Raw genomic sequence first — 130000 nt, 5'->3', positions numbered from 1 at the left:
GAGGGGAGGCCAGGGAGATGGAGACAGAGGTAGTGAATAAAACAGGGGATGTTGAGGGGAGAGAGGAGAGGTGGTGTGTGTATCTAGCAGCCAGGAACAGCCATGCAGTTAGACCAAGGGCATTGTGAACAGCCGTCCGTCCGTCACTACCACATTGTAACAGAAGTACCCTGTGACTCTCTCCGTCACTACCACATTGTAACAGAAAATAGAACACGCTCGAAGCTCGCTGACGGAATGAAAATAAAAAAAGTTTTTTTTTGTCTGGAACGAACAGCTAACTGAAGACGGGACGGCCAAGCATTCATGTGGTTGAGTCCGTTTCTGCGGTAACACGGACTCTTAACATATTGGTTCAACTTTGTTGCTTCTTACTGAAAGAAGCAAGATGTCGTATCAAACGAGTCTTTGGTTGCCTAGGCAACGCCCCCCTCCGCCTTCATGCAGCAGCAGCACAGATATATAATGAATAGAACAGGCTTTGAATCTCTTACTCTGGCAATCTGACTGGTAAACTCATGGGTACACTCACAATGGCTGCTTGGTATTGTGATGCAATCATTTCCATGGTAATACAGAACGTTCATTCAAATGATGTGCCACATGCAATGGAATGTATTTTTGTCACGTCATTTGAGTTGAATCAACAAAATCACAGCCCATATTAAAAAATGGGTACATATCCTGCTTTCACTTCCTGCTTTGCGCCTATGGGCCCTGTACACTTGCGATGGGTGTCAGCCCAGCCATTATTGACTTGAATGGGGACGCCCGTCCTGTTCATTCTATTTCCATGGCAACCTATGCAGTCAGGATCGGAGAGGAGAAAATATTTTTCACGAGCGCTACATTTTTTTGTTGTTGTTGCTATTCAAAACGGTTATTACTGTGAACGCAGTCATTTGGCTGGGCAATAACCATCATCCAAAATTCCATGACCGTCACAGCCCTACTCGCAGGTCTGAGTCTGCAATATGCAAAACACACAATCTGGTTCGTTTTCCTGCCTCTTCTCTGCCTCTCTATGGCACAATCAGTCGTTTCAAAGAGGAGATGAACAGTATTCTTTATGCTGCCCTCTACTCCTCTCTTCACAGGCAGACACCAGCTCTCACAACAAAACAACGACACAAAACAGGGGTCGCGCTCCAAGCTGATCTATGGCCAGCTGTTAAGAGTTCTGCGATCTAAAATGTCAGAGTACTGGTGTCGGGTCTGTTCACTCTGGGCTGATCTAGGAAAAGCCTTATAGAGTACTCCGTCTGTCTTGGAGTCTTTGTGTCTGCCTGGTCCTATTCTTTTCAGCAATCATTAACACGGCAACAGCCATGATAGCCATAGCAACCATTATACTACAATGACCATGGTTATCATTGCAGCAGTCATATAGTCTTGCCAGGTAAAAAAAAAAAATATATATACAAATATAGTCTTCGCGGCGGGCATATCGTCTTCACGGCGGGCATATCGTCTTCGCCGCGGGCATATCGTCTTCGCCGCGGGCATATCGTCTTCGCCGCGGGCATATCGTCTTCGCGGGATTTTTTTTCTTCTTCAAGGTACCACGTTCATCTGTACAAACAAAAGAACGCAAGTATAAACACCATGGGACCACGCAGCCGTCATACCGCTCAGGAAGGAGACGCGTTCTGTCTCCTAGAGTGGAACATACTTTGGTGCCAAAAGTGCAAATCAATCCAGGAACAACAGCAAAGGACCTTGTGACGATGCTGGAGGATACAGGTACAAAATGATCTATATCCACAGTAAAACGAGTCCTATATCGACATAACCTGAAAGGCCGCCTTGCAAGGAAGAAGCCACTGCTCCAAAACCGCCATAAAAAAAAGCCAGACTACGGTTTGCAGCTGCACATGGGGACAAAGATTGTACTTTTTGGAGAAATGTCTCTGGTCTGATGGAACAAAAATAGAACTGTTTGGCCATAATGACCATCGTTATGTTTGGACGTAAAAGGGGGAGGCTTGCAAGCCGAAGAACACCATCCCAACCGTGAAGAACGGGGGTGGCAGCATCATGTTGTGGGGGTGCTTTGCTGCAGGAGGGACTGGTGCACTTCACAAAATAGATGGAATCATGAGGTAGGACAATTATGTGGATATATTGAAGCAACATCTCAAGACATCAGTCAGGAAGTTAAAGCTTGGTCACAAATGGGTCTTCCAACTGGACAATGACCCCAAGCATACTTCCAAAGTTGTGGCAAAATGGCTTAAGGACAAAGTCAAGGTATTGGAGTGGCCATCACAAAGCCCCGACCTCAATCCTATAGAAAATGTGTGGGCAGAACTGAAAAAGCGTGTGCGCGCAAGGAGTCCTACAAACCTGACTGTTACACCAGCTCTGTCAGGAGGAATGGGCCAAAATTCACCCAACTTATTTTGGGACGCTTGTGGAAGGCGACCCGAAACGTTTTACCCAAGTTCAAAAATTTAAAGGAAATGCTACCAAATACTAATTGAGTGTTTGTAAACTTCTGGACCACTGGGAATGTGATGAAAGAAATAAAAACTGAAATAAATCATTCTCTCTACTATTATTTTGACATTTCACATTCTTAAAATAAAGTGGTGATCCTAACTGACCTAAAACAGGGAATTTTTACTAAGATTAAATGTCAGGAATTGTGAAAAACTGAGTTTAAAAGTATTTTGGCAAAGGTGTATGTAAACTTCCGACTTCAACTGTAAATCCATTGAAGAGGCCTAATTGACTAAAAGACAATTTATGCTTGATTTGAAAATGTGGTCAGAGCCTCCAGGAGATATGCAGATGCCAAATCTCCTTACCGCTTCGCCGTGCACCTCCTAAATGTTGTAACAATGCAGAGGGCTCTGTATAGTTCCGCATTGACATGATTGGATGACGGTAGGTGGGGGCCGTACACCCTGTATAAACACAAACTCACTTCCTTGACAACAGTTCTGCGCTGCTCGGCGAAGCGCAAGAGGTATGAATGCCTGACTTCTGCTGAGGCCGTATCGCCGTAAATGCTGCATGGCCCAATGCAGACATTGGATTGACTATGCGCCCAGATGCACTTCTCTCTGCATTTTGCATCTCTGCATTAAATAAATAAATCTCAAACACAGTGCCCCATAATGTCAAAGCAAAAACAGGTTTTGAATTTTTTGAAAATAAAGGAGAGCTGCACATTTTTGCAAAATGTTTCCATTGATCATCCTTGATGTTTCTTCAACTTGATTACAACTTGATTGTAATAAAATGTATGCACTCTACTGTAAGTCGCTCTGGATAAGAGCGTCTGCTAAATGACTAAAATGTAAAATGATGAGGACAAAGGAATTGTTTGCTATGAGCATTGAAATTGAGCTCAGGTGCATCCTGTTTCCACTGATCATCCTTGATATTTCTACAACTTGGAGTCCACCTGTGGTAAATTCAATTGATTGGACATGATTTGGAAACGCACACACCTGTCTATATAAGGTCCCACAGTGGACAGTGCATGTCAGAGCAAAAACCAAGCTATGAGGTTGAAGGAATTGTCCGTAGAGCCTCCGAGGCACATATCTGGGGAAGGGTACCAAAACATTTCTGCCCATTGAAGGTCCCCAAGAACACAGTGGCCTCCATCATTATTAAATGGAAGAAGTTTGGAACCACCAAAACTGAGCCATCAAGGGAGAAGGGCCTTGGTTAGGGAGGTGACCAAGAACCCAAAGGTCACTCTGACATAGCTCCAGAGTTCTTCTGTCAAGATGGGAGAACATTCCAGAAGGACAACCTTCTCTGCAGCACTCCACCTATCAGGCCTTTATGGTAGTAGAGTGGCCAGACAGAAGCCACGCCTCTGTAAAAGGCACATGACAGCCCGCTTGGAGTTTTCCAAAAGGCACCCAAAGGACCCAGACCATGAGAAACAAGACTCTCTGGTCTGATGAAACCAAGTTTGAACTCTGGCCTGAATTTCTACTTTGCCAAGATAATCCACCTGACAGGTGTGGCATATCAATAAGACGATTAAACAGCATGATCATTACACAGGTGCACCTTGTGCTGGGGACAATAAAAGGCCATTCTAAAATGTACAGTTTTGACACACAACACAATGCCAGAGGTGTCTCAAATATTGCGGGAGCGTGCAATTGGCATGCTGACTGCTGGAATGTACACCAGAGCTGTTGCCAGAGAATGTAATGTTCATTTCTCTACCATAAAATCGCCTCCAATGTTGTTTTACAGAATTTGGCAGTATGTCCAACCGGCCTCACAACCTCAGACCACGTGTAACCACGCCAGCCCATGAACTCCACATCCGTCTTCTTCCCAGGCCCATCCACGGCTGCGCCCCTGCCCAGTCAAATTCACATAGAAATGTGTGTTATAGATCTGTCATTCTCATTGAAAGCAAGTCTACAAAGCGGGAGGTATGTTCTATGTAGCGTATTTCTATGCCTCCCTTTCTGCATCTTACTTTGGGTTTTGTACACCAGCTTTCAAAACAGATAAATACTATATTTCTGGATATGGAAAAATATATTTCACAGCGGTTTAGATGGTATGATTCTCTACACTATAGTTGCTTTTTGCAACCAGGAAATGGCATAGCGATTTCTGCATAGCAGGGCTGCCAACATCTTAAGAAAGCTTGGAGTGAGATTTGCCATGTGAATTTCATTGTCCCCTGGCACAATCCTGGGGACTGGGAAAATTGTACAGTTTTAAAGCTCATTTCCTGCAAATATGTATTTCGGCTTAGGCTTAAGGCCTATGATCAGGGTGCAAAACAAAACAAACAGGGCAGGTGTATTCATGATGCCTTGAACATTAAATTAACTCAAAATCTGACAATTTTGTTACTTTTAGAAAGAAAAAAAAGAATTCTGGGGGGGGGGGGTGACATCTTAAGTGTGCTCATATTTTTGTATACATTTTTAGGTGGTTTGACATTTAATTCAGACAGTAATGAACGAGGTAGGGAGATATTAGAAACAGGGATTGATCTCTGTTCTCAGGTAGAAAGTTGTATGTGACACGTGCCAAAGTGTTACCACTACACCAAAGCTCTGCACAGGACGTTTGTTAGATTATTGGTCGATGGCAGAGGGCAGCCAAAATCATAAGATTGCATTCTCCTTGTCTATATGTTGCTTTCAAGGACACAAACATTTTGTAATTTGGGTGAACTCTCTCTCTCTAAAATAGGCCCGGATGAAAATCCTGCTTGCTCTCCAGGAGGGTTGGCCACCACTAATATATGTTTCTCTAGTGCTAGGTGTTTAACAATTCATTTCTCAAAAATCACCAAAACCTTCAATAAAGATCTAATGAATAACAATATTCAGGTGGTTTATGCACGTACTAGTTGAAGATCCTTGCCAATTATCTTGCTGTACACAGACAACATATCATGCGTTTTATGAGTTGTGAGTCCCCCCTTCCATCTCTGCCTAGCATGTGCACAATACTAAACATGTCTAATTATATTTGATTCCAATTCATATCTAATGCTTATTTTGTAGGACTTATGTCAAAACTGTCCTGCAAAAAAAACGCATCGCCTCATATCATTCATTTTCAAAAGACACAAGTAGGCATATCAGATTTCAAATATGTGATTACACTAGAGCGTTTTTAAAGAAGTAGAACACTAAAATAAGCACGGGGAATAACAGTAGTGTTCCTGTTGTCAGAACTCAGTAATTACCCATATATTTTAGCCCATTGTTAAGAATGAGAATTGTTCCACTGATTAGACTAAATCAAGGAAATAGATGACAGAACTCTGCCCCCTGACCCAAATTATTCTGACCCCCCCCCCCCCGCTCTAGAATCAAAAATGTACACTTTATGGTTAACAATCTGTTTAAAAAAAAGTATTTTCATAGTTCCAAAATCAGGTCACCTTACCACTCTTCGCCACTAAAAAACAAGACTGCTGCATTTTTTGTTGTCACAGACTAAATGCCAATCACCAAACGAGGGGACTAATGCAAGTAAGAGAATTAATCGACTTTACTACACGCAGTCAGACGGCTGCATTCTGCAATAGATTTATGGACGGGAGTAGTAACACTTTACATAAAACAGCACTAACATGCTTCTCTTTATACAGTTTTATACAATATCTCTCTCTCTCTCAGAGTGAGAGATGCTACTTGGCAATAGCCAAGGTTTTCCTAGCAAACTTAGCTAACTTGTAGCAGCCGCCATATTATACATCATCTCATATAACAGTGCCTGTCTTGACTGGAGTAGCCTAGAGCGACCCAGTTAGCTAGCTAAGCTAATTGAGGCTCACATTTTGCACATTCTCCCCAACGCCAATCAGATAAAATAACAGCCTACCTACCTGTTGATTGCTCATTGTAACCTACTCTTTTTAATTCTGTCATTTTACTCCATCTTGCATTGCATTAGTGAACTCTCCCTACACACCACTACAAATTGAGCCTCTTTGCAGCTTTGATTGACCAACATAAACAACACACTATACACACGTTGAAGTCTACCAGTCTTTATTTTATTGGGCACGCGACATAATAACTACATTGAAACCTCCCGAGTGACGCAGTGGTCGAAGGCATCACTACAGACCCCGGTTTCATTCCCGGGCTGTGCCACGGCCGGGAGTCCCATAGGACGGTGCACAATTGGCCCAGCGTCGGCCGTGTTAAGGAAAGGGGGGGATACCTAGTCAGTTGTACAACTGAATGTCTTCAACTGAAATGTCTTCCACATTTAACCCTCTGAATCAGAGAGGTACGGCGGGCTGCCTTAATCAACATCCACGTCTTCGGCGCCCCGGGAACAGTGGGTTATCTGCCTTGCTCAGGGGAACAGTGGGTTATCTGCCTTGCTCAGGGGAACAGTGGGTTAACTGCCTTGTTCAGGGGAACAGTGGGTTATCTGCCTTGTTCAGGGGCAGAACGAAAGATTTTTACCTTGTCAGCTCGGGGACTCGATTCAGCAACCTTTCAGTTACTGGCCCAACACTCTAACCACTAGGGTTTGGCCGGTGGGGCTTTACTTGGCTCCTTGTGGCGGGCCGGGTGCCTGCAGGCTGACTCAGGTCACCCGTTTCACGGTGTTTCCTCCGACACATTGGTGGGGGTTGCTTCAGGGTTAAGCTGGCGGGTTTTAAGGAGCGCGGTTTGGCAGGTCATGTTTCAGAGGACGCATGACTCAACCTTCGCCTCCCGAGGCCGTTGGGGAGCTGCAGCGATGAGACAAGATCCAAATTGGGGAGGGGGAAAAAAGGGGGGAAAATATAAAAAAAAATAATACCACAAAAAAAAAACATAGAAAAGTTTGTTTTTATTAAATGAATAATATGGTAATGATAATGGTATATCCTTGGTATATGGTAATGATCATGGTCTTTCCTTGGTATATGGTAATGATCATGGTCTTTCCTTGGTATATGGTAATGATCATGGTCTTTCCTTGGTATATGGTAATGATCATGGTATATCCTTGGTATTTGGTAATGATCATGGTATATCCTTGGTATAAGGTAATGATCATGGTATATCCTTGTAGGTAACAACGTCACATGGATATTTACATTTTATTTCGAAAAAGTATGTGTTAAAATAGGCTTATAAAAAATGTACACACATTCTACACCCCCTCGAATACTAACATCCGTTCGCATATTCAAATATCTATGCACATCTCTACTATGTACGTGGCAGAGACGGCCAAATATCAGCTCTACAAGTTTGTACAGATAAACAAGGCTGTTCAGGCGTGACACGGGGGCTGGTATTTCAGCAAAGGTCTGCTCCATGTAGGAGTCAAAAGGGCAACCCACTTCCAAAATGAGCACCTCCCTCCACAACAACTGTATCTGGCATATTTGGTTTACAAGAGAACACATCAAACCAACCTCTGACAAGAGAATGCACACACACACACACCGGCATTGGAAGCCTGGTATGTGTCTGGTGCGGTCGTGAGACTAAGGCTTGGGGTAGCGGTGGGTGACTTGCTGTGTGCCGTGGTGGCATGCTGCATCTCTCTCTCTCGCCTGCTAGTCTGAGAGGAGAGTGGCTGTTAGTTTCCTCTCTGTTACCCCTCTGTCCTCTCTCTCTCACTCAGTTTCCCCTCTCCTCTCACTCACTCGTTAGTGTGCACTTGTTCACTTCCCCTCATGAACTGTTGTGTAAAATCCCTCTAGCTCACACCAATCCAATTCTTTTAAACTTCTCTGAACAGATCAATGAAACGAACAACAATACCACTAACTAGTTCTAATCCTGTAGTTAAATAAGACATTGCTTGCTCATGGACCATGGGTTGGACGTTGGGTGTGCGTCCAGCGATGTTGAACCAATCAGAACACGGGACCCCTGGGTGTGTTGCACCTGTTGCCGGCGGCGGTCGGGGAAGGTGGGGGGTAACTGTCTTTGCACGGCGAGGAAGGACAAACACACCAAACGCCAGCTAACCACAATGGGGGGGCCCTCAGGAATGACAACAACTCTGTCAGAAACTTTCTTTAAAAGCTCTTACACAAACACACAGTAAGTCTGCAGGACCCACACAGACACACTTTCAGAAATCATCTCAGCACCTAGTAAAAATGTTAGTCAGGTTGACAACAGCTGGGACTTACAAAATGGCATCTCTTTCCCTCTCTAAACACACAATTTCCAGCGTAGCCTTAACATGACCAAAAACAAAACCTTTAGAACAAGAAACAAAAATCAACCCTCTCCTGCGTTGTGCTGTTGGGAAAGTCCGGTCCAGGTGTTGAAATACATGACAGGTCAACTCTCTCCGGTGTCAGAGGAGACTGTTCTCCCACTAACAACTATCTGCTCTGGAGGACATTGTATGTGGACATACAACTGTTTTGTAAGGCTTTGTAAAATCAGGACACAACACAAAATGTTTGATGTACTATTCTATCTTTTGGGGATTTATATGTAAGTGCTTTAATAATGTTTGGACCCCAAGAAGAGTAGCTGCTGCCTTGGCAACAGCTAATGGAGGATCCATAATAAATGGAAATACAAAATGTACCACATAACTACGTGTGTTACTAATAAAGCCATCAGCATGCTTCAGTTTGGCTGGCGCCTAGCCAAAACCGAACGAGGGCGCTCACATACTTCCTTAAAAGACCTTCGCTTGATAAAAGAAGAGCAGCAATAGTACTATTTTGAGATGCCATAGCCAGTATAAACTTCTGACAAAATATTCTGAATTAATTAACACCAGAAATCGTGTCATAAATTGAGAAGATCATAGGTCGCACAATTCTACATATAACTAAGATTTGGGTGCAGTATTTCAACAAACAAAAAAAAGTGCATGAATACGAGTTGTCTCTCGTGGAATGAAAAAGACTATATATTGAAGAATCCCTATAATTGACCAATCACCAACGAAGGGGCGCAGACTTCGACTCTGAACTTTAGCTTGATTACAGAAAAAAAATGTGCCCAAACAGACAACAAAAAAAAACATCACAAAATGTCCGCATAATATATGCACAAACTCTTCAGAACTATTTTGTCTGGGAAACATGTGGACGGCTTAAGACATAGAAGTCATATTACACCAACATGCTGTATTCTCTAAAAAACCTGTACAGTCATAATTTCCCTTTTGACACAACCAATACTCAACTAATCGCCTTTTAAATTAAATTGAGCCACAGCTCCTGTGTGATCAATATTTATGAAACATTTTGCTTTGAGGGTTTGGAAAAGCTGATCGATCTAAACTCAAACTCAATGTGTTCACTTTCGGTGAACATTTCATTTTAGAATTAGGCTGTAACGTAACAAAATGTGGGGAAAGTAAAGGGGTCTGAGTACTTTCCGAATGCACTGTACAGACATGTTTGTTTTTATCTTCCACTACCCTCCACCCCTCCCATTTATTCCAGTTTTATTTCTGTTTGCCATGTATTTTTAACTGTGCTGTTTCACAAAAGTTCTAAACATACAGTTTAGAAGTCAAAAGTTAGGACACAAACCTACTCAATCAAGGGTTTTTCTTTATTTTTTACTATTTTCTACATTACAGAATAATAGTGAAGACATCAAAACTATGAAATAACATATGGAATCATGTAGTAACCAAAAAAGTGTTAAATCAAAATATATTTTATATTTCAGATTCTTCAAAGTAGCCACCCTTTGTGCAAAGCTGTCATCAAGGCAGTCTTGGCATTCTCTCAACCAGCTTCATGAGGTAGTCACCTGGAATGCATTTCAATTAACAGGTGTGCCTTGTTAAAAGTTCATTTGTGGACTTTCCTTCTTAATGCCTTTGAGACAATCAGTTGTGTTGTGACAAGGTAGGGGTGGTATACAGAAGATAGCCCTATTTGGTAAAAGACCAAGTCCATATTATGGCATGAACAGCTCAAATAAGTAAAGAGAAATGACAGTCCATCATTACTTTAAGACATGAAGGTCAGTCAATCTGCACAATTTTAAGAACTTCTAACGTTTCTTCAAGAGCAGTCGCAAAAACAATCAAGCGCTATGATGAAACTGGCTCTCACGAGGACCGCCACAGGAAAGGAAGACCCAGAGTTACCTCTGCTGCAGAGGATAAGTTCATTAGAGTTAACTGCACCTCAGATTGCAGCCCAAATAAATGCTTCACAGAGTTCAAGTAACAAACATCTCAACATCAACTGTTCAGAGGAGACTGCATGAAATCAGGCCTTCATGATCAAACTGCTGCAGAGAAACTACTAAAGGACACCAATAAGAAGAAGAGACTTGCTTGGGCCAAGAAACATGAGCAATGGACATTAGACTGGTGGAAATCTGTACTTTGACCATGAAGGAGAGTGATGGAGAGCTGCATCAGATGACCTGGCTTCCACAATCACCCGACCTCAATCCAATTGAGATGGTGTGGGATGAGTTGGTCCGCAGAGTGAAGGAAAAGCAGCCAACAAGTTCTCAGTATATGTGGGAACTCCATCAAGACGGTTGGAAAAGCATTCCAGGTGAAGCTGGTTGAGAGAATGCCAAGAGTGTACAAAACTGTCAAGGCAAAGGGTGGCTACTTTGAAGAATCTGAAATATAAAATATTTGTTTAAATCATGATTCCATGTGTGTTATTTCATAGTTGTGACGTTTTCACTATTATTATACAATGTAGAAAATAGTAAAAATAAAGAAAAACCCTTGAATTAGTAGGTGTCCAAACTTTTGACTGGTACTGTGAATACATTTTACAGACACAGTATATTATTTTAAATGAGTTGTTGTTATTAGTTCCACCCTTCAGCATCACTCAAACCCTCCCGTCTTTCTCTTAACACTATCCATATTGGATTTATATTTGCCATATACTTTAACTGTGCCGTTTCACAAAAGTTCTGAACCTTTCCCTTCTCATCGTATCTACAGATTACATATTAAAAATACATTTTGCAAAAAGTATTATTAAAATCGATTATGACTATGACTTTTCAAAATCACCCAGTAGTTGTATCTGCAGAGTTAGCTCCAGGTAAAATGTGGCATGCTTCAAAACTTAGTTCATTTTCACAATGTCTCTTTGCACATTTAGAAGTGAATGTGAACAACTCAACAAAAAAATGACATTCGGTAGTTACTACTTATACACGTATAACTTTATAACCTGGATTGCCCGTTGTTGCAATTAGTTTAGTTCGTGCTCGTTAGCATATTTAGCTAGCAGGCTCTACGGAAATTAGCTTGTACTTGTGCTAATTTTGTTAGCATTCTGGTAATAGACACCCAATGGGCTTTGTTTGCCTTTTTAGCGCCCCCTTGCGTACTAAGCCGGTAATTCCGTAAATCCTGGGATGAGAGAAGGTACGGTATGACGATATGAAAATCTGAATACAGCCCACCCTACTGTGCGCCCATGCGTGTTTCCTAAGCTGGATCAGACGTCCTGCTCCTAATCCAGGCTTTCAGCACATGACCCAGCTAACAGCATTTCTGCCTGGCTGGCTGTTGACTGTTGACCGGCTGGCTGTGCTGCCTGGCTGATGTAGGCTGGGGGCCACAGAGTGAGGACAGAAAGGAAACATTTGTATTCATTCAAATATCCTGCTGCCAAACCAGTTGCTACTCTTCCTGGGATCCAGCAAAATTAAGGCAGTTTATACAATTTTCTAAACGTTACAATACATTCACAGATTTCACAACACACTGTGTGCCCTCAGGCCCCAACTCCACCACTACCACATATCTACAGTACTAAATCCATGTGCATGTATAGTGCGTATGTTATCGCGTGTGTGGGTGTGTGTATGCACGTGTCTGTGCCAATGTTTGTGTTGCTTCACAGTCCCCGCTGTTCCATAAAGGTGTTTTTTAATCTGTTTTTTAAATCTAATTTCACTGCCTGCATCAATTACTTGATGTGGAATTGAGTTCCATGTAGTCATGGCTCTATGTAGTACTGTGTGCCTCCCATAGTCTGTTCTAGACTTGGGGACTGTGAAGAGACATTGTGGCATGTCTTGTGGGGTATGTATGGGTGGACTGTGAAGAGACATTGTGGCATGTCTTGTGGGGTATGCATGGGTGTCTGGATCCTGTGGATGATGCTGTACCATCACAAGACTGCTAGGAGGCTCTGCAGATCACTGATCGGACATGCGCGTTCGGACGGAGGGTGTGCAGCGTGCGCCATGAGGCCTGCAGGATTAGGTACGCGAGTCAGGGGCTTATCTGAGGCCTGTTATTCTAAGGCAGAACCTGCGGTAATACTCCCAAACATGTCGGCTAGCATTAGCAGCTAACCGTTAAGAAGCCGGAGCCAACGGCGTTCTGTAAAAACCACTAGGAATGTTTCTGTTCCGGAGCACTGGGAGCAGTCACAATACAGTAGGGACGTTCTGAAAAAACCACTAGGAATGTTTCTGTTCCGGAGCACTGGGAGCAGTCACAATACAGTAGGGACGTTCTGTAAAAACCACTAGGAATGTTTCTGTTCCGGAGCACTGGGAGCAGTCACAATACAGTAGGGACGTTCTGTAAAAACCACTAGGAATGTTTCTGTTCCGGAGCACTGGGAGCAGTCACAATACAGTAGGGACGTTCTGAAAAAACCACTAGGAATGTTTCTGTTCCGGAGCACTGGGAGCAGTCACAATACAGTAGGGACGTTCTGAAAAAACCACTAGGAATGTTTCTGTTCCGGAGCACTGGGAGCAGTCACAATACAGTAGGGACGTTCTGAAAAAACCACTAGGAATGTTTCTGTTCCGGAGCACTGGGAGCAGTCACAATACAGTAGGGACGTTCTGTAAAAACCACTAGGAATGTTTCTGTTCCGGAGCACTGGGAGCAGTCACAATACAGTAGGGACGTTCTGAAAAAACCACTAGGAATGTTTCTGTTCCGGAGCACTGGGAGCAGTCACAATACAGTAGGGACGTTCTGTAAAAACCACTAGGAATGTTTCTGTTCCGGAGCACTGGGAGCAGTCACAATACAGTAGGGACGTTCTGAAAAAACCACTAGGAATGTTTCTGTTCCGGAGCACTGGGAGCAGTCACAATACAGTAGGGACGTTCTGAAAAAACCACTAGGAATGTTTCTGTTCCGGAGCACTGGGAGCAGTCACAATACAGTAGGGTCGTTCTGAAAAAACCACTAGGAATGTTTCTGTTCCGGAGCACTGGGAGCAGTCACAATACAGTAGGGACGTTCTGTAAAAACCACTAGGAATGTTTCTGTTCCGGAGCACTGGGAGCAGTCACAATACAGTAGGGACGTTCTGAGAAAACCACTAGGAATGTTTCTGTTCCGGAGCACTGGGAGCAGTCACAATACAGTAGGGAATTTCACATGACGACTCGAACCAACTAGGGCTGACCCCATTTACCGTCAGCTGGTCGATAGGCTGTTGGTGGACCGCACAATTTTTTTGTTTCTCAGTTGCAAAACAATACAAAATATTTAACACCGGTGTCCATTGCAAAGGCCAAAGAGATTGGCACAACAGTAGTACATTTAATTACCATAATTTCTAAAATCTACAATGTTTGTTTACCATAACTTCTCTTAATGTATTAAATATAGTACAGTATTTTACAGTTGTTGTCATTGTCAGAGCGGACAACCTAAACGAGTTTGGGTTTATTTCATAACATCTACGAGTTTTGTCAATTTATTCATTGTGTTTTGTTTGGAGCCCTCCTGTCAATGTTGTCCTGTCAATGCACCTGATTACTCCTAGAAGTAGGCCTCGGCTACCTGGCCTGTGCGCAACTGTAGGCTTATAAATGTGCCCATTTGTGGATCTGATAGTATTTCTGATGGTCTTAACTCACCACCACTAATGAGCTGTGGAGCTTCTCAAAGTAATGTTTTCTTCACCTCAAACAGCAAGTAAACAATGTCTGTTTTTTTTTTTACATCCATTGAGAATGACAATAGTTCCACAATGTATGTGTGAAATATTTCCAGCCCTCTCCCTTTCGATAACCACTCGGCGTGAAAGGGGGAAACAATGTCATGCTCTGATCCAGAGGAAACGTCTGAAAATAGGCCTACCTGCTTACTTCTTATCCCTTGCACAAATATCCTACAGCGGTGCAGCTCCGGAGCTCACTGTCCAGAGAAACTGAGGGTCCACAATATGTTATACAATGTTGCAAGTTTGTTAGAACAGCTTCAGGTAAGTTGATACAATGTTGCAAATTTGTTAGCCAAGCTTCAGGCAAGTTGATACAATGTTTCAAGTTTGTTAGCCAAGCTTCAGGCAAGTTGATACAATGTTGCAAGTTTGTTAGCCAAGCTTCAGACGAGTTGATACAATGTTGCAAGTTTGTTAGCCAAGCTTCAGGCAAGTTGATACAATGTTGCAAGTTTGTTAGCCAAGCTTCAGGCAAGTTGATACAATGTTGCAAGTTTGTTAGCCAAGCTTCAGGCAAGTTGATACAATGTTGCAAGTTCCTTGCAGACAGGCCATGGCGAAGTCAACGTAATGTTATATATATATATTTATTTATTAGGATATTTTTTACCTGCAAGCTGCAATATTTCTATTTGTTGGCTTTAAGCAGGCTATTTACATAGTTGGCAATGGGGGAAAAAAGTTACTTTTAGATTTGTCAAATTTTCATTTAGATATAATTTTTATTAAAATCACATGACAATGATTGAGATACGAAGACTTTATTATAAAATAAATGAAACTGTTCCACGAAAATGTACATATGAAAAACAGAACTGGCACGCAGCTCTGTACAAATGGTAAGATAAATTGGCGCTCCAAATGGAAAAAGATGACCAACACCTGGGTAATAGGTACCTATTACCGACAACTTCAGGAGCGTAAACAGCAGACTCTGCAAAGGCCACCAGCATCTCTGGCTCCCTCTTATGTCTTTTGTGTGTCTTCATTTGTATGTCTTAATTATTTAAATCACAGTGTGCTTAAAGTATCCGACAAGCTCCGTAGCTTACGTACAATGCATTCGGAATGTATTCAGACCCCTTGACCTTTTTCCACATTTTGTTATGTTACAGCCTTATTCTATAATGGAATCAACCATTTTTTTTACTCATCAATCTACACAAAATTCCCCATAATGACAAAGTGAAAACAGGTTTTCATAAATGTTTGCACATTTAAAAAATTATAATAATAAATAAATAAATTATTTACATTAGTATTCAGACCCGTTGCTATGAGACTAGAAATTGAGCTCAGGTGCATCCTGTTTACATTGATCATCCTTGATGTTTTACAACTTGATTGGAGTCCACCTGTGGTAAATTTAATTGATTGGACATGATTTGGAAAGGACACACACGTCTATATAAGGTCCCACAGTTGACAGTGCATGTCAGAGCAAAAACCAAGCCAAGAGGTCGAAGAATTTGTCAGGTTGGATGGGGAGTGTCACTGCACAGCTATTTTTAGGTATCTCTAGAGATGTTCGATCGGGTTCAAGTCCGGGCCACTCAAGGACATTCAGAGACTTGTTCCGAAGCCACTCCTGCGTTGTCTTGGCTGTGTGCTTAGGGTTGTTGTCCTGTTGGAAGGTGAACCTTCACCCCAGTCTGAGGTCCTGAGCGCTCTAGAGCATGATTTCATCAAGGATCTCTCTGTACTTTGCTCTGTTCATCTTTCCAACAATCCTGACTAGACTCCCAGTCCCTGCCGCTGAAAAACATCCCCACAGCATGATGCTGCCACCACCACGCTTCACCGTAGGGATGGTGCCAGGTTTCTTCCAGACGTGACACTTGGCATTCAGGCCAAAGAGTTTAATCTTGGTTTCATCAGACCAGACAATCATGTTTCTTTTGGTCTGAGAATCCTTTAGGTGCCTTTTGGCAAACTCCAAGAGGGCTGTGGCTTCTGTCTGGCCACTCTACCATAAAGGCCTGATTCGTGGAGTGCTGTAGAGATGGGAGAACCTTCCAGGAAGACAACCATCTCCACAGAGGAACTCTGGAGCTCATTCAGAGTGACCGTCGGGTTCTTGGTCACCTCCCTGACCAAGGCCCTTCTCCCCCGATTGCTCAGTTTGGCCAGGCGGCCAGCTCTAGGAAGAGTTGGTGGTTCCAAACTTCTTCCATGTAAGAATGATGGAGCCCACGGTGTTATCCGTGCCTCGACACAATCCTGTCTCGGAGCTCTACGGACAATTCCTTCGACCTCATGGCTTGGTTTTTGCTATGACATGCACCGTCAACTGTTTTTTATTTTTAATACATTTGCTAAAAATTCAACAAAAAAACAGTTTTTGCTTTGTCATTATATGGTATTGTGATGTCATTATGGGGTATTGTGATGTCATTATGGGGTATTGTGATGTCATTATGGGGTATTGTGATGTCATTATGGGGTATTGTGTGTAGATTGATGAGGGGTTAAATATTTAATCAATTTTAGAATAAAGCTGTAATGTAACATGTGGAAAAAGTCAAGGGGTCTGAATACTTTCTGAATGCACTGTATGTGTATTGTCTTCCCACAGAGGTCGTCCTTTCTGAAATATCTATACAATGTAAACATCTATCTATCTATCTATATATATATATCCATATAGAGAGAGAGAGCTCATGTAAATATAATCTCTACGTTTCCAGGGATTTGTAGGCTCCTCAAAGTGTGACATGGATTAATTGTTACATTGTTTCATATCAGATAGAAAGAAGCTTAATATTATGATGTAACTTGTCCAGACCAGGTTCTGGCTGGGTTTTTAAAACTGTGTGTGTGTCAGTACTGTCACAGCAGGCTTGACTGTGAGGACTAGTCTTTGTGACAGGTGGTCTGTCTGTGTTCCGGTGACATGGGGAGGAGAGGAGGAGGACAGGGGAGAAGAGGAGGAGGACAGGGGAGAAGAAAACAAGGGAGGAGGGAGGAGGGGAGAGGAGGAGGACATGGAGAGGACAGGGAGAGGAGGAGGACAGGGAGAGGAGAACAGGAGATGAGGGAGGAGAGGGTGGATGAAGCGAGAGGAGGGAGGAGAGGGTGGATGAAGCGAGAGGAGAGAGGAGAGGGTGGATGAAGGGAGAGGAGGGAGGAGAGGGTGGATGACAGGAGAGCATGGGGTAGGAGGAGGACAGGATGTAAGGGTTGAAAGAGAAGTGACGTGGAGGAGGGGGGAGGAGAGGGTGGATGAAGGGAGAGGAGAGATGATAGCGAGGGGAGGGGAGGAGAGGGTGGATGAAGGGAGAGGAGAGAGGATAGCGAGGGGATTTCCAGAGATCAACTCGTAATCATGAAGGGTCAAATCATTTCTTCCCTTCTATCAGCACGCTTAACTCTCTTATCCTACCTCATTTGCACATGCTGTATATAGATTTTTTTTCACCTGTATTATTGATTGTATGTTTGTTTATTCCATGTGTAACTCTGTGTTGTTGTTTGTGTTGAACTGCTTTGCTTTATCTTGGCCAGGTCGCAGTTGCAAATGAGAACTTGTTCTCAACTAGCCGACCTGGTGAAATAAAATAAATAATCCGGCCACACCAGTACAGGGCACAGATATAAAACCTCCCATTTGGGCCATATTGCTTTCACCCATCCAGTCCCATCAGAGTGACGAGCTCAGGTGTAGTGGCCTAGGGGGTAGGGTGTAGGTAGAGCTGGGCGATATGGCCAAAATATTGTATCACGGTATATTAACACATTTGGACGGTATGACGGTCATTTTTGTTTTGAATACTAAAAGTTGTACATTTGTTTTATGAGTAGTGAGTGATGTCAGGGTGGCAACACATACATTATAAGTGATTTCAATGAGTCTTTCTCCATTCCGATTGGTTTATACTGTTCAATTCAGGGATGTTCTCTGTTTAGTGAGTCCTCCAGATCAGAGGCAGAGAGATGACCAGGGATGTTCTCTGTTTAGTGAGTCCGCCAGATCAGAGGCAGTAGGGATGACCAGGGATGTTCTCTGTTTAGTGAGTCCGTCAGATCAGAGGCAGAGAGATGACCAGGGATGTTCTCTTGATAAGTGCGTGAATTAGACCATTTTCCTGTCCAGTTAATCCTTCAAAATGTAACAAGTACTTTTGGGGGTCAGGGAAAATGTATGTATTTTCTTTAGGAATGTAGTAAAGTAGAAGTAAAAGTTGTCAAATTAAAAAAATAGTAAAGCACAGACACCCCAAAAAATACATAAGTAGTACTCTAAAGTATTTTTACTAAGGTACTTTTTCCATTGCTCAATTGAGATAAGTTCCACACTGCCACGTAGGGCTGCACGATACGGGCAAATAATCTATGACTTATTTTTAACCAAATGTTGCAATTGAGATTTGACTTCCGAATTAGAGCAAAACTGTTGGAATCATGGAAATAGAATGGAATGACTATTCTATTCTATAGTTAGAATATAATAGTGGGCACTTTGAATACAATGTTGTTTGAGATGGAAAACAAATTAAAATGCCAGGGAGGAGTTATTGTGACAGGGTAGGAACTAAAGTGTTGACAAGTGTTTCCTAGGGGACCCTATAAGCTGTTGCTACATTGCATGTTTTCTCTTAGCAACTTCATATTCCTCTTTGTTTCAGAAGATCCTGTTGCACAAACAACATGCTGATTTAGGCCTCCACCATCACTGGTATTATCAGGCTGTATTAGCTAGCTACGTTTGTTCTGACTCAGTACATTTATTAGCTAGCTACCTAGCTATTAGCATTAGCGGCTAACAATTAACATCTCACAAAATTTAGGGCAACTTTGCTAAGAAAAGACAAACTAGCTGTTTGCTGATGTAAGAAACTACAAACTAAATGGTGTAATTATAGAACGCTGCTGGAATTATATGAAGCAAAGTGATAACAGCATTGTTGTCATCAACATCGTTACATGTGCTACATTGACCATGTTGACTGAACGCAAGTGTTGGGGCTAGGTCCGTGTGGAAAGTGGCACAGAGAGAAAGAGCGGAGAGAGATGACTCAAGTAGCAGAGTAAACTATAAAAATAGACGTTACACACGGCGTTTCACATTTAACAAACCAAACATTCAAATACCGGTATAGAAGGTAAAGTGAAAACCCAAACCTGTCCCTGTATCAATACAGGTATAACGTAAAATACGGTATACCGCCCAGCCCTAGGTGTAGGGTGTATGGACTAGGGTGTAGGGCATATGTCAGGGGTTGTTTCTGGAAGGGGACATGTGGTCACTGTGAGCCAATGACATGGCTGGATTGTGTGAAATTCTATAAAGATGTCACCACCTGTTAAGAGAGGAACCCCAGAGGAAAGACTACTCTCGCCCACCATTATATCACACACTGTGTGTGTGACCTCTACCCTACAGTCAAACGCTATAGTATCCGACCCGTTGCCCCGACCACTTCAGCCTATCAGACCCGTTGCCCCGACCACTTCAGCCTATCAGACCCGTTGCCCCGACTACTTCAGCCTATCAGACCCGTTGCCCCGACTACTCCAGCCTATCAGACCCGTTGCCCCGACTACTTCAGCCTATCAGACCCGTTGCCCGACTACTTCAGCCTATCAGACCCGTTGCCCGACTACTTCAGCCTATCAGACCCGTTGCCCCGACTACTTCAGCCTATCAGACCCGTTGCCCGACTACTTCAGCCTATCAGACCCGTTGCCCGACTACTCCAGCATATCAGACCCGTTTCCTGACTACTTGAGGATATCACACCTGTGCCGCTGGATGTGTCATTTTCGCCAATCCAAGGGACCATTTTCTAACTGTCGTGTTGACCCGAACCGTAATGCGCTGGCTCAGACATTTTCTTTCCACATTTCCCTCTTCAGCACAGATCCAGTAACTATGGTGGATGTGTAACCAGTCCAGCTCAGTACAGCTTGGCACGGCTCGGCGCAGTATGGCCCGGCTCAGCTCGGTACGGTATTTACTTTACATTTTCAGCGTGTGTATGTGTAAAATAAACTAAATCGGGAGAAAAAAATAAAAAATAACAATCGGCCGATTAATCGATATCAGCTTTTTTTTGGGGTCCTCCAATAAATTGGTATCGGTATTGAAAAATCATAATCGGTCGACCTGTAGATTACGCCATATAACAGATGCATGTCACCAGCGGAGCACAAAGCAAGAACAGCTATCTGACAGCCATGCCCTGCCCAGAGGTGGAACATATCTGCGGTTTGCTCCATAGCTACAGGGTGAGGGGTGAGAAGGAGAGGGGGGTGACGGGTCTAGAAATAGCCGTGTCACATGAGGGCGACCAGAGACCAAAAAGCCATCCAGCCTGCCTGTCCTCCTTACATAAGAACATGCTGCTTTACACACACACACACACACACACACACACAATATGAACACACACACGTCATGTTCTTCACACACCCTTAAAAAGGGATATTTCAGGATTTTTGCCCTTTATAAAACTTCCGTCAGATGAACTCGTGGATAACCATTTTTATGTCTCTGTGTGCAGTTGGAAGGAAGTTCCTCACTAGAGTTACTGCAACTGCTAACTAGCATTAGCGCAATGACTTGAAGTCTATGGTAACTGCTAGCCTCCTAGTAGACAGCGCCATGACTGGACGTCTCTTGTAACACTAGTTATCATTGGCTCGCAAAACAAACACTAACTTCCGTCCTACAGGATGCAGAGTATTTTTTTTATATCTGCGAGTTCATCGGACTGCCAAAATCCTGAAGTATCCCTTTAACTCCTCTGTAGCCTCTCTGAACCTGTAGAGAAACACACCTGTTTAAACAGCCCAACCTCTCCCAGCTTTTGGGAACACTTGCGAAACAGACAAAACCAGACCACGCCAGGGTATGACAAGGCAATGAGAGGAGTGAAAAATTCTTCCATAGTTAATATTCTCCAAATGGAAAGACAAAGAAGACGACGATGTCTTCACTAGTTTAACATGTTATTAACTCCAACCTCGTGAAAGTGACAAACTGACACGTTTTCATTTTTGTCAAAAAAAAAAAAAACGACTTTATATCGAAAGGTCTGCCTTTTTGATTTGGCGGCCTGCACATGCTCAGTTTGGCGCGAGCCGAGCGGTAGAGCCGACGACCTGTTTCTACGCATGAGCTTAGCCCTTAGCCCGACCCTGTTCAATCCTCTCAGATCTCTAGGGCAGGTCTCTCCAACCATGTTCATCCTCTCAGATCTCTAGGGCAGGTCTCTCCGACCCTGTTCAATCCTCTCAGATCTCTCCAACCCTGTTCAATCCTCTCAGATCTCTCCAAACCTGTTCAATCCTCTCAGATCTCTCCAAACCTGTTCAATCCTCTCAGATCTCTAGACTCCAGGGCAGGGCTCTCCAACCCTGTTCCTGGAGAACTACTGTCCTGTAGAAATTCACTCTAACCCTAATCTAGCGCATCTGATTGTAATAATTAGCTAGTTTATAAGATGAATCTGGTTAGTTACAACTGGGGTTGAAGTGAAAATCATCAGGAGTGTCTCTCTCCAGGAACAGGGTTGGAGTTAAAACCTACAGGAAGGTATCTCTCTAGGAACAGGGTTGGAGTGAAAACCTACAGGAGGGTAGCTCTCTAGGAACAGGGTTGGAGTGTTAACCTACAGGAGGGTGGCTCTCTAGGAACAGGGTTGGAGTGAAAACCTACAGGAGAGTAGTTCTCTAGGAACAGGGTTGGAGTGAAAACCTACAGGAGGGTAGTTCTCCAGGAACAGGGTTGGAGTGAAAACCTACAGGAGGGTATCTCTCCAGGAACAGGGTTGGAGTGAAAACCTACAGGAGGGTAGCTCTCTAGGAACAGGAGGGTTTCCGGTTTGGGCTGGTTTCTGGAACAGGTACGTACCAACCTCCATCTTTCCCCAGCAATCTCCTCTCTCTGCTCCTAAACAACTACATGGTCAAAAGCAGCAACATAATAACTCAACACCAAACGAACAATTCCGACAGACTGTGTGACTGTCCCATCCAGTGGGTTGGAGAGTGAGGCTGAGGCCGAGTGGGGGGGTCGGATCAGTCCGTAGCTACAATCACAGTAGCTCATAGTTTGTTGGTAAGCTAAGCCCCATAGTCATTAGCATAGTTTACAGCAGGGCACGAGAACAGACAGACACTGTGTGTCACAATGCTTTGATACACATTCTACCAGGAAGGAACACAGAATCAGAGCTAATGACAACCTGGCCACGGGTAACTGGGCCAAGACTAGAACAAGCTGAAGAACCTGAGCCAAAACTAGAGCAGAGTGACAGCAAAAAGCAGCCTTAGAAAGTCCAGGCCAAAACAGAACACTGGTGTAGTCCTAGCTACAGGTAACTAACTGGGTCAAACACAGACATTTGCCGAACAAGCCCTATTTCAGTGACCTCTGGTACATTCTAATGCCTTGAGTTCAAATAATTAATACTTTAACTACTTTACCTCGAGGATCTGGATATTGTCTAGGCCAGGGGTTCCCAACCTTTTTTGATTACTGTACCACCAACTAAATGTTGCTCTGCCCGGGGGAACCCACTCATGTACATTTTACCAGTAGGCCTATGGTCTCATGAGTCTTCTAAAGTACCCCCTATGGATAGACCGAGTACCCTCAGGGGTCCTAGTACCCCCTGTGGATAGACCGAGTACCCTCAGGGGTCCTAGTACCCCCTGTGGATAGACCGGGTACCCTCAGGGGTCCTAGTACCCCCTGTGGATAGACCGAGTACCCTCAGGGGTCCTAGTACCCCCTGTGGATAGACCGAGTACCCTCAGGGGTCCTAGTACCCCCTGTGGATAGACCGAGTACCCTCAGGGGTCCTAGTACCCCCTGTGGATAGACCGAGTACCCTCAGGGGTCCTAGTACCCCCTGTGGATAGACCGAGTACCCTCAGGGGTCCTAGTACCCCCTGTGGATAGACCGAGTACCCTCAGGGGTCCTAGTACCCCCTGTGGATAGACCGAGTACCCTCAGGGGTCCTAGTACCCCCTGTGGATAGACCGAGTACCCTCAGGGGTCCTAGTACCCCCTGTGGATAGACCGGGTACCCTCAGGGGTCCTAGTACCCCCTGTGGATAGACCGAGTACCCTCAGGGGTCCTAGTACCCCCTGTGGATAGACCGAGTACCCTCAGGGGTCCTAGTACCCCCTGTGGATAGACCGGGTACCCTCAGGGGTCCTAGTACCCCCTGGTTGGGAACCTCTGGTCGAGACCTATATGACCAGCAATATTTTCTATGTAAAACAACCTTTACTGCAAGATATTAATTGCCATAATGTTTGTTCTTCAAATTTTAATTGTCTCACTAGCTGTGGACACTTTGGGTAAAAGAAAGCAATGTGTCATTTTGTAACTCGAGTGAAATCTCTTGTCAGTTTGGCCTGTCAATCAATCACTAGTGGGTGGGACTGAGGGCAGGATGTTTGAGTTTCGGTAGGGTTTAAACGTAACCTTTATTTAACTAGGCAAGTCAGTTAAGAACAAATTCTTATTTACAACGACAGCCTACCGGGGAGTTAACTGCCTTGTTCAGGGGGCAGAACGACAGATCTGTTTTACCTTGTCAGCTCGGGATTTCGATCTAACAACCTCAACGCTCTAACCGCTAGGCTACTTGCCTCCCCCCTCTAACCGCTAGGCTACTTGCCTCCCCCCTCTAACCGCTAGGCTACTTGCCTCCCCCCTCTAACCGCTAGGCTACTTGCCTCCCCCCTCTAACCGCTAGGCTACTTGCCTCCCCCCTCTAACCGCTAGGCTACTTGCCTCCCCCCTCTAACCGCTAGGCTACTTGCCTCCCCCCTCTAACCGCTAGGCTACTTGCCTCCCCCCTCTAACCGCTAGGCTACTTGCCTCCCCCCTCTAACCGCTAGGCTACTTGCCTCCCCCCTCTAACCGCTAGGCTACTTGCCTCCCCCCTCTAACCGCTAGGCTACTTGCCTCCCCCCTCTAACCGCTAGGCTACTTGCCTCCCCCCTCTAACCGCTAGGCTACTTGCCTCCCCCCTCTAACCGCTAGGCTACTTGCCTCCCCCCTCTAACCGCTAGGCTACTTGCCGCCACTAGAATGACTGAAGAGTGAAGCAGGTATTAAACATGGGCTTTAATAAAACAGAAAGCAGCAGTTGATTACTCCATTGTCGACACTTTAAATCATATCAGTAAGCCTATATAAAATATCTTTAATACCATATAGGTATTATGACATTAGCTTTTATATTTTACACCAGAATGAGGCTCTCTTCACTAACTATCATTCTTGTAGTGAGGATTTTTATTTATTTATTTATTTATTTTTTATATCCCCTTTCCCCCCAATTTTCGTGGTATCCAATCGCTAGTAATTACTATCTTGTCTCATCGCTACAACTCCCGTACGGGCTCGGGAGAGACGAAGGTCGAAAGCCATGCGTCCTCCGAAGCACAACCCAACCAAGCCGCACTGCTTCTTAACACAGTGCGCCTCCAACCCGGAAGCCAGCCGCACCAATGTGTCGGAGGAAACACTGTGCACCTGGCCCCCTTGGTTAGCGCGCACTGCGCCCGGCCCGCCACAGGAGTCGCTGGAGTGCGATGAGACAAGGATATCCCTACCGGCCAAACCCTCCCTGACCCGGACGACGCTAGCCCAATTGTGCGTCGCCCCACGGACCTCCCGGTCGCGGCCGGCTGCGACAGAGCCTGGGCGCAAACCCAGAGACTCTGGTGGCGCAGTTAGCACTGCGATGCAGTGCCCTAGACCACTGCGCCACCCGGGAGGCCCGTAGTGAGGATTTAACATCATCGAATGTCTTCCTAATTTATTTGCAGATAAAAAAATTATAATCATTTAAATCACCGAAAAGCAGTAGTAGTCAACCAGTATGAAAATTAGGTAGCCAAATGAAGGGCTATTTGACAGATGCGATGACATTCCGTTCACCTATAAGATCTGTTCAAAATGAGCCGTTCCGTTCACCTAGAAGATCTGTTCAAAATGAGCCGTTCCGTTCACCTAGAAGATCTGTTCAAAATGAGCCGTTCCGTTCACCTATAAGATCTGTTCAAAATGAGCCGTTCCGTTCACCTAGAAGATCTGTTCAAAATGAGCCGTTCCGTTCACCTATAAGATCTGTTCAAAATGAGCCGTTCCGTTCACCTATAAGATCTGTTCAAAATGAGCCGTTCGCTGGCGAACAACCCAACAAAACAGGTCTCCTGGGCCTGTGTTTACCACAGACCTTATTTCTGTCTTTTATTTTTTTTTAAATATATATATATAATGTATAGCCTTACCTATAGATCTTGGGTCCATTAAATGGTATGCCCCAAAAGCAATATTGAAATGTGAGATTTCAAAATATTAATTTTGTAAAAATATATATATATATATATATTAAATCCCCAAAGGCTTTGACCAACGAGCCATGGCTGAGTTAGTGCCTACAAAAAGGACTACTATTACTATTGCTCTCTATGAGCAGCAGAAAGACAACGAGTAGGGAGCCAGTACATTGCAATAAACGCTTTTGAAATTTTAAAACAGAAAATATTTACAAAATAATACATATTAGAGTAGGTCAGATAGATCGGGACGCACAACTGCACCGCGAGCGCCATGCACTACCAACTGAGCTACAGAGGACCACATTATTCATCTTTTATTTTTTTAAGTCAGTCAAGCCATTGTCTACAGGGAAAATACGAGCAGGATATAGTTTTGCCGCAAACACAACATTACAGTTGCAACATAAATTCAGACAAGGAAAAATGGCGCAACATAATGATAAACAAAATAAACCAAAACGTATAAATACACTAGATGACCCATAGGGGGCGCTGTTGAAGCCAACATACCTCCATCTTGGTATTTCCCCCCCCCCCCCCCCCCCCCCCCCCCCCCACCGTTCTAAAAACAATATCGTGGAATCTATAGAAATTGATTTATTATTATGCATTCAGTTTTTTGCCACATTTATTATATTACAGAGACTTTAATGCGTACTTTTAAATTATATTAGTTAAACAAAATATATAGTTTATAAAAAACTTTTTCCTTAAAATATCACTACAACAATAGAAATGCATGTCATTTTGTCGTTGAAACATTTAATTGAAATAATGTATATAATAATAATACTAATAAGTGCCAATATGGCCGACCAGAGCTACTAAATACGGAGGCACACAATTAAAAATACAGACGGAACTTAATTTAGCCAATGAAAATGTCTCAGCAGAATGAAACAAAAACACGTTTAGCATATTTAAAGAACTGGTTAAGAATAATAGACATGCAATAATAATAATAATAATTTTAAAAAATGATTATAAAAAAATAAAGTTCCATAATTGCATTCTACTTGAATAGCGAGTTGCAGTAGCCTGCATATGGCCTTGCCAACAACGGCCTTCTCATTTCTGTCCTCTACAATACAAAAACTGAGGGCATTCCCCTTGTAGGCTTTTCACATATAGGACATTTTCTCTATTTAACTTCAGTGGAAAAGGCCTTCGTCTTTTGCAATCAAATGGTAGCCTAGGCCACGGCTCCTCTCTCTCCCCCCTCCTCTCTCAGCAGCAGCCTACACATAAGGCAGAAGCACAAGGAGTGAGAGAATGGTTCAGGGTGTATGATAGGCAGCCCCGGACAATTTATTTATCAGCTTTTAATTTAAAAATCTGCCAAAACCAAGCCTTTACAGGCCAACGGAAACCCTGGCGTGTGTGTCTGTGTGTCTAAGAGAGAGTATGGTAGTAAACAGAGAAGTTAATCTACTATCTTATCATAATGCCGGTCCTATCTTCATTCATTATGACTCCTCAGAGGAAAACCAGCTGAGCTCTGCATTGCTCTGCGCTATCCTCCCCCACAGTGATTACATTTGGAAAGTAGGCCCTATACGCCCCACAGTGATTACATTAGGCCCTATACGCCCCACAGTGATTACATTTGGAAAGTAGGCCCTATACGCCCCACAGTGATTACATTTGGAAAGTAGGCCCTCCGACACAATGTCAGCACCCTAAATAATACTCTATTCCTTGCATACTAGCGCACTCCTTTTGCCAGCGCCCATAGGGCTCTGTAGGGAATAGAGTGGCATTGAAGACACAGCCTTTATAGTAATACTAGAAAAGCTAGAACACACATCATGTCAGGACTGTGTGAAACCTCCCTCTCGTCTCTCCCAATCGTATCACTTCCTCCCCTATAGCATTCTCTCCCTCCCCTTCTCCCTCCCTATCGTATCATTCCCCCCTCTCCCTATCGTATCATTCCCCTCTCTCCCTATCGTATCATTCCCCTCTCTCCCTATCGTATCATTCCCCTCTCTCCCTATCGTATCATTCCCTCTCTCCCTATCGTATCATTCCCTCTCTCCCTATCGTATCATTCCCTCTCTCCCTATCGTATCATTCCCTCTCTCCCTATCGTATCATTCCCTCTCTCCCTATCGTATCATTCCCTCTCTCCCTATCGTATCATTCCCAGTTGAACCGTTAACTAACTATGTCGTCTTATTGCTACCTACATCACTATTCTATTAGATCCCCACCATCTCTGTCTGCATATCCATTTTAATTTGAAGTGCTTTATTGGCATGGGAAACATATGTTTACATTGGATCTCTATCAATTAACTCCTTAACTCTCAGATCATAAAATTTAAATAGCCAAGTCAGTTTAGAAAAAATTCTTATTTACAATGACGGCCTACCGGGGAGCAGCGGGGAGAGAACTGCCTTGTTCAGGGGGCAGAACGGCAGACTTTGTTTTACCTTGTCAGCTCTGGGATTCGATCCTGCAACCTTTCGGTTACTGACCCAACGCTCTAACCACTAGGCTACCTACCTGCCACCCCAGATGCACACAAAGGCTGATAATAACCACTCAATCATGGGTGAATTAGAAAAGAGAGCGACCGTAGGGGAAGTACAATAGAATATACAATAAGGACCGTAGTGGCCCTGCAGAGACAGAGATCCAGTGACAAGGTCTGTACCTCGCGGCGGTGCCGGCACAAGCAGAGAGACAGGCCAGCTGGTGGCAGTGCTTTGAGGCATACACATGCATCAACCACATTTGGAGATAGGCTATCTCAGCGTTTCCCAAACTCGGTCCTCGGGACCCCGAGGGGATGCACGTTTAGGTTGTCCTAGCACTACACAGCTGATTCAAATCTAAATAAAAAAAATGTATCGGTCACATACATGCACTTAGCAGATGTTATTGCGGGTGTAGCGAAATGCTTGTGTTTCTACCTCCGACAGTGCAGTAAATATCTACCAAGTAATATCTTACATTTTCACAACATATACACAATACACACAAATCTAAGTAAAGTAATGGAATTAAGAATATATAAATATATGGACGAGCAATGTCAGCTAATCAACTATCAAGCTTAGATCATGTGAATCAGCTGTGTAGAGAACCAAAAGGTGCATATAGTTTTGGGTTCCTGGGGACCGAGTTTGAGAAACACTAGACTATCGCCACACCGGGGTGCTCAGTGCGCAGGTCCGGTCGACCGTCGAAAGAGCATCGCCACATAAACGCTGAAAGCTAATTTCGACAACAGATCAGCTCCACTCTGGAAATCATGGCTACTTGCACAACAGTGAGCGTTACGTACCGGACCAGTCAATGAAAAGGCAACTTCAAATGTCCCCGGTCGCCATTTGTGTATTGTTTAATAAAGCTAGTTCAGAAAATAGGATATTAGTAGCCTAAAGCGTAACAGTAGCAGGCAGCAGCCTATATCCATCCGGCTGAGAAAGAGAGCCGCGGGAATGAGACTAGTACACTATGACAACCAAACACGTGTTATAGCCATTTACCGACTAGACTTAATTATCATTAGGGCTAGTGGCTCTATTATAGCCAACATAACTCACCCTGGTCGCAACAATGTCGTCTCTACCAATGTATCAATTGTTTCGTTCCGTGTATTCTGGAGTAGCCTAGTTTAGGCTATATGGGCAACATTGTGCCCAATAATGGTATGATTTTTTGTTGTTGTTGCGAATGTTGACACTTACCAGGCCTGTTTTTGTCCCGCGTTATGGAAGGCATCGCCCAGTGGGCTCTACCGCCATGTGGATGGAAATGATTTAGAGAATTTGCCCTTAGCAGAAAACCAACACGATAAAATCGGACACACACAGAGCAACATAAATACACTTACACGAGCGAAATACGACACCCGTTCTTTTCCCCCCGACCGCTGAAACGTTCTCCTTTTCCCAGAACCAAACGTCTAGCTGTCGGCTGATGGCTTTTTGACGCTCCGTCGAAAATGTCCAGATTCCGACACACTCTGCCTCTCAGTTCAGTATGTCCCCCTGCTCTACACGTGTGTCATGAACAACATTAGCGTGACCAGAATAGTGGAGTCGGCGGGTTGCCATCAAAATAAAAGTCCCCCGTTGAAACGGATGAAAATAGTGGAATCATGCCACAATTGGACTAGATAAGCAAGGTTGTAATGTTGTTAAATAAATTCAACAAAAGACAATGATTAGTTAATTTTACAAAATAAATATTTTGAAATCGCACATTTCAATATTGCTTTTGGGGCATATTCAAGATCTATAGGTAAGGCTATACATTGCAACATAAGCAGGCTATGCCACCATTGCAATCCTGAAGTCTGTACATACACAGTACGATTTCAACAGATTTTTACTTTTATGTGTCAAATTATTGTCTTTTATTGAATTTATATAACAATACACCAACCTCGATTAGCATTATATGTGGTTCTAAGATTAACTTAGCCTTAAAATGCTTTTGGGAAACCGGGTCCAGCTCTCAGGGGCGGACTGGGACCAGAAATCTGCCCTGGTATTTCTAACAGGACCGTTTTTTTCTCTTAAGCCCCCCATACTGGCCCATTTCTCTCCTCCAGGCCCCCACACTGGCCCATTTCTCTCCTCCAGGCCCCCATACTGGCCCATTTCTTTCCTCCAGGCCCCCCAAACTGGCCCATTTCTTTCCTCCAGGCCCCCCACACTGGCCCATTTCTCTCCTCCAGGCCCCCCACACTGGCCCATTTCTCTCCTCCAGGCCCCCCACACTGGCCCATTTCCTCCAGGGCCCCACACTGGCCCATTTCTCTCCTCCAGGCCCCCCACACTGGCCCATTTCTCTCCTCCAGGCCCCCCACACTGGCCCATTTCTCTCCTCCAGGCCCCCCACACTGGCCCATTTCCTCCAGGCCCCCACACTGGCCCATTTCTCTCCTCCAGGCCCCCCACACTGGCCCATTTCTCTCCTCCAGGCCCCCACACTGGCCCATTTCCTCCAGGCCCCCACACTGGCCCATTTCTCTCCTCCAGGCCCCCCACACTGGCCCATTTCTCTCCTCAAGGCCCCCCACACTGGCCCATTTCTCTCCTCCAGCCCCCCACACTGGCCCATTTCTCTCCTCCAGGCCCCCCACACTGGCCCATTTCTCTCCTCCAGGCCCCCACACTGAACCATTTCTCTCCTCCAGGCCCCCCACACTGGCCCATTTCCTCCAGGCCCCCACACTGGCCCATTTCTCTCCTCCAGGCCCCCCACACTGGCCCATTTCTCTCCTCCAGGCCCCCACACTGGCCCATTTCCTCCAGGCCCCCACACTGGCCCATTTCTCTCCTCCAGGCCCCCCACACTGGCCCATTTCTCTCCTCAAGGCCCCCCACACTGGCCCATTTCTCTCCTCCAGCCCCCCATACTGGCCCATTTCTCTCCTCCAGGCCCCCACACTGAACCATTTCTCTCCTCCAGGCCCCCACACTGGCCCATTTCTCTCCTCCAGGCCCCCACACTGGCCCATTTCTTTCCTCCAGGCCCCCACACTGGCCCATTTCTTTCCTCCAGGCCCCCACACTGGCCCATTTCTTTCCTCCAGGCCCCCCACACTGGCCCATTTCCTCCAGGCCCCCCACACTGGCCCATTTCTTTCCTCCAGGCCCCCCACACTGGCCCATTTCCTCCAGGCCCCCACACTGAACCATTTCTCTCCTCCAGGCCCCCCACACTGGCCCATTTCCTCCAGGCCCCCCACACTGGCCCATTTCTTTCCTCCAGGCCCCCCACACTGGCCCATTTCCTCCAGGCCCCCACACTGAACCATTTCTCTCCTCCAGGCCCCCCACACTGGCCCATTTCCTCCAGGCCCCCCACACTGGCCCATTTCTCTCCTGCAGGCCCCCCACACTGGCCCATTTCTTTCCTCCAGGCCCCCCACACTGGCCCATTTCTTTCCTCCAGGCCCCCCACACTGGCCCATTTCTTTCCTCCAGGCCCCCCACACTGGCCCATTTCTCTCCTCCAGGCCCCCACACTGGCCCATTTCTTTCCTCCAGGCCCCCCACACTGGCCCATTTCTCTCCTCCAGGCCCCCCACACTGGCCCATTTCTTTCCTCCAGGCCCCCCACACTGGCCCATTTCTCTCCTCCAGGCCCCCCACACTGGCCCATTTCTTTCCCAAGTTCCCAGTTGTTTTGAATGCGGCTATAGACTCATAGAAAATACATTACGTTACCGTCCCCATCAACAACAGTGAGAAAGCGAGAAGGGGGGGGAACTTTAAACCAACCCCACAATTCATTTGAACGTGAAAATATTTTTCTCCTCTGTGACTGAATGGTGTAGCCTAAATACATCACCACCACGACCACTGCCAGTGTCTGTTAAAAGTTATACTGTACTTTTCCTAAGACACTATCTTTCGGGATCTTAGTTCTTGACTGAGTGTAGGGCGCCGTTTACTATAGACCTATAACATCTCTGGCTCCTCTAACCGAAACTACGATTCATATAAAATATAGAATTGGCCAATTAAATATCCATATACCCCCAGGAGAGGCTACGGTGTATAGTTACTCATTAAATCAGGGAAACAAGGGTTTTCCAGTTGAAGTAATAACAATGTCCATCCAGCCAAACACACACTAGCTGCGTAATCGTGTGTGTGTGTGTGTGTGTGTGTGTGTGTGTGTGTGTGTGTGTGTGTGTGTGTGTGTGTGTGTGTGTGTGTGTGTGTGTGTGTGTGTGTGTGGCTTTTTTTTTTTTTCAAATTCTGACTGTAAAACTGTCAAGAGATTGAATCAAAGTTCAATCAGACATGTTTTATTCTGATAAATCCAGTCAAAACAAACTCATAGCAGTGCTGTATCTAAACGTGTCTGTGGTGGAAACGTGATTTACTGGGCTGTGGTATCTATACTCTGTTTAAACCAGACTGAAAGCTGTACTCACCTTTCTGGTTTTACCAGGTTATCTAATATGAATCATCCCTGGGTCAAAGAGACAGACAGGATTGCAGTGACATGTCCAGACTAGCCCCTGGGTGTGGTGAGACGATGGGCTGTTTTCGTTATTCTGGGGTCTGAGAAATGAAAATATGTGTTGAGTAGAACAGATCAGACTGTCAATCAGGTAGAATAAGGAATCCTGTCAGCTCTATTCGTTATATTTCTAGCTGCAATGTTTGGAATGTGTCCTCTGGCTTTGTTGGAACGGAACAGAACACACCTCTGGTTTTGGCTTACATACCCTATCAACCCACACAAACCGCTTATCTACTCTCTCTCTCTCTCTCTCCCTCTCTCTCTCTCTCTCTCTCTCTCTCTCTCCCTCTCTCCCTCTCTCTGTCTCTCTCTCTCTGTCTCTCTCTCCCTCTGTCTCTCTGTCTCTCTCTCTCTCTCTCTCTCTCTCTCTCTCTCTCTCTCTGTCTCTCTCTCTCTGTCTCTCTCAAATAAACCTTCACAAACACCAATATGGCCCTAGGGGGGACTCATTAAATCCCATCCCAACAAAGTTGGTGTTCTACCATAGTCACATGCCCAACCAAAGCCCATTAGACCTGTCTTGCACAACTCAGACAACAGTGTGTGTGTGCGTGTGGCACAAACCAGACAGCAGCAGACCAACAGGATATAAAATCACTCAGTGATATAATAAAAAACGTGTCCAGTGCAATTATAGATTTGTTTTCATAATAGTTATTCAAATCCATTCACTCAATTATCAGTGGAGGATCAATTATCCCTTGTTAATTACGTACAGGGCTATTATTTATGCATCTGCCCCCACTGTGTTTTACACATATTCAACCATTCACTCACAGCAACAAAGTCATAAATCCTGCCTATTTCTGCAATTTCTCTAATTAAAATCGGATTTTAAACCTAACCCTAACCACACTGCAAATCGTATGCCTAATCCTAACCTAACTTTATTAATTTTTACAATAGCCAATTTTGACTTTGTGGCTGTGCCATCTAGTGGAAACGGCTCTGGAGTCCTAACCATGTGACCATGGTAAAGTGAACCGTTATGCCATTTATACTGTAGCTTTACCAGAATGTTGCTGCATGTCATGTCTTCTACTGGCCACAAGATGGCAGTCAAAGCACAGTGGCTGAACTCAACTATAGAGGGAGGTATGGAGAGTGAGAAAGCTGAGGAAGACGGAGATACAAATGGAGATGGGGTGTTGAAGAAGATTGGTGTCAAGTGCAAACAGAGCGAGATCCGGAGGAGATTGGTGTCAAGTGTAAACAGAGTGAGACCTGGAGGAGATTGGTGTCAAGTGTAAACAGAGTGAGACCTGGAGAGGATTGGTGTCAAGTGCAAACAGAGTGAGACCTGGAGGAGATTGGTGTCAAGTGCAAACAGAGTGAGACCTGGAGGAGATTGGTGTCAAGTGTAAACAGAGTGAGACCTGGAGGAGATTGGTGTCAAGTGTAAACAGAGTGAGACCTGGAGGAGATTGGTGTCAAGTGTAAACAGAGTGTGGCCTGGAGAAGATTGGTGTCAAGTGTAAACAGAGTGACACCTGGAGGAGATTGGTGTCAAGTGCAAACAGAGTGAGGCCTGGAGGAGATTGGTGTCAAGTGTAAACAGAATGAGCCGTGAGCCAGAACGAGTTCTGGACGTGAAATGGAAGTGAATGAGGACGAGTTAAATAAGGTGGAAGGTGTGGTGAAGAACTCGGCACCCGAGCCTCAATGGACATGAGAAGAATCTGGTCCACGAGGAGTGATATTTTTGGAGAAAGTGGATCCTAGCCTTTTGGCGGATCCCTTCGTGGTTTCAGGCGGAGCTGTCAGGACCTGGTGTGAGAAACAGTCACTATTAGTCGGCAGAACCCAGAAGATGAGGCAGACACAGCAGTACTAGAGACGGTGGTTTAATAAAGGAAAAAGATCTTCAGGCAAAAATATAAATCCACAACGTCAAAAGTAAAGCCAAGAGGAAAAAATGAATATCCTCCAAGTAACAAAGAAAATCCACAAAGTGGTAAGAACAGCGGGGAAAAAACAAACCTCAAAAGAATAATCAAAAACAAACAAGAACAAAACCAGAGTACCTCAGGAAAATCCAACTGGAGACACCAATGGTCACAGCATGGCTGGGGCTGGGTGCTAACATACAAACACAGAGCAAAGAACTGAGGAACACTAAGGGTTTAAATACCTACAAGAAAATGAGGCACAGGTGAAAACAATAACTAGAACAAGGGAAAAACAAAAGGTTCAAAAAGGCGCAATGGGGGTATCTAGTGGCCAAAACCTGACAGGAGCGAGAAAGGAGTTGGGTGCAGTTATATCAGTGAAGGTAACCTAGGTAAGCTGTAGTGGACTTCTGATATTTGTTTTATGTTTCTTCTGACCAGAGGGAGCGGGTACCATTGGAAGCAGTGCTTTCTGGGGTAGTGTTCATTGTGGAGGTGGAGCAATTGAAGTTGAAGATTCCTGGTGTTTGTGATGCCTGTCGTTTGGTGTGACGCAGACGTGGTGGTGAGCGTGATGAAACTTTGGAGTCACTATCAGGCCTTTTGAGTCAGAGTCTCTACCAGACAGTGTCATGTTAGGATATATCAGTTATCCTGTTGGAGCTTTTGTGCCGAATCCATTGCCCTGTTTCAGGTGCAACGTTTATAGTCATGTCATAGCAGTGTGTAGGACGGAGATTCCAAGATGTGGGAAGTATGCAGGAGGGCATTGGGATAGAGGATTGTGTCATTTCAGTGGATAACGTTGTGTGTGTCATGTCAACAGTAGGGGTGCCCATGTTGCTGGGGATTGGAAGTGTCCAGAGAGAGAGGCAGGTTGAGGTGGCTAGAGTCAAGAGTAGTGCAGAAGGTGTCGTATGCTGAGGCAGTGAAGAAGGTAGAGGAGGATGGGGTCAAGGGCGAGGCATCCTGAGAGCATCCCTGTGAGTAGTAGATCTGTGCCAGCACAGAGGGATAGGCCAACAAGTGATACACTATATATACAAAAGTATGTGGACACCCCTTCAAATTAGTGGATTCGGCTATTTCAGCCACACCCGTTGCTGAAAGGTGTATAAAATCAAGCACACAGCCATGCAATCTCCATTAACAAACATTGGATCCATGTGAGTAGTAGATCTATACCAGTACAGAGGTCAACGAGTGATGTATAGTATTTAGACCCCTTGACCTTGTCCACATTTTGTTACGTTACAGCATCATTCTAAAATGGATGAAATGTTTTTTTCCCCCTCATCAATCTACACACACTACCCCATAAAGACATCACAATACCCCATAAAGACATCACAATACCCCATAATGACATCACAATACCCCATAATGACATCAGAAAAACCCATAATGACATCATAATACCCCATAAAGACATCACAATACCCCATAAAGACAAAGCAAAAACATGATTTTTTTTTTTTGCAAATGTAAAAAACGTTTTTTTTTCAATAACATTTACATAAGTATTCAGACTCTTTACTCAGTACTTTGTTGAAGCACCTTTGGTAACGATTACAGCCTCGAGTCTTCTTCGGTATGACGCTACAAGCTTGGCACACCTGTATTTGGGGAGTTTCTCCCATTCTTCTCTGCAGATCCTCTCAAGCTCTGTCAGGTTGGATGGGAGCGTCGCTGCACAGCGATTTTCAGGTCTCTTCAGAGATGTTTGATCGGGTTCAAGTCCGGGCTCTGGCTGGGCCACTCAAAGACATTCAGAGATTTGTCCCGAAGCCACTCCTGCGTTGTCTTGGTTCTGTGCTTAGGGTCGTTGTCCTGTTGGAAGAGTGACAGGGTGTGTTGAGTGGTGGTGTCCTGTCCTCCCAGGGCGTTGGCATGGTGATGGTGTCCCGTCCTCCCAGGGCGTTGGCATGGTGATGGTGTCCTGTCCTCCCAGGGCGTTGGCATGGTGCAGGAGCAGATAGGGTCAAAGTAGTGGAATGGGATAGTTGGTTTTTAATGAGGGTTAGTTGGGTATTTTTTAGTATTTGTTTTTTGTTTAGTTGAGTTTTTCCTTTTCCCCTTTTGTATCACAAAGTTAAATGGATTTATGTTATATGCCAGTTGGGGGCGGTAATGCAACATATTGGATGCCAACCACTGTTAAACTGTGGACAGTGTACACGTCATAATACCCATAAAACCTAGCGTTAAAACCCGGTAATGGTTCCAGTCGTTTTTTCCACCATTCATTTTTGCGTCTGGAATTTTCGAACTACTTCATGTAAGGTCTGTGTTTCATGTCGGCTTACCCTGGCGTACCCTGGCGTACCCTGGCTTGCCCTGGCGTACCCTGGCTTGCCCTGGCGTACCCTGGCGTACCCTGGCGTGACGTTTTGATAACCACGTAATTAAAATCCAATTGAAGGGGGGCTTTATTGGCATGGGAAACATATGTTTACATTGCCAAAGCAAGTGAAATAGATAATAAAATTGAACACTCACATAAGTTCTTGTGGCAACAGGTTACAAATCTTGCTGCTGTGATTGCACACTGTGTTATTTCACCCAATAGATATTGAAGTTTTGGGTCTTCTCCTGAAACGTGATACGTTTTACAAAATGTGTTTTTTTTTCTTCAAATTCTTTGTGGGTCTGTGTAATCTGAGGGAAATATGTGTCTCTAAATATGGTCACACATTTGGCAGGAGGTTAGGAAGTGCAACTCAGTTTCCACCTCATTTTGTGGGCAGTGAGCACATAGCCTGTCTTCTCTTGAGAGCCAGGTCTGCCTACAGTGGCCTAGTCAAAGCTTTCCTTAATTTTGGGTCAGTCACAGTGGTCAGGTATTCTGCCACTGTGTACTCTCTGTTTAGGGCCAAATAGCATTCTAGTTTGCTCTGTTTTTTTGTTAATTCTTTCCAATGTGTGAAGTAATTATCTTTTTGTTTTCTCATGATTTGGTTGGGTCTAATTGTGTTGCTGTCCTGGGGCTCTGTGGGGTCTGTTTGTGTTTGTGAACAGAGCCCCAGGACCAGCGTGCTTAGGGGACTCTCCTCCAGGTTCATCTCTCTGTAGGTGATGGCTTTGTTATGGAAGGTTTGGGAATCACTTCCTTTTAGGTGCTTATAGAATATAATGTCTCTTTTCTATATTTTGATAATTATCGGGTATCGGCCTAATTCTGCTCTGCATGCATTATTTGGTGTTTTATGTTGTACATGGAGGATATTTTTGCAGAATTCTGCATTCAGTCTCTCAATTTGGTGTTTGTCCCATTTTGTGAATTCTTGGTTGGTGAACGGACCCCAGACCTCACAACCATAAACGGCAACTGATTTAAGTATTTTTAGCAAGATCCTAATTGGTATGTCAAATTTTATGTTCCTTTTGATGGCATAGATTATTCTGGGCGGCAGGTAGCCTAGTGGTTAAAGTGTTGGGCCAGTAACCAAAAGGTTGCTAGATCAAATCTCCAAGTAAAAATCTGTCGTTCTGCTCCTGAACAAAGCACTGTTCCAAGGCCGTCATTGTAAATAAGAATTTGTTCTTAACTGACTTGCCTAGTTAAATAGAAGGCCCTTCTTCTCTTGTCTCTCAGATCGTTCACAGCTTTGTGGAAGTTACCTGTGGCACTGATGTTTAGGCCGAGGTATGTATAGTTTTTTTGTGTGGTCTAGGGCAAAGGTGTCTAGATGGATAGATTTGTGGTCCTGGCGACTGGACCTTTTTTGGAACACCATTATTTTTGTTTTACTGAGATTCACTGTCAGGGCCCAGGTCTGACAGAATCTGTGCAGAAGATCTAGGTGCTGCTGTAGGCCCTCCTTGGTTGGGGACAGAAGCACCAGATCATCAGCAAACAGTAGACATTTGACTTCAGATTCTAGTAGGGTGAGGCCTGACAGGTCTAATGCTATATATTTTTTCCCCAACACCACTTTCCATCAGTTTGTCTAGCAGATCCTCATACCAAATTGAGTCAAAAGCTTTTTTGAAGTCAACAAAATGAGAAGACTTCGCCTTGGTTTTGGTTTGTTTGTTTGTCAATTAGAGTGTGCAGGGTGAATACGTGGTCTCTTGTACGTTCATTTGGTAAAAAGCCAATTTGACATTTGCTCAGTACATTGTTTTCACAAAGTAAATCTGATAGGGGTGTTAGTGGGCTGACTGAATGCTCTGAGAGACTCTGGGTTGAGGTCAGTGATAAAGTCATCTACAGTACTACTGCCAAGAGATGAGCTGTAGGTGTACCTACCATAGGAATCTCCTCGAAGCCTACCATTGACTATGTACATACCCAGCATGCAACAGAGCTGCAGGAGGTGTGACCCGTTTTGGTTGGTTGTTTTGTAATAGTTCTCTGCTGCCAGCGACTGAAACGAATTGCAAAAATTGCTGAAGTTGGAGACTTTTATTTCCCTCACCAACTTTAAACATCAACTATCTGAGCAGCTAACCGATCGCTGCAGCTGTACATAGTCCATCTGTAAATTGCCCATCCAATCTAGCTACCTCATCCCCATACTGTTTTTATTTTATTTACTTTTCTGCTCTTTTGCACACCAGTATCTCTACTTGCACATCATCATCTGCTCATTTATCACTCCAGTGATACAACGCATGACACAACAGGACACCCATTGTCAATACTTTTAATCAAAAACAAACAATAATCTGTTTTATAACTGAAACTCTACAATTATAAAACTAAATTATAATTATAAAACTAAAACGAATATATAAAACTAACAGTGAAATACGACTCAGACTCTGACATAAAAACAGAAGTCCAAACTCTCGCGGTATGGTAGCTCAATGTACGGTAGTTGCCTGGTAAGAAACACACTGCTCAATAAACTGTCTAACCGCTTTCAAAAAACCCACTCTTTTCCACTCGCCCGGTACTTTCCCTGCTACAAAACCCACTCTTTTCCACTTGCCCGGTACTTTCCCTGCTACAAAACCCACTCTTTTCCACTCGCCCGGTACTTTCCCTGCTACAAAACCCACTCTTTTCCACTTGCCCGGTACTTTCCCTGCTACAAAACCCACTCTTTTCCACTCGCCCGGGACTTTCCCTGCTACAAAACCCACTCTTTTCAACACGCCCGGTACTTTCCCTGCTACAAAACCCACTCCTTTCAACACGCCCGGTACTTTCCCTTCTACAAAACCCACTCTTTTCCACAGCCCGGTACTTTCCCTGCTACAAAACCCACTCTTTTCCACAGCCCGGTACTTTCCCTTCTACAAAACCCACTCTTTTCCACACGCCCGGTACTTTCCCTGCTACAAAACCCACTCTTTTCAACTCGCCCGGTACTTTCCCTTCTACAAAACCCACTCTTTTCCACTCGCCCGGTACTTTCCCTGCTACAAAACCCACTCTTTTCAACTCGCCCGGTACTTTCCCTGCTACAAAACCCACTCCTTTCAACAGGCCCGGTACTTTCCCTTCTACAAAACTCACTCCTTTCAACACGCCCGGTACTTTCCCTTCGACAAAACTCACTCCTTTCAACACGCCCGGTACTTTCCCTTCTACAAAACCCACTCTTTTCCACTCGCCCGGTACTTTCCCTTCTACAAAACCCACTCTTTTCCACTCGCCCGGTACTTTCCCTGCTACAAAACCCACTCTTTTCCACAGCCCGGTACTTTCCCTGCTACAAAACCCACTCTTTTCCACTCGCCCGGTACTTTCCCTGCTACAAAACCCACTCTTTTCAACACGCCCGGTACTTTCCCTTCGACAAAACCCACTCCTTTCAACAGGCCCGGTACTTTCCCTTCTACAAAACTCACTCCTTTCAACACGCCCGGTACTTTCCCTTCTACAAAACCCACTCCTTTCAACAGGCCCGGTACTTTACCTTCTACAAAACCCACTCCTTTCAACACGCCCGGTACTTTCCCTTCTACAAAACCCACTCCTTTCAACACAGCCCGGTACTTTCCCTTCTACAAAACCCACTCCTTTCAACACACCCGGTACTTTACCTTCTACAAAACTCACTCCTTTCAACACGCCCGGTACTTTCCCTTCTACAAAACCCACTCCTTTCAACACGCCCGGTACTTTCCCTTCTACAAAACCCACTCCTTTCAACACGCCCGGTACTTTCCCTTCTACAAAACCCACTCCTTTCAACACGCCCGGTACTTTCCCTTCTACAAAACCCACTCTTTTCCACTCGCCCGGTACTTTCCCTGCTACAAAACCCACTCTTTTCCACTCACCCGGGATTTTCCCTGCTACAAAACCCACTCTTTTCCACTCGCCCGGTACTTTCCCTTCTACAAAGCTCACTCCTTTCAACACAGCCCGGTACTTTCCCTTCTACAAAACCCACCCCTTTCAACACGCCCGGTACTTTCCCTTCTACAAAACCCACTCCTTTCAACACGCCCGGTACTTTCCCTGCTACAAAACTCACTCCTTTCAACACACCCGGTACTTTCCCTGCTACAAAACTCACTCCTTTCAACACGCCCGGTACTTTCCCTTCTACAAAACTCACTCCTTTCAAGACGCCCGGTATTTTCCCTTCTACAAAACTCACTCCTTTCAACACGCCCGGTACTTTCCCTTCTACAAAACCCACTCCTTTCAACACGCCCGGTACTTTCCCTTCTACAAAACCCACTCCTTTCAACACGCCCGGTACTTTCCCTTCTACAAAACCCACTCCTTTCAACACGCCCGGTACTTTCCCTGCTACAAAACCCACTCCTTTCAACACACCCGGTACTTTCCCTTCTACAAAACCCACTCCTTTCAACACGCCCGGTACTTTCCCTTCGACAAAACTCACTCCTTTCAACACGCCCGGTACTTTCCCTTCTACAAAACTCACTCCTTTCAACACGCCCGGTACTTTCCCTTCTACAAAACTCACTCCTTTCAACACGCCCGGTACTTTCCCTTCTACAAAACCCACTCCTTTCAACACGCCCGGTACTTTCCCTTCTACAAAACTCACTCCTTTCAACACGCCCGGTACTTTCCCTTCTACAAAACCCACTCCTTTCCACTCGCCCGGTACTTTCCCTTTGACAAAACTCACTCCTTTCAACACGCCCGGGACTTTCCCTTTGACAAAACCCACTCCTTTCAACTCACCCGGTACTTTCCCTTTGACAAAACCCACTCCTTTCAACTCGCCCGGTACTTTCCCTTCGACAAAACCCACTCCTTTCAACACGCCCGGTACTTTCCCTTCGACAAAACCCACTCCTTTCAACACTCCCGGTACTTTCCCTTCTACAAAACCCACTCCTTTCAACACGCCCGGTACTTTCCCTTCTACAAAACCCACTCCTTTCCACTCGCCCGGTACTTTCCCTTCGACAAAACCCACTCCTTTCCACTCGCCCGGTACTTTCCCTTCGACAAAACCCACTCCTTTCAACACGCCCGGTACTTTCCCTTCGACAAAACCCACTCCTTTCAACACGCCCGGTACTTTCCCTTCGACAAAACCCACTCCTTTCAACACGCCCGGTACTTTCCCTTCTACAAAACCCACTCCTTTCAACACGCCCGGTACTTTCCCTTCGACAAAACCCACTCCTTTCAACACTCCCGGTACTTTCCCTTCGACAAAACCCACTCCTTTCAACACGCCCGGTACTTTCCCTTCGACAAAACCCACTCCTTTCAACACGCCCGGTACTTTCCCTTCGACAAAACCCACTCCTTTCAACACGCCCGGTACTTTCCCTTCTACAAAACCCACTCCTTTCCAAAGCCCGGGACTTTCCCTTCTACAAAACCCACTCCTTTCAACACGCCCGGTACTTTCCCTTCGACAAAACCCACTCCTTTCAACACACCCGTTATTTTCCCTTCGACAAAACCCACTCCTTTCAACACGCCCGGTACTTTACCTTCTACAAAACCCACTCCTTTCAACACGCCCGGTACTTTCCCTTCTACAAAACCCACTCCTTTCAACAGGCCCGGTACTTTCCCTTCTACAAAACCCACTCCTTTCAACACGCCTGGTACTTTCCCTTCTACAAAACTCACTCCTTTCAACACGCCCGGTACTTTCCCTTCTACAAAACCCACTCCTTTCAACACGCCCGGTACTTTCCCTTCTACAAAACTCACTCCTTTCAACACGCCCGGTACTTTCCCTTCTACAAAACCCACTCCTTTCAACACGCCCGGTACTTTCCCTTCTACAAAACCCACTCCTTTCAACACGCCCGGTACTTTCCCTTGACAAAACCCACTCCTTTCAACACGCCCGGTACTTTCCCTTGACAAAACCCACTCCTTTCAACACGCCCGGTACTTTCCCTTGACAAAACCCACTCTTTTCAACTCGCCCGGTACTTTCCCTGCTACAAAACCCACTCCTTTCAACAGGCCCGGTACTTTCCCTTCTACAAAACTCACTCCTTTCAACACGCCCGGTACTTTCCCTTCGACAAAACTCACTCCTTTCAACACGCCCGGTACTTTCCCTTCTACAAAACCCACTCTTTTCCACTCGCCCGGTACTTTCCCTTCTACAAAACCCACTCTTTTCCACTCGCCCGGTACTTTCCCTGCTACAAAACCCACTCTTTTCCACAGCCCGGTACTTTCCCTGCTACAAAACCCACTCTTTTCCACTCGCCCGGTACTTTCCCTGCTACAAAACCCACTCTTTTCAACACGCCCGGTACTTTCCCTTCGACAAAACCCACTCCTTTCAACAGGCCCGGTACTTTCCCTTCTACAAAACTCACTCCTTTCAACACGCCCGGTACTTTCCCTTCTACAAAACCCACTCCTTTCAACAGGCCCGGTACTTTACCTTCTACAAAACCCACTCCTTTCAACACGCCCGGTACTTTCCCTTCTACAAAACCCACTCCTTTCAACACAGCCCGGTACTTTCCCTTCTACAAAACCCACTCCTTTCAACACACCCGGTACTTTACCTTCTACAAAACTCACTCCTTTCAACACGCCCGGTACTTTCCCTTCTACAAAACCCACTCCTTTCAACACGCCCGGTACTTTCCCTTCTACAAAACCCACTCCTTTCAACACGCCCGGTACTTTCCCTTCTACAAAACCCACTCCTTTCAACACGCCCGGTACTTTCCCTTCTACAAAACCCACTCTTTTCCACTCGCCCGGTACTTTCCCTGCTACAAAACCCACTCTTTTCCACTCACCCGGGATTTTCCCTGCTACAAAACCCACTCTTTTCCACTCGCCCGGTACTTTCCCTTCTACAAAGCTCACTCCTTTCAACACAGCCCGGTACTTTCCCTTCTACAAAACCCACCCCTTTCAACACGCCCGGTACTTTCCCTTCTACAAAACCCACTCCTTTCAACACGCCCGGTACTTTCCCTGCTACAAAACTCACTCCTTTCAACACACCCGGTACTTTCCCTGCTACAAAACTCACTCCTTTCAACACGCCCGGTACTTTCCCTTCTACAAAACTCACTCCTTTCAAGACGCCCGGTATTTTCCCTTCTACAAAACTCACTCCTTTCAACACGCCCGGTACTTTCCCTTCTACAAAACCCACTCCTTTCATCACGCCCGGTACTTTCCCTTCTACAAAACCCACTCCTTTCAACACGCCCGGTACTTTCCCTTCTACAAAACCCACTCCTTTCAACACGCCCGGTACTTTCCCTGCTACAAAACCCACTCCTTTCAACACACCCGGTACTTTCCCTTCTACAAAACCCACTCCTTTCAACACGCCCGGTACTTTCCCTTCGACAAAACTCACTCCTTTCAACACGCCCGGTACTTTCCCTTCTACAAAACTCACTCCTTTCAACACGCCCGGTACTTTCCCTTCTACAAAACTCACTCCTTTCAACACGCCCGGTACTTTCCCTTCTACAAAACCCACTCCTTTCAACACGCCCGGTACTTTCCCTTCTACAAAACTCACTCCTTTCAACACGCCCGGTACTTTCCCTTCTACAAAACCCACTCCTTTCCACTCGCCCGGTACTTTCCCTTTGACAAAACTCACTCCTTTCAACACGCCCGGGACTTTCCCTTTGACAAAACCCACTCCTTTCAACTCACCCGGTACTTTCCCTTTGACAAAACCCACTCCTTTCAACTCGCCCGGTACTTTCCCTTCGACAAAACCCACTCCTTTCAACACGCCCGGTACTTTCCCTTCGACAAAACCCACTCCTTTCAACACTCCCGGTACTTTCCCTTCTACAAAACCCACTCCTTTCAACACGCCCGGTACTTTCCCTTCTACAAAACCCACTCCTTTCCACTCGCCCGGTACTTTCCCTTCGACAAAACCCACTCCTTTCCACTCGCCCGGTACTTTCCCTTCGACAAAACCCACTCCTTTCAACACGCCCGGTACTTTCCCTTCGACAAAACCCACTCCTTTCAACACGCCCGGTACTTTCCCTTCGACAAAACCCACTCCTTTCAACACGCCCGGTACTTTCCCTTCTACAAAACCCACTCCTTTCAACACGCCCGGTACTTTCCCTTCGACAAAACCCACTCCTTTCAACACTCCCGGTACTTTCCCTTCGACAAAACCCACTCCTTTCAACACGCCCGGTACTTTCCCTTCGACAAAACCCACTCCTTTCAACACGCCCGGTACTTTCCCTTCGACAAAACCCACTCCTTTCAACACGCCCGGTACTTTCCCTTCTACAAAACCCACTCCTTTCCAAAGCCCGGGACTTTCCCTTCTACAAAACCCACTCCTTTCAACACGCCCGGTACTTTCCCTTCGACAAAACCCACTCCTTTCAACACACCCGTTATTTTCCCTTCGACAAAACCCACTCCTTTCAACACGCCCGGTACTTTACCTTCTACAAAACCCACTCCTTTCAACACGCCCGGTACTTTCCCTTCTACAAAACCCACTCCTTTCAACAGGCCCGGTACTTTCCCTTCTACAAAACCCACTCCTTTCAACACGCCTGGTACTTTCCCTTCTACAAAACTCACTCCTTTCAACACGCCCGGTACTTTCCCTTCTACAAAACCCACTCCTTTCAACACGCCCGGTACTTTCCCTTCTACAAAACTCACTCCTTTCAACACGCCCGGTACTTTCCCTTCTACAAAACCCACTCCTTTCAACACGCCCGGTACTTTCCCTTCTACAAAACCCACTCCTTTCAACACGCCCGGTACTTTCCCTTGACAAAACCCACTCCTTTCAACACGCCCGGTACTTTCCCTTGACAAAACCCACTCCTTTCAACACGCCCGGTACTTTCCCTTGACAAAACCCACTCCTTTCAACACGCCCGGTACTTTCCCTTCTACAAAACCCACTCCTTTCAACACGCCCGGTACTTTCCCTTCTACAAAACCCACTCCTTTCAACAGGCCCGGTACTTTCCCTTCTACAAAACCCACTCCTTTCAACACGCCCGGTACTTTCCCTTCTACAAAACTCACTCCTTTCAACACGCCCGGTACTTTCCTTTCGACAAAACCCACTCCTTTCCACAGCCCGGTACTTTCCCTTCTACAAAACCCACTCCTTTCAACACAGCCCGGTACTTTCCCTTCTACAAAACCCACTCCTTTCAACACGCCCGGTACTTTCCCTTCTACAAAACCCACTCCTTTCCACTCGCCCGGTACTTTCCTTTTGACACACCCACTCGCCAATCATCCATTCGCTATATCAGCTACCCCTTCTCAACATATGAGTAACTCTTTTCAATAACGTTACCTTCATAAATGTTTTATGCTATGTTAATAAACTGTCAATTAAACATTTATAGACAAATTATGAATCATTTCTTAACAATCATAAGTCATTGGTTAAATGTGAGATTTATTATGACCACAAAGTACTGACAAGTTTAAATGGCTTGAGAATCTGACCAAAATAAAAATAAAACAGCAACAACAGTAATCAAATAAATTAATTTATTTGAGTCATTGTCTGTCAGAAATAAACCAGTGCTTTTAAGTAATCACAGATCGACAGGTTAATGAGTCGATCACAGACCGACAGGTTAATGAGTCGATCACAGATAAACAGCCTTAGTGGATCACAGACGTTATGGATGGAAGGATGAGGTGAGGTCACTATGGCGTTGCTATGGAGGTAGATATTGTAGACACAGACAGAACTTTAACAATTTTTTTAATTCACCAGTTCCTCTGTTGAAATTAATAAAATGAAAATTATATCTTAAACCTTGACCAGCTCTACACTCTCAGCTAGCAGCTTGGCAGCCTGTAGGAGAAAACATGACATCAGTTATTACAATTGTGTTGCCTTAAATCTACACAATAGGCTATTCCCCACTTTCAAAGTGAAAGAAAACGACATCACACAAGATTTCAATTCTGTATTACTTAATTTCTACAAATTGTCTTCGTCCTATTTAACCAGGCAATTTGGCTATACAGATTAAAAGATAAAGGATGAAACGTTTCATCAGTACGGAGTGGTGTCGGTTACCTGGTCAGTGAAGCATGCTTCTTTGTCCTCAGCAGCACAGCACTTCTCCTTCGTGATGCTGTAGTTAGTAGAGATGGTCTTCAGATGATCCTCGGTGATGGTGGTCTTATGTCTGACCACATCGTACAGCAGCCTGAGGACACGGACACGGACACACACAGACAGACAGACAGACACACACACACAAACAGACACACACACAGACACACACAAACAGACACACACAAACAGACACACACAAACAGACGTTTGTAAACCTAGCGCGTTAAGAGTATATGTATGTGTGAATTGGTGCCCATGTGTTCATACACAGTACGTTCTTAGTATATCTCACTCACTTCTTCCCAGATAGCAGGAGGTCCTTGCTGTTCTTGGTGCAGAGCTCAGGGCCCATGTGGAAGTTGTTGGCATCCAGCTCCGGGGGCGTGAACTCTGTGTCAGGCTGGATGGCCAGGATGCAGGGTCTCCTCATGGAGTAGGACTGGTTGCAGCAGTGGGCGATGCGGGGGTTAATGCTGGAGTAGTTGTCGTCGTTACACGTGGCGTCGAGCACGTTGGTCGACTTTGAAGAGGACAAAGGAAGGGAGAGCTTATTTTAATTTTATTTAACCTCTATTTACAATGTAGACTCAGCGATATATGCATGCCTCTGTATGTGTGAGTATCATACCTCTGTGTGTTTGTATGTGCATGTGTGTGTGTGTGTGTGTGTGTGTGTGTGTGTGTGTCAGACCTTCTCCTCTGCGCAGGGCAAGACTAAGTGGCCTGGCTGGTCCTTGCAGCAGTCATGGAAAACATCAGCCACAGTCTCAGACACAATGTGAAGCTGGACGAAGGAGGCCTGGGGCATTATCCTGGTGTAGTACACCATCATACTAGTGGAGGAGGAGCAGGGAGGAAGAGTAAAAGGAGGAGCAGGAGGAAGATGAGGAAGAGGAGCAGCAAGAGGAGATGCAGGAAGAGGAGGAGCAAGAGTAGGAGCAGGATTAGGAGGGAAAAGAGGAGGCCAAAGAGGACATGCAAAAGTAGGGGCAGGATTAGGAGGGAAAAGAGGAGGCGAAAGAGGAGGAATCAGGAAGAGGAGGAGGAGCAGAAGGATTAGTTCATGTTAATGAACCATGAAATAGCAGTGTATTAAATACGAATTAACCATTCATAAATTATTAATAAGCCATTAAAAATAGTGATCAATTTACCCATAACACCTGTCAGTTAGTGGTTAGGACTAAATGTGACGTAAATGATCGCATACCACGTGAAGGACATCTACTTTGACCTCTCATGACCTTTGACCTGTCTGTGTGAGAGCATGACCCCTCACCTCTTCTCAAAGTTGTAATCTCCCAGGGCAGCCTCGGCAGCACACAAGTTCTTGTAGTATTCAATCTCATCAGTGATCATCTTGTCTAGGTTACTGTCGGCCAGCTGCATGGGAACAACAGTGTTTAGAATTGTATTTATTTATTTTATTTATTGACTATTCGAAACATACAATATACTCGCAGTGAAGCCGCTCAACAACTACAGCATAACAGTCATCCAACAGATTCCCATTCAGAGCGACACACAGAAGCATCCAGGGTCAATGCCCTGCTCAAGGACATGTTGACCGATCTACCACCAGGCCAAAAAACATGAACCCCAACCCTCCAAGATCCCCCCCCAGAGTTCCCCAATAGCTGTCCCTCAACCATTCGAGACCCCTCCCACAGTCCTCCCCCCCAGGAAGAAAAATAAAAAATAAAATTAATTCCATTCCCCCACCCCCAAGAACCCCCCCAATGCACCAACAACCAAGAGAATGAACTAAAGAGAAAAAAGGAAAATGACAGAAGAAAACAGCAAATACCAATGCAAAAAAATAATAAAACAAAATAATACATTTAAAACAAAGGACATCAAGGACAACTAAAATCATAACAGCAATGCCAACTGTATATGTTTGTGTGCATGGCTGGCACTATTACATGTATGTGTGTGTTCTTGTATGTGTTTATTTGACTGAGAGTGTGTGTATATGCATGTGTACAAACACCTGCACGGCATCAGCCTCAGGCAAACCGGCATTAGTTGTAAAAACACTGCCACTTCGTGTCATTCAAATGTACTTTTATTATGTTTTATTTACACTTTTAATTTATTTTTATTTTTTAAACTTTTATGTTTGACCATCATTCTCTCTCTCACACAGCAACTCCACACCCACTTGTCTCCAATTCCACATACCAACCCTCAGCTTCCCTCGGCCCATCCCATCTATCTCTGCTGGCCACCCTCAGCTTCCCTCGGCTCATCCCATCTATCTCTGCTGGCCACCCTCAGCTTCCCTCGGCTCATCCCATCTATCTCTGCTGGCCACCCTCAGCTTCCCTCGGCCCATCCCATCTATCTCTGCTGGCCACCCTCAGCTTCCCTCGGCCCATCCCATCTATCTCTGCTGGCCACCCTCAGCTTCCCTCGGCTCATCCCATCTATCTCTGCTGACCACCCTCAGCTTCCCTCGGCCCATCCCATCTATCTCTGCTGGCCACCCTCAGCTTCCCTCGGCCCATCCCATCTATCTCTGCTGGCCACCCTCAGCTTCCCTTGGCCCATCCCATCTATCTCTGCTGGCCACCCTCAGCTTCCCTCGGCCCATCCCATCTATCTCTGCTGGCCACCCTCAGCGTCCCTCAGCCCATCCCATCTATCTCTGCTGGCCACCCTCAGCTTCCCTCGGCTCATCCCATCTATCTCTGCTGGCCACCCTCAGCTTCCCTCGGCTCATCCCATCTATCTCTGCTGGCCACCCTCAGCTTCCCTCGGCTCATCCCATCTATCTCTGCTGGCCACCCTCAGCTTCCCTCGGCCCATCCCATCTATCTCTGCTGGCCACCCTCAGCTTTGAGTTCAGCCATAATATTTGTTCTATATTTTCAGGGGTATTGTCACGTCCTGATCTTAGAGATCCTTTTTATGTCTCTATTTTGGTTTGGTGGGCATTCTATGTTTTCTATTTCTGTGTGTTTGGCCGGGTGTGGTTCGGACACCCTTGTTTAACTCCTCTTGACAATTGAAAACTCTCTGAGAAGTAGCCGTTATTTACTATTTTACACCTGGAGTTGCTATACATTATTTTTACCCGTTTTATAAGAGAATTACCGAAATTGAAAAAATCCAGGCATTTATAAATAAAATCCAGTCTTACTTTATCAAATACCTTTTCAAAATCTGCTATAAATACCATTCCTGGCTTCTTATATGTTTCATGATGTTCTATTATTTCTAGTAGTTGTCGTATATTATCTCCAATGCATCGTCCATGTAAAAAACCTGTCTGATCAGAATGAACAATACCTGGTAAAACCCTTTTAATTCTGAGTGCTATGCGTTTTTGCTAGTATTTTTGATCATAACATTGAAATGTAAGGGGCCTCCAGTTTTTATAGATAGACTGGGTCTTTATATTTGCCATCTGGGTCTTGTTTTTATAATAGAGGAACAACAGTGTTAGCCTGCTGAGCTAAAGACTAGAACCATAACAGTGTTAGCCTGCTGAGCTAAAGACTAGAACCATAACAGTGTTAGCCTGCTGAGCTAAAGACTAGAACCATAACAGTGTTAGCCTGCTGAGCTAAAGACTAGAACCATAACAGTGTTAGCCTGCTGAGCTAAAGACTAGAACCATAACAGTGTTAGCCTGCTGAGCTAAAGACTAGAACCATAACAGTGTTAGCCTGCTGAGCTAAAGACTAGAACCATAACAGTGTTAGCCTGCTGAGCTAAAGACTAGAACCATAACAGTGTTAGCCTGCTGAGCTAAAGACTAGAACCATAACAGTGTTAGCCTGCTGAGCTAAAGACTAGAACCATAACAGTGTTAGCCTGCTGAGCTAAAGACTAGAACCATTACAGTGTTAGCCTGCTGAGCTAAAGACTAGAACCATAACAGTGTTAGCCTGCTGAGCTAAAGACTAGAACCATAACAGTGTTAGCCTGCTGAGCTAAAGACTAGAACCATAACAGTGTTAGCCTGCTGAGCTAAAGACTAGAACCATAACAGTGTTAGCCTGCTGAGCTAAAGACTAGAACCATAACAGTGTTAGCCTGCTGAGCTAAAGACTAGAACCATTACAGTGTTAGCCTGCTGAGCTAAAGACTAGAACCATAACAGTGTTAGCCTGCTGAGCTAAAGACTAGAACCATAACAGTGTTAGCCTGCTGAGCTAAAGACTAGAACCATAACAGTGTTAGCCTGCTGAGCTAAAGACTAGAACCATAACAGTGTTAGCCTGCTGAGCTAAAGACTAGAACCATAACAGTGTTAGCCTGCTGAGCTAAAGACTAGAACCATAACAGTGTTAGCCTGCTGAGCTAAAGCCTGGAACCATTAGCTCAGGAGGGCGCTAATTCAAGTATTCAGGTTTTAGGGAAGGTTACTCATCATCACAAACTGATAGATAGTGTAGCTAGCTCCTCTGAGAAGATAAGACATGATAAAATAAACCTTGTTGAAATTTAGAGTTTCTGAGTCCATGTGTAATATCACATTAAACAATATCAAATCACAATATGACAAGTGTAAAACTCAGAACTATTTAAACTTGGAGCAAGCAGTTGTGTGAATTCACGTGCATTGAACTTGTTGAGAACACCGATTGGCTAATGGCAAACATGCTATCATGCTCGTAAAAACAAATGATCGTGTTCAACAAACATAAATAGATGCTGTTATCAAGGCCATTTCCTTAGTCGTGTCAGAGGTCAACATGTGGGAACAGATGGAGCTCAGCGATGATAGACGGGCTTCCTACTAGTAATATGAGTTGGAGAGGGTTCTTCCTACTAGTAATACGAGTTGGAGGGGGTTCTTCCTACTAGTAATATGAGTTGGAGGGGGTTCTTCCTACTAGTAATATGAGTTGGAGGGGGTTCTTCCTACTAGTAATATGAGTTGGAGGGGGTTCTTCCTACTAGTAATACGAGTTGGAGGGGGTTCTTCCTACTAGTAATACGAGTTGGAGGGGGTTCTTCCTACTAGTAATATGAGTTGGAGAGGGTTCTTCCTACTAGTAATACGAGTTGGAGGGGGTTCTTCCTACTAGTAATATGAGTTGGAGGGGGTTCTTCCTACTAGTAATATGAGTTGGAGGGGGTTCTTCCTACTAGTAATATGAGTTGGAGGGGGTTCTTCCTACTAGTAATACGAGTTGGAGGGGGTTCTTCCTACTAGTAATACGAGTTGGAGGGGGTTCTTCCTACTAGTAATATGAGTTGGAGAGGGTTCTTCCTACTAGTAATACGAGTTGGAGGGGGTTCTTCCTACTAGTAATATGAGTTGGAGGGGGTTCTTCCTACTAGTAATATGAGTTGGAGGGGGTTCTTCCTACTAGTAATATGAGCTGGAGGGGGTTCTTCCTACTAGTAATACGAGTTGGAGGGGGTTCTTCCTACTAGTAATACGAGTTGGAGGGGGTTCAAGGGGGTTCTTCCTACTAGTAATATGAGTTGGAGGGGGTTCTTCCTACTAGTAATATGACTTGGAGGGGGTTCAAGGGGGCTCTTCCTACTAGTAATACGAGTTGGAGGGGGTTCAAGGGGGTTCTTCCTACTAGTAATACGAGTTGGAGGGGGTTCAAGGGGGTTCTTCCTACTAGTAATACGAGTTGGAGGGGGTTCTTCCTACTAGTAATACGAGTTGGAGGGGGTTCAAGGGGGTTCTTCCTACTAGTAATATGAGTTGGAGGGGGTTCTTCCTACTAGTAATATGACTTGGAGGGGGTTCAAGGGGGCTCTTCCTACTAGTAATACGAGTTGGAGGGGGTTCAAGGGGGTTCTTCATACTAGTAATATGAGTTGGAGGGGGTTCAAGGGGGTTCTTCCTACTAGTAATATGAGTTGGAGGGGGTTCAAGGGGGTTCTTCCTACTAGTAATATGAGTTGGAGGGGGTTGGAGGGGGTTCTTCCTACTAGTAATATGAGTTGGAGGGGGTTCAAGGGGGTTCTTCCTACTAGTAATATGAGTTGGAGGGGGTTCTTCCTACTAGTAATATGAGTTGGAGGGGGTTCAAGGGGGTTCTTCCTACTAGTAATATGAGTTGGAGGGGGTTCTTCCTACTAGTAATATGAGTTGGAGGGGGTTCAAGGGGGTTCTTCCTACTAGTAATATGAGTTGGAGGGGGTTCTTCCTACTAGTAATATGACTTGGAGGGGGTTCAAGGGGGCTCTTCCTACTAGTAATACGAGTTGGAGGGGGTTCAAGGGGGTTCTTCATACTAGTAATATGAGTTGGAGGGGGTTCAAGGGGGTTCTTCCTACTAGTAATATGAGTTGGAGGGGGTTCAAGGGGGTTCTTCCTACTAGTAATATGAGTTGGAGGGGGTTGGAGGGGGTTCTTCCTACTAGTAATATGAGTTGGAGGGGGTTCAAGGGGGTTCTTCCTACTAGTAATATGAGTTGGAGGGGGTTCTTCCTACTAGTAATATGAGTTGGAGGGGGTTCAAGGGGGTTCTTCCTACTAGTAATATGAGTTGGAGGGGGTTCTTCCTACTAGTAATATGAGTTGGAGGGGGTTCAAGGGGGTTCTTCCTACTAGTAATATGAGTTGGAGGGGGTTCTTCCTACTAGTAATATGAGTTGGAGGGGGTTCAAGGGGGTTCTTCCTACTAGTAATATGAGTTGGAGGGGGTTCTTCCTACTAGTAATATGAGTTGGAGGGGGTTCTTCCTACTAGTAATACAAGTTGGAGGGGGTTCTTCCTACTAGTAATATGAGTTGGAGGGGGTTCAAGGGGGTTCTTCCTACTAGTAATATGAGTTGGAGGGGGTTGGAGGGGGTTCTTCCTACTAGTAATATGAGTTGGAGGGGGTTCTTCCTACTAGTAATATGAGTTGGAGGGGGTTCAAGGGGGTTCTTCCTACTAGTAATATGAGTTGGAGGGGGTTCTTCCTACTAGTAATATGAGTTGGAGGGGGTTCAAGGGGGTTCTTCCTACTAGTAATATGAGTTGGAGGGGGTTCTTCCTACTAGTAATATGAGTTGGAGGGGGTTCAAGGGGGTTCTTCCTACTAGTAATATGAGTTGGAGGGGGTTCAAGGGGGTTCTTCCTACTAGTAATATGAGTTGGAGGGGGTTCTTCCTACTAGTAATATGAGTTGGAGGGGGTTCTTCCTACTAGTAATACAAGTTGGAGGGGGTTCTTCCTACTAGTAATATGAGTTGGAGGGGGTTCAAGGGAGTTCTTCCTACTAGTAATATGAGTTGGAGGGGGTTGGAGGGGGTTCTTCCTACTAGTAATATGAGTTGGAGGGGGTTCTTCCTACTAGTAATATGAGTTGGAGGGGGTTCAAGGGGGTTCTTCCTACTAGTAATATGAGTTGGAGGGGGTTCAAGGGGGTTCTTCCTACTAGTAATATGAGTTGGAGGGGGTTCAAGGGGGTTCTTCCTACTAGTAATTTGAGTTGGAGGGGGTTCTTCCTACTAGTAATATGAGTTGGAGGGGGTTCTTCCTACTAGTAATACAAGTTGGAGGGGGTTCTTCCTACTAGTAATATGAGTTGGAGGGGGTTCAAGGGGGTTCTTCCTACTAGTAATATGAGTTGGAGGGGGTTCTTCCTACTAGTAATATGAGTTGGAGGGGGTTCAAGGGGATTCTTCCTACTAGTAATATGAGTTGGAGGGGGTTCTTCCTACTAGTAATATGAGTTGGAGGGGGTTCAAGGGGGTTCTTCCTACTAGTAATATGAGTTGGAGGGGGTTCAAGGGGGTTCTTCCTACTAGTAATATGAGTTGGAGGGGGTTCTTCCTACTAGTAATATGAGTTGGAGGGGGTTCTTCCTACTAGTAATATGAGTTGGAGGGGGTTCTTCCTACTAGTAATACAAGTTGGAGGGGGTTCTTCCTACTAGTAATACAAGTTGGAGGGGGTTCTTCCTACTAGTAATATGAGTTGGAGGGGGTTCAAGGGGGTTCTTCCTACTAGTAATATGAGTTGGAGGGGGTTCTTCATACTAGTAATATGAGTTGGAGGGGGTTCAAGGGGGTTCTTCCTACTAGTAATATGAGTTGGAGGGGGTTCAAGGGGGTTCTTCCTACTAGTAATATGAGTTGGAGGGGGGTTCAAGGGGGTTCTTCCCAGTCAAATGCTCGTATTTATTGTCAAATCTTTTTTTTTTTATTGAACACACACAGGAATGGTGTATAGGTATGAAAGGCAGGTATACAATTTTTAACTAAACATAAAAGAGCAGACAGAAATAAAAAGATCCAGAGTTCTGGGTACAAAACAATTATTACAAAACAAGACATACAAAACAAGGACAGGTAGAAAGAAAGAGGGTGGGTGTCACCCCCCCCTTATTCCCCCCCCTTTATCCCTCCCCCCCCTTTATCCCTTCCCCTTATACCCCTCCCCGCTGCTCGGGTGGCGGTGCCAGCACATGCTGCCCAGAGGTGGATTAAAATATTACAATGGAGAGTGCGTTAAAAAGTACAAATTCACAGCGCCGAATGGTCCAAGTAAGAGAGGAAAGGCTGCCAGATCTGATCAAATGTTAATAATTTATTGTTCAGAATATATCTAATCCTTTCTAAGTGTACAGTGTTTGCCAATTCGCTGAGCCATAATTTGGTAGTGGGCGCTTCCCTCTTTTTCCAGAACAACAAGATTAGTTTTTTTGCCGAAATGAGACTGTAAGAGATGAGTTGTTTTTGGGGGTTGGTTAGTCCGATTAGGGAATCAGACACTCCCAGGATTATCAGAAGCGGGTCTGGGTCAATTGAAGTCTCCAGAACTTCAGAGATGATCCTAAAAATTCCACACCAGTAACCATGCAAGCTAGAGCATAGGGCAAAGCAGTGGAGAAGTGTACCCTGTGCAGCCTGACATTTATCACACAAAGGGGATGTATCAGGAAATATCCTATGCAGTTTGGTTTTGGAATAGTGTAATCTGTGTAATACCTTGAATTGTATGAGCCGATGTCTGGAGTTAATGGAGCAGGTGTGGATATACTCCAAGCTATCTTCCCAGTCTGCCATCGAAATGCCAGTCCCTAGTTCTTCCTCCCATTTTGCCTTAATGGCCTCTGTAGAGGGTGTGCTAACCGATTGAAAAGAATCATATAAACGAGATATCAGTTTGTCTGAGGTGGGGGATGTTTTTATGCATCCGTCAAACATGGAAGGCTTAGCGTTCCCAAATGTTGGGAGGTGTTTCCTAACATAGTCTCTGATTTGTAGGTATCTGAAAAAGTTATTTCTGGGAAGATTATAAGTTTCCCTCAGCAACTCAAAGGAAGCAAAGGTCCCTTCTATATATAAATCCCCTATGGTACTTATCCCCAACTCTCCCCATTGCTCAAAGGTGTTATCAAGGTTGGAGGGGGCAAAGGAGGGGTTCCTGGCAACAGGGAGCATGAATGACATTGGTCTAAGCTCAAAGGGGGTTTTAATTTGCTTCCAGATTCGGACTGTGCAATGTATAATAGGATTGTTACGATAAAGTGACCTCTCCAGATTGACAGGCGACAAAATCACAGCACCAATAGAGAAGGGGTGACACTCCTCACGCTCCATACTAAGCCAGCTGGGTGACGGACGTGCGTCATCCAGCAGAAACGTAACCGCACGGAGGTTAGCGGCCCAATAATAAAATATAAAATTTGGGAGAGACAATCCTCCTTCCGTCTTGGATTTGCAGAGGTGTTTTTTACCTATCCTGTGTGTTTTATAATCCCAGATGAAAGGATTGATAATTGAGTCCAGTTGTTTATGAAAGGATTTAGGTATGAATACTGGGATGTTCTGGTATAGGTAGAGCAGTTGTGGGAGGAAGACCATTTTAATGGCATTAATTCTTCCGAGCAGAGAAATTGGGAGAGTTCTCCAAAATTGTATGTTTGTTTTTAGTTTTTGCATCAGCGAGGGGAAATTCTCTTTAAATAGTAAGGAATATTGTTTGGTAACTACAATTCCTAGATAGGTAAATTTTTCTGAAGATGGAAGTTAAGTGGAAGATGTTCTAGCCAGGAGGTGTTTTGTAACCGTATGGGCATTAATTCACTCTTGTTCCAATTTATTCTGTATCCCGAGAAGGTACCAAACAAATTAATCACATCAAGAATAGCTGGAATACTAGCTTGGGGTTCTGTTACATAGAGGAGAATGTCATCTGCGTATAGGGAAATCTTATTTAGAGTATCTTTAGTATTATAGCCGTGTATTGCTGCATCAGATCTAATCGTCTGAGTGAGAGGTTCAATGATTAGGGCGAAGAGCATAGGCGACAGCGCACAACCCTGCCTTGTCCCTCTGTAGAGGTTAAATCGGGGCGACAATGATTGGTTAGTGAGTATTCTCGCACAGGGGTTCCTATATAAAAGCTGGATCCAATTTATGAACCCATCTCCAATATTACATTTCTGTAGGACTTTGAATAGATAGGACCACTCAACTTGGTCAAAAGCCTTCTCGGCGTCAAGAGATATAACGGCAAGGTCCATGTTTGGTAACCTCTGAGAATACATAATGTTGAAGAGGCGCCTGAGATTGAAGAATGAGTTTCTGTTCGGGATAAAGCCGGTCTGGTCCGAATGGACCAGTTTGCCAATTAAAGTGCTAAGCCTGTTAGCCAGGGTTTTTGCTAAAATCTTTTGGTCTGTATTGAGGAGGGATATTGGTCTGTACGACCCTACCTCTTCCGGATCTTTACCCTTCTTATGTATAACTGTAATGAATGCTTCATCCAAAGTAGATGGGAGAGCTCCATCCTCTGAATGTTTTATAGAATTCACCCGGGTATCCATCTGGGCCCGGGGTCTTGCCACTCTTTAGAGTTTTGATTGTTTCTCGAATTTCTTCAAGAGATATTTCCTTATTCAGGAAGTTAGAATCTTTCTGGTTCAGGGCAGGAAGATTACAGTCATCCAAAAAGTTTTGCATAATTAAGGGGTTAGAATCGGCTTTAGATGTATATAGAGTCTCATAAAACTGACGGAATCTGTCATTGATGTCTTTGGGGGAAGAGAGTAATTCCCCAGATGCAGACTTAACTTTGTGAATCATTCGGTCACTCACAATTTTTCGAAGTTGTCTGGCGAGTAATTTGTGTGGTTTGTCACCAAACTCAAAATATTTTTGCTTGGCGTAGAGAAAAGATTTAGCAATTTTAGCTGAGAGAGTCTGATTATATTCAAATTTTAAAGAGGCAATTTTTTTATGTTTCTCCATAGATGGATGTCTAGCATTCTCCCTATCCAGTAAGTGAATTTGTCCCTCCAGTTCTACCAATTTTCCCTTGTTTTGCCTACTCCTGGCAGTCTGATAGGAGATGATACAGCCTCTCAAATAAGCGTTTCCCACAGTAATGCTGGGGAAGTCTCTGTGTTGTCGTTGGTATCAAAGAAAAATGTTATTTGGTCTTTAAGATGTTCACAGAATGTTGGTTCTGTGAGGAGCTGAGGATTTAACCTCCAGACCCTCTCGTTTGGTACCATGTCACCCAATCTCAGGGAGAAGGTGAGTGGACTGTGGTCCGAGATTATAATATCATGATACTTCACATTACAGGTATAGGGGAGTAGTTTAGCATCAACCAAAAAGTAGTCAATTCGAGTATAAACATTGTGAACATGAGAGTGAAAGGAGTATTCCCTGCACGTAGGGTTAGTGATCCTCCATATATCAAATAAGTTAGAATTCTTTATGTAGGTATTCAAGAATTCACTTGAATAGGAGGTGGGGGTTCGCCGGGTAGAGGATCTGTCCAAATATTGGTCTAGCACGCAGTTAAGGTCCCCTCCAATGATCAGGTTAGTATGGGAGATATCTGGAATCAGGGCAAGGACTCTTTTGAAAAAAGAGGGGTTATCAATGTTTGGCCCATAGATATTTAGTAGAGTTACAGAAGTAGAGTGGATCTCTCCTATTACGATCACATAACGACCCTCTTTATCCACAATAGTGGTTTTATGTAGAAAGGGAATTCCTTTCCGTACCAGAATCGCTGTGCCTCTCGTTTTGGCAGAGAAGTTAGAGTGATACACTTGCCCCACCCACCTACATTTAAGTCTGCTGTGAGAATTATTTTTCAGATGGGTTTCTTGCAAAAATATGATATCAGACGAGAGTGCTTTCAAGTGGGCTAGGACCTTGCCTCTCTTAATTGGTTCGTTTAAGCCCTTGACATTCCAGGAAGTGAATGTGAGCCCCGCCCCCCTCTCATTTGTAGTTCCTATGGTGGCCTGCATAACTTGTAACTCAATAAAAAGGTAAGAAAGCGCACCAAACCATCACGATCAGCATATGTAGCAGCTACACCCGAGCAGTATCCAACCAGCCCCTCCCCCCCTGCAAGCCCCTTTACCTCCCACCCTGTTCCCCTACTTTCCCCACTATTTACCCCCCACCCAACCCACCTTTAACAGGCATACACAAATAGGAGAGAAAATAAAATTAAAATAAAAATAATAAACACATTGTCTGGCCGATGCCAAAAAAGCACGGCGCGACCTCGAACAAGAGGTGAAACAGAAATAAAATCCCAACTGTACGTTCACCTCTCACTATCCTAGAACTTCTACTAACATATGAACTGAGGAGGCTCCCGCGAATAAAGTGTCCAATTAGCATCTAATAAACCTAAAGAGAATAAGTTGCAACCTAAACATATTGCGCACTTAAGCGTCATCTTTGGTCTATCTATCCCTGAGATAAGCAAGATATAGCATCACAAGATTATTTTGCTAAGCACTGCCGGTCTAAACATGAACCATCAGCAACCAACATTTACATATTGTGGGTTAGATCGGAAACAAGAATTTTTCTAAATTAAACGTATCCCCCAGTCAGAAAATAAATAAATAAAAAGGTTATATACATGTATACATACACACACACACACATACTTACCCATATACATATATATATATACATATACACATACTTACCCATATACATATATATATATACACACATACATATATATACATATACACACATATATACATATACACACATATATACATATACACACATATATACATATACACATACATACATACATACATACATACATACATACATACATACATACATACATACATACATACATACATATATATATACATACATACATACATACATACATACATACATATATACATACATACATACATACATACATACATACATACATACATACATACACATACACATCCCCAAAAAATACATATAAAGGTATATATTTAAAAATATATATATATATATATATATATACACACACACCCATACATATCTACATATGCGCATATACACATACATACCCATACATACAGAAACATTCATGCCCCAGAGTAATAATCTACACTAATTTAAAATATACACATACATAATAGTAACATGCTAAGAGAAAATAATTATAAAGTACAAATAATAATTATATGTACGCACACCTACCTAGACACTACAGAGGGCTGGTGGGGATCTAATCGGGAGAGCGGCCCTCGGCTATATCAAAGGCAGAACGGCACAAAACATCCACCTGCTATCCAGGTGTCTGTGTCTGCCCCTTCCCCACCATCACCCCCAATCCCCTGCAAGCTTTAAATAAATGGTATTGTAATAACAATAAATGTAAGAATTAAAAAATAAATAACGAAACAAAAAAAACAAAAAAAAGGGGGGGAATATAAGTATATTCATCCGAAAGTGTCAATGATCAAACCTGGAAGGCATCCTAAATAGGCATCGCTCTGAACACAGCCAGAATGAAAGTGACTTTAATTGAGAGCCAAGACCGCCCTCCACAGCATCTTACATGTTCGGTAGCCCTTGTTGAGACCGTTCAATACGGTTTCACCCGTTATGGTTTAGTATGGATTCGATTCCATGAGCAGACCCTAACACACAATGACAAGGCACTCTAACCTGTACGGGGGATTGGCGTATGTTCCCGGATAAAGTTCTCTGCGTCCAAAACCGAGGAGAGCCACATCTTCTCACCAGAGGGCGGGGTAATTCTTAGTCTTGCAGGGAAGAGCAAGGCTGGGCGAAGATGGAGTTTGTAGAGTTTGGCCATGACATCTCTGTAGCCGCCACGGTCCTTTGCCACATCGGGCGCATAATCATCATAGACACGGAAGGGGTGCCCTTTATGTAACAGGTTGCCCCTCATTCGGGCCTCGCGCAGGATAAGATCCTTGGTCTTGAAACTGTGACAACAGATGATTACTGGGCGAGGGCGTTGACCCGGTCCAGGCACTGGGACAGGGGCGCGATGTGCACGGTCCAGCTGGGGGTCCGAAGCCAAAACGTCCGAACCCATTGCATCCTTCAATAGCTTGGCGAAGAAGTCGGTGGGGCGAGAGCCCGCCTCTACCCCCTCTGCCAGACCAACAACGCGAAGGTTATTACGTCTGGAACGGCCCTCCAGGTCGACCACTTTCACAGAAAGCCTCTGCACAGTACCCTGTAGTGACGAGCACAGCTTCTCTAACTCGTCGATCCTACCAGCGCTGAATTCAGAAGCCCTCTCAAGGTCCACAATACTCTGGCCCTGCGAAGCGACCGCTCGAATGGTGCCCTCGATTTTGGTGTCCAGTTCAGCAATAGTAGCCTTAAGATCCTCAGCTAAAGCAACACGTAGTTCTCCCAAAGCCTGGGTAAGTTCTTTAAGTGTCACGTTGTTGCCTGTGCCTTCCGCCATGTCTGTCTCGTTGTTTGGTGTGGAGTAGGCCTCCGATGTGGATTTATTGTCCTTTGGTCGCTTATTACTCGGCATTTTTACACAGAAAGTTACGATGTTGTATTAGAAAGAAACGTTTGTTGTAAAAAGTATCATAAAGTAGGTTAAGTTCGATTATTTCGCAAAAAAGTTGCAGGAGCCTCTCACACGCAGCCGTTCACTCCAACATGCTAGCTCCGCCCCATATGCTCGTATTTATGAGATGTCATGAATCAGCATCACACAAAAATAGTGCAATGGTTAAAAAAATATCAGCGGTAATGTGTGTGTTATGTGTGTTGTGTGTGTTGTGTGTGTGTGCGGCTGTGCGTGCGTCCATGCGTGTGTAATACGTACAGCCGTTTTGACACACTCTGCGTGGTCCTCCTTGTCGCAGCACTGGAGGAAGGCCTGCTCAGCCTCCTTGGAGAACCTCAGAATCACCTGCTGGGACGACTCAGGGTGGCGCACTGACAGCTCATAGATCAACCTGGCAATCAGGACAGCCCATACACAGAAGCTCAGTTAGACAGCCAATCAGGACAGCCCATACACAGAAGCTCAGTTAGACAGCCAATCAGGACAGCCCATACACAGAAGCTCAGTTAGACAGCCAATCAGGACAGCCCATACACAGAAGCTCAGTTAGACAGTCAATCAGGACAGCCCATACACAGAAGCTCAGTTAGACAGCCAATCAAGACAGCCCATACACAGAAGCTCAGTTAGACAGCCAATCAGGACAGCCCATACACAGAAGCTCAGTTAGACAGCCAATCAGGACAGCCCATACACAGAAGCTCAGTTAGACAGCCAATCAGGACCGCCCATACACAGTCAGTCAGCCGATAGCTGCACCTTATACAGTCCGAATTGTGTGTATAGCGGCTTTTCCATATTCGTGTGTGTGTGTGGTGTGGTGTGTGTGTTTGTGTGTGTGTGAGACGTTACATACTTCCCCAGGGCTACATCAGGGGTCTTGGTGAAGGTGTGGCAGACAGCAGTTATGTCAGCGTGCAGGTCGTAGTGCTCAGACAGACTGTCTGGCTTCGTGTCTGGCTTCATGGCCTCAACACAGGATCCTCTGTCTATGGCGTGTTCCTTACAGCACGCTTTCAGACCCGCCGTGCGGGACAACACACTACGGTTCCCACACACCTCGTCTACCAGCACCTTCTGTTAGGAGAAACGGACACACACTATCAGATAAGGAGACGGACACACACACACTATCAGATAAGGAGACGGACACACACACACACTATCAGATAAGGAGACGGACACACACACACACTATCAGATAAGGAGACGGACACACACACACACGCTATCAGATGGGAGAGAATGACATATAGGTAAAGAGAGAGAAGACATGAAAGCGTGAGTGTGGGAAGAAAGAGGAGGAAATGAACGCGTGAGTGTGGGAAGAAAGAGGAGGAAATGAACGCGTGAGTGTGGGAAGAAAGAGGAGGAAATGAAAGAGAGGAAATGAGATGAAATAACCTACTCTCCGCTTCATGCATGTGATCATGTCTCCGCTGCAGCAGGGGGCAGTAGTCGCTACGATCTTGTCTACAATGCCTTTCATCTCCTGGAACGAGGCCTGAGGCATCTTCTGACTGTACTGGATCATCTTCCTGTTAGAACAGACAGACACACGCGTCAACCAATAAGACTGGCCCAGGGGAAGGCTCTCCTAGCTCTTAGCCAATTAGAACCATAGATTTTTTAGATTGCCATCTCTTACTTGGCCTTGAAAATGCGGTCTCCATATTTGTTGTGGACAATGCACAGGGCCTTCAGTTCATTGACACGGTTCCTGACGAAGTGTTCGAACGTAGGTTTCTGAAAAAGAGAGAATGTTCTCTTTGGCTATGTAGGTGTTTTACTTTCCATGCCAATAAAGGTGGTTGAATTAAATTGAGAATGGGAGCGACAGGTAGCCTAGCAGTTAAGTGCATTGGACTAGTAACCAAAAGGTTGCTGTTTCGAATCCCAGTGCCGACTAAGTGAAAATCTGTCGATGTTCCCTAGTTGCTCCGGATAAGAGCGTCTGCTAATCGGACACGAAACAGCATCCAAAATGGAACCCTGATAGGGTTCCGGTCAAATATAGTGCAATATATAGGGAATAGGGTGCGATTTTGGACACTTCCTGACCTTGGTGTTGAAGCAGGTCTGGGCCTCGACCTCACTCTTCCCACAGCAGGTAGCCAGAACCTCTCCGTAACTCTTAGTGACAGCCAGGATCACGTGAGGAGGTAGCATGGTGTTGCGCTTGGAGAACCTGAAGATGAAGCTGAAACACAACACCTTGGCTTCAGCTCAGCATCCTAACACAGTATTTTAGCTGCCTGAAGGAGACCTGTCCCAGGTTCAAACTCAGTGTCCTAACACAGTATTTTAGCTGCCTGGAGGAGACCTGTCCCAGGTTCAAACTCAGCGTCCTAACACAGTATTTTAGCTACCTGAAGGAGACCTGTCCCAGGTTGAAACTCAGCGTCCTAACACAGTATTTTAGCTGCCTGAAGGAGACCAGGTTCAAACTCAGCGTCCTAACACAGTATTTTAGCTGCCTGAAGGAGACCTGTCCCAGGTTGAAACTCAGCGTCCTAACACAGTATTTTAGCTGCCTGAAGGAGACCAGGTTCAAACTCAGCGTCCTAACACAGTATTTTAGCTGCCTGAAGGAGACCTGTCCCAGGTTCAAACTCAGCGTCCTAACACAGTATTTTAGCTGCCTGGAGGAGACCTGTCCCAGGTTCAAACTCAGCGTCCTAACACAGTATTTTAGCTGCCTGAAGGAGACCTGTCCCAGGTTGAAACTCAGCGTCCTAACACAGTATTTTAGCTGCCTGAAGGAGACCAGGTTCAAACTCAGTGTCCTAACACAGTATTTTAGCTGCCTGAAGGAGACCTGTCCCAGGTTCAAACTCAGCGTCCTAACACAGTATTTTAGCTGCCTGGAGGAGACCTGTCCCAGGTTCAAACTCAGTGTCCTAACACAGTATTTTAGCTGCCTGGAGGAGACCTGTCCCAGGTTCAAACTCAGCGTCCTAACACAGTATTTTAGCTGCCTGAAGGAGACCTGTCCCAGGTTGAAACTCAGCGTCCTAACACAGTATTTTAGCTGCCTGAAGGAGACCAGGTTCAAACTCAGTGTCCTAACACAGTATTTTAGCTGCCTGAAGGAGACCTGTCCCAGGTTCAAACTCAGCGTCCTAACACAGTATTTTAGCTGCCTGAAGGAGACCTGTCCCAGGTTCAAACTCAGCGTCCTAACACAGTATTTTAGCTGCCTGGAGGAGACCTGTCCCAGGTTGAAACTCAGCGTCCTAACACAGTATTTTAGCTGCCTGAAGGAGACCAGGTTCAAACTCAGTGTCCTAACACAGTATTTTAGCTGCCTGAAGGAGACCTGTCCCAGGTTCAAACTCAGCGTCCTAACACAGTATTTTAGCTGCCTGAAGGAGACCTGTCCCAGGTTCAAACTCAGCGTCCTAACACAGTATTTTAGCTGCCTGAAGGACACCTGTCCCAGGTTCAAACTCAGCGTCCTAACACAGTATTTTAGCTGTCTGGAGGAGACCTGTCCCAGGTTCAAACTCAGCGTCCTAACACAGTATTTTAGCTGCCTGAAGGAGACCTGTCCCAGGTTCAAACTCAGCGTCCTAACACAGTATTTTAGCTGCCTGAAGGAGACCTGTCCCAGGTTCAAACTCAGCGTCCTAACACAGTATTTTAGCTGCCTGGAGGAGACCTGTCCCAGGTTCAAACTCAGCGTCCTAACACAGTATTTTAGCTGCCTGAAGGAGACCTGTCCCAGGTTCAAACTCAGCGTCCTAACACAGTATTTTAGCTGCCTGGAGGAGACCTGTCCCAGGTTCAAACTCAGCGTCCTAACACAGTATTTTAGCTGCCTGGAGGAGACCTGTCCCAGGTTCAAACTCAGCGTCCTAACACAGTATTTTAGCTGCCTGGAGGAGACCAGGTTCAAACTCAGCGTCGGTCACAGCCACATGAGTTAAGTGGATCTACTTACCTCTCCACGAAATCCTTGCGGTCCTTCTTAAAGTCTTCACACTGGTCTGCAGCTGGCGACTCAGAGGTGAGGGACAGGTCCCGGGGAATCTACAATGAATCAATCAACCAACCAACCAACCAACCCATTACTCAAATGCATCCATAAAGCCCATTTTACTTTAGCAGTTGTCACTGCTTTTACAGTGTCCCGGCCTAGACCTCAAAGAGACACAGTAGCTGTGTTGCTGTCTCACCTAGCTACACTATATAAATATAAAAGGAGTGGATTCAGCTATTTCAGTCACGCCCATTGCTGACAGGTGTATAAAATCAAGCACACAGCAACGCAATCTCCATAGACAAACATTGGCAGTAGAATGGCCCGTACTGAAGAGCTCAGTGACTTTCAACGTGGCACTTTCATAGCATGCCACCTTTCCAACAAGTCAGTTTGTCAAATGTCTGCCCTGCTAGAGCTTCCCTGGTCAACTGTAAGTGCTGTTATTGTGAAGTGGAGACGTCTAGGAGCAACAACGGCTCAGCCGCGAAGTGGTAGGCCACACAAACTCACAGAACGGGACCACCGAGTGCTGAAGCACGTAGCATGTCCTCGGTTGCAACACTCACTACCGGGTTCCAAACTGCCTCTGAAAGCAACTTCAGCACAATAAATGTTTGTTGAGAGCTTCATAAAATGGGTTCCCATGGCCGAGCAGCCGCACACAAGCCTAAGATCACCATGCGCAATGCCACACGTCAGCTGGAGTGGTGTAAAGCTCGCCACCATTGGACTCTGGAGCAGTGGAAACGCGTTCTCTGGAGTGATGAATCATGCTTCACCATCTGGCAGCCCAATGGACAAATCTTGGTTTGGCAGATGCCAGGAGAATGCTACCTGCCCCAATGCATAGTGCCATCTGTAAAGTTTGGTGGAGGAGGAATAATGGTCTGGGGTTGTTTTTCATGGTTCGGGCCCTTTAGTTCCAGTGAAGGGAAATCTTAACGCTACAGCATACAGTGACATTCTAGATGATTCTGTGCTTCCAACTTTGTGGCAACAGTTTGGGGAAGGCCCTTTCCTGTTTCAGCATGACAAAGCCCCGGTGCACAAAGTGAGGTCCATACAGAAATGGTTTGCCAGAAGAGGACTGGCCACCCCTCATAGCCTGGTTCCTCTCTAGGTTTCTTCCGTGGTTTTGGCCTTTCTAGAGAGTTTTTCCTAGCCACCGTGCTTCTACACCTGCATTGCTTGCTGTTTGGGGTTTTAGGCTGGGTTTCTATACAGCACTTTGATATATCAGCTGATGTATGAAGGGCTATATAAATAAATTTGATTTGACGAGATCGGTGGGGAAGAACTTGACTGGCATGCAAAGAGCCCTGACCTCAACCTCATCGAATACCTTTAGGATGAATTGGAACGCCGACTGCGATACAGGCCTAATCTTGACCTCACTAATACTCTTATGGCTGAATGGAAGCAAGTCCCTGCAGCAATGTTCCAGAATCTAGTGAAAGCCTTCCCAGAAGAGTGGACGCTGTTTTTGCAGCAAACTCCATATTAATGTCCATGATTTTAGAATGAAGTCTTCGACGAGCAGGTATCCACAAACTTTTGGTCATGTAGCGTATCTTAAGATGAATCACCTCACCTAGCATCTGCTAAATGACTAAAATGTAAATGTAGAAACCTCACTAGAAGTTTAGTTTATTAATTCGAAACAGTTAAAAAAATAAAAAATAAAACAAGCACACATAAAACTTCAAAAAGCCAAAATATGCACAAAGAAAACAAGAGAGATACCTGACTCAGAGGGGCCGGCCTAAATTACCTTGGCCTTGTGGTCCACGAAGCAGTGTGTTCTCTCAGTGGCAGTCTTCTCACAGCAGTGCTTCAGATTGCTCTTCTCAACTAAGGTCTCAGAAGAACACACAGCACTCTGGAACAGGTCCGCCTACACACACATAGTAGTACACCTTTTAGCCAGCAGAGGGTACTGTTGTATCTGTACAGGACATTCAAAAACCATAGAGATTGATAGAGGACTCTAGAGGGATTCATTTATTAAAGGTCCGGACGTTTTTTATCTGAATATCAAATAATTTCTGGGTAGCAATTAAGTACCTTTACTGCGATTGTTTTCAATTAAAATGGTCAAAAATAAACAAAAATATCTTCTTCGCAAAGAGCAATTTCTCAAGCAAGAATTTTGGTAGGACTGTCTGGGTGTGGTCTGAGTGGGGAGTGGAAAACGGAAAACTATCTGTTATTGGCGGAGAGGTTTGGAACTCTCTTTCTTAATTATGTACCGCCTGGTGATGTCGCCATGGAAGGCCAAAACTCCATCCCACCAAAACAGGATGAAATTTCAGGCGGCCTTTTCAAACAGCCACTTGAACTAAAAGGGCTTTATCATACTTTTGACAATTTCACAATATTATTCCAACCTCTTGGTGTGGAAATATATATAAAACACAGGGGGGGGAGGGGGGGGGCCACGTTTTTTGACAGCACTGGGCCTTTAAGCCAGGGTTTCCCAACCCTCTCCTCTGCCCCCCACAGGCGTTCTCCTTTTTAGTTGTATACCTAAATTGGCACACATGATTCAATTTACTAATGCTCTCAGCTGAAAGGACATTTTGTATGGCGACATTGGGTATTTTGAGCATCATGCTATACTGTTTAAAATGTCAGCCACAAGTGCTGACCATAACCCTGTATAGGCCACCAAAGTACTGCCCCACTTTCTGTACTGATTTCACTGAACTATTGTCTATTGTCCTTGAGAACTATGATAAAATCATTGTGTTGGGTGATTTTAATATTCATGTTGATAAAGAGACTGACTCCAAGGCCATTGAATTATGAATCTTTTGAGCTCTATGGACTTTATCCTACATGTTACTGGGCCCACCCATAACCGTGGCTATACTCTGGACCTGGTTATTACCAAGGGGCTTTCTACTGGGCCCGCCCATAACCACAGCCATACTCTACACCTGGTTATTACCAAGGGGCTTTTTACTGGGCCCACCCATAACCACAGCCATACTCTACACCTGGTTATTACCAAGGGGCTTTTTACTGGGCCCACCCATAACCACAGCCATACTCTGGACCTGGTTATTACCAAGGGGCTTTCTACTGGGCCCACCCATAACCACAGCCATACTCTGGAACTGGTTATTACCAAGGGGCTTTCTACTGGGCCCACCCATAACCACAGCCATACTCTGGACCTGGTTATTACCAAGGGGCTTTCTACTGGGCCTACCCATAACCACAGCCATACTCTACACCTGGTTATTACCAAGGGGCTTTTTACTGGGCCCACCCATAACCACAGCCATACTCTGGACCTGGTTATTACCAAGGGGCTTTCTACTGGGCCCACCCATAACCACAGCCATACTCTGGACCTGGTTATTACCAAGGGGCTTTCTGCTGGGCCCACCCATAACCACAGCCATACTCTGCACCTGGTTATTACCAAGGGGATTTCTATTGACATATCCTCTATTGTTGATGTTGTTTTCTCTGATCACCACCGGGGATTTATACTACCTTGTTGCCCATAGCACAGGGTAATACTGAACACATTATTAAGAAATGGGCTAATTTTTGTAACTTGATCAGTATTAAATCAGAATAATTAGTGTGCTCTTCTCGATCATTGATAGCCTGATAAATCCTACCCCCTCTCAAACCTAATGTGAACTTTGTTCCACATCTAAATGTGATGTGTTTGCGGCACATTTCAGAGATAAGATAACCACCATTAGGCTGGGTATCAGTCAAGACCTGATGACACAGACATGCTCAGGAAAGTGATATCACAACTTAAGCCTTTTTTTTTTTAGAAGACAAGACCGAGGTACTTATTGTTGGCACCAAAGCCCAGTAAGAGAATCTGGCAGCATATTTTAATTCACGGGCAATAAAGATAAAACACCAGGTAAAAACCCTCAGTGTTATTTTAGATTATAAACTCACTTTCGATTCATACATTAGGAATGTGGCCAAAATAGCTTTTTACCACGTGCAGAACATTGCCACGGTGTGGCCGTTTCTCTCTCAGGCTGATACAGAGAGACTCATCCATGCTTTAATTACAAGCAGGCTTGACTACTGTAATACTCTCCTGTCTGGTCTACCCAAGAAAGCCATTGGTCAACTGCAAAACATATAGAATGCTGTAGCACGGGTACTGACCAAGACCAGACAGAGAGCACACATTACACCGGTTTTAAGGTCTCTGTACTGTAAAACATACAGAATGCTGCAGGGTGGGTAGTGACCAAGACCAGACTGGGAGCACACATTACACCGGTTTTAAGGTCTCTGCACTGGCTGCCTGTGAGTTTTAGAATTAATTGCACGATTCTTCAATTGGTTTTTAAATTAATCCACAATTGTGCACCACAATACATGTCAGATATGATTTTAAGTTATGTACCCAGTAGGTCCCTCAGGTCCTCTGACGTTTAAACTATCCCAAAGCCCAGGACCAAGAGGCATGGAGAGGAAGCCTTTAGTTACTATGCCCCCAGCCTCTAGAGTAACCTGCCAGAGAACCTGAGGGGGGACCAAGAGGCATGGAGAGGCAGCCTTTAGTTACTATGCCCCCAGCCTTTAGTTACTATGCCCCCAGCCTCTAGAGTAACCTGCCAGAGAACCCGAGGGGGACTGAAACTGTGGACATATTTGAAAGATATCTTAAAACACACATTTTTAACTTTGCTTTTCCTTATGGTGCTTTTCAGTTGTTCAGTTTTTGTCATTCTTTAGTTTTTTAAATCTTATGTTTGTTGTGTAGGACATGTCTCTGCTTTTATTTTCATTGTTTTTTATTGTTTTATTTTCCTGTGAAACACATTGCGTTGCATTCCATGTCTGAAATGCGTTGTATAAATAAAGCTTGATTTGAACTAATCATCAAGCCTTTGACTAATTAAAGCAGGTGTGCCAATTAAGGGTTAAAACAAAAATGTTAAACGTCTGAACCTTAACTAAAAACATCATTCACTAATGCCCAATTACATACAAACCTCTACCTCTGGCCCCTCCCTCTGGCTGGGCAAGTCCCTCCCTACCTCCCCCCTAATCTGGCCCCTCCCCTCCCTACCTCTGGCCCCTATTACTGGCCGGGCTGGCCCCTCCCCTCCCTACTCTGGCCCTACCACTAGCCGTGCTGGCCCCTCCCCTCCCAACCTCCTACCGCTGGACCCCCCCCGGCAAGGCTGGCCCCTCCCCTCCCTACCGCTGGACCCCCCCCCGGCAAGGCTGGCCCCTCCCTACCACTGACCGGACTGGCCCTTCCCCTCCCTTCCACTGGCCGGGCTGGCCCCTCCCCTCCCTGCCCCCTACCTCTGGCCCCTCCCCTCCCTACCCTCTATCCCTGTCCCCTACATACTCTTACATCTGGCCCCTACCTCTGGCTGGGCTGGGCACATCAATGTGATTGGCATGTGTCAGTTAGGGATGAGGAGGTGTGGTTGGGGTCTCTCACCACGTCCCTGTTGCAGTCTTCTAGGGGTTCGTCTGAGCAGCATTGGATGCCCATGGTGAAGGCTTCCGCAACCAGGGGCACCACGTCATCCAACAAACTATCTGGAAGGTTCTGAGCCAGCCCTACTAGTGCCCTACACACACACACACACACACACACATAACACCTGTCACAACTCTCCTTACCTGGCAATAGATAACAGTAAAACTCCAGCCGACATGTTTAAAAATGTCAAAGGTGAAAACAAATGTCCCAGATAGATAGGCAAACACATAAGCATGCACGCGCGCGCGCGCACACACACACACACACACACACACACACACACACACACACACACACACACACACACACACACACACACACACACACACACACACACACACACACACACACACACACACACACACACACACACACACACACACACACAGTAAGATTACGACACTTCACCAAAATATTTACACTACGCTGCTGTTAGAACCGCGTCCATTTTAAATCAGCCATAGCAGAGAAATTACAGATGAACAAAATAGGACAAATCAAATCCATGTAAAAGTATTAAGTGGTTAAAGAATCTGAAGTCCAGGCACTCAGGTGGGTTTGAAAACAAAGTGAACCATATAAAAGGCAGTGATGAAATAAAAGCTTTTAACATCTTTTCTCACAAAGCTTTCCTCACAAAGCTTTACTCACATAGCTTTGAATCCATCTTTCTTGGCCTCTGTGAAGATGGTACAGATCTGATTCTGAGACCAGGCTGATACACACAGCAGAACCAACAGGCTGCAGACAGCCAACCACTGCATGACGGAAGGTAAGACTCACGGACAGAGGGATGGATGGAAGAGGGGATCTAGCATTTGAGCCCAAGAGCAGAGAGACGCAGGGCTTCTTTATACTTTTGTGGAATTTGTCAGTTGTCAATCATTAGCTAACCTCTCTCTCATTTGGGTCTGTCTGTCACACAGTGGTCTCTCAGTACACACTGCTGGTCAGATTAAATGTTTTCTAGTTAGTTATATGGAAATCCAACCTCCCATTTTACACATATTACAAAAGATTCCGATCCTTGGAGATGAAAGTGCATAATCTGTGTGATGTAATTGGGTGTGGGGGGGGGGGGGGGGGGGTGAGCGGCCGGCGACACAAAGGTCTGAAGGTACAACGTCCACTCTGCTGTGTCTGCAAACTGTCCCCATACAAACCTGCCACATGACGAGTAAATATTTCCACCGTGAATCGATCTAAACTGATTCTACCTATATACAGCCTATAGTAGCCTACAATGGAACAAGGTTCAATGGTTTATTTATGTAACCTTTATTTAAGCAGGATGAGATCCCATTAACACAAAGGTCTATTTTACAAGGAAGTACACAAAGATTTAAAAAAAATTAAAAACACAACCATAAAAAGCAATCACAATCCTCACTATTCATGTTAGAAATTATGAAATAATACTGAAAGGTGAATGGTATTAGGTGTTTTACCTGTTTGTAATTCATTATCAGTAGGCCAATAGATGATGTGCGTTCTTATAGCTATTATGCATGCTTTGTCAATAAAACTCATGAATGCAACTGTTCATGTAAAATTGTTGTCAATAAAACTCATGAATGAAACTGTTCATGTAAAATTGTTGTCAATAAAACTCCCGAATTAAAATGTTTATGTCAAATAGCGTTGCGTTCTACTTGTAGCCCTGATCGTTCTGAAAAGGAAATGTTAAAAAACACTTCATTGTGAGGCGAAATACAAGGCGGTTTACATGCAGATTAATGACGATCAGATGAATGAAAAGCAGTCTCGGGTCTGATTGGGTTCATGTGCCCAGGAATAGACCTAAACCCCCGCAATCTTACACAAACACCCCCTCTTGGACTGTCAACAAACTTTTAGCCTACACAAATTACACACCCCCATGTACATAAACACGTGGACACACAACACCCACACTACATTACAAAAGCACAAAACACGCACAAACAAACTGAATGACATCTACACTGACTGTACAAAACATTAGGAACATCTTCCTAATATTGAGTTGCTCCCCCCCTTTTGCCCTCACAACAACCTCAATTCGGCGGACCATGGAATCTACAAAGTGTCGAAAGCGTTGCACAGGGATGCTGGCCGATGTTGATTCCAATGCTTTCCACAGTAGTGATGGGACTATTGATACCGGAGCTCTGATGCAGTTTTCAGCGCATTACTGAGCTGACGTAATATACCGATGCCCGTTTCAAAGTAACATTACAACGTGATCAAAGACGTCCGAAGCTTCCTTTGATCACGTGTTAAAAAAAAAACGTTGCAAAAATGCGTCATCACACTGATTTCTTCTTCTTTAGGATTTGTTTTTTGCGGATCACATCCAACTTTTAGGTGCATACACCGCCACCTACTGTACTGGTGCGTGAGGCCATTCACAGCTTAAAACTACATTACATTCTGGATAAGGTGATAGAAAACTAGGAAAACTAGGGAAAGGAAAATTGCCCTGCCAACTATTAGCCCTCTAAAAACCCACCGCCCATTCCGCTATTTAACTCTGTCTAAATGTAACGGATGTGAAATGACTAGCTAGTTAGCGGGTATGCGCTAGTAGCATTTCAATCAGTTACGTCACTTGCTCTGAGACTTAAGTAGTGTTGCCCCTTGCTCTGCAAGGGCCGTGGCTTTTGTGGAGCGATGGGTAACGCTGCTTCGTGGGTGACTGTTGTCGATGTGTGCAGAGGGTCCCTGGTTCGCGCCCGTGTCGGGGCGAGGGGACGACGTAAAGTTATACTGTTACATAAACAACAGTCTGAAAGGCCACAATACTACCACTCAACACCCCCTGCAACTGTTCACACTTCTCACATCTAGGATTCTCCCTCTTACACACTGCTGTAAAAAGCCCATAAACTTGACACCTAAAACACTGTAGTATTTTTGGAACAAAATCTCTCACACGATAACTTGCACTTCCTAACTTGACCTTTGTCGGGCAAAGAGTCTACATCAAAACTCAGCAGGACTGACGATGTCTTCTCCGTTTCTCCATGCACTCCATTGGGTCTGCGTTGCACAAAATGGCGGGGGTCACAGACAACAAGGAACTTTTCAATGGTGCCCTGCTCCGAAGAGCAAAGCAAGCCACATTCCCTAATCACATGATCTGGAGCACCCGCTCCCTGTGGACTGAAGAAATGCAATAAATCATCACTACTCCACAATAAATCAGTTACTCTCACCAACTCAACAGTCCCCAACCTCTTCTCCACCCAACCTGACAGCACATATGGATCAGCCAAAATGACAGGAGCCATTCTCTCCACCAATCTCACTCCCACTGGGCCAGAATCATGCTTTTCATACCTGGGATGAGGCCTGAACTCACCTCAGGTACTACATCAAATAAAATTGTATTTGTCACATGCGCTGAATGTAACAGGTGTAGACTTTACAGTGAAATGCTTACATACATGCCCTTAACCAACAAGGCAGTTAAGAAAATACAACAAAAAAAGTAAGAGATAAAAATAACTAATAATTAAAGCGCAGCAGTAAAATAACAATAGCGGGGCTATATACAGGGGGTACCGGTACCGAGTCAATGTGCGGGGGCACCGGTGTCGAGGTAATTTCAACATCCATACTCTCGTCAGATTCCTTCTCTGAGCTACTAGAGCACGTATTCCAATTTTTGCACTTGGCGCCAACCCTGTTCACCACAACACACCCCTTCCCTCTACTACACTCAGCTCCTTATCGGTGGTTATCACTGCACCTGCCATTACAATTAATTCACCCTCACTCTCTTCCCGTTCCTCCTTTAGCTCTCACAAAAGTTCTGTACGATCCTCCATTCCATATTCCCTCAAAACATATTCCACTTTTCCGCCATCTTCTCCTTCAAAATATTTTCCAGGAGGTTTGCGCAATTCCCCACTCCATTCATAATATGTTCCACTTTCTCTCTTTTTTCCGACCTACCTCCATTCATCACCACGCGGTGACCACACCATTTGGTGTCAAATATCCCCCACAGATTTCTCCATGGTTTCGGTGCTTTTTTCAAGTTCCTTTCTAACACTGACCCCTACTGGACACCGTACTTACAATATAGTTATCATTTTTTTTCACGTAGCGTTGCCTGAACGGAAGAGCCAGGGTTTTGGGGACCAGATCAATCAGACGACAGGAAATGGGGTTGAATCCGAGAGAAAGTATGTGACGCCACACTTTCTGCACGTTATTGTTTAAACAATTCGATTTATTGTAGTGCTGGAGCAATTAACAGACATTTAGGTTATTTTTTGTCTTTTAAACTACTAATTGACCGACGTTGGTTAAATTATTTGAATTCCATGTTAGTTTTTTTTCTTGGAGCTCAATGTGCACATCGCACAGTTTGTCTAGAGATAAATCAGATCCAGCCTGAACTGTGCGCTGTAGTAGGGAGCTTTCAACAGGCCAATATTCTACATAGTTTCGCGCATAAAAATGTGGTAATTAACTACGATGACCATAATCCCTTGCGCATCTACTTGGTCTTTGTTTTTTACGCCTGCCCTGGAAGAGAGAAGAAAACGCGATCTTTCAGGTGATATTAATTAACCAGGTTACCATCCAACCTTTTTATCCGAGAAAAATACGTCGGATAATTTTTTTTTATGACAGGTCTGATGGAAACATAATTTTTTTCTGTAAACCTTCCAAACGTCTACAAAACGAAATACGCTAGACAAGGTGGGATCTTTTTGTGTGGGTAAAATTAATTATATGAGAAATGCCGGTGTAACAATCACATCGAATTAAACTTGGGAGTTATGCGATGACATGTTTTGTGGTCCTCCCGCTACAAATTAAGTGTGTGTTTAGTGAGTCCTCCAGATCAGAGGCAGTAGGGATGACCAGGGATGTTCTCTGTTTAGTGAGTCCTCCAGATCAGAGGCAGTAGGGATGACCAGGGAGGAATGTTCTCTTGATAAGTGTGTGATTTAGACAACTTACCTGTCCTGCTAAGTATTCAAAATGTAACGAGTACTTTTGGGTGTAAGAGAAAATTAAGGGAGTTAAAAGTACATACTTTCTTTAGGAATGTAGTGAACTAAAAGTTGTCAAAAATATAAATAGTCAAGTAAAGTACAGATACCCCCCAAAACTACTTAAGTAGTACTTTCAAGTATTTTTTACTTAAGTACTTTACACCAGTGGCTATATGTGCGCTCTAGCCAACAGCGAGCGTCCCAGCTAGCAATGAGGAATCGGCTCAGAAGCGTCCCTCCTCCTGGGAGGAGTATTATTGAATTGTATTGTATTGTATTATTGAAAATTTTATTGAACATAAATTGAACATTTATTGAACATTTAGCGGGTAAATTCCATGTGCACTATGCCATCGCTCATATCCTTAGAACTCCAACAAGTCAATTTGATGGAAACACATTTCTGATGGAAAAATGTGTATATTATTTTTATGCAAATTTCTGAATATTCACATGAAACTCTGGCCAATTGGATGGAAATTGCTATAGAGAGTAGCTGTTGCTTTAAGAGATATCTCTACCTGAAAATACATAATGTAAGTGATTGATAGGTGGTATTCAGCAGTCATTAAAGTATACCTTATTTACTGTGAAGAACTACTAAAATTGTGATTTTTGTCAGACAGCAGCTCTATAGAGATGAGATGATGACTTGGAATTAAATAATACAGTTATCAAATACAACTAATGTAGTATACACAACTGGAATATTTTAATAAAGTAAAGTCATGTGAATACATTATGGTTACTAAGTGATAAGCAGTAATGGGGCAGTCACCACCATCATGGGACTTTTATAAATTATTTACAGCATTTAACTCACATAATGCATAGTGCATTTAAAGTAAAGATTCACACATTTTGAATATTATTTTTATTTTTGTGCATCTCTGAGGGATGTTCTTTCGATTCCCGGGGTCATTGAATGTTTTCTTGTGTATCTGAGCTATTGCCGTTCAAGCAAGCAGGCAGAAATTCGTCCGGTATGACGTACCACAGTGATAAAGTGTCTCTCACTACACTGGAAGTTAATAGGAACGCGACTTTTAGATCACGAAAACGTCTATCATACATGTCAGATTTCAAAACTGGCCGATGTCACAACACGGGAGGATGTCTTCTCTCGAATGCACCCTGGACTGATCATATTTCCGCGATATTCCTACCTCAACAAAAAAATGTTTTATTTAACAGAGGGTAATTTATCTTATTTGTTTGCCTCGTCAGTCCAGGGTAATGTGTATATGGCTAGAATAAACAATTACTGTAGCATAATATTGACCTTTCCAGATGACGGTGTGTACCATTTTGCGCAAAACACTGTCAGTGTGATCAAGGCGTAGAGGCTCTGCATGGTCAATCCAACAGCCTCCGCAGAAATCAGAGGATTTATACTTCTTGTAGCAGAGCTGTTGTGTAGGAAATTGTCTAGGAAGTGAGTTTGTACCTCCCGCCACCACCTACTGTCAACCAATCACGTAAATGTGGAGCTATACAGAGCCCTCGCATTGTTATAAAATGTAGGAGGCGCACGGTGATGTGGTACAGAGCTCGATTTGGCCTCCGCAATTGCATCACACCCTCTGTATGGAGCTTCTGTATGGAGCTTCTGGAACCCATTGCCAGAGCAAGCATAAATTATATTTGACCTTCCAAATGCATTGTATGCAGTTGGCAATACAATCGTATCCTCAGTGGACCGGTTGTGCATAAACATTCTCCATTCAGGCTGTAAGGTCTCAATTTCCTCCTGTAACAATTTATTATTATTTTTTACGTGGGAAATATGTATACTTTCTTTATGAAACCCCATTTTCCACCACCATGCTTAAGTGGCTAATGCCTAGTTATGCTAGTCTTCAGGCAGCCAAATCAAATCAAATGTTATTGGTCACATACACATGGTTATCAGATGTTAATGCGAGAGTAGCGAAATCCTTGTGCTTCTAGTTCCGACAATGCAGTAATAACCAACAAGTAATCTAACCTAACAATTCCACAACTACTACCTTATACACACAAGTGTAAAGGGATAAAGAATATGTACATAAAGATATATGAATAAGTGATGGTACAGAACGGCATAGGCAAGATGCAGTAGATGGTATAGAGTACAGTATATACATATGAGATGAGTAATGTAGGGTATGTAAACATAAAAGTGGCATAGTTTAAAGTGGCTAGTGATACATGTATTACATAAAGATGGCAAGATGCAGTAGATGATATAGAGTACAGTATATACATATACATTATATTAAGTGGCATTGTTTAAAGTGGCTCGTGATACATTTTTGATCAATTCCCATCAATGTCCATTATTAAAGTGAGCTGGAGTTGAGTCAGTATGTTGGCAGCAGCCACTCAATGTTAGTGGTGGCTGTTTAACAGTCTGATGGCCTTGAGATAGAAGCTGTTTTTCAGTCTCTCGGTCCCTGCTTTGATGCACCTGTACTGACCTCGCCTTCTGGATGATAGCGGGGTGAACAGGCAGTGGCTCGGGTGGTTGTTGTCCTTGATGATCTTTATGGCCTTCCTGTGACATCGAGTGGTGTAGGTGTCCTGGAGGGCAGGTAGTTTGCCCCCGGTGATGCGTTGTGCAGACCTCACTACCCTCTGGAGAGCCTTACGGTTGACAGGATGCTCTCGATTGTGCATCTGTAGAAGTTTGTGAGTGCTTTTGGTGACAAGCCGAATTTCTTCAGCCTCCTGAGGTTGAAGAGGTGCTGCTGCGCCTTCTTCACAACGCTGTCTGTGTGGGTGGACCAATTCAGTTTGTCCGTGATGTGTACGCCGAGGAACTTAAAACTTACTACCCTCTCCACTACTGTCCCGTCGATGTGGTGCTCCCTCTGCTGTTTCCTGAAGTCCAAAATCATCTCTTTTGTTTTGTTGACGTTGAGTGTGAGGTTATTTTCCTGACACTACACTCCGAGGGCCCACACCTCCTCCCTGTAGGCCGTCTCGTCGTTGTTGGTAATCAAGCCTACCACTGTAGTGTCATCTGCAAACTTGATGACTGAGTTGGAGGCGTGCATGGCCATGCAGTCGTGGGTGAACAGGGAGTACAGGAGAGGGCTCAGAACGCACCCTTGTGGGGCCCCAGTGTTGAGGATCAGCGGGGTGGAGATGTTGGTACCTGCAGCATCATCTGGATATGTGTGCAAAAAAGGTTAATCCGGTCACCTTATGCTTCCATTTCTGTCAAGCCATCTAATGCCTGATGTCCACCAGATGCATAGGAGTTTTGTTTTACCGGATGTCTAGCCTGCATTTCTGTACATGGCACACGTGCTTCGCTTTCCAACTAGCTTAAAGCTAGCTAGTTGCAGTGTGTGTACGTACTTCTGTTTGTACGACCGCATGGTAAAGAAACACAAGAGTTGAAGATATTGAACACATGCAGAGAACAGAACTGCTCCATTGACAATGAATGACTTCCACCTGAACGCAAAGAGTTTGATGCATCTGGTTGACATGAGGCATAAGTATACAACGTAAGGCATAAATTCGATTTATATAACATATGCACCACACAGAACCCACTGCAACTGCCTCTGCAATGCAAACGCAGCGTTCCATTGGAAATTAATGTATTTCTGGTGTACCAAAACGCAATGATGATGTAGGTTTGATCGAGGCTGGCGGACTGCACAGCGCAACATTAGGAAGTAGCATTAGCCACTAGAATGTGGTGGAAAAGTGTGTTTCATAAAGAAAGTATGCATATTTTACACGTTTTTTGCCCCTGCCTTCTCGCCATTAAATATTGTTAAGGGTGACATCAACGCATTTGCAGCGTGAATGGAGAATGTTTTAGGTATGAACCGGTTCACGGGGATACGAGTGTATTTATTGCCCGCTGCATACAATGCATTTGGACGGTACAATGAAACCATCAATACCAAATATCGCCATCTGCCGGGCTTTGGGCTACCCCATATCCACAGTCACACACACACACAGCGGCGGGGCGGGCAACATGGCGGCCTCTATCTCCCCGCTACGCTCCTCCTACAGGATTTGTAACGGTCTATCCTTCCACCACTGCCGAGCCAAACTGCGGATGCACAGAAAGTGCGAGAGCCAGAGAAGACATCTCCATGCGTCAGTCACCAGGTAAAAAGCAAGAAACACGTGAGGGAGACAGAGAGGAGGGATGCTCCATACTGCTGCTAGCTGATACCGGTAAAGGGTGACTGCTCGTCACCTGTCAGTCGGTGAGATTGACAGCTAGCTGCATCGAGCAGTGTACTGTAGCAAGGGCAGGTGCGAGCTAGCTGGCGGGAAATAACGGGGGGGGGGGGCAGATTTAAAACAAGACAGATAAGATGATAGCTAGTTACTGTCAATAAACGCATTGCATTAATTTCTGCATTATCTCTCTTGACAATCGGTCCGTGAAGAGCATTGCTGCTGGCGCTGGGGAGGCTATGAGGTTAGGGTTGTTAGCCAGCTAGCTAGTTAGTTATCCCGGCTCAGTTCAACAAGGTTGCAATAGGGACTGACAATGCGCATTAGGTGCCAAAGATAACTCCTGTCACGAGCACCTGTCAGATCAATTTGAGATGACACCCCATGTTGTTTTTATCGACTGTCACTTAAAAGTCTAGTCCAGTTTTTGAAACCCTTACACTTCTCAAATGATACGGACAGTGCTTTTGATGATATAGATGGGATTTAATTATAGCAAGTTTATAATAGCTCCACATCTCAAAGCCACCTTGCCCATGCAGCATTCTAGCCATCTCATGTAATGGTGTAATATTCAGCCAACCTACAACTTGTGCGTGTGTGTGTGTGTGTGTGCAGGCATGCTGCGGTGGTGGTGTCAGGGACAGAGATGGCACGTCAGATTCACAGAGAGATCCAGAGGGAGGTGGAGGAGCTGGTCACCGGCGGCAACATGAGACCCCACCTGGGTGTGGTGTTGGTTGGGGACGACCCGGCTAGTCGCACCTACGTCAGGAACAAGACCAGAGTTGCTAGTTTACTGGGTAGGAAGGGTACACACACACACACACACACACAAAGCTCTAGGAAAAGTTGTCTGTCTAAACAATGAACGAGTGTCCGTTCTTTTATATGTAGATGGAATTGTATTGATTTCTGAAACTGAAGATGAGCTTCAAGAAATGTTACATATTGTTTATAACTGGTGTGAACAATTAAAAACTGAATATCAATGTAGACAACTAAGTTAGTCCGCTATATGAACTCAGCAGGGCCTTCCGCTATAGGAACTCAGGTCCTTCCGCTATAGGAACTCAGCAGGGCCTTCCACTATAGGAACTCAGCAGGGCCTTCCACTATAGGAACTCAGCAGGGCCTTCCACTATAGGAACTCAGCAGGGCCTTCTGTTATAGGAACTCAGCAGGGCCTTCTGCTATAGGAACTCAGCAGGGCCTTCCACTATAGGAACTCAGCAGGGCCTTCCACTATAGGAACTCAGCAGGGCCTTCCACTATAGGAACTCAGCAGGGCCTTCCACTATAGGAACTCAGCAGGGCCTTCCACTATAGGAACTCAGCAGGGCCTTCTGCTATAGGAACTCAGCAGGGCCTTCTGCTATAGGAACTCAGCAGGGCCTTTCGCTATAGGAACTCAGCAGATCCTTCCGCTATAGGAACTCAGGTCCTTCCGCTATAGGAACTCAGCAGGGCCTTCTGCTATAGGAACTCAGCAGGGCCTTCTGCTATAGGAACTCAGGTCCTTCCGCTATAGGAACTCAGCAGGGCCTTCTGCTATAGGAACTCAGCAGGGCCTTCTGCTATAGGAACTCAGCAGGGCCTTCTGCTATAGGAACTCAGCAGGGCCTTCTGCTATAGGAACTCAGCAGGGCCTTCTGCTATAGGAACTCAGCAGGGCCTTCCACTATAGGAACTCAGCAGGTCGTGTAACACATTTTATCTTCTCCTGTTGTCCTGACATAATACATGTTGTCAGTACAAGTATCTGGGGTTGATTTATTAATGCATTTTTTGATTACAATGTGTCTGTTCATAGCTAACCATGTGCATGGTGCCCTTGGTGACATGGTACCCTTGGTGACATGGTGCGCTTGGTGACATGGTGCCCTTGGTGGCTTGGTGTCCTTGGTGACATGGTGTCCTTGGTGACATGGTGTCCTTGGTGACATTATTGATAAGTGTAAAGCCATGGGTGTCCTACCTTTTTAATGTTTCACTACACTTTTTTATTACCTATTATTACATATGCTGCAGCAGCGTGGGGGCAGCAGTGTGGGGGCAGCAGTGTGGGGGCATCAATGTGGGGGCAGCAGTGTGGGGGCATCAATGTGGGGGCAGCAGTGTGGGGGCAGCAGTGTGGGGGCATCAATGTGGGGGCATCAATGTGGGGGCAGCAGTGTGGGGGCAGCAGCGTGGGGGCATCAATGTGGGGGCAGCAGTGTGGGGGCAGCAGTGTGGGGGCATCAATGTGGGGGCAGCAGCGTGGGGGCTGCAGTGTTATGCTGCAGCAGTGTGGGGGCAGCAGCGTGGGGGCATCAATGTGGGGGCAGCAGTGTGGGGGCATCAATGTGGGGGCATCAATGTGGGGGCAGCAGCGTGGGGGCATCAATGTGGGGGCAGCAGCGTGGGGGCATCAATGTGGGGGCAGCAGTGTGGGGGCAGCAGTGTGGGGGCAGCAGCGTGGGGGCAGCAGCGTGGGGGCATCAATGTGGGGGCAGCAGTGTGGGGGCAGCAGCGTGGGGGCAGCAGCGTGGGGGCATCAATGTGGGGGCAGCAGTGTGGGGGCAGCAGCGTGGGGGCAGCAGCATGGGGGCATCAATGTGGGGGCAGCAGTGTGGGGGCAGCAGTGTGGGGGCAGCAGCGTGGGGGCAGCAGCGTGGGGGCAGCAGCGTGGGGGCAGCAGCATGGGGGCAGCAGGGTGGGGGCCGCAGCATGGGGGCAGCAGCGTGGGGGCAGCAGCGTGGGGGCAGCAGCGTGGGGGCAGCAGCGTGGGGGCATCAATGTGGGGGCAGCAGTGTGGGGGCATCAATGTGGGGGCATCAATGTGGGGGCAACAATGTGGGGGCAGCAGTGTGGGGGCATCAATGTGGGGGCAGCAGTGTGGGGGCATCAATGTGGGGGCAGCAGCGTGGGGGCAGCAGCGTGGGGGCAGCAGCGTGGGGGCAGCAGTGTGGGGGCAGCAGCGTGGGGGCATCAATGTGGGGGCATCAATGTGGGGGCATCAATGTGGGGGCAGCAGTGTGGGGGCAGCAGTGTGGGGGCAGCAGTGTGGGGGCCGCAGCGTGGGGGCAGCAGCGTGGGGGCCGCAGCATGGGGGCCGCAGCGTGGGGGCAGCAGCGTGGGGGCAGCAGCGTGGGGGCAGCAGCGTGGGGGCAGCAGCGTGGGGGCATCAATGTGGGGGCAGCAGTGTGGGGGCATCAATGTGGGGGCATCAATGTGGGGGCAACAATGTGGGGGCAGCAGTGTGGGGGCATCAATGTGGGGGCAGCAGTGTGGGGGCATCAATGTGGGGGCAGCAGCGTGGGGGCAGCAGCGTGGGGGCAGCAGCGTGGGGGCAGCAGCGTGGGGGCAGCAGCGTGGGGGCAGCAGCGTGGGGGCATCAATGTGGGGGCATCAATGTGGGGGCAGCAGTGTGGGGGCAGCAGTGTGGGGGCATCAATGTGGGGGCAGCAGCGTGGGGGCATCAATGTGGGGGCAGCAGCGTGGGGGCATCAATGTGGGGGCAGCAGTGTGGGGGCAGCAGCGTGGGGGCAGCAGTGTGGGGGCATCAATGTGGGGGCAGCAGCGTGGGGGCAGCAGTGTGGGGGCAGCAGTGTTATGCTGCAGCAGTATTTCTCAGACATTATACTGGTTTATGAAATTACATTAGGGGTGGTCTTTACTGTGGGTTATGAAACAACATTAGGGGTGGTCTTTACTGTGGGTTATAAAACAACATTAGGGGTGGTCTTTACTGTGGGTCATGAAACAACATTAGGGGTGGTCTTTACTGTGGGTTATAAAACAACATTAGGGGTGGTCTTTACTGTGGGTTATGAAACATTAGGGGTGGTCTTTACTGTGGGTTATAAAACAACATTAGGGGTGGTCTTTACTGTGGGTCATGAAACAACATTAGGGGTGGTCTTTACTGTGGGTTATGTAACATTAGGGGTGGTCTTTACTGTGGGTTATAAAACAACATTAGGGGTGGTCTTTACTGTGGGTTATGAAGCATTGGGGGTGGTCTTTACTGTGGGTTATGAAATTACATTAAGGGTGGTCTTTACTGTGGGTTATGAAACAACATTAGGGGTGGTCTTTACTGTGGGTTATGAAACATTAGGGGTGGTCTTTACTGTGGGTTATGAAACAACATTATGGGTGGTCTTTACTGTGGGTTATGAAACAACATTATGGGTGGTCTTTACTGTGGGTTATGAAACATTGGGGGTGGTCTTTACTGTGGGTTATGAAACAACATTAGGGGTGGTCTTTACTGTGGGTTATGAAACAACATTAGGGGTGGTCTTTACTGTGGGTTATGAAACATTGGGGGTGGTCTTTACTGTGGGTTATGAAATTACATTAGGGGTGGTCTTTACTGTGGGTTATGAAACAACATTAGGGGTGGTCTTTACTGTGGGTTATGAAATTACATTAGGGGTGGTCTTTACTGTGGGTTATGAAACGACATTATGGGTGGTCTTTACTGTGGGTTATGAAACATTAGGGGTGGTCTTTACTGTGGGTTATGAAACGACATTAGGGGTGGTCTTTACTGTGGGTTATGAAATTACATTAGGGGTGGTCTTTACTGTGGGTTATAAAACAACATTAGGGGTGGTCTTTACTGTGGGTTATGAAACATTAGGGGTGGTCTTTACTGTGGGTTATAAAACATTAGGGGTGGTCTTTACTGTGGGTTATGAAACGACATTAGGGGTGGTCTTTACTGTGGGTTATGAAACATTAGGGGTGGTCTTTACTGTGGGTTATGAAACATTAGGGGTGGTCTTTACTGTGGGTTATGAAACAACATTAGGGGTGGTCTTTACTGTGGGTTATGAAACATTAGGGGTGGTCTTTACTGTGGGTTATGAAACATTAGGGGTGGTCTTTACTGTGGGTTATGAAATGACATTAGGGGTGGTCTTTACTGTGGGTTATGAAACGACATTAGGGGTGGTCTTTACTGTGGGTTATGAAACAACATTAGGGGTGGTCTTTACTGTGGGTTATGAAACATTAGGGGTGGTCTTTACTGTGGGTTATGAAACATTAGGGGTGGTCTTTACTGTGGGTTATTAAACATTAGGGGTGGTCTTTACTGTGGGTTATGAAACATTAGGGGTGGTCTTTACTGTGGGTTATGAAACATTAGGGGTGATCTTTACTGTGGGTTATGAAACAGCATTAGGGGTGATATTTTTTGTCAGCTGTCCAGCCAAAATGTTAACGGTCTACATTAAGATAGTTTTTCATCAGGCAACAATATGCCGTGTTCACGTGCCAGTCGGATCTAGGAAACTATAAACTTGCTAACTGGTTTTAGTTCTATACATGCCGCGTTGAACCAGTTAGCAAGTGGGAAATTTCAGAGTTTCCTAGTTCCGACTAGCACATGAACACGGCAATAATGTAAATGCCTGCCACCTTGTTTTTCAACAGAGACGTTTCTTTATAAGTGCCTAATTGTCCTTTTTTTATCTACTGTATTTATTTAAAAAAAAATATATATAATTTTTTTTTTTAATGGCTCTACTTTTTGACTGTAATGTGTGTTTCTCTCTCCAGGTATCTCTAGTGACACGGTGGTGAAACCTACCTCTGTCTCTCAGGATGAACTACTGGAGCTGATAGACAAGATGAACAGAGACTGGAAGGTCTCAGGCCTGCTGGTACAACTACCTCTACCAGGTAACACACACACACACACACACACACACACACACACACACACACACACACACACACACACACACACACAAACACACACACACACACACACACACACACACACACACACACACACACACACACACACACACACACACACACACACACACACACTGTGCACGGAAACAGCTACACTCTGACCGCTATACGAGAGGTCATCTATTTCCTGTCATGATTAGGGCACATCAAGGAACGTGCTGTGTGTAACGCCATAGCTCCGGAGAAGGACGTGGATGGGTTCCATATCGTCAACATAGGGAAGCTGTGTCTGGGCCAGACGTCTATGGTGCCTGCTACACCTGCTGCTGTATGGGAGATCATCAGAAGAGCAGGTACACACACACACACACACACACACACACACACACACACACACACACACACACACACACACACACACACACACACACACACACACACACACACACACACACACACACACACACACACACACACACACACAGCCACTCTGCTGCTGTATGGGAGATCATCAGGTTACTATGTTCTCTCAGTAATGTAGTTTATTGACATGTGAAGAAGTGTGAATGTGAAAAAGGGTAAAGCCAATTTTTAAAGAGGGAAGGGTTGCTGTGAACTAGTGGCTTAATCGGATACTTTGGGAGTATCTCTTTTATCTACTTCCACCCAGTCAGATAAACTCATGGATACAGGTTTTGTTTCCCTGTGTCCAGTATGAAGGAAGTTAAGAGGTAGATTTCCGAGCCAATGCTAACTAGCGTTAGCGCAGTGACTGGAAGTCTATGGGTATCTGTTAGCACAGGCCTGTGCATTTTCATTCCTCGGGGGCCTGATTGGTGTTACATTTTCCCCACAACCCGAGCAAAATCAGCGGATTTAAACTAATAGCATTCTAAACTGAAGATCATGATTAGTTGAATTAAGAATTTAGTTATAAAAAAATTCTTAACTGACTTGCCTAGTTAAATAAATAAAATAGAAAGTTGATTATTGGTGTCACACTTTTACCCCAGCCCCAGCTAACACACCTGCCTCCAATCACACCCCCGAGGACTGGAGTTGCCCAGGCCTGTACAAGCAGATACCCAGTAACCCTTTAAAAACTCATCTAAACTGAAGAGGAGGGAAGAGTTGCTGTGAAAGTAGTGGTGTTGACTCTGAAGGACTGTCTGCCCAGCTGTCATACCCTGGTTTATCCACTAGGTGGCAATCATCACCTTTTACTACACCTGAACTGTCTAGTAAATCAAATCACATTTTATTGGTCACTTACACATATTTAGCAGATGTTATTACGGGTGTAGCGAAATGCTTGTATGTTTTTATTCACTTTTAAAATGATAGAAAAATACTTTGCTAGCTCTGTTTTTTGAAGCCAGTTAGGGATTGAATTAAAAAAATAAAATGTAGGAATAGGAATAGGAATAGGATACTCACTTAAAATAAACTTTGTGTCTAGGTATAGAGACTGTAAGGAAAAGATGCCGGTGATTGACATGTCTGTGTCTGCAGGTATCGAGACAGTGGGGAAGAACGTGTTGGTGGCGGGACGCTCTAAGAATGTAGGCTTGCCCATCGCCATGTTGCTTCACACAGACCGCAACCACCAACGCCCTGGAGGTACGACACTGTGTGTGTGTGTGTGTGTGTGTGTGTGTGTGTGTGTGTGTGTGTGTAAGACTCTGTAATATGGGTAATTTGCAAGGAACAGTATATTTAATGTACACCACCTTGGAGTGTTTTGTGTACGTACATTGATGTTGCACCACCGCGGTTTTCCCCATTATAAAGCTGTTTATTATTATTATTTTTTTTTATATTGATTTATTTATTTATTTATTTTTGGGGGGGGGTGGATCAGCTTAATATTGCGGAAAGAATGTTGCTTCCAATGTAATTGTCTGCATCATTTCCAATCCCCCATATTTTGGGGGGTAAATATATATATCCATTCACGTATGCATACATATACACATATATACATACACATACCTACATAGACATACATACTTTTTTTAAAGAGTATACCTTTATTATTATTCCCCGCAAACCCTACCACCGATCCCCCAATTGGAGTAAACTGATAAACATTTCTGTTTTTACCTTCAATTTATACATCTTATACACATTTTACAGACACAGTCTACTTTATAATAGTTCTCTCTTGTTTGTTCTTAGTCCTTCCTCTATTTCTGTTGTCCATCCAGTTTGATTTCCACTTGTAACTGTGCTATTTCACAATAGCTCCGCACCTATACACATTTCACAGATCCCGTATGCCCTACATTGTTTATCTTGTTATTAGTCCCACCCTTCAGCTCCACTCAGCTCCATGAAGCTGTTTATTACAAAAGGGCTTCAAGGGAAGGAAATGATTAATAAAATAAATTAATAAAATAAATATCTCTGCACCTATTGTTCAAACAAGAACTGTCGCAACGCTGGTACACATTCTTGGAAGTAAGGAGGGTGGAGGAGTGAGAGAGATAGGGGAGAGTGGAGGAGAGAGAGGCGAGGGTAGAGGAGTGAGAGAGATAGGGGAGGGTGGAGGAGAGAGAGGGGAGGGTGGAGGGGAGAGAGGGGAGGGTAGAGAGAGAGAGGTGGAGGAGAGAGAGAGGGAGGGTGGAGGGGGAGAGAGAACGGTGGAGGAGGGGAGGGTGGAAGAGAGAGAGGAGGGTAGAGGAGAGAGAGTGCAGGGTGGAGGGGAGGGTAGATAGAGAGAGGTGGAGGAGAGAGAGGGAGGGTGGAGGGGGGGTGGAGGAGGGGAAGGAGAGGTGGAGGAGAGAGAGAGGGGGTAGGGTGGAGGAGAGAGAGGGCAGGGTGGAGGAGAGAGGGCAGGGTGGAGGAGAGAGAGGGCAGGGTAGAGGAGGGGAAGGAGAGGTGGAGGAGAGAGAGGGCAGGGTAGAGGAGAGGGTGGAGGAGGGGAAGGAGAGGTGGAGGAGAGAGAGAGGGGGTAGGGTGGAGGAGAGAGAGGGCAGGGTGGAGGAGAGAGGGCAGGGTGGAGGAGAGAGAGGGCAGGGTAGAGGAGGGGAAGGAGAGGTGGAGGAGAGAGAGGGCAGGGTAGAGGAGAGGGTGGAGGAGGGGAAGGAGAGGTGGAGGAGAGAGAGAGGGGGTAGGGTGGAGGAGAGAGAGGGCAGGGTGGAGGAGAGAGAGGGCAGGGTGGAGGAGAGAGAGGGCAGGGTAGAGGAGAGAGAGGGCAGGGTAGAGGAGAGAGAGGGCAGGGTAGAGGAGAGAGAGGGCAGGGTAGAGGAGAGAGAGGGCAGGGTAGAGGAGAGAGAGGGCAGGGTAGAGGAGAGAGCGAGAGAGGGGGGAGAGGAGAGGGAGGGGAGGGTGGAGGAGAGACAGGGCAAGGTGGAGGAGAGAGAGGGCAGGGTAGAGGAGAGGGTGGAGGAGGGGAAGGAGAGGTGGAGGAGAGAGAGGGCAGGGTGGAGGAGAGAGAGGGCAGGGTAGAGGAGAGGGTGGAGGAGGGGAAGGAGATAGAGAGGGGGTAGGGTGGAGGAGAGAGAGGGCAGGGTGGAGGAGAGAGCGAGAGAGGGGGGAGAGGAGAGGGAGGGGAGGGTGGAGGAGAGACAGGGCAGGGTGGAGGAGAGAGAGGGCAGGGTAGAGGAGAGGGTGGAGGAGGGGAAGGAGAGGTGGAGGAGAGAGAGGGCAGGGTGGAGGAGAGAGAGGGCAGGGTAGAGGAGAGGGTGGAGGAGGGGAAGGAGATAGAGAGGGGGTAGGGTGGAGGAGAGAGAGGGCAGGGTGGAGGAGAGAGAGAGGGGGAGGTAGAGGAGAGAGAAAGGAGAAGATGGAGGAGAGGGGGGAGGAGGGAGAGAGAGAGGAGGGTGGAGGAGAGGGGACCTGTCGTCCCATATATGGTCGTAGAAAGAAGTGGGTGAGGGAAGTGGAATGGTGCACCATGCTGGTGATGAGGCAACATTGTGTTAGGACAGCTGTTAAATGAAACAACCCAAAGAACTGAAAGCATCATTGTTGTACACACACACACACACACACACACACACACACACACACACACACACACACACACACACACACACACACACACACACACACACACACACACACACACACACACACACACACAGGCTTGAGGAATTTCTATCAACTGTGAACCTGTTTCTACTAGTTTTGACAGAAACTTACTTTAATTTTGACTCCTCAACAAGTTGCACACACACTCCTCTCTCTCTCACACACACACACACACACACCTCTCTCTCTCTCTCTCTCTCTCTCTCTCTCTCTCTCTCTCTCTCTCTCTCTCACACACACACTCCCTCTCACACACACACACACACACACACACACACACACACACACACACACACACACACACACACACACACACACACACACACTCCTCTCCCTCTCACACACACACACTCCCTCCCTCTCTCTCTTACACACACTCCTTCTCTCTCTCTCTCGCTCTCTCTCACACACACACACACACCCTCTCACACACACACACCCTCTCTCACATGTATATACACTCACACACAACGCACACCCGCACCACATCAGGTATCAATCAAGCCGTTTACCATGCCGGGTCTTGTCTCTCATTCCTGGCCTTTGTAAGATTTTATTCCCTCACACACGACACACACACACCCGTTCTGGGACTTGGCTTGGTTGTTGATCCCACCCTGCTCTGGAATGCCTGGCCTAGGTCAAGGTGCCTAGGATAGATCAGGGTGAGGTTGGCTGGCCTGGGGCAAGGTGCCTAGGATAGATCAGGGTGAGGTTGGCAGGCCTGGGTCAAGATGCCTAGGATAGATCCAGGGTAAGGTTGGCTGGCCTGGGGCAAGGTGCCTAGGATAGATCCAGGGTGAGGTTGGCTGGCCTGGGGCAAGGTGCCTAGGATAGATCCAGGGTGAGGTTGGCTGGCCTGGGTCAAGATGCCTAGGATAGATCCAGGGTGAGGTTGGCAGGCCTGGGGCAAGGTGTCTAGGATAGATCCAGGGTGAGGTTGGCTGGCCTGGGGCAAGGTGCCTAGGATAGATCCAGGGTGAGGTTGGCTGGCCTGGGGCAAGGTGCCTAGGATAGATCCAGGGTGAGGTTGGCAGGCCTGGGGCAAGGTGTCTAGGATAGGTCCAGGGTGAGGTTGGGCCTACTGGAGCCAATGGAGCTTTATAGAGTAACTTAGAGAAATATACGGTCATCACAACAGAGGAAGAGGTTAGTTCACCAGAGAAGTAAGAGGTTAGTTCACCAGAGAAGTAAGAGGTTAGTTCACCAGAGGAGGAAGAGGTTAGTTCACCAGAGGAGGAAGAGGTTAGTTCACCAGAGGAGGAAGAGGTTAGTTCACCAGAGGAGGAAGAGGTTAGTTCACCAGAGGAGGAAGAGGTTAGTTCACCAGAGGAGTAAGAGGTTAGTTCACCAGAGGAGGAAGAGGTTAGTTCACCAGAGGAGGAAGAGGTTAGTTCACCAGAGGAGTAAGAGGTTAGTTCACCAGAGGAGTAAGAGGTTAGTTCACCAGAGGAGGAAGAGGTTAGTTCACCAGAGGAGGAAGAGGTTAGTTCACCAGAGGAGGAAGAGGTTAGTTCACCAGAGAAGTAAGAGGTTAGTTCACCAGAGGAGTAAGAGGTTAGTTCACCAGAGGAGTAAGAGGTTAGTTCACCAGAGGAGTAAGAGGTTCGTTCACCAGAGGAGGAAGAGGTTAGTTCACCAGAGGAGGAAGAGGTTAGTTCACCAGAGGAGTAAGAGGTTAGTTCACCAGAGAAATGAGTTGATGACACTCCAGCCCATAATGTTAATAGACCTGTTTTCTTTGTTATTTAGTGTATCAAAACAAAACAAACTTGATGGAGTCTTTATAAACTGAAAAATAAACGGATTCCTTCTATATATTCTCAATCCTATGATGTCAGAGACAGGCAGACTGACAGGCAGGCAGACTGACAGGCAGGCAGACTGACAGGCAGGCAGACTGACAGGCAGGCAGACTGACAGACAGACTGACAGGCAGGCAGACTGACAGACTGGCAGACAAGCAGACTGACAGACAAGCAGACTGACAGACAGACTGGCAGACTGACAGACAGGCAGACTGACAGGCAGGCAGACTGACAGGCAGACTGACAGGCAGGCAGACTGACAGACAGACAGGCAGACAGACTGACAGGCAGGCAGGCAGACTGGCAGACAGACTGACAGGCAGACTGACAGACAGACAGACACAGACAGACATCCTAAACCCTCTCCTCTCCTCCTAGGTGATGCCACGGTAACCATCGCCCACAGGTGCACCCCCAGAGAGCAGCTGAAGGAACTGACCCGTCTGGCGGACATCGTCATCGCAGCTGCAGGTACCCCCCCCCCCCCCCCACCTTTCTCTCTTTCAATTCTAGGGGCTTTATTGTCATGGGAAACATATGTTAACATCGCCAAAGCAATTGAACTAGATAATATACAAAAGTGAAATAAACAATAAAAATGAACAGTAAACATTACACTCACAGAAGTTCCAAAAGAATAAAGACATTACAAATGTCATATTATGTATATAGAGAGTGTTGTAACGATGTGCAAATGGTTAAAGTACAAAAGGGAAAATAAATCAACATAAATATGGGTTGTATTTACAATGGTGTTTGTTCTTCACTGGTTGCCCTTTTCTTGTGGCAACAGGTCACAAATCTTGCTGCTGTGATGGCACACTGTGGAATTTCACCCAGTAGATATGGGAGTTTATCAAAATTGGATTTGTTTTCGAATTCTTTGTGGGTCTGTGTAATCTGAGGGAAATATGTCTCTCTAATATGGTCATACATTTGGCAGGAGGTTAGGAAGTGCAGCTCAGCTTCCACCTCATTTTGTGGGCAGTGTGCACATAGCCTGTCTTCTCTTGAGAGCCAGGTCTGCCTACGGCGGCCTTTCTCAATAGCAAGGCTCACTGAGTCTGTACATAGTCAAAGCTTTCCTTAAGTTTAGGTCAGTCACAGGGGTCAGGTATTCTGCCACTGTGTACTCTCTGTTTAGGGCCAAACAGCATTCTAGTTTGCTCTGTTTTTTTGTTAATTCTTTCCAATGTGTAGTAATTATCTTTTTGTTTTCTCGTGATTTGGTTGGGTCTAATTGTGTTGCTGTCCTGGGGCTCTGTGGGGTCTGTTTGTGTTTGTGAACAGAGTCCCAGGGCCAGTTTGCTTAGGGGACTCTAGAATTAAATGGCTCTTTTCTGGATTTTGATAATTAGCGGGTATCAGCCTAATTCTGCTCTGCATGCATTATTTGGTGTTCTACGTTGTACACAGAGGATATTTTTGCAGAATTCTGCATGCAGAGTCTCAATTTGGTGTTTGTCCCATTTTGTGAGTTCTTGGTTGGTGAGCGGACCCCAGACCTCACAACCATAAAGGGCAATGGGTTCTATAACTGATTCAAGTATTTTTAGCCAGATCCTAATTGGTATGTTGAATTTTATGTTCCTTTTGATGGCATAGAAGACCCTTCTTGCCTTGTCTCTCAGATCGTTCACAGCTTTGTGGAAGTTACTTGTGGCGCTGATGTTTAGGCCGAGGTTTGTATAGTTTTTTGTGTGCTCTAGGGCAACAGTGTCTAGATGGAATTTGTATTTGTGGTCCTGGCGACTGGACCTTTTTTTGGAGCACCATTATTTAGGCCTTACTGAGATTTACTGTCAGGGCCCAAGTCTGACAGAATCTGTGCAGAAGATCTAGGTGCTGCTGTAGGCCCTCCTTGGTTGGGGACAGAAGCACCAGATCATCAGCAAACAGTAGACATTTGACTTCAGATTCTAGTAGGATGAGGCCGGGTGCTGCAGACTGTTCTAGTGCCCTCGCCAATTAATATATATATATATATATATATATATATATATATATATATATATATATATATATATATATATATATATATATAGATATATATAGATATATATATATATGTGTGTGTGTGTGTGTGTGTGTGTGTGTGTGTGTGTGTTGAAGAGGGTGGGGCTTAAGCTGCATCCTTGTCTCACCCCACGGCCCTGTGGGAAGAAATGTGTGTGTGCTTTTTGCCTATTTTAACCGCACACTTGTTGTTTGTGTACATGGATTTTATAATGTTGTATGTTTTTCCCCCAACACCACTTTCCATCCATTTGTAGGGCAGACCCTCATGCCAAATTGAGTCGAAGGATTTTTAAAAAATCAACAAAGCATGAGAAGACTTTGCCTTTGTGTTTGTTTGTCAATTAGAGTGTGCAGGGTGAATACGTGGTCTGTTGTACGATCATTTGGTAAAAAGCCAATTTGACATTTGCTCAGTACATTGTTTTCACTGAGGAAATGTACAAGTCTGCTGTTAATGATAATGCAGAGGATTTTCACAAGGTTGCTGTTGACGCATATCCCACGGTAGTTATTGGGGTCAAAGTTGTCTCCACTTTTGTGGATTGGGGTGATCAGTCCTTGGTTCCAAATATTGGAGAAGATGCCAGAGCTGAGGATGATGTTAAAAAGTTTAAGTATAGCCATTTGGAATTTGTGGTCTGTATATTTTATAATTTAATTTAGGATACCATCAACACCACAGGCCTTTTTGGGTTGGAGGGTTTGTATTTTGTCCTGTAGTTCATTCAAGGTAATTGGAGAATCCAGTGGGTTCTGGTCGTCTTTAATAGTTGATTCTAAGATTTGTATTTGATCCTGTATATGTTTTTGCTGTTTATTCTTTGTTATAGAGCCTTTGTTATAGAGCCAAAAAGATTGGAGAAGTGGTTTACCTATACATCTCCATTTTGGATAGATAATTCTTTGTGTTTTTTTTTTGTGTGTTTTCCCAGAAGTGGTTAGAGTCTATGGCTTCTTCAATTACATTGAGCTGAATTCTGACGTGCTGTTCCTTCTTTTTCCGTTGTGTATTTCTATATTGTTTTAGTGATTCACCATAGTGAAGGCGTAGACTCAGGTTTTCTGTATTGTTTTAGTGATTCACCATAGTGAAGGTGTAGACTCAGGTTTTCTGTATTGTTTTAGTGATTCACCATAGTGAAGGTGTAGACTCAGGTTTTCTGTATTGTTTTAGTGATTCACCATAGTAAAGGCGTAGACTCAGGTTTTCTGTATTGTTTTAGTGATTCACCATAGTGAAGGCGTAAACTCAGGTTTTCTGTATTGTTTTAGTGATTCACCATAGTGAAGGCGTAGACTCAGGTTTTCTGTATTGTTTTAGTGATTCACCATAGTGAAGGCGTAGACTCAGGTTTTCTGGGTCTCTGTTTTTGGTTGGGCAGGTTTCTCAATTTTTTTTCTTAGATTTTTGCATTCCTCATCTCTCTCACCCTCTCTCCTTCCCTTCTCACTTGTCTGTAACATTACTGCAGGTGAACATGATAAAAACGACTGAAGTAAGCCTGATGATTGCCATGCCAACCAGTGTCATGTCTACAGAGAACTAGTGTGTGTTTCAGGATCAACGTTTAATATTAGCTGTACATGTGGCGGTTAGCGGTTAGCGACTTTCGTGTGTGTGTGTGTGTGTGTGTGTTCATTTCCTGTGTGTGTGTCCTCTAGGTGTGCCTGGGCTGATCACAGTAGACATGGTGAAGGAGGGGGCAGCGGTCATCGACGTGGGTATTAACCGTGTCCAGGACCGGACCACAGGAAAACTACGACTGGTCGGAGACGTGGACTTTGAAGGTACATAACTGGATTTAAAGCACTTTCGGGGCGGCAGGTAGCCTAAGGGTTAGAGGAAGCAGGTAGCCTAGTGGTTAGAGGAAGCAGGTAGCCTAGTGGTTAGAGTGTTGGTTTAGTAACCAGCAGGTAGCCTAGTGGTTAGAGTGTTGGTTTAGTAACCAGCAGGTAGCCTAGTGGTTAGAGTGTTGGTTTAGTAACCAGCAGGTAGCCTAGTGGTTAGAGTGTTGGTTTAGTAACCAGCAGGTAGCCTAGTGGTTAGAGTGTTGGTTTAGTAACCAGCAGGTAGCCTAGTGGTTAGAGTGTTGGACTAGTAACCAGTAGGTAGCCTAGTGGTTAGAGTATTGGACTAGTAACCAGCAGGTAGCCTAGTGGTTAGAGTGTTGGACCAGTAACCAGTAGGTAGCCTAGTGGTTAGAGTGTTGGACTAGTAACCAGCAGGTAGCCTAGTGGTTAGAGTGTTGGACTAGTAACCAGCAGGTAGCCTAGTGGTTAGAGGAGGCAGGTAGCCTAGTGGTTAGAGGAGGCAGGTAGCCTAGTGGTTAGAGGAGGCAGGTAGCCTAGTGGTTACAGGAGGCAGGTAGCCTAGTGGTTAGAGGAGGCAGGTAGCCTAGTGGTTAGAGGAGGCAGGTAGCCTAGTGGTTAGAGGAGGCAGGTAGCCTAGTGGTTAGAGGAGGCAGGTAGCCTAGTGGTTAGAGGAGGCAGGTAGCCTAGTGGTTAGAGGAGGCAGGTAGCCTAGTGGTTAGAGGAGGCAGGTAGCCTAGTGGTTAGAGGAGGCAGGTAGCCTAGTGGTTAGAGGAGGCAGGTAGCCTAGTGGTTAGAGGAGGCAGGTAGCCTAGTGGTTAGAGGAGGCAGGTAGCCTAGTGGTTAGAGGAGGCAGGTAGCCTAGTGGTTAGAGGAGGCAGGTAGCCTAGTGGTTAGAGGAGGCAGGTAGCCTAGTGGTTAGAGGAGGCAGGTAGCCTAGTGGTTAGAGGAGGCAGGTAGCCTAGTGGTTAGAGGAGGCAGGTAGCCTAGTGGTTAGAGTATTGGACTAGTAGCCTAGTGGTTAGAGGAGGCAGGTAGCCTAGTGGTTAGAGGAGGCAGGTAGCCTAGTGGTTAGAGTATTGGACTAGTAGCCTAGTGGTTAGAGTATTGGACTAGTAGCCTAGTGATTAGAGGAGGCAGGTAGCCTAGTGGTTAGAGGAGGCAGGTAGCCTAGTGGTTAGAGTATTGGACTAGTAGCCTAGTGGTTAGAGTATTGGACTAGTAGCCTAGTGGTTAGAGTATTGGACTTGTAGCCTAGTGGTTAGAGTATTGGACTAGTAGCCTAGTGGTTAGAGGGGGCAGGTAGCCTAGTGGTTAGAGGAGGCAGGTAGCCTAGTGGTTAGAGGAGGCAGGTAGCCTAGTGGTTAGAGGAGGCAGGCAGCCTAGTGGTTAGAGGAGGCAGGTAGCCTAGTGGTTAGAGGAGGCAGGTAGCCTAGTGGTTAGAGGAGGCAGGTAGCCTAGTGGTTAGAGGAGGCAGGTAGCCTAGTGGTTAGAGGAGGCAGGTAGCCTAGTGGTTAGAGGAGGCAGGTAGCCTACTGGTTAGAGTGTTGGACTAGTAACCAGCAGGTAGCCTAGTGGTTAGAGGAGGCAGGTAGCCTAGTGGTTAGAGGAGGCAGGTAGCCTAGTGGTTAGAGGAGGCAGGTAGCCTAGTGGTTAGAGGAGGCAGGTAGCCTACTGGTTAGAGTGTTGGACTAGTAACCAGCAGGTAGCCTAGTGGTTAGAGTGTTGGACTAGTAACCAGCAGGTAGCCTAGTGGTTAGAGTATTGGGCCAGTAACCAGCGGGTAGCCTAGTGGTTAGAGTGTTGGACTAGTAACCAGCAGGTAGCCTAGTGGTTAGAGTGTTGGACTAGTAACCAGCAGGTAGCCTAGTGGTTAGAGTGTTGGACTAGTAACCAGCAGGTAGCCTAGTGGTTAGAGTGTTGGACTAGTAACCAGCAGGTAGCCTAGTGGTTAGAGTATTGGACTAGTAACCAGTAGGTAGCCTAGTGGTTAGAGCGTTGGACTAGTAACCAGCAGGTAGCCTAGTGGTTAGAGTGTTGGACTAGTAACCAGTAGGTAGCCTAGTGGTTAGAGCGCTGGACTAGTAACCAGTAGGTAGCGTAGTGGTTAGAGTATTGGACTAGTAACCAGAAGGTAGCCTAGTGGTTAGAGTGTTGGACTAGTAACCAGCAGGTAGCCTAGTGGTTAGAGCGTTGGACTAGTAACCAGTAGGTAGCCTAGTGGTTAGAGTGTTGGACTAGTAACCAGCAGGTAGCCTAGTGGTTAGAGTATTGGAGTAGTAACCAGTAGGTAGCCTAGTGGTTAGAGCGTTGGACTAGTAACCAGCAGGTAGCCTAGTGGTTAGAGTGTTGGACTAGTAACCAGCAGGTAGCCTAGTGGTTAGAGTATTGGGCCAGTAACCAGCAGGTAGCCTAGTGGTTAGAGTGTTGGACTAGTAACCAGCAGGTAGCCTAGTGGTTAGAGTGTTGGACTAGTAACCAGCAGGTAGCCTAGTGGTTAGAGTGTTGGACTAGTAACCAGCAGGTAGCCTAGAGGTTAGAGTGTAGGACTAGTAACCAGCAGGTAGCCTAGTGGTTAGAGTGTTGGACTAGTAACCAGCAGGTAGCCTAGTGGTTAGAGTATTGGACTAGTAACCAGTAGGTAGCCTAGTGGTTAGAGTATTGGGCCAGTAACCAGCAGGTAGCCTAGTGGTTAGAGTGTTGGACTAGTAACCAGTAGGTAGCCTAGTGGTTAGAGCGCTGGACTAGTAACCAGTAGGTAGCGTAGTGGTTAGAGTATTGGACTAGTAACCAGTAGGTAGCCTAGTGGTTAGAGTGTTGGACTAGTAACCAGCAGGTAGCCTAGTGGTTAGAGCGTTGGACTAGTAACCAGCAGGTAGCCTAGTGGTTAGAGTGTTGGACTAGTAACCAGCAGGTAGCCTAGTAGTTAGAGCGTTGGACTAGTTACCAGCAGGTAGCCTAGTAGTTAGTGTTGGACTAGTAACCAGCAGATAGCCTAGTGGTTAGAGCGTAGTAACCAGCAGGTAGCCTAGTGGTTAGAGTGTTGGACTAGTAACCAGCAGGTAGTCTAGTGGTTAGAGTGTTGGACTGGTAACCAGCAGGTAGTCTAGTGGTTAGAGCGTTGGACTAGTAACCAGCAGGTAGCCTAGTGGTTAGAGTGTTGGACTAGTAACCAGCAGGTAGTCTAGTGGTTAGAGTGTTGGGGTAGTAACCAGCAGGTGGCATTGTGGTTAAAATGGGGAGGCAGGTAGCCTAGTGGTTAGAGCGTTAGGCCAGTAACCAGCAGGTAGTCTAGTGGTGAGAGTGTTGGACTAGTAACCAGCAGGTAGCCTAGTGGTTAGAGTGTTGGACTAGTAACCAGCAGGTAGCCTAGTGGTTAGAGTGTTGGACTAGTAACCAGCAGGTAGCCTAGTGGTTAGAGTGTTGGACTAGTAACCAGCAGGTAGCCTAGTAGTTAGAGCGTTGGACTAGTTACCAGCAGGTAGCCTAGTGGTTAGAGTGTTGGACTAGTAACCAGCAGGTAGCCTAGTGGTTAGAGCATTGGGCCAGTAACCAGCAGGTAGCCTAGTGGTTAGAGCGTAGTAACCAGCAGGTAGCCTAGTGGTTAGAGTGTTGGACTAGTAACCAGCAGGTAGTCTAGGGGTTAGAGTGTTGGACTAGTAACCAGCAGGTAGTCTAGTGGTTAGAGCGTTGGACTAGTAACCAGCAGGTAGCCTAGTGGTTAGATTGTTGGACTAGTAACCAGCAGGTAGTCTAGTGGTTAGAGTGTTGGGGTAGTAACCAGCAGGTGGCATTGTGGTTAAAATGGGGAGGCAGGTAGCCTAGTGGTTAGAGCGTTAGGCCAGTAACCAGCAGGTAGTCTAGTGGTTAGAGTGTTGGACTAGTAACCAGCAGGTAGCCTAGTGGTTAGAGCGTTGGGCCAGTAACCAGCAGGTAGCCTAGTGGTTAGAGCGTTGGACTAGTAACCAGCAGGTAGCCTAGTGGTTAGAGCATTGTGCCAGTAACCAGCAGGTAGCCTAGTGGTTAGAGCATTGGGCCAGTAACCAGCAGGTAGCCTAGTGGTTAGAGCATTGGGCCAGTAACCAGCAGGTAGCCTAGTGGTTAGAGCGTTGGACTAGTAACCAGCAGGTAGCCTAGTGGTTAGAGGCAGCAGGTAGCCTAGTGGTTAGAGGCAGCATGTAGCCTAGTGGTGAAAGGCAGGCGGTAGCCTAGTGGTTAGAGTATTGGACTAGTAACCAGTAGGTAGCCTATTGGTTAGAGCGTTGGACTAGTAACCAGCAGGTAGCCTAGTGGTTAGAGTGTTGGACTAGTAACCAGTAGGTAGCCTAGTGGTTAGAGCGCTGGACTAGTAACCAGTAGGTAGCGTAGTGGTTAGAGTATTGGACTAGTAACCAGAAGGTAGCCTAGTGGTTAGAGTGTTGGACTAGTAACCAGAAGGTAGCCTAGTGGTTAGAGCGTTGGACTAGTAACCAGTAGGTAGCCTAGTGGTTAGAGTGTTGGACTAGTAACCAGCAGGTAGCCTAGTGGTTAGAGTATTGGAGTAGTAACCAGTAGGTAGCCTAGTGGTTAGAGCGTTGGACTAGTAACCAGCAGGTAGCCTAGTGGTTAGAGTGTTGGACTAGTAACCAGCAGGTAGCCTAGTGGTTAGAGTATTGGGCCAGTAACCAGCAGGTAGCCTAGTGGTTAGAGTGTTGGACTAGTAACCAGCAGGTAGCCTAGTGGTTAGAGTGTTGGACTAGTAACCAGCAGGTAGCCTAGTGGTTAGAGTGTTGGACTAGTAACCAGCAGGTAGCCTAGAGGTTAGAGTGTAGGACTAGTAACCAGCAGGTAGCCTAGTGGTTAGAGTGTTGGACTAGTAACCAGCAGGTAGCCTAATGGTTAGAGTATTGGACTAGTAACCAGTAGGTAGCCTAGTGGTTAGAGTATTGGGCCAGTAACCAGCAGGTAGCCTAGTGGTTAGAGTGTTGGACTAGTAACCAGTAGGTAGCCTAGTGGTTAGAGCGCTGGACTAGTAACCAGTAGGTAGCGTAGTGGTTAGAGTATTGGACTAGTAACCAGTAGGTAGCCTAGTGGTTAGAGTGTTGGACTAGTAACCAGCAGGTAGCCTAGTGGTTAGAGTGTTGGACTAGTAACCAGCAGGTAGCCTAGTAGTTAGAGCGTTGGACTAGTTACCAGCAGGTAGCCTAGTGGTTAGAGTGTTGGACTAGTAACCAGCAGGTAGCCTAGTGGTTAGAGCATTGGGCCAGTAACCAGCAGGTAGCCTAGTGGTTAGAGCGTAGTAACCAGCAGGTAGCCTAGTGGTTAGTTTGTTGGACTAGTAACCAGCAGGTAGTCTAGGGGTTAGAGTGTTGGACTAGTAACCAGCAGGTAGTCTAGTGGTTAGAGCGTTGGACTAGTAACCAGCAGGTAGCCTAGTGGTTAGATTGTTGGACTAGTAACCAGCAGGTAGTCTAGTGGTTAGAGTGTTGGGGTAGTAACCAGCAGGTGGCATTGTGGTTAAAATGGGGAGGCAGGTAGCCTAGTGGTTAGAGCGTTAGGCCAGTAACCAGCAGGTCGTCTAGTGGTTAGAGTGTTGGACTAGTAACCAGCAGGTAGCCTAGTGGTTAGAGTGTTGGACTAGTAACCAGCAGGTAGCCTAGTGGTTAGAGTGTTGGACTAGTAACCAGCAGGTAGCCTAGTGGTTAGAGCGTTGGACTAGTAACCAGCAGGTAGCCTAGTGGTTAGAGCATTGTGCCAGTAACCAGCAGGTAGCCTAGTGGTTAGAGCATTGGGCCAGTAACCAGCAGGTAGCCTAGTGGTTAGAGCATTGGGCCAGTAACCAGCAGGTAGCCTAGTGGTTAGAGCGTTGGACTAGTAACCAGCAGGTAGCCTAGTGGTTAGAGGCAGCAGGTAGCCTAGTGGTTAGAGGCAGCATGTAGCCTAGTGGTTAAAGGCAGCAGGTAGCCTAGTGGTTAGAGCATTGGACTAGTAACCAGCAGGTAGCCTAGTGGTTAGAGCATTGGACTAGTAACCAGTAGGTAGCCTAGTGGTTAGAGTGTTGAACTAGTAACCAGCAGGTAGCCTAGTGGTTAGAGTGTTGGACTAGTAACCAGCAGGTAGCCTAGTGGTTAGAGGCAGCAGGTAGCCTAGTGGTTAGAGGCAGCATGTAGCCTAGTGGTTAAAGGCAGCAGGTAGCCTAGTGGTTAGAGCATTGGACTAGTAACCAGCAGGTAGCCTAGTGGTTAGAGCATTGGACTAGTAACCAGTAGGTAGCCTAGTGGTTAGAGTGTTGAACTAGTAACCAGCAGCTAGCCTAGTGGTTAGAGTGTTGGACTAGTAACCAGCAGGTAGCCTAGAGGTTAGAGTGTAGGACTAGTAACCAGCAGGTAGCCTAGTGGTTAGAGTGTTGGACTAGTAACCAGCAGGTAGCCTAGTGGTTAGAGTATTGGACTAGTAACCAGTAGGTAGCCTAGTGGTTAGAGTATTGGGCCAGTAACCAGCAGGTAGCCTAGTGGTTAGAGTGTTGGACTAGTAACCAGTAGGTAGCCTAGTGGTTAGAGCGCTGGACTAGTAACCAGTAGGTAGCGTAGTGGTTAGAGTATTGGACTAGTAACCAGTAGGTAGCCTAGTGGTTAGAGTGTTGGACTAGTAACCAGCAGGTAGCCTAGTGGTTAGAGCGTTGGACTAGTAACCAGCAGGTAGTCTAGTGGTTAGAGTGTTGGACTAGTAACCAGCAGGTAGCCTAGTGGTTAGAGTATTGGAGTAGTAACCAGTAGGTAGCCTAGTGGTTAGAGCGTTGGACTAGTAACCAGCAGGTAGCCTAGTGGTTAGAGCGTTGGACTAGTAACCAGCAGGTAGCCTAGTGGTTAGAGTGTTGGACTAGTAACCAGCAGGTAGCCTAGTAGTTAGAGCGTTGGACTAGTTACCAGCAGGTAGCCTAGTAGTTAGTGTTGGACTAGTAACCAGCAGATAGCCTAGTGGTTAGAGTGTTGGACTAGTAACCAGCAGGTAGCCTAGTGGTTAGAGCGTAGTAACCAGCAGGTAGCCTAGTGGTTAGAGTGTTGGACTAGTAACCAGCAGGTAGTCTAGTGGTTAGAGTGTTGGACTGGTAACCAGCAGGTAGTCTAGTGGTTAGAGCGTTGGACTAGTAACCAGCAGGTAGCCTAGTGGTTAGAGTGTTGGACTAGTAACCAGCAGGTAGTCTAGTGGTTAGAGTGTTGGGGTAGTAACCAGCAGGTGGCATTGTGGTTAAAATGGGGAGGCAGGTAGCCTAGTGGTTAGAGCGTTAGGCCAGTAACCAGCAGGTAGTCTAGTGGTGAGAGTGTTGGACTAGTAACCAGCAGGTAGCCTAGTGGTTAGAGTGTTGGACTAGTAACCAGCAGGTAGCCTAGTGGTTAGAGTGTTGGACTAGTAACCAGCAGGTAGCCTAGTGGTTAGAGTGTTGGACTAGTAACCAGCAGGTAGCCTAGTAGTTAGAGCGTTGGACTAGTTACCAGCAGGTAGCCTAGTGGTTAGAGTGTTGGACTAGTAACCAGCAGGTAGCCTAGTGGTTAGAGCATTGGGCCAGTAACCAGCAGGTAGCCTAGTGGTTAGAGCGTAGTAACCAGCAGGTAGCCTAGTGGTTAGAGTGTTGGACTAGTAACCAGCAGGTAGTCTAGGGGTTAGAGTGTTGGACTAGTAACCAGCAGGTAGTCTAGTGGTTAGAGCGTTGGACTAGTAACCAGCAGGTAGCCTAGTGGTTAGATTGTTGGACTAGTAACCAGCAGGTAGTCTAGTGGTTAGAGTGTTGGGGTAGTAACCAGCAGGTGGCATTGTGGTTAAAATGGGGAGGCAGGTAGCCTAGTGGTTAGAGCGTTAGGCCAGTAACCAGCAGGTAGTCTAGTGGTTAGAGTGTTGGACTAGTAACCAGCAGGTAGCCTAGTGGTTAGAGTGTTGGACTAGTAACCAGCAGGTAGCCTAGTGGTTAGAGTGTTGGACTAGTAACCAGCAGGTAGCCTAGTGGTTAGAGCGTTGGGCCAGTAACCAGCAGGTAGCCTAGTGGTTAGAGCGTTGGACTAGTAACCAGCAGGTAGCCTAGTGGTTAGAGCATTGTGCCAGTAACCAGCAGGTAGCCTAGTGGTTAGAGCATTGGGCCAGTAACCAGCAGGTAGCCTAGTGGTTAGAGCATTGGGCCAGTAACCAGCAGGTAGCCTAGTGGTTAGAGCGTTGGACTAGTAACCAGCAGGTAGCCTAGTGGTTAGAGGCAGCAGGTAGCCTAGTGGTTAGAGGCAGCATGTAGCCTAGTGGTTGAAGGCAGGCGGTAGCCTAGTGGTTAGAGTATTGGACTAGTAACCAGTAGGTAGCCTATTGGTTAGAGCGTTGGACTAGTAACCAGCAGGTAGCCTAGTGGTTAGAGTGTTGGACTAGTAACCAGTAGGTAGCCTAGTGGTTAGAGCGCTGGACTAGTAACCAGTAGGTAGCGTAGTGGTTAGAGTATTGGACTAGTAACCAGAAGGTAGCCTAGTGGTTAGAGTGTTGGACTAGTAACCAGCAGGTAGCCTAGTGGTTAGAGCGTTGGACTAGTAACCAGTAGGTAGCCTAGTGGTTAGAGTGTTGGACTAGTAACCAGCAGGTAGCCTAGTGGTTAGAGTATTGGAGTAGTAACCAGTAGGTAGCCTAGTGGTTAGAGCGTTGGACTAGTAACCAGCAGGTAGCCTAGTGGTTAGAGTGTTGGACTAGTAACCAGCAGGTAGCCTAGTGGTTAGAGTATTGGGCCAGTAACCAGCAGGTAGCCTAGTGGTTAGAGTGTTGGACTAGTAACCAGCAGGTAGCCTAGTGGTTAGAGTGTTGGACTAGTAACCAGCAGGTAGCCTAGTGGTTAGAGTGTTGGACTAGTAACCAGCAGGTAGCCTAGAGGTTAGAGTGTAGGACTAGTAACCAGCAGGTAGCCTAGTGGTTAGAGTGTTGGACTAGTAACCAGCAGGTAGCCTAATGGTTAGAGTATTGGACTAGTAACCAGTAGGTAGCCTAGTGGTTAGAGTATTGGGCCAGTAACCAGCAGGTAGCCTAGTGGTTAGAGTGTTGGACTAGTAACCAGTAGGTAGCCTAGTGGTTAGAGCGCTGGACTAGTAACCAGTAGGTAGCGTAGTGGTTAGAGTATTGGACTAGTAACCAGTAGGTAGCCTAGTGGTTAGAGTGTTGGACTAGTAACCAGCAGGTAGCCTAGTGGTTAGAGTGTTGGACTAGTAACCAGCAGGTAGCCTAGTAGTTAGAGCGTTGGACTAGTTACCAGCAGGTAGCCTAGTGGTTAGAGTGTTGGACTAGTAACCAGCAGGTAGCCTAGTGGTTAGAGCATTGGGCCAGTAACCAGCAGGTAGCCTAGTGGTTAGAGCGTAGTAACCAGCAGGTAGCCTAGTGGTTAGTTTGTTGGACTAGTAACCAGCAGGTAGTCTAGGGGTTAGAGTGTTGGACTAGTAACCAGCAGGTAGTCTAGTGGTTAGAGCGTTGGACTAGTAACCAGCAGGTAGCCTAGTGGTTAGATTGTTGGACTAGTAACCAGCAGGTAGTCTAGTGGTTAGAGTGTTGGGGTAGTAACCAGCAGGTGGCATTGTGGTTAAAATGGGGAGGCAGGTAGCCTAGTGGTTAGAGCGTTAGGCCAGTAACCAGCAGGTAGTCTAGTGGTTAGAGTGTTGGACTAGTAACCAGCAGGTAGCCTAGTGGTTAGAGTGTTGGACTAGTAACCAGCAGGTAGCCTAGTGGTTAGAGTGTTGGACTAGTAACCAGCAGGTAGCCTAGTGGTTAGAGCGTTGGACTAGTAACCAGCAGGTAGCCTAGTGGTTAGAGCATTGTGCCAGTAACCAGCAGGTAGCCTAGTGGTTAGAGCATTGGGCCAGTAACCAGCAGGTAGCCTAGTGGTTAGAGCATTGGGCCAGTAACCAGCAGGTAGCCTAGTGGTTAGAGCGTTGGACTAGTAACCAGCAGGTAGCCTAGTGGTTAGAGGCAGCAGGTAGCCTAGTGGTTAGAGGCAGCATGTAGCCTAGTGGTTAAAGGCAGCAGGTAGCCTAGTGGTTAGAGCATTGGACTAGTAACCAGCAGGTAGCCTAGTGGTTAGAGCATTGGACTAGTAACCAGTAGGTAGCCTAGTGGTTAGAGTGTTGAACTAGTAACCAGCAGGTAGCCTAGTGGTTAGAGTGTTGGACTAGTAACCAGCAGGTAGCCTAGTGGTTAGAGGCAGCAGGTAGCCTAGTGGTTAGAGGCAGCATGTAGCCTAGTGGTTAAAGGCAGCAGGTAGCCTAGTGGTTAGAGCATTGGACTAGTAACCAGCAGGTAGCCTAGTGGTTAGAGCATTGGACTAGTAACCAGTAGGTAGCCTAGTGGTTAGAGTGTTGGACTAGTAACCAGCAGGTAGCCTAGTGGTTAGAGTGTTGGACTAGTAACCAGCAGGTAGCCTAGTGGTTAGAGTGTTGGACTAGTAACCAGCAGGTAGCCTAGTGGTTAGAGTGTTGGACTAGTAACCAGCAGGTAGCCTAGAGGTTAGAGTGTAGGACTAGTAACCAGCAGGTAGCCTAGTGGTTAGAGTGTTGGACTAGTAACCAGCAGGTAGCCTAGTGGTTAGAGGGTTGGACTAGTAACCAGCAGGTAGCCTAGTGGTTAGAGTGTTGTACTAGTAACCAGTAGGTAGCCTAGTGGTTAGAGGAGGCAGGTAGCCTAGTGGTTAGAGGAGGCAGGTAGCCTAGTGGTTAGAGGAGGCAGGTAGCCTAGTGGTTAGAGCCTTGGACTAGTAACCAGCAGGTAGCCTAGTGGTTAGAGCATTGGACTAGTAACCAGTAGGTAGCCTAGTGGTTAGAGTGTTGGACTAGTAACCAGCAGGTAGCCTAGTGGTTAGAGTGTTGGACTAGTAACCAGCAGGTAGCCTAGTGGTTAGAGTGTTGGACTAGTAACCAGCAGGTAGCCTAGTGGTTAGAGTATTGGGCCAGTAACCAGCGGGTAGCCTAGTGGTTAGAGTGTTGGACTAGTAACCAGCAGGTAGCCTAGTGGTTAGAGTGTTGGACTAGTAACCAGCAGGTAGCCTAGTGGTTAGAGTGTTGGACTAGTAACCAGCAGGTAGCCTAGTGGTTAGAGTGTTGGACTAGTAACCAGCAGGTAGCCTAGTGGTTAGAGTGTTGGACTAGTAACCAGCAGGTAGCCTAGTGGTTAGAGTGTTGGACTAGTAACCAGCAGGTAGCCTAGTGGTTAGAGTGTTGGGCTAGTAACCAGCAGGTAGCCTAGAGATTAGAGTGTTGGACTAGTAACCAGCAGGTAGCCTAGTGGTTAGAGTGTTGGACTAGTAACCAGCAGGTAGCCTAGTGGTTAGAGTATTGGACTAGTAACCAGTAGGTAGCCTAGTGGTTAGAGTAATTGGGCCAGTAACCAGCAGGTAGCCTAGTGGTTAGAGTATTTGACTAGTAACCAGTAGGTAGCCTAGTGGTTAGAGCGTTGGACTAGTAACCAGCATGTAGCCTAGTGGTTAGAGTGTTGGACTAGTAACCAGTAGGTAGCCTAGTGGTTAGAGCGCTGGACTAGTAACCAGTAGGTAGCGTAGTGGTTAGAGTATTGGACTAGTAACCAGAAGGTAGCCTAGTGGTTAGAGTGTTGGACTAGTAACCAGCAGGTAGCCTAGTGGTTAGAGCGTTGGACTAGTAACCAGTAGGTAGCCTAGTGGTTAGAGTGTTGGACTAGTAACCAGCAGGTAGCCTAGTGGTTAGAGTATTGGAGTAGTAACCAGTAGGTAGCCTAGTGGTTAGAGCGTTGGACTAGTAACCAGCAGGTAGCCTAGTGGTTAGAGTGTTGGACTAGTAACCAGCAGGTAGCCTAGTGGTTAGAGTATTGGGCCAGTAACCAGCAGGTAGCCTAGTGGTTAGAGTGTTGGACTAGTAACCAGCAGGTAGCCTAGTGGTTAGAGTGTTGGACTAGTAACCAGCAGGTAGCCTAGTGGTTAGAGTGTTGGACTAGTAACCAGCAGGTAGCCTAGAGGTTAGAGTGTAGGACTAGTAACCAGCAGGTAGCCTACTGGTTAGAGTGTTGGACTAGTAACCAGCAGGTAGCCTAGTGGTTAGAGTATTGGACTAGTAACCAGTAGGTAGCCTAGTGGTTAGAGTATTGGGCCAGTAACCAGCAGGTCGCCTAGTGGTTAGAGTGTTGGACTAGTAACCAGCAGGTAGCCTAGTGGTTAGAGTGTTGGACTAGTAACCAGCAGGTAGCCTAGTAGTTAGAGCGTTGGACTAGTTACCAGCAGGTAGCCTAGTAGTTAGTGTTGGACTAGTAACCAGCAGATAGCCTAGTGGTTAGAGTGTTGGACTAGTAACCAGCAGGTAGCCTAGTGGTTAGAGCGTAGTAACCAGCAGGTAGCCTAGTGGTTAGAGTGTTGGACTAGTAACCAGCAGGTAGCCTAGTGGTTAGAGTGTTGGACTAGTAACCAGCAGGTAGTTTAGTGGTTAGAGTGTTGGGGTAGTAACCAGCAGGTGGCATTGTGGTTAAAATGGGGAGGCAGGTAGCCTAGTGGTTAGAGCGTTAGGCCAGTAACCAGCAGGTAGTCTAGTGGTGAGAGTGTTGGACTAGTAACCAGCAGGTAGCCTAGTGGTTAGAGTGTTGGACTAGTAACCAGCAGGTAGCCTAGTGGTTAGAGTGTTGGACTAGTAACCAGCAGGTAGCCTAGTGGTTAGAGCGTTGGACTAGTAACCAGCAGGTAGTCTAGTGGTTAGAGTGTTGGACTAGTAACCAGCAGGTAGCCTAGTGGTTAGAGTATTGGAGTAGTAACCAGTAGGTAGCCTAGTGGTTAGAGCGTTGGACTAGTAACCAGCAGGTAGCCTAGTGGTTAGAGTGTTGGACTAGTAACCAGCAGGTAGCCTAGTGGTTAGAGTGTTGGACTAGTAACCAGCAGGTAGCCTAGTAGTTAGAGCGTTGGACTAGCTACCAGCAGGTAGCCTAGTGGTTAGAGTGTTGGACTAGTAACCAGCAGGTAGCCTAGTGGTTAGAGCATTGGGCCAGTAACCAGCAGGTAGCCTAGTGGTTAGAGCGTAGTAACCAGCAGGTAGCCTAGTGGTTAGAGTGTTGGACTAGTAACCAGCAGGTAGTCTAGGGGTTAGAGTGTTGGACTAGTAACCAGCAGGTAGTTTAGTGGTTAGAGCGTTGGACTAGTAACCAGCAGGTAGCCTAGTGGTTAGATTGTTGGACTAGTAACCAGCAGGTAGTCTAGTGGTTAGAGTGTTGGGGTAGTAACCAGCAGGTGGCATTGTGGTTAAAATGGGGAGGCAGGTAGCCTAGTGGTTAGAGCGTTAGGCCAGTAACCAGCAGGTAGTCTAGTGGTTAGAGTGTTGGACTAGTAACCAGCAGGTAGCCTAGTGGTTAGAGTGTTGGACTAGTAACCAGCAGGTAGCCTAGTGGTTAGAGTGTTGGACTAGTAACCAGCAGGTAGCCTAGTGGTTAGAGCGTTGGGCCAGTAACCAGCAGGTAGCCTAGTGTTTAGAGCGTTGGACTAGTAACCAGCAGGTAGCCTAGTGGTTAGAACATTGTGCCAGTAACCAGCAGGTAGCCTAGTGGTTAGAGCATTGGGCCAGTAACCAGCAGGTAGCCTAGTGGTTAGAGCGTTGGACTAGTAACCAGCAGGTAGCCTAGTGGTTAGAGGCAGCAGGTAGCCTAGTGGTTAGAGGCAGCATGTAGCCTAGTGGTTAAAGGCAGCAGGTAGCCTAGTGGTTAGAGCATTGGACTAGTAACCAGCAGGTAGCCTAGTGGTTAGAGCATTGGACTAGTAACCAGTAGGTAGCCTAGTGGTTAGAGTGTTGAACTAGTAACCAGCAGGTAGCCTAGTGGTTAGAGTGTTGGACTAGGTACCAGCAGGTAGCCTAGTGGTTAGAGGCAGCAGGTAGCCTAGTGGTTAGAGGCAGCAGGTAGCCTAGTGGTTAGAGGCAGCATGTAGCCTAGTGGTTAAAGGCAGCAGGTAGCCTAGTGGTTAGAGCATTGGACTAGTAACCAGCAGGTAGCCTAGTGGTTAGAGCATTGGACTAGTAACCAGTAGGTAGCCTAGTGGTTAGAGTGTTGGACTAGTAACCAGCAGGTAGCCTAGTGGTTAGAGTGTTGGACTAGTAACCAGCAGGTAGCCTAGTGGTTAGAGTGTTGTACTAGTAACCAGTAGGTAGCCTAGTGGTTAGAGGAGGCAGGTAGCCTAGTGGTTAGAGGAGGCAGGTAGCCTAGTGGTTAGAGGAGGCAGGTAGCCTAGTGGTTAGAGCCTTGGACTAGTAACCAGCAGGTAGCCTAGTGGTTAGAGCATTGGACTAGTAACCAGTAGGTAGCCTAGTGGTTAGAGTGTTGGACTAGTAACCAGCAGGTAGCCTAGTGGTTAGAGTGTTGGACTAGTAACCAGCAGGTAGCCTAGTGGTTAGAGTGTTGGACTAGTAACCAGTAGGTAGCCTAGTGGTTAGAGTGTTGGACTAGTAACCAGCAGGTAGCCTAGTGGTTAGAGTGTTGGACTAGTAACCAGCAGGTAGCCTAGTTGTTAGAGTGTTGGACTAGTAACCAGTAGGTAGCCTAATGGTTAGAGGAGGCAGGTAGCCTAGTGGTTAGAGGAACCAGGTAGCCTAGTGGTTAGAAGAGGCAGGTAGCCTAGTGGTTAGAGGAGGCAGGTAGCCTAGTGGTTAGAGGAGGCAGGTAGCCTAGTGGTTAGAGGAGGCAGGTAGCCTAGTTGTTAGAGGAGGCAGGTAGCCTAGTGGTTAGAGGAGGCAGGTAGCCTAGTGGTTAGAGGAGGCAGGTAGCCTAGTGGTTAGAGGAGGCAGGTAGCCTAGTGGTTAGAGGAGGCAGGTAGCCTAGTGGTTAGAGGAGGCAGGTAGCCTAGTGGTTAGAGGAGGCAGGTAGCCTAGTGGTTAGAGGAGGCAGGTAGCCTAGTGGTTAGAGGATGCAGGTAGTCTAGTGGTTAGAGGAGGCAGGTAGCCTAGTGGTTAGAGGAGGCAGGTAGCCTAGTGGTTAGAAGAGGCAGGTAGTCTAGTGGTTAGAGGAGGCAGGTAGCCTAGTGGTTAGAGGAGGCAGGTAGTCTAGTGGTTAGAGGAGGCAGGTAGTCTAGTGGTTAGAGGAGGCAGGTAGCCTAGTGGTTACAGGAGGCAGGTAGCCTAGTGGTTAGAGGAGGCAGGTAGCCTAGTGGTTAGAGGAGGCAGGTAGCCTAGTGGTTAGAGGAGGCAGTTAGCCTAGTGGTTAGAGGAGGCAGGTAGCCTAGTGGTTACAGGAGGCAGGTAGTCTAGTGGTTAGAGGAGGCAGGTAGCCTAGTGGGTAGAGGAGGCAGGTAGTCTAGTGGTTAGAGGAAGCAGGTAGTCTAGTGGTTAGAGGAGGCAGGTAGCCTAGTGGTTAGAGGAGGCAGGTAGCCTAGTGGTTAGAGGAGGCAGGTAGCCTAGTGGTTAGAGGAGGCAGGTAGCCTAGTGGTTAGAGGAGGCAGGTAGCCTAGTGGTTAGAGGAGGCAGGTAGCCTAGCGGTTAGAGCGTTGGACTAGTAACCAGCAGGTAGCCTAGTGGTTAGAGCGTTGGACTAGTAACCAGCAGGTAGCCTAGTGGTTAGAGCATTGGGCCAGTAACCAGTAGGTAGCCTAGTGGTTAGAGCATTAGGCCAGTAACCTGTAGGTAGCCTAGTGGTTAGAGCATTGGACTAGTAACCAGCAGGTAGCCTAGTGGTTAGAGCGTTGGACTAGTAACCAGCAGGTAGCCTAGCGGTTAGAGCATTGGACTAGTAACCAGCAGGTAGCCTAGTGGTTAGAGCGTTGGACTAGTAACCAGCAGGTAGCCTAGTAGTTAGAGCATTGAGCCGGTAACCGGAAGGTTGCTAGATCGAATCCCCGAGCTGACAAGGTAAACATCTGTCGTTCTGCCCCTGAACAAGGCAGTTAACCCACTGTTCCTAATCCATCATTGTAAATAAGAATTTGTTCTTAACTGACTTGGCCTAGTTAAATAAAGGTTAAATAAATAAAAAATAGAGCTGGTTAGCGTTTATTGTCATGAATGTTGTTCTGGAGGCAGCTCTGCAGAGAGGTCATTAGCTGGCAGTGCCACAAAGTCATGAAATCTGATTTGAAATCTAACCTTAACCACACTGCTAACCCTAATGTCTAACATTAACATTGTTCAAATTTCTAAAAGCATGTTTTTGCTTTGTCATTATGGGCTATTGTGTGTATATAAAAAAACAATTGAATCAATTTTATAATTTTACATTTACATTTAAGTCATTTAGCAGACGCTCTTATCCAGAGCGACTTACAAATTGGTGCATTCACCTTATGACATCCAGTGGAACAGCCACTTTACAATAGTGCATCTAGATCTTTTAAGGGGGGGGGGGCAGAAGGATTGCTTTATCCTAGGTATTCCTTGAAGAGGTGGGGTTTCAGGTGTCTCCGGAAGGTGGTGATTGACTCCGCTGTCCTGGCATCGTGAGGGAGTTTGTTCCACCATTGGGGTGCCAGAGCAGCGAACAGTTTTGACTGGGCTGAGCGGGAACTGTACTTCCTCAGTGGTAGGGAGGCGAGCAGGCCAGAGGTGGATGAACGCAGTGCCCTTGTTTGGGTGTAGGGCCTGATCAGAGCCTGAAGGTACTGAGGTGCCGTTCCCCTCACAGCTCCGTAGGCAAGCACCATGGTCTTGTAGCGGATGCGAGCTTCAACTGGAAGCCAGTGGAGAGAGCGGAGGAGCGGGGTGACGTGAGAGAACTTGGGAAGGTTGAACACCAGCCGGGCTGCGGCGTTCTGGATGAGTTGTAGGGGTTTAATGGCACAGGCAGGGAGCCCAGCCAACAGCGAGTTGCAGTAATCCAGACGGGAGATGACAAGTGCCTGGATTAGGACCTGCGCCGCTTCCTGTGTGAGGCAGGGTCGTACTCTGCGGATGTTGTAGAGCATGAACCTACAGGAACGGGCCACCGCCTTGATGTTGGTGGAGAACGACAGGGTGTTGTCCAGGATCACGCCAAGGTTCTTAGCGCTCTGGGAGGAGGACAATAATAAGGCTGTAACGTAACAAAATGTGGAAAAAGTCAAGGGGTCTGAATACTTTTGGAATGAACTGTAACCTTGTCAGAGACCTGAATGATAGATGCTTTAACTCACCAAGTTAAATGGCTTTAGCTCAGGAGGCTTTAGCTCAGGAGGCTTTAGCTCAGGAGGCTTTAGGTCAGGAGGATTTAGCTCAGGAGGCTTTAGCTCAGGAGGCTTTAGCTCAGGAGGCTTTAGCTCAGGAGGCTTTAGCTCAGGAGGCTTTAGCTCAGGAGGATTTAGCTCAGGAGGCTTTAGGTCAGGAGGCTTTAGGTCAGGAGGCTTTAGCTCAGGAGGCTTTAGCTCAGGAGGATTTAGCTCAGGAAGCTTTAGCTCAGGAGGCTTTAGGTCAGGAGGATTTAGCTCAGGAGCTAAGACGGTATTATGGCATGACCCAGGTTCAAACTCACAGGTTTGTTTTCCCTCTGTGTCTCTGAACAGGGGGGTGAGTTAGTTAGGCTTTAGTTCAGCGGGGATAACACAGGTTTGTTTTCCCTCTGTGTCTCTGAACAGGGGGGTGAGTTAGTTAGGCTTTAGTTCAGCGGGGATAACACAGGTTTGTTTTCCCTCTGTGTCTCTGAACAGGGGGGTGAGTTAGTTCGGCTTTAGTTCAGCGGGGATAACACAGGTTGTTTTTTGCTTTGTGTCTCTGAACAGGGGGGTGAGTTAGTTCGGCTTTAGTTCAGCGGGGATAACACAGGTTGTTTTTTGCTTTGTGTCTCTGAACAGGGGGGTGAGTCAGTTCGGCTTTAGTTCAGCGGGGATAACACAGGTTGTTTTTTGCTTTGTGTCTCTGTAGGGGTGAAGGAGAAGGCGGGGTTTATCACGCCAGTTCCTGGAGGGGTGGGGCCTATGACGGTCGCAATGCTGATGAAGAATACTGTTGCTGCTGCCAGATACGCACTGACACACTGAAACACACACACACACACACACACACACACACGTCACACACACACACACACACACACACACACACACACACACACTAAAACACACACACACTAAAACACACACACAATGAAACAGATGCTGAAACACACACATACACTGAAACGCACACTCCAAGCAGAGCCATACCAAGCACGTTAACACACTCCGTACATCATGGGGTGTTGGTTGCTTTATTTCATGTGTTGTTGTTTTTTTATTCGAGTTATTTAAGTTATTTATTTTGAAGCTCTTATTTGAGAGTTTTTAAATGTGTGTTTCTTTCTACCGAAGCCGTTTAGTGTTTAACGTTACTGAATAATATTACGGCTGGTTCAACTGGAAGAACAAAACAAATAATAAAACTCTCTAACCTGGTGACTCTGACTGGACCCACCCTCACACTATGGAGTATTTATAATCGCAGCGTGACTCTCTGTTACTCTCTGTTACTCTCAGCGTTACTCTTTGGGTTACTCTCTGGGTTACTCTCTGAGTTTCTTTAGTGGAGCAGGAGCAAAAAAAATATATTTATATATCACGGTGTACAAGACATCTGTCTGATTCAAGCTGAGTGGATTAATACATTGTGGAGGCCCTGGGCTGCTGTAATTGTATATGGTTATATTACATTAGATGGACAATGGTGCAACAGCAATAAAAAATGTTATTATTTTGTAACAAATACGCATTCTCCGTGTTTGGATAGCGGTCGCTGTCCACGTTTCTGAAACACATCAGTGCGCTGTTGAATTTGCGCGCCTTTTCCTAGACCATGTTGCTATGTGCATAATAGCAAAGTTAACCAGCATATTGGTGTTGAGAACAATGGCGCAGAGGCAGCAGCAGAATGAAGAGTTGAGAAAACAGCCATTGCCTTAGTTTTCTAAGAAAAGTGAGGAGGGAGGAAACCCCGAACTTAATTAGGTCTATAATCAATAGCCTAACTATTAAATGTGCCTGGCTTTATAAATCATCAATATATCTACAGAAATAAAACAGATCCTGCTTCTGTTGCCTGTTTGAGTGTTTGTTACTGATTCCGTGAGCACCAAGCCTCATATGCAACGACATGTCAAGTAAACAATTTCACAAATTAGTTTATTTTTTAATATTTTTTATCTTTGCTGTAATGAAATCTTTACACTATTTTGTTAGTTAGAACAGCCTCTGATATTATTTATAATTTATTTAGTGTTTACACTGTTCCAAATTGTCGGGAAATTATATATTTATAATAATAATAACGCTCCTTTTTCCTTGATCTTCTTCTTGTTATTATTATGATCGTAAGTAACGTCAGTGTCATTACTAGGCTGAGTATAGCAGCCTTGTTTAACCACCATTGAGCACATCTTGTTTAGTCTTTAATACCGTAACTTACTTAGGCCTATATTTAAATACTTCTATAGGCTACTGTATCAATTCAATAATTCATTCGTTCAATTTCCTGAAATTACATTCACGAGTGAACGCCACTGTTTTTAGTCTTTGCTGTAATAAAGGCTTAACAAAAACGTTACAGCAGACTCTCTGGTATGCTTAAACTTGATTTAGTGTTGCTCAGAGTTTGTTATTATTAATGTATTGATGTAATTATGATATGCTATAGGCACGGCCTTCCCGCTCATTAGGCAGGACAAGGGCGGCATTTTCTTAGCTAAACTGACCAAGACGCACCTCCCACAACAACACACAAAACCTCCCATAATTCTGCTGAAAAACAATAATTTCTCTCAACCAGTGGTATATGAGCTTTTTAGGTGAGCGTTGTTGCCGCCCTTTGATAAGCAGTGTCCACTCTGTCAAGGGCAGGGGCGCAAAATATGTTTCTTGTCCATTCGCAGCGGCAACAATTTTCAGTCCAAAAAATAATCTAACATAAACCATGTAACAGATATTGGATAAGATAGAACTAGCATGTGGCCTTCTCTGTAGCCTACAGGCTGGAGATCAAATGTATGACAGCTTTCTCCGGTCAAAAAGAGTAACATAAATGGCGTTCAATCAGATAAAAAATTAGCTGTCATGTTAACAAAGCAACCAGTGGCGACCCACATTTGCATGTTATTTTGACATTAATACATGTGACATATCAGTTGCCAAACAATGTAAAAAATAACAATTATATATATATATATATATATATATATATATAATTGAGTTAATAAAGCTTACAAGCGTATAAACTTGGTATTTTTTGCTTTCTTGAGTAAAGCAGCTCAAAATGCAGGTGTTTCAGCATAACTCAGTGCTTTCTGTGGTGAAAATATGGAGCGTAGGGGTTGGTCATGTTCTCTAGTTGCGCCGTGATTGGCTCAGTGTTCTGTCACTCATGGGTACACTACATCACTGCCAAATCTAAGAGTAGAGCTCGAAAATTTGAAGAAGTGAAGTGCCCATCCTAGAAGGCTCAAGGTCATTGGCCACAGATAAAAGGACGTGAAATCACATATCTACAGTAGCTTTGATTGGACTGATCATGTCAACATCATACTCTCAAAATCTTAGCTAGCAAGCTAGCAGTCATTATCATGAATCAAGTCAACAATCTACTGGCAAATACGTTTTAATCCTTTGTCATATGAAGAGAAATAATGACGAGAAATCAGAGATAAAACATATCGGTGCTCATCAGCCATTGGACATAAACATTAAACAAGAAGTTGGAAATTGCAAATTCAACAATGAGTAGTTTGGATGGAATTTGTGGTTAATTGCAAGCATTGCAAAGCAATCACAAGCCTGCTATTCAGTGGAGTGGGTTTGTGGTTCCAAGTCTGAGTTTAAGGGTATCTTTTCCAAGCTTAAAAGGATAAACATTCAACATTGGCCATGGTGTCAATCCAGCATGACTTCTCCCGTGCTCAAAACAACTGGAAACTCAGAACTGGGAAATCAGATTTCAGTGAGTTCAAGACAACTGGGAACTCGCAAAAAAACTACCTCTGACTGGGAAAATAGGTTTTGAACAGTCGCGAACTCGGGCCTCTTTCTAGAGCTCCGACCTGAAGATCACTGACATCATCATGATTCTTTTCCAGTAGTTTCCAGTTGTCTTGAAAGCACCATAAATCAAGAGAATTCCATACTTTGATGACAAAATTTGCCCACGGAGGCCCACAGCGCCACCTTCCTGTTCAAGTGAGCACAGCACAACAAGGTGAGTCCAAAAATGTCTTGTATGCTGCTGCATAAATTATGTCATATGCCAGGGAGATATGTATACTGTAGCTAAGAAAGTAATACTGAAAGTGTATGTTGAAAGTGTATGTTGTGTAGTAAGCTGATACTAGCCCATGTGCCTCACCCTAATAATTTGTCCTTTTTCCCCCTCTTAATTTTGCCTACTGTTCCGACTTGGTGGTGCACATGTAGCCTATAGCCGGTTTTAGAGAAATGTAATCATCAAATATTGTAAGAGCTTCCATTGTCTGCTTATATGCCCCCTTTATTTGTGCTACCGTTCTGACTTGGTGTAGAGGGAGCACACTGTAAGAATGGCCCATGTTCTGAATTCTGTCGCTGTTTATTTCAAAAGTGATGAACAAATAGTTATATTGTCTTAATCGAAATTTCGGATTGCCTTTTATCCGCTTGCCGTCCCTTTATGCCAAAGTTTGTACATCTCAACTGTCAGTAGAAACCACTTTTGTTTAATCAAGTCAGCCATATCAGCTTTGTTTTTTGAAAGGCAGTAAATGAGGCTGAATTAACTGTTTCGTTGCCAGACAAGGCTCCACTGATAGCCAGGTGTAGTAGTGGTAAGGTGTTGGGACTCTGCTTTTGGGACAGCTTTATGTAGTCCCTAACAGTTTGTTGGCACCGTTTGTCCCGGTTATAGTGCAATTAATGTATTGTTTTGTGTTGTGTAGTGGCGTTGCTGGCATGCATCCCCCAAAACTGTTTTTAGTTTGCACCAGCAAGATTGACATGCTAAAATCGCAACTGAAGGCAACATATCCTAACAACAGGACAAGTCAAAGTAAAATGGACATTATGGAATGGACAATCACAACTGTTGTCCAGGAGTTTCACCCCATTGTCATGACCAGTCGTTTTAAGTTTGTATCCGTCCATTTTTGACAAACTGATCATAGCAAAAAAAAATTAATACTTCTGTATTTCCCGCTGTGTAAACACATTGCAAATAGGCTCAATAACTCTTGATAATGATGGGTAGCTGATATTCAGTGCTTAAATAGCCAAATTGATCAGGACAAATAAAGCCAACACAATGGCCTGTTTTACAAACGGTGGGGCTACCACATGGATGGGCATTCAGAAAATTCCATTGTGGGCTGACATGGTAGGCTACAACCAAGCAAGTACATGCAGATGTCGTTTTTTGGTGTTTTACAAATGGTAGTCTTACCACATAGATGGGTATTCATAAAATGTAATTTCAGGCAACACTATAGGCTACAACTCGGTAAGCACGGGCCAATGCCTTTTGGATGTCTTTTTTGGGGGGGCCGTTCCCGGACCGGCCTTTATTTCCAAATCCGCGGACATTGGTTTTTGGTCCAGTCCGGACCAAATCTGAACCAATCATCGACGTTTGTTTGATTCAGATTTTGTCTGGTCTGGACCAGCCTTGATTTGTTCCAAATATAGACGTCTATAAATGACTTATTTTCAACTTTCATTCAGAACCAAAGATTTGCCTGATTTCAACAACCAGAATTTTTGGGGGTTCAAAGTTCGAAAAAATACGTATTTTTTTCAAAGTTCGGGAAATATGCCTTTTCAGCGTTCTGGGTAATATATATTTTAAACATACGGATATTCACCTTTCATTCAGAACATAAATTAAATCTAACTTCAACATCTGGAATAGACGTCTTTTAGATGTTTTTAAGACGTCATTTTGCAAACTGGGAATATTCCAGTTTTGCGGGTGCAGCACTTTTGTCTGCGTTTGACAGGTGTTGTTCGCGGTTTGCTCCAGAAAACAGCAACTGATTCGATCTAAGTGCTGCGCATAAGCTATTTTATTTTTATTTTACTGTTATTTTACCAGGTAAGTTGACTGAGAACACGTTCTCATTTGCAGCAACGACCTGGGGAATAGTTACAGGGGAGAGGAGGGGGATGAATGAGCCGATTGTAAACTGGGGATTATTAGGTGACCATGATGGTTTGAGGGCCAGATTGGGAATTTAGCCAGGACACCGGGGTTAACACCCCTACTCTTACGATAAGTGCCATGGGATCTTTAATGACCTCAGAGAGTCAGGACACCCGTTTAACGTCCCATCCCAAAGACGGCACCCTACACAGGGCAGTGTCCCCAATCACTGCCCTGGGGCATTGGGATATTTTTTAGACCAGAGGAAAGAGTGCCTCCTACTGGCCCTCCAACACCACTTCCAGCAGCATCTGGTCTCCCATCCAGGGACTGACCAGGACCAACCCTGCTTAGCTTCAGAAGCAAGCCAGCAGTGGTATGCAGGGTGGTATGCTGCTGGCTATATATGAATGGCTTGCATGTAGCCAATCAACTTTAACAGTGAATGCTTTTGTTTATATGTTTTGTGCGTATGAATTTAATATTACCAAATGCATCAGTACAAAAAGATTCAGCCTATTTAATGCGACCCTTGCTGTTAATAGATGGCAAAGCAGCAGCATACAACTGACCTAAACGTTTAGAAATTATAAGTTAACCTTCTCATCTATAGCCTTAAAATGCACCTACGGTGCAATTGCACTGTTTAGCTCACATCTGAAGGCTGGGGGGCATTTAGGACGTACTGCGGATCGCTAAAATATCCTACTGATTTATGATCACACTTCCTCAATTCAAATATTATGACGACACTAAAGGAAAGAGGGTCTGGTATAGTTTAGAAACTTGAGAACCAAGCTGGAGTAACGGGTGTCGTCGTCGGATGAAGAGGAATCGCACCCTGACCAAACCAAAAATAGAGACATAAAAAAACTCTACGGTCAGGGCGTGACAGCTGGAGTTATCCGTGTGGCGGTTATGACCTGTTGAAATACTGTATCTTCACACCTAGAATAAAAACATCCAGGCTTGCGTCATAACTGTCAGTTTATTGGGAAATACTTGGGTAAAAGTAAATATATCGTAATAGAAAATGACTCAACTGAAAGTCACCCAGTAAAATACTACTTGTGTAAAAGTATTTGGTTTTAAATATACTTAAGTATCAAAAGTAAATGTAATCGCAAAAATATTCTTACGTATCAAAAGTAAAAGTATACATAATTTCAAATTTCTTATATTATGTAAAGCAGACGGCCACTTTTTTAATTTTATTTTAATTTACGGATAGTCAGGGGCACGCTCCAACACTCAGACACCATTTACAAACGAAGTATGTGTTTAGTGAGTCTGTCAGGCAGTAGGGATGACCAGGGATGTTCTCTTGATAAGTGTGTGAATTAGACCATTTTCCTGTCTTGCTAAGCATTCAAAATGTGACGAGTACTTTTGGGTGTCAGGGGAAAATGAATGGAGGAAAGAGTACATCATTTACTTCAGGAATGTAGTGAAGTAGAAGTTAAAGTTGTCAAATATAACAGTAAAGTGAAGTACAGATACCCCCAAACTACTTAAGTAGTACTTTCAAGTATTTTACTTGCAGTATTTTACACCACTGCGTGCATGCAATGCATACATGTGTCACGTAAAGAGAGCAAGGGTTGAGTGAATAGGGAATGTTTTCCCTAAACAAATGAGAGATTTCGGGTAACAGAACATTTCAGTCAGAAATGGCTATAATTATGTTGCAGCTTCAGCAACACGGACAGCTCGATGAACACTGTTGATGTTCTGTGGTGGTCGTTCTGTGGTGGTCGTTCTGTGGTGGTCGCTGCAGCAGGGAGGAGAGAGAGAGTGGTAGTAACAGTCACTTGACACAGCGCAGCAAGTCTGAGCCGGGCCCAGCACAATCAAATCAATTGCTGATGGGACTCCCTCTCGTCATTTGTTTGTCTTAATGATTTAATCAAACTCTGTACTTAAAGCATCTGACAAGCTCAGTGCATATAGTTGATTTGATTAAAACACATAGGCTGTGTCAGTGTATGGCAAAATACATGTTTAAAATATTAACCAATCAAAAGAACAGAAAACCTTGGTCAGGGTCGGGGTACTCCGCGTTACTCTCAGCTTTACTCTCTGCTGTTACTCAGCGTTGCTCTGTTACTCTGTGTTACTCTCAGCGTTACTCCGTGTTACTCCGGGTGTTACTCTGTGTTACTTTCAGCGTTGCTCCGTGTTACTCCGGGTGTTACTCTGTGTTACTTTCAGCGTTACTCCGGGTGTTACTCTGTGTTACTTTCAGCGTTACTCCGTGTTACTCCGGGTGTTACTCTGTGTTACTTTCAGCGTTACTCCGTGTTACTCCGGGTGTTACTCTGTGTTACTTTCAGTGTTACTCTGTGTTACTCCGGGTGTTACTCTGTGTTACTTTCAGCGGTACTCCGTGTTGCTGTGGGTGTTACTCTGTGTTACTTTCAGCGTTACTCCGTGTTACTCTGGGTGTTACTCTGTGTTACTTTCAGCGTTACTCCGTGTTACTCCGGGTGTTACTCTGTGTTACTTTCAGCGTTACTCCGTGTTGCTGTGGGTGTTACTCTGTGTTACTTTCAGCGTTACTCCGTGTTACTCCGGGTGTTACTCTGTGTTACTTTCAGCGTTACTCCGTGTTACTCCGGGTGTTACTCTGTGTTACTTTCAGCGTTACTCCGGGTGTTACTCTGTGTTACTTTCAGCGTTACTCCGTGTTGCTGTGGGTGTTACTCTGTGTTACTCCCGGCGTTACTCTCAGAGTTACTCCGGGTGTTACTCTGTGTTACTTTCAGCGTTACTCCGTGTTACTCCGGGTGTTACTCTGTGTTACTTTCAGCGTTACTCCGTGTTACTCCGGGTGTTACTTTGTGTTACTCTGTGTTACTCTCATCGGTACTCTGTGTCAATCTCGGCGGTACTCTGTTACTCAGCGTTACTGTGTTACTCAGCGTCACTCTGATACTGTGTTACTCCCATCGTTACCCTGTGTTACTCTCAGCGTTACACCGTGTTACTCTCATTGTTACTCTCACCGTTACTCTGTTACTCAGCGTTACTCTGTTACTCAGTGCTACTCTGTTGCCATGTGTTACTCTCAGCGTTCCCCTGCGTTACTCTGTGTTACTCTCAGCGTTACGCTGTGTTACTCTGCGTTAATCTCAGCGTTACTCTGCGTTACTCTGCGTTAATCTCAGCGTTACTCTGCGTTACTCTGCGTTAATCTCAGCGTTACTCTGTGTTACTCTGCGTTAATCTCAGCGTTACTCTGCGTTACTCTGCGTTAATCTCAGCGTTACTCTGTGTTACTCTGCGTTACTCTCGGCGTTACTCAGCGTTACTCCGGGTTACTCTCAGCGGTACTTTGGGTTGCTCCCGGCATTACTCTGTGTTACGCTGGGCGTTACTTTGTGTTACTCTGTGTTACTATGTGTTACTCTGAGCGGTACTCTGTGTTACTATGTGTTACTCTGTTACTATGTGTTACTCTGTTACTATGTGTTACTCTGCTACTATGTGTTACTCTGCTACTATGTGTTACTCTGTTACTATGTGTTACTCTGTTACTATGCGTTACTCTGTTACTATGTGTTACTCTGTTACTATGTGTTACTCTGCTACTATGTGTTACTCTGCTACTATGTGTTACTCTGCTACTATGTGTTACTCTGTTACTATGTGTTACTCTGCTACTATGTGTTACTCTGTTACTATGTGTTACTCTGTTACTATGTGTTACTCTGCTACTATGTGTTACTCTGCTACTATGTGTTACTCTGCTACTATGTGTTACTCTGTTACTATGTGTTACTCTGTGTTACCCTGTGTTGCTCTGTTACTATGTGTTACTCTGCTACTCTGCTACTATGTGTTACTCTGTTACTATGTGTTACTCTGTTACTATGTGTTACTCTGTTACTATGTGCTACTCTGCTAGTATGTGTTACTCTGTTACTATGTGTTACTCTGTTACTATGTGTTACTCTGTTACTATGTGTTACTCTGCTACTATGTGTTACTCTGTTACTATGTGTTACTATGTGTTACTCTGCTACTATGTGTTACTCTGTTACTATGTGTTACTCTGTTACTATGTGTTACTCTGTTACTATGTGTTACTCTGTTACTATGTGTTACTCTGTTATTATGTGTTACTCTGCTACTATGTGTTACTCTGTTACTATGTGTTACTCTGTTACTATGTGTTACTCTGTTACTATGTGTTACTATGTGTTACTCTGCTACTATGTGTTACTCTGTTACTATGTGTTACTATGTGTTACTCTGCTACTATGTGTTACTCTGCTACTCTGCTACTATGTGTTACTCTGTTACTATGTGTTACTCTGTTACTATGTGTTACTCTGTTACTATGTGTTACTCTGTTACTATGTGTTACTCTGCTACTCTGCTACTATGTGTTACTCTGTTACTATGTGTTACTCTGTTACTATGTGTTACTCTGCTACTATGTGTTACTCCGTTACTATGTGTTACTCTGTTACTATGTGTTACTCTGTGTTACCCTGTGTTGCTCTGTTACTATGTGTTACTCTGCTACTATGTGTTACTCTGCTACTCTGCTACTATGTGTTACTCTGTTACTATGTGTTACTCTGTTACTATGTGTTACTCTGTTACTATGTGTTACTCTGTTACTATGTGTTACTATGTGTTACCCTGTGTTGCTCTGTTACTCTGTGGTACTCTGTTACTATGTGTTACTCTGTTACTATGTGTTACTCTGGGCGTTACTCTGTGTTACTCTGTTACTATGTGCTAATCTGTGTTACTCTGTTACTATGTGTTACTCTGTTACTATGTGTTACTCTGGGCGTTACTATGTGTTACCCTGTTACTATGTGTTAATCTGTGTTGCTCTGTTACTATGTGTTACTCAGAGCGTTACTCTGTGTCACTTTGTTACTATGTGCTACTCCGTGTTACTATGTGTTACTCTGAGCGTTACTCTGTGTTACTCTCTTGCTATGTGTTACTCTGTTACTCCGTGTTACTATGTGTTACTCTGAGCGTTACTCTGTGTTACTCTCTTGCTATGTGTTACTCTGTTACTATGTGTTACTATGTGTTACTCTGAGCGTTACTCTGTGCTACTCTGCATTACTATGTGTTACTCTGCTACTCTGCTACTATGTGTTACTCCGTTACTATGTGTTACTCCGTTACTCTGTGTTACTCCGTTACTATGTGTTACTCTGTTTTACTCCATGTTCACTCTGTGTTACTCTGTTACTATGTGTTACTCCGCCAAGAGCGTTACTCCGAGCGTTACTCCGCCAAGACCACCAAGACTCTTCCTAGACCTGGCCGCCCGGCCAAACTGAGCAATCGGGGGAGAAGGGTCAGGGAGGTGACCAAGAACCTGATGTTCACTCTGACAGAGCTCCAGAGTTCCTCTGTGGAGATTGGAGAACCTTCCAGAAGGACAACCATCTCTGCAGCACTGCACCAGTCAGGCCTTTATGGTAGAGTGGCCAGACAGAAGCCACTCCTCAGTAAAAGGCACATGACAGCCCACTTGGAGTTTGCCAAAAAGGCACCTAAAGACTCTCAGACCATGAGAAACTGATGAATCCAAGATTGAACTCTTTGGCTTGAATGCCAAGAGTCACATCTGGAGGAAACCAGGCACCACTCATCTCCTGGCCAATACCATCCCTACGGTGAAGCATGGTGGTGGCAGCATCATACTGTGAAGCATGGTGGTAGCAGCATCATACTGTGGGGATGTTTTTCAGTGGCAGGGACTGGGCGACTAGTCAGGATCGAGGGAAAGATGAACAGAGCAAAGTACAGAGAGATCCTTGATTAAAACCTGCTCTAGAGCGCTCAGGACCTCAGACTGGGGCAAAGGTTCACCTTCCAACAGGACAACAACCCTAAGCACACAGCCAAGACAACGCAGAAGTGGCTTCGGGACAAGTCTTTGAATGTCCTTGAGTAGCCCAGCCAGACTCCGGACTTGAACCCGATCAAACATTTCTGGAGAGACTTGAAAATAGCTGTGCAGCGACACTCCCCATCCAACCTGACAGAGCTTGAGAGGATCTGCAGAGAAGAATGGGAGAAACTCCCCAAATACAGGTGTGACAAGCTTGTAGCGTCATATCCAAGAAGACTCGAGGCTGTAATCGTTACCAAAGGTGCTTCAACAAAGAGTAAAGGGTCTGAATACTTATTTAAATGTGATATTCCCGGGTTGTTTTTGCTAATGGAATGTATTGAGCTTCAGTACCAGGAGGAGGCAGTACCAGGAGGAGGCAGTACCAGGAGGAGGCAGTACCAGGAGGAGGCAGTACCAGGTACAGGTAGTACTAGGAGGTGGCAGTATCAGGAGGAGGCAGTACCAGGAGGAGGCAGTACCAGGAGAAGGCAGTACGAGGAGGAGGCAGTACCAGGAGGAGACAGTACCAGGAGAAGGCAGTACCAGGAGAAGGCAGTATCAGGAGGAGGTAGTACCAGGAGGAGGCAGTACGAGGAGGAGGCAGTACCAGGAGGAGGCAGTACCAGGAGGAGGCAGTATCAGGAGGAGGCAGTACCAGGAGGAGGCAGTATCAGGAGGAGGCATTATCAGGAGGAGGCAGTACCAGGAGGAGGCAGTATCAGGAGGAGGCAGTATCAGGAGGAGGCAGTATCAGGAGGAGGCAGTACCAGGAGGAGGCAGTACCAGGAGGAGGCAGTATCAGGAGGAGGCAGTACCAGGAGGAGGCAGTACCAGGAGGAGGCAGTACCAGGAGGAGGCAGTACCAGGAGGAGGCAGTATCAGGAGGAGGCATTATCAGGAGGAGGCAGTACGAGGAGGAGGCAGTACCAGGAGGAGGCAGTACCAGGAGGAGGCAGTACCAGGAGGAGGCAGTACCAGGAGGAGGCAGTATCAGGAGGAGGCAGTACCAGGAGGAGGCAGTATCAGGAGGAGGCAGTATCAGGAGGAGGCAGTACCAGGAGGAGGCAGTACCAGGAGGAGGCAGTACCAGGAGGAGGCAGTATCAGGAGGAGGCAGTACCAGGAGGAGGCAGTATCAGGAGGAGGCATTATCAGGAGGAGGCAGTACGAGGAGGAGGCAGTACGAGGAGGAGGCAGTACCAGGAGGAGGCAGTACCAGGAGGAGGCAGTACCAGGAGGAGGCAGTATCAGGAGGAGGCAGTACCAGGAGGAGGCAGTACCAGGAGGAGGCAGTATCAGGAGGAGGCAGTACCAGGAGGAGGCATTATCAGGAGGAGGCAGTACCAGGAGGAGGCAGTATCAGGAGGAGGCAGTATCAGGAGGAGGCAGTACCAGGAGGAGGCAGTACCAGGAGGAGGCAGTATCAGGAGGAGGCAGTACCAGGAGGAGGCAGTACCAGGAGGAGGCAGTATCAGGAGGAGGCAGTACCAGGAGGAGGCATTATCAGGAGGAGGCAGTACCAGGAGGAGGCAGTACCAGGAGGAGGCAGTACCAGGAGGAGGCAGTACCAGGAGGAGGCAGTATCAGGAGGAGGCAGTATCAGGAGGAGGCAGTACCAGGAGGAGGCAGTACCAGGAGGAGGCAGTATCAGGAGGAGGCAGTACCAGGAGGAGGCATTATCAGGAGGAGGCAGTACCAGGAGGAGGCAGTATCAGGACAACCACTTGTGCAATTCACAGTATTTACAAAACAATCAAAATGGAATATTAACAAGCTTTGACAATTGACCTTTTCAATGGAAATACGTTTTAGTGGAGCATGCAACCGTGTCTATACCACACCCTATAAGACAGGTTATGGTTGGATATACTAGCCTCACATCATAACTACCAAGATGAAACCGCTTCTAGTCACTGCCACCTGGGGCGGCAGATAGCCTAGTGGTTAGAGTGTTGAACTAGTAACCGAAAGGTTGCTAGATCGAATACCTGACCTGACAAGGTAAAAATCTGTCATTCTGCCCCAGCTAACCCACTGTTCCCTGGTAAAGCCATCATTGTAAAATAAGAATTTGTTCTTAACTGACTTGCCTAGTTAAATAAAGGTAAAATAAAGGTTATATTTAATCAAAATAAAAACAATATCCATGCTCTACCAACAGAGGACATACCACTGTCAAAATGACAAATCATCACATAACTGGTAATCCATGTAAAAGATACGATCCAAATCCTCATTCTTAAAGTTGACATAATCATCAGAAAACTCTGTCATTTAATAACCGGAGCGGCTGTGGATCTGACTATTTTAGCCCTTTCTTCCTGACAGCTGAAGGCCCCAAAGATTCAGTCTGCACATGTGCAAGATTCCCTACTTGAAGAAAACAGGCTACTCTGTGCTCCTTTAATAAAGTTATATCAAAGCTCAATCAACGTCTGCCATATCACTATAACGATAGTAATTCTACATAACAGAGCAGAATATAATTGCATAGTATAAAGCAGTGGAGGCTGTTGAGGGGAGGACGAGCTCGTAATAATGGCCGAGAACGGCGCGAATGGAACGGCAACAAACACATGGAAACCATGGAAACCATGTCTTTTTGATGTATTTGATACCATTCCACTGATTCCGCTCAAGGCATTACCACGTTCCCGTCCCCAATTAAGATGCCACCAACTTCCTGTGTGTATAACGTTACTCTAAGATAAAAACACCACCCCATTTCTTATGAGATTTTAGGATGATTGAGATCAAATGGTCGCATTTTTTCTCCCATGTGGCCAAAACTCAACATTTAAAAAAGGTGCAATTTCCTGTTTGCTCATTTTTATAATAGTTTGCCTAACTTCAGTTTACCATCTAAACCGCTACGAGTTATTTGTTCAATAATAAATAAAGATTGTATTTTCAGCTGTTTTGAAGCTGGTGTACAAAACCGAAAGTAAAAAGACGCAAAAACAAAATGTAAAAACGTGAAGCATAGAAATAGAATACATAGAACAGATCTACCTCTTCTTGGACTTGTTTTCAATGAGAATGACAGATCTATAACTCACGTTTCTATGTGAATTTGGTCAGGTCGCCCAAAAAGTGACATAACAATTCACGCTGTCCGTACATTCCCAATATTGGTATCCTGGTAGGAAGACCAAATGTAAATACGGGAATGCGCCCACACACATGACTTTGCCAGGTATTCTACTGGACTATGACAACAGATGCGGAGCATCAAACATAGTTTTCAAACCATTTTTCCATCAAGGACTAAAAGCAAACAAATGGAAACATTGATGGAAATAAAATGAACAATGTTCGTAAGTCTTGCGAATGTTCGTGTGCACTATTTTATGTTTTATAAACATCGCGCCCACTAGTGGAGAGATGGGCATAGTGCATCTTTGCCACAGACTTGAAATTGAACAGGAAATTCAATAACAGAATGTAGTATAGTTCAAGTTAAATTTCCAGTATGGTATGCCTGTCTTGGGCTGGATTCAAACCCATCCTTTCTGATTAGCCTCTACTGTAGTCTTGGTAGTCTTGTTCCCTTACAGTATGTACAACCCACCATCTTGTCTATTTAGCAATACAAAACTTCACTTAAAATAACTCCAGTTAAAATCTCACTTTGAAAAGTACATTTTCTGTTAACTCATATCCAAATAATGTTGTTGACTCATCCTATACTCGTACTTGTTGTCAGAGCATAAAATGGAGAAAAAGAAAAACACTTCAAAAACCACACCTCAAACTTGTATCTCAAACGTACCTTTTCAAAAAATGCTTCCTCATAGAGGAGAATGAGCTGGCCAATCAGCAGTCTACTGGCATGAATATTTTTGAATGACCGGTATACACCCACACCCTTCTGTTGTTGGGGTACAGCCACACCGTTCTGTTGTTGGGGTACGGCCACACCGTTCTGTTGTTGGGGTACAGCCACACCGTTCTGTTGTTGGGGTACAGCCACACCGTTCTGTTGTTGGGGTATGGCCACACCGTTCTGTTGTTGGGGTACGGCCACACCGTTCTGTTGTTGGGGTACAGCCACACCGTTCTGTTGTTGGGGTACGGCCACACCGTTCTGTTGTTGGGGTACAGCCACACCGTTCTGTTGTTGGGGTACAGCCACACCGTTCTGTTGTTGGGAAGAATGAATTAGGAACTTGGCACCTTTACAAACCCTGAGTAAACATAACCCCCCTGTTCTCCTGGGCCTAAAGCACTGTGTTCCAGGTTACCCCAGGACCTAACACCCTGAACCTGTGTTCCAGGTTACCCCAGGACCTAACACCCTGAACCTGTGTTCCAGGTTACCCCAGGACCTAACACCTTCAACCTGTGTTCCAGGTTACCCCAGGACCTAACACCCTGAACCTGTGTTCCAGGACCTAACACCCTGAACCTGTGTTCCAGGACCAAACACCCTGAACCTGTGTTCCAGGTTACCTCAGGACCTAACACCCTGAACCTGTGTTCCAGGTTACCCCAGGACCTAACACCCTGAACCTGTGTTCCACGACCTAACACCCTGAACCTGTGTTCCAGGTTACCCCAGGACCTAACACCCTGAACCTGTGTTCCAGGTTACCCCAGGACCTAACACCCTGAACCTGTGTTCCAGGTTACCCCAGGACCTAACACCCTGAACCTGTGTTCCAGGTTACCCCAGGACCTAACACCCTGAACCTGTGTTCCAGGTTACCCCAGGACCTAACACCCTGAACCTGTGTTCCAGGTTACCCCAGGACCTAACACCCTGAACCTGTGTTCCAGGTTACCCCAGGACCTAACACCCTGAACCTGTGTTCCAGGTTACCCCAGGACCTAACACCCTGAACCTGTGTTCCAGGTTACCCCAGGACATAACACCCTGAACCTGTGTTCCAGGTTACCCCAGGACCTAACACCCTGAACCTGTGTTCCAGGTTACCCCAGGACCTAACACCCTGAACCTGTGTTCCAGGTTACCCCAGGACATAACACCCTGAACCTGTGTTCCAGGTTACCCCAGGACATAACACCCTGAACCTGTGTTCCAGGACATAACACCCTGAACCTGTGTTCCAGGACCTAACACCCTGAACCTGTGTTCCAGGTTACCCCCGGACCTGTAAGTTTAGGCTCAGAGGAAAAGGGAATGTTAGGCTCAACTCTCCACTTTCCCAACATCCCCACTCGGCACAAACTGGTTGAACCAATGTTGATTCGACGTAATATGTCAACGTATTGTGAAGTGGACTATGTGGGGGAAATACATTGGATATGAAAAAAAAG

At 45.7% G+C, this 130000-nt stretch overlaps 3 protein-coding genes across 7 annotated transcripts in view; 1 reads left to right on the top strand and 2 right to left on the bottom strand.

The window, feature by feature from the left end:
• Nucleotides 1–29732, bottom strand: part of LOC129826770 (sodium-dependent phosphate transporter 2-like) — an 83323-nt gene extending 53591 nt beyond the window's left edge. For 2 of the 4 annotated variants that reach the window (XM_055887837.1, XM_055887840.1), the window contains exon 1: nt 29522–29732. The gene's annotated coding sequence lies outside the window, so the exon portion shown is untranslated. The other 2 variants (XM_055887836.1, XM_055887838.1) reach the window with 2 other exon arrangements.
• A 16724-nt stretch (nt 29733–46456) lies between these two features.
• LOC129826768 (albumin 2-like) lies at nt 46457–72203 on the bottom strand. The gene is made up of 14 exons (XM_055887832.1): nt 71942–72203; nt 71246–71378; nt 67568–67690; nt 65755–65843; nt 63873–64011; nt 63460–63557; nt 63220–63349; nt 62668–62888; nt 62070–62202; nt 48333–48436; nt 47745–47886; nt 47350–47573; nt 47012–47144; nt 46457–46783 (listed from the first exon to the last, which is right to left on the bottom strand). Exons 1-14 carry the CDS (start codon nt 72052–72054, stop codon nt 46739–46741), a joined length of 1827 nt encoding a protein of 608 aa, XP_055743807.1. The 5' UTR covers nt 72055–72203; the 3' UTR covers nt 46457–46738.
• Nucleotides 72204–80227: 8024 nt separating this feature from the next.
• Nucleotides 80228–114791, top strand: mthfd2l (methylenetetrahydrofolate dehydrogenase (NADP+ dependent) 2 like). Of its 2 annotated transcripts, XM_055887833.1 has the most exons (8): nt 80228–80403; nt 81097–81281; nt 86032–86154; nt 86373–86525; nt 87685–87792; nt 92394–92486; nt 95697–95822; nt 113645–114791. In XM_055887833.1, the coding sequence occupies exons 1-8, from the start codon at nt 80267–80269 to the stop codon at nt 113758–113760; spliced, it is 1041 nt and encodes a 346-aa protein (XP_055743808.1). In that variant the 5' UTR covers nt 80228–80266; the 3' UTR covers nt 113761–114791. The 2 variants fall into 2 exon arrangements, with proteins under 2 accessions (XP_055743808.1, XP_055743810.1); XM_055887835.1 differs by lacking the exon at nt 81097–81281 and having other exon boundaries at nt 80289–80403.
• The last annotated feature ends 15209 nt before the right edge of the window (nt 114792–130000 follow it).

This window comes from Salvelinus fontinalis, chromosome 28, assembly GCF_029448725.1.
Source record: "Salvelinus fontinalis isolate EN_2023a chromosome 28, ASM2944872v1, whole genome shotgun sequence".
Taxonomy (NCBI): domain Eukaryota; kingdom Metazoa; phylum Chordata; class Actinopteri; order Salmoniformes; family Salmonidae; genus Salvelinus; species Salvelinus fontinalis.
The sequence above is the reverse complement of the archived record's forward strand: the minus strand, read 5'-3'. Positions and strand labels throughout refer to the sequence as shown.

What these genes read in the sequence shown, in the direction of transcription:
- LOC129826768 (XM_055887832.1), bottom strand. Translation starts at nt 72,054, where the DNA reads ATGCAGTGGTTGGCTGTCTGCAGCCTGTTGGTTCTGCTGTGTGTATCA. An exon ending in AAGACTGCAACAGGGACGTG is followed by an intron (nt 67,691 to 71,245) that starts GTGAGAGACCCC and finishes ATGTGTGTGTAG; the next exon opens with GCGGACCTGTTCCAGAGTGC. An exon ending in TCACATGCATGAAGCGGAGA is followed by an intron (nt 62,889 to 63,219) that starts GTAGGTTATTTC and finishes TTCTCCTAACAG; the next exon opens with AAGGTGCTGGTAGACGAGGT.
- mthfd2l (XM_055887833.1), top strand. Translation starts at nt 80,267, where the DNA reads ATGGCGGCCTCTATCTCCCCGCTACGCTCCTCCTACAGGATTTGTAAC. An exon ending in GGTACAACTACCTCTACCAG is followed by an intron (nt 86,155 to 86,372) that starts GTAACACACACA and finishes TGTCATGATTAG; the next exon opens with GGCACATCAAGGAACGTGCT. An exon ending in CGGAGACGTGGACTTTGAAG is followed by an intron (nt 95,823 to 113,644) that starts GTACATAACTGG and finishes GTGTCTCTGTAG; the next exon opens with GGGTGAAGGAGAAGGCGGGG.